At 47.8% G+C, this 143,781-nt stretch overlaps 2 protein-coding genes, 1 long non-coding RNA gene and 1 pseudogene across 17 annotated transcripts in view; 3 read left to right on the top strand and 1 right to left on the bottom strand.

The window, feature by feature from the left end:
* Nucleotides 1–12,762: 12,762 nt before the first annotated feature.
* On the top strand, nucleotides 12,763–82,378 carry LOC144113346 (uncharacterized). Of its 15 annotated transcripts, XM_077646369.1 has the most exons (30): nucleotides 12,765–13,084; nucleotides 13,468–13,561; nucleotides 14,095–14,170; nucleotides 19,870–20,011; nucleotides 22,361–22,501; nucleotides 24,340–24,653; nucleotides 33,374–33,477; nucleotides 34,086–34,217; nucleotides 34,556–34,666; nucleotides 41,581–41,663; nucleotides 54,065–54,511; nucleotides 55,038–55,440; nucleotides 56,316–56,573; nucleotides 57,679–57,972; nucleotides 58,881–59,015; nucleotides 61,171–61,470; nucleotides 62,217–62,423; nucleotides 63,108–63,269; nucleotides 66,195–66,381; nucleotides 67,549–67,685; nucleotides 67,965–68,085; nucleotides 68,755–68,919; nucleotides 69,800–69,946; nucleotides 70,338–70,459; nucleotides 71,565–71,861; nucleotides 73,051–73,163; nucleotides 77,065–77,299; nucleotides 78,087–78,422; nucleotides 79,331–79,578; nucleotides 80,702–82,378. In XM_077646369.1, exons 11-30 carry the CDS (start codon nucleotides 54,207–54,209, stop codon nucleotides 80,976–80,978), a joined length of 4,449 nt encoding a protein of 1,482 aa, XP_077502495.1. In that variant the 5' UTR covers nucleotides 12,765–13,084; nucleotides 13,468–13,561; nucleotides 14,095–14,170; nucleotides 19,870–20,011; nucleotides 22,361–22,501; nucleotides 24,340–24,653; nucleotides 33,374–33,477; nucleotides 34,086–34,217; nucleotides 34,556–34,666; nucleotides 41,581–41,663; nucleotides 54,065–54,206; the 3' UTR covers nucleotides 80,979–82,378. The 15 variants fall into 15 exon arrangements, with proteins under 15 accessions (XP_077502502.1, XP_077502506.1, XP_077502507.1 ...); XM_077646376.1 differs by lacking the exon at nucleotides 41,581–41,663 and having other exon boundaries at nucleotides 12,763–13,084; nucleotides 13,509–13,561; XM_077646380.1 differs by lacking the exon at nucleotides 41,581–41,663 and having other exon boundaries at nucleotides 12,763–13,084; nucleotides 13,509–13,553.
* On the top strand, nucleotides 31,589–46,479 carry LOC144112802 (inactive selenide, water dikinase-like protein). Its single transcript, XM_077645619.1, has 6 exons — nucleotides 31,589–31,630; nucleotides 34,086–34,217; nucleotides 42,633–42,649; nucleotides 43,338–43,531; nucleotides 44,868–45,077; nucleotides 46,298–46,479. Exons 1-6 carry the CDS (start codon nucleotides 31,589–31,591, stop codon nucleotides 46,477–46,479), a joined length of 777 nt encoding a protein of 258 aa, XP_077501745.1.
* Nucleotides 82,379–83,127: 749 nt separating the features above from the next.
* LOC144112810 (chitotriosidase-1-like) lies at nucleotides 83,128–94,350 on the bottom strand (annotated as a pseudogene).
* Nucleotides 94,351–140,843: 46,493 nt separating this feature from the next.
* The window catches only part of LOC144134431 (uncharacterized), a 6,176-nt gene continuing 3,238 nt past the window's right edge, over nucleotides 140,844–143,781 (top strand). Inside the window, exon 1 of the long non-coding RNA XR_013315136.1 lies at nucleotides 140,844–141,112. This is a non-coding gene — a long non-coding RNA (uncharacterized LOC144134431). The remainder of the gene's footprint in view (nucleotides 141,113–143,781) is intronic.

Raw genomic sequence — 143,781 nt, forward strand, 5'->3', positions numbered from 1 at the left:
CGGCGAAGCGCAGGAAGGAGGTGCACGATCGCAGTGCTAGAGACGCGCCGTTTGATGTGGGGGACAGCGTGTACATTGAAAACTGCCAAAGGCAGATTGGGCTAGCTCGTAAGTTCCAGACGAAGTGGAGAGGACCGTGCGAGGTTGTCGAGAAGCTTTCTCCGGTAAACTTCAGAGTCCGAGACGTGAACCGGCGTTTGATAAGGATACACGCAAATCGCCTCAAGTCGGCACCGGTTCAGTATTCACGAAATGAGGAAAGGGAAAGCGCGAATTTTGATGGGGACAGAAGTGAAGCGGAGCGCGCAGATAGTTCGCAAGAAACGCCCTCTCCTGCATTTGTTCGGCAGGCGCCCGAGGTGACGGCCAGAATGCCACCGGATTTACTTCATGCATTGCTAGAAGAAGAAGCGCGCGAGGTTGCCGCGCAGATAACGCCAGGAGAGGCTCCTGCCACGAGCCCTCGCGAGTCCCAAAGCAGACAAAGGGGCACAGACTTACTTAGTATGACTCATGAAGGCCGATATCCGCTGCGAAATCGGAAAGCTAAGTCGGACTAATGGCGTAAACAGAGCGGAGTTGTGAACTGGTTAGAATTGTGTAATGCCACAGCTCATAACATTGCTATGTGCTTATGTGTTAAGTTATCGGAGTTGGTAGTTAAACCTTTCTGTCATTAAGTAACACCTTCACAGGAGAGCATGCGGAGCGCATGCAGAACCTGCCCTACTTCCTTTCGTTATCTATATTTTTGTCTGTGCCGTGATCGTGCTAGAAGTGGGAGCTCCTTTGTAACTGTGGTAAATTTATTTCGTCCAGTTTGGACTAGAAAGGAGAGGCTTGGGTGCTGAGTTTCATGTTTATCTGTAAAAGAAGATCAGTGCTGCCCCTGGAGACGCCAGTATTGACAGCGGAGGCATATGGTGTTGTGCAGTGGTGTTGAGTGCAGCGAAAAGTGTTTTGTCGGACGCACTGTGCGAGGCGATTCAGAAAGACAAGGGGAGCTGCGTGGACTCAAATGTTCGGAGAACATTCTTCTGGAGGGTGAGCGAGTGTGACATTCCGTGTGTGCTACGAGGATCCACGTTCGACGGCGCGGCGTAGACGGAGACCCGTGACAGCGGCATCATCAATTACCCAGCCATGCTCTTTGAGTGACGACCAGAACAACCGGACCCGCCGCCGCCCCGGGGAAACAGGCTTTATCCTCCCCAATTTCCGGGCCACTGGGACAACATTCTTTCCCTCCCCCCCTTTGTCGTGGGCTATCGCCGGGAAGGCACCCACAGCTTCCCAGAAGGGCCGTGACGGACACCTGTCATGGCGGACAGGCAGTACTCGCCAAGAATGTGGAAAGACAGGCGCTAGTGAATTAGCTCCGAAGAGAGAGCCTGTGTATACTCTCACTTGAGAGAGAGTGGTGGCGTTTTGTTGTTTATTTAGTTTGTATTGTTAACAGACTCTGGGTTCGAGGCTAAGCCCAACCCAAGGGGGTTGTCCCCATCTCGCATGTTATTTTGGATTGGAGAATTGATGCTTTGGGCGGGCCACTGGAAATGACCGCCCTTAGTCCTTTGTTAATCAAGTGCTTAAAAGCACATGTAAACGGATGCAGTCCAGTCTGAGCTGGGGCTCCATGCTTAGCATGTAATGTGATGCTACTTAGGCACTAACCTGCCCGGTCGATGAGTAAAGTAGTGCAAAGTTTGTTCTGTTGTAAAATTATGCTCTGCTGTCATCATCTACAAGCTCGCCTCCTGTTCATCTTCCAAGCCGAACGACACTAGAGGAAGGGTTTGTGAACCATCCTCGAAGAAACGGACGACTATTGAAATTCTACTGCATAGACGCTCAGGACGACATCGTTCGCCAAGAGGGCCTTCAGCGCCGAAGCCCGACGGCGTGCAGCTTCTGCCAGCAACCGCTCGAGCCCAACTCCGGAGCCACTCCATCGCCCCCATGAAGTCGTCGGCACGTAAGCTCGGACGCCCCAGCCTCTGATGTATAACCTTAATCATGTGTAATTATTGAATATACCTGTTTGTTTAAACTGAGCCATACGGTGTCTCTTTGCCTCTCCGTCCCGTGTGGACCTGCGCATTATGGGGGTCATCACAGTGCACAATCCCCCAGCCACGAATCCGCTCACTTATTCATAGTCTGCTGCGGTATCTGTGCTTGATCAATGGCAGTTCAGTGCAGTGGGAGTGAATGTCACGCGTGGCGTTATCACTGCGTTAATGACTTCGCAAGCCAGCTACACCGCCTATCATGCGCCTTACCCTGAACGTAGTATGAGCTTTCTCAGTCTATTTTTTTTTCTTGTGGGAGGGGGTATTGCACTTAACAATTGCAGTGCCAGTGAACAAGCTTATGTTTACATGTAAGAAAAACTAATGCAAGTTCACAAGTGAAACGATGCTCTTCCGTAAGTGCACGCACGCAGCCCCTACGCACCTACGGCGGGTGTGAATGAAGCTTCTGGGAAACTGGGCTGTGGCGTAGGCATTCGCCGCGGCGGCTCTTCAGGATCTACAAAGCCCATCGGTCTCGCGGCATCGGTTGGGTAACCGGACGGACTGGTTGGAGGGTAGCCAGAGGGAGATCCTGGGGCATAGCCTGGGTTGTAGCCTCCACTGGCACCACCAGAGGATCCGCTCATCGCTGTCGCGTGTGGTGCGGCGAAGGAGCAGCGCTAGACCACGGCTCACCTAGACAGAAAAAATACTTAAGAGGCCACCCTTTCACTCAGGGTTAGCGGTGTTAATCACCACGCTAGCCAACACGAGGCCTGGCCCCAAGCCTAAAATTGCCCAAGGTTGTGACAGTTCATCTTAACCCATTCTCAGTCTCCCCGACTAAAGCACCTATTCTATGCCTTTATTCTCCCGATTTCGCAACCTCTTCACACCTGTACTTCGCGCACACTGACTCCTGTACGACTATACTTTTCAACCTTGAAACGACCAGGTTTTTCAATTCCTTTCGATCTATTCGACCTGTGGTTTACCTATCTCCCGTCCGTAAATACCGTATTGGCCAAAAGTAACCAGGTGACGGGGTTTGCTTCCGAGTCTTGCAGTGAATACCTTACGGAACCCCTAAGGACCGAAAGGTCTCGAAAAATTAAGAAACGAAGCCCGTTGCTCAGTTACTTTTGGCAAAGATACTGCAGCAGACATCCCTGACACCATAAAGTTTTTTTTCCGACAGCTCACAGCCTTGGCCCCGAAAAGTCAAGCGCTCTACTTGGCATGAACCAACACAATAAGCAGATAAGTGGCAACTGTTGGGGTGTGGCTCTGCGCAATGGTTGCACCGGAAGTCTGGTTATGGCGGCCAGTTATCGATACTAAAAAACGCAATGCAACAAGCAACAGCGCCACGTCATGAAGGAGACATCGTCAGTTCACCCGAAGTCTATCCAAAACTGAAAAATCTCATGAGTTTAAAAGCTGTCACGGTCGTCACCGATTGAGCAGAATGGAAAAGCATGCAGAATGAAGCGAAAGGAAAGTGTGACTAATAGGCGCCAGAATTTACCAAAGGACATTCAGAGGGACTTAAAGAAGCCTGGATGAGCAGTTAAGAAGGGCAGGCAGTTGTGAAATCACTTACGGAGGGACAACTTCCTGCGTGGAAGAAAAGCGGGAGAATTGAGGGCACGCAGCAGAATCACCACCAAAAAGTTGATTCTGATTGAAGATTGCAGACTGGTGTTGATAGGAATTTCGCTTAAAACTTACAACAGCAGCAAATACCTGGAAACCACAGGAGCAAAATACGCAGAAAAAGCCAGCTACCGCTTAGAGAGCTAAGTTTGAAAAGGTGATGTCACCATCTTCATGATCAAAGCTTGGACCAGCGGGCTGATTCATACAGGATGTGTTAAATACACAAGGGTTATTATGTCTTCAGCGGGAGCTAGGCAAAAGGGAAAAAAATACACACCGCACAATGTAACACAGCAGACAAGTAAAAGAAAAACACAGAACGAACTGTAGAGTTTATGCTTTTGTTTTCTCGTGCGCTTCTGTGCACCTATGAACTAGGTTGATCATCATAGTTTTGGTCTTGTTCTTCCGTGCACATCGTTAGTACGCAGTCCCGTGACGTCTCGTTTTGCAATAAAGCCGCCGCGGTGGCTGTGTGGTTCTGGCGCTCGGCTGCTGGCCCGAAAGGCGCGGGTTCGATCCCGGCTGCGGCGGTCGAATTTCGATGGAGGCGAAATTCTAGAGGCCCGTGTACTGTACGATGTCAATGCACGTTAAAGAACCCCGGGTGGTCGAAATTTTCTGAGCCCTTCACTACGGCGTCTCTCATAGACTGAGTCGCTTTGGGACGTTAAACCCATATAAGCCAAACCAATCGTTTTACAAAAGCACACACACAATTTACAACATGACTGCGCTTACTAAACTACAGTGAGACCCCCGAACAATCGCCGGACAGGAGTCAACATGAACCGAAGCAGATTGCACACCATTCTGCGGCGTCTGAATCACGTAGTCTAGCGCGCCGATGCAGGCTGCGCTGCGGGGTTCTTCACCAAAGCAAAAACAGCTCACGGTGGTGAAACCACTACCGCGCTTTCCTATAATTTGCGCAGCGATCGTGAGGACCACACAGAGCGCTGGCAAGTTAGGCTTAATCATGCCACCCCGAACGTTCTCTGGTAGTAGTAAGCTGCCGAACTGACATGCAGCGCGCATGCTGCACTGTGCAGGCTGGATAGTAGCTTCGACGCTGAAGGAAGCTTAACACGAAAATGTGGAGGACACTTAGGAGGAAAAATTTCCTTCAGGCGCTTTTCAAGGAGGCGGCAGCGCGCACCGTCCTCGGTGTGGCAGGCACCTTTAGCGGATTCAGCACGAGCTCGCTCAAAGTAGTGTGCATACGAAAACAAGCATCCGACGAAACTGAAGGACAGGATTAATTAATAACGTAGAACAAGATGCTGCTTGCGATGCGCCAAACGTGAGTCAGGCAAGATTTTCACGCTTGGACACTTTTGAATGTACATGAAAACAAAAACAAAAGTGCGCTTGTGATGCCTGCGGTAACATGGAAACTTCACCGCCCTTCTGTTCAGTCGACATTCGCGTCAGCAATCAGGTAGGCTTCCGAGTCAAAGAAGAAAGAAGAAAGGGCTTTGTTCGGGGGAGCGCCTTCGAGGGGAAGCCGATGAGGAAGGCGGTTGAGAGGTGGAAGTGATTACATGGAGGGTGAATTAAAATTAAAACGGATGGAGGGGGAATGGTCACTTTTATACTGTGCCCGCTTCTCCATCGCTAATAAAATGCATACGAAGATGCTATTATTTTCACATCTCCAACCTGCCAATACAAAACACAAAAAGGGTTTCAAACGGCAAGGAATAGGCTGATAACTGCCACAAGAGGAGGAGCGGCGCCTGTCTTCGCGAAGGAGAGGAGGGCACGGAAAGAACACGCAAATTTAGAATAGGGACTGCAGTCACAGAAGGGATACTAAACGGCGAGCAGCGAGCCCAATGAATTCTATATTCACCGAAGAAAGACATCGAAAAAAGCAGCATCAAGATTTCAGCTAGTGCGCGTTGTCGGGGATCCAATGCGGGCGACTACAAACCACGTCTATACCATGTAGCTTTCTGTAGGCTGCAGCGCGGCGGCTGCTCTAAGAGGATAGCAACTATATCCGCTTTCGTCTTTCTTTACATATTGGTGCAGTAAAAAAATAAAAGTTTATGAAAGGGAACGTGAGTTGGCCTGCCGTTCCTGGTACAGTCACCGGAAACTGTCGCGAAGTTGACAACCCCCAGCCCCTTTCCGCGCTCTAATGTATATATAGTAGCTTCTTTCAAATCTAGCGATAATGCTACAACTCTGAATTTTAAAACTTTTGGAGTTCGAATAACAGCAGAAAAATCACACAGGGACAAAACTGTTTAACGACAACAAAAACATTGGCTATATTCAAGAGGCATTACACACTTCTTCTTCCGACGACTCTTCTTTTTGCACTGACCCCGTGCACACGCTTTTTCACCCTCAATGTCCACGAGGCACTCTTCCTCTCTCACCGGCAAGTGCACATGGTTTGGTGGTCGCGTCCACACCCCCACACTTACGCCGTGTTTGACATCTGGAGTTCATTCGGTAAGGAGACCGCTTGCGGGCGTGTAGCTGAAACGCCGTCTGTAGCCGACCGCGCGGCTCTCCCTAATGTCGCTGCCCATTAAAGGCGCCGGGCTGTTGGTGGTCTTTTGTCCGCTCTCTTCGGGCGCCGCCGTTCGGCTGTCTCCAAGGGCGCCCAGGTTTCTGTTGCCGTCTGTTTCTGCTTTGTAGCACTTTACCCAAGCTTGACGCTTCTTTCCGAGGAACTGCTGTTTCTGCTTCTCTGTTTCCTTGCTTCTTTACATCCTCCCCCCAAAAATGAGTATAAACTCATTTTATGCTCGTTTCTAATGGATAGAGGAGCTGTACCGGTCGTCTTATGATGACCCCGGACGGCATCTTGACGGTGCACGATCGGATATGTCCATCTTGCCCCTTAAAGACCTCCCCAACGCGAGCAGTCTGCCACATATGCCTCGGCGCATTTTCTTTGTGCACGATCACCAAGTCGTCCACGGCTATGACACTCGCAGGGCTTGAAGAGGCGAAGTGGGCTGACCGTAACTGAAGGATGTGCTCCTTCAACCATCGCTTCCAAAATGAATGCATTATAGTTTGCCGGTATTTCCATCTTGACCTATGTCTGTTGCAGTGGCCGAAGGACTGGACGCTGTCCTTCCTTCGGGCAAAGCTATCAGCCGTTTTCCCGTGATGAGATGGGAAGGCGTCATGTCCGATGGTTCCCTTGGGTACTCTTTCTGCATGCTCATCTTCCATGTAACTTCTAATAGCCGAGTCGTGCTGTTCCAAAAGTTCTTTCTTCCGCCCAAGTCGCCTCGCCAAGCTGTTTAGCCGTTGCACCGCCATGTGTCTGTTGTCACTGAGTTCTTGCGATGGGTCTTTCCATGGCAGTGCGACTTCATAACGCTGACCTTTCTTTTCCAATTGTATGTGGTCGTGCGTTCGGCGACTCTGGGGAATCTTTTATGCCAATGGCGTCCAACTCCCAGAAGTTCCGCAGCGTAGTGTGTGCCTGGTCAGCTGTCCCCAAACCTATCCGTAATATGCAAACGTTGTTTGCCAGTATGAAGTTGGAGGTCACGCTGTACGGCCCTGGATGGTCGAACCAAGCTTGGCGTTAACGGCTGCCAGCCCTTCGTTTTTGTCGCTTCGATGCACTTCACCAGTTTGGAATTTCCAGAAGTTATCAGCGCCAATTAATAATCCAATTCCTGGGACCGATGCCAAGCCGGGATAGCGAAATTTGTCTGCGATTAATGCTCCTCCGAGTTCCACCTTTTGCACAAAACTGATCTGCGGGCACCTGCCGGACATCCTTGCATATAAAGGGCACCTCAATAGCCTCTACTGCGGTTTCTTGGCCGCTATACTGGCTCCGAAGGCGAAGTTCGACGAGCCGGCATCTTTGCAACTGCGCGGCAGACTTCCCAAAGGTGTTCAGATGGAGGTCGCTCTCTCCCGACGTCTTCAAATCAAGTGTTTTTGAGATGTCTTCTCGAATGAACGTTTTCTGGCTTCCACCGTCCATTACGCCCCGGATGTAGCCGTATTTGGTGTCCCCCACAACAAAGGCGCGGAAAGTCTGCAGCGCTGTCTCTTGAGTCTCTTTTCTGTTAGCGGCTGCATGCACGTTCGTGGCAGTGACCTCCGTTGGTGCGTTGGTTTTGTCTATTGTCCAATTCGGATTGCACATTGAGGTTGCGTGTCTTCTTCCGCAATGCTCGCAGCTTATCTTTCTCCTGCAATCTTTAGATCTGTGCCCCCACTTCGTGCACCGAAAGCACCTTTTTGCCTTGGCTAACTTCTCTGTCTTTTCTTTGCTTGTCAGCGCAGCTGTGCAAACCTCTGTACCGTGCTGGCTTGAATCACAGAAGGCACATTTCTCAGCCTTTTTCGGTTGCGTAGAAAGCACAGCGGCACTGGCAGTATGCTGATTCGGGCGTTTTCCTAAGAGGTTCATGGGATATGGCTTCTTCTCTGCCACAATGACAGGATCTTGTTTGCACCACTCTCGGCACTCGGTCTCCACTAGCAGAAACTCTAATATCTCATTTAACCTGCTGTCAGATCTGTCTGCTGTGTGCGTAGAGGAGGACTGCTGCGCTGTCGAGGCGGGTCTGCTATCGGCTGACGACGACGGACCGGTCTTTGTATTTCGGCTTGTCAGTCGATGAAACTCTACCCCCATGTCTCGCGGCAGCGCTGTTAGTACGATGTCGCAAAGCATTGCAGAGTAAGCATGCGTGGTCACTCCCAGTCCCGCGAGTCCGCAAATGTGTCATTGCACATAGTCGTAAAGGCGGCGGAGACCCCTCACATCTCCTGAAGACGATACATACGGCAGCATCCTTAACTTGGCAAGGTGTTCCTGCTCTATTCGTCCCTTGCCGCCGAAACGGCGCTGCAGTATCTGTACTGCGTCGTCATAGCAGGCCTCTGTTGCCTGCAGTCCTCTTACTGCCGACGAGGCGGGCCCGGTGAGGAGGCTCTTTAAGTAATGGAACTTCTCCGCTTTCGACAAGCTCCGATTTTCATGCACCGTCTCGCGGAAGCATTCCCAAAAAGTCTGCCAATTGGCAAGCTCACCGTTGAATGATTCTAGATGCAGCTTCGGGAGCTTTATGCCACTGTGCCCTGGTGTCGGCAGCGTCGCTTGTGTCGATTCGGCACTGTGTACTGCAGGCGTTGTCGGTTGCGAAGCTGCTATCCGAGCCTTGAGTAGACCGATTGTGTTCATGGCCCGGTCGTCGTATTCGATGGCCTCGGTGAATTGGGTCTCGAAAGCTTCCTCTGGTAGATGGTCCTCCAAGTCGTCGTTTAACTTCCGCAGTTCATCGTTGCTTACTTGTAGTCTGTGCAGCAGAGCTGTCAGTTGATGAACGTCGGCTGTCGGCAGCACTGCTGTGCCCTCGTTGATCATGATGGTGTTCTGCCCTCGTCGACTACTCATCTTGGCCTTGAGCTTTTCCATGTTGTCGTTTCTTCAGCTCAGTCTTTGGAGTCCCTCGTGGTCCGTTCGGATTTCACCGCTGTCTTCTCATCCCGGGTTTCGGCACCATGCAATGTATATATAGTAGCTTCTTTCAAATCTAGCGATAATGCTACAACTCTGAACTTTAAAACTTTTGGGGTTCGAATAACAGCAGAAAAATCACACAGGGACAAAACTGTTTAACGACAACAAAAACATTGGCTATATTCAAGAGGCATTACACACTTCTTCTTCCGACGACTCTTCTTTTTGCACTGACCCCGTGCACACGCTTTTTCACCCTCAATGTCCACGAGGCACTCTTTCTCTCTCACCCGCACGTGCACATGGTTTGGTGGTCGCGTCCACACCCCCACACTTACACCGTGTTTGACATCTGGAGTTCATTCGGGAAGGAGACCGCTTGCGGGCGTGTAGCTGAAACGCCATCTGTAGCGGACCGCGCGGCTCTCCCCAATGTCGCTGCCAATTAAAGGTGCCGGGCTGTTGGTGGTCTTTTGTCCGCTATCTTCGGGGTGCTGCCGTTCGGGTGTCTCCAAGGGCGCCCGGGTTTCTGTTGCCATCTGTTTCTGCTTTGTAGCACTTTACCTAAGCTTGGCGCTTCTTTCCGGGGAACTGCTTTTTCTGCTTCTCTGTTTCCTTGTTTCTTTACACGCGCAGTGCCACACACATTTCCTTACCAGCTACCCCCGGATAGCGAATCGCCTCCCAGGTTGGTACCTGGTCGTGCGCTCCGGTCTCGTTTGAGCGAATAATGGAGGTTGAGAATGTTTCATGACCATTCTGACAACTGGCCGTATGCGGTTCCTTTGATAAAAATGATACCGTGCATGGAGGAAAAACGCTAAGGCGCCCGTGTGCTGTACGATGTCAGTGCACGTTAAAGATCCCCAGGTGGTCGAAATTATTCCGGAGCCCTCCACTACGGCACCTATTCTTACTTCCTTCTTTCACTCCCTCCTTTATCCCTTCCTTGACGGCGCGGTTCAGGTGTCCAACGATATATGAGACAGATACTGCGCCATTTTCCTTTCCCCCCAAAACCAATTATTATTATTATTTTGCGCTCGATTAACGGTGTTCCTACTCACTTCATTTGGGAATCACAGGCAACCAAAAAATCGCATCTTAATGAAATGCGACGATTTCTGAGTAGCGCGTGTGCTCAGGCAGTTTCAAGCGCCTCGGATTACTCGAGCGGCACGGCGCTTTCCGCAGTCGCCGCTGGAGACGGTACGAGAACGCGAGCGATAGGCGAGAACTATACACACGTCCCTAGATTGCACTAGCTTCACCAAGCGACACGTGCTCCCGTGTTCCCTTTTATAAAGCTTTTAACTGTCATTTATCGTTATGTCAAACACTCCTGAACATAGATATCGTAGATGATTATGAGCACTCCAAATTTATGAACCATACGGTATGCCTCGACAGCTGGTATTTTAACTCAAGGTATGTTATTTTATTAGAGGGGGAGGGGCGCTGGGCAGCGCATGTTCAAGAAAACCATGGCAGGAGGTTAGCAAAGGTGTTAGGGGAGTTTGATTTGACGTTGGGGGGCAGGGCTCACCTTGGGCACCATGGTTACCCGCCTGGGTATACAGAAAAGAAAGAAGCCGCCATTTTGTCTCAGCGGCTATAGCGTTTGGCGAATACTGCGTCAGTAACCAGACGCGTGAGTGCAGGTTAAAGAAAAGAAGCTTTCCAAGCAAACTGCGCGGCCTTCTCGTGACGTCGTTGGTTTCAAGCACATGTAGGTAAAGGGTCATTCGCACGTGGATTTTTCAGGCACGCATTATGAAGAAAAATCTGATAGTTATGTGCGTATATTTGGAACCCCCAATTGCACACAAATAACAGGAATGGTTCAAAAATTTTAAGAATTCACGCATGGCGCAATCTTTCACGCTTACGGAATCGTGCCCTATATTCTTCGAAAATACACTTATGCCCAATCAATTGCGTTCTTTACCATTTTAAGCTAATTTCGCAACGAAATCAGATATATTTAAGTAAAACATTCAGCTGTATGAAAGAAAAAAGTTACAGCACGAGACAGGATATTGAAAAGCGATCCTCTTTTCTGGGCATAAAGTTATCCCACCATTTTGTCCAGCAGCGATTTCTAATTAAGGGGGCATCGCTGACTTCGCGAAGACGGCTCTGGATGACACGAAAAAAATTAAACCAATGATACGCGAATGCGATATCAAATAAAGAGCGTTAGCTAAGTTGTTCTCCCCTATGTTTTCAACAAATCTGGACACCACCGTGCACATCACGAAACTACGATTCGTTTCGTACCACACGCATACCTCTGCGACCACTAGTTCGCCCGCCACGGCCCTCCGAAGGTCGTTCTTATTACGATTTCTAGGAGCAAAGGTCGTCGGTACGAATCCCTCACACACACCAGGCTTTAACCCAACTAACAACTTTGTGTGCCCAATTCGTTTGCCACCACTCTGAACCCTCTGCGTCAAGCGGGTGGGCCAAAATTTTGTCACCAAAATTACTTTTTAGCATGAGCATTGGTTTTTCATTTCTTCTTCTCCACAGCTGTGACCGGTTCTTTGCCATGTTGCACAGGTTCATGCTATGCGCCACTCGGTGCAGGCACGTCATGTTCAATGTGGAGTGCGCTGCTTCTACCGTCTGTAAATTGCCCGTTGGATGGCCGAGCAGCATCTGATGTCGATAGCTAACCGGGTAGTTCCACTGAAGGGGCTGCCTTGTCTTGCTCTCCTTTACCCACGTCTAACACGCAAGGCACACTTGGCGAAGGCTCGCGCTTGTGTTTTTCCGCTCCTGCATCTGGTTTCATCGGAACGGCGGATTCCTCCGTGCGCGGCGTTCTGGCACTGAACACACAAGGCACTGCACCTGGCTTCAGCAGACGTCACTTGCGGTCGTCTCGGAAATGAGACGGTTTGAAATGCAGGCTGCACACAACAGTGTAATCACATGCTGGCACCCAATCCTTTCTCGCTATTGCACCTATACACCACTCCCGCGTAGCGCTGTCGGATGGTAGCTCATGAAATGAGACTCCGGGCTCCTTTCTTCGTTCGCTTGAGGTGCAGTTTGGGACGCAACAATAGCGCGTAGTGCTTTACAAAACAAAATTATTTTTCAATACGCACAATGAGCATGTAAAACTGCTGCTGAAGTGCCAAAATACAGGAACAGTTGCAAGCAGCGAGTGGCAACACTCAGCAGTCGTGTTAAACAGTTCTGGTAATAGGTCTGCCAACGTATTTTTCTCAAAAGATCTAAACTTCATTTAAAGAGGGATTATGTCGCCTATGAGAGAGCAAAATGAATTTCTTGGCGACTTTTTACTTTCAGCTCTGCGTGCTTTTGTTTTCGTTTGCTTAAACAGTCGAAGACGCGCGAAAGGCGCCTTCTGGCGCAGATATGTCGTCTGCTACGGCACGGGCACGCCACGACTGCTTGGTGATGTGCGCATGAGCGCATATGTTGCAAGCGGCCGCCACAAGGATCGCTAGCTACTACCTCAAATTTAAAGGAGAAAAAAAGAAAGGTATGGGAAGCAGTTTTTCGCGCACACGGCAGGCATCTTCCTAGAGGGGGCGATGATCGAGCAGACGGCATACACATGGTGATGATGATATGCTGCAACACTGTATGCAATAACACGGCAAGACAACAGGAGTAAAGTTTTAGGCAAAAAGCTAGACTACATAAACTACAATACGATTCCGTGAGCTGCTGTTTGTGCGTGAGGGTCGTGCGTCAGCAAAGCATCTGAAAATTTCATCCAATAGAATCCAACCGCAATCGCCTCAATCCAGCATGGCGACTTCTACCGCAGGGGTTCAAAACTTCAAACTTCAATGCGGTCGTGGCTTTCAGTTGTTTCGGCGGTTCCTGGATGATGTTAATGGTTTCTGTGGATGCTGTTTCTGCACATTACGCTGCCGCATTCCGCGATGCAACACTTTCTTTACAGGTGACCGTAGATAAGCGGGTTTTATTGTTTTGCATTCAGTGCATTGTCTGTGTAGTGCAGCGCCTGCCTTGGGAGCATTTTCACAGGGTGCATGCAGCAGTAAACGCATACAGGTATCTGTTCCCTAATGGAACAGTATATGAGGCAGTATTATGCCAAAGATCGATCAATCTTAAGTCTCTCCTGAGCTGTAAGCGTCGATGCTTCCTCTCCTTCTGAGCACTGCGAGCTGTCGGGGATGCAACTGCACACTTATTTAGGATTTCTAGCTTTTTGCTATATCCCTCACTTGTGCGGCCCGCATTCAAGTCGTTTGCCATTGTCGATGGTTTTTTTGTTACTGATTCCCACTTTGTTATTTATTCTTGGTTGCGTGCCATCAGCTGTGCTGCCGGCATTTCTCCGAGCTCGGAACTCTTTCCAGGCACGGGATCCTACCCACAGACCTCCCTTCACCGCACTCACCAGTGTATTTTGGTATTTTTTGTTTCTCTTGCCCTTACTTGCATTTACAGTCGACAAATTTGTGCAGTTTTAATTTTCTGCAGATTTGTTAAAATGCGCTACCAATTTTTGTATGATGCTAAGCTGTGATGTGAGATATCAGGCTTCTTGCTAGTGAAGGCATGCTTTTTTCCATTCTCTCCTGATTTTTCCAAGGCAGACTGGTCGCAATGTTCAATTTAATACCTACATATTGGTGCAAGGCACCATGATGAGAATTAATGAAAGCCTGTTCCTCCTATATTCAAATCGGTGTGCGGTATTTCAGCCAGCTCATCTTTCAATGTGGTTATGACAGTCATCCTGACTCTCCTCAAAGAATGTATGTGGGTGCGTCACATAAAATCTGTTCATTTTTTTTTTGTCATGGGCTAGCTGATCGCTTTTTTATTTATTTATATTATGTCTAATTTTAGTTTATAGAGCAGAAGACAATTTCCTCTCTTGCCATTCATGACATTGCTACAGCCACTGACAGTTGTTGCTCTGAATGTATTTATTTGCAGTTGCCAGCTGCCAGCATCTATTGGCCCATGCATGCTTCCTGCCTTCGGCTGTGTCATCCATCCTGAGCTGTTCATGGTAGTTATCCTTTTTCAGTGATGCATATCTTACCTGCCTATTTAGAAAAATATTTTCAACATAGGCTTGCAGCTGGGTTTAGGAATGCATGCTAATTCTACATGCATTTCACAGCAGTACCTCAGCTTATAATTACAGGAACTGTAGACTTGTACAAAATATAGTCACTCATGTAGCTCTTGATGCAGCTGCTGTTAACATAAAGAGTTGAGCCTGCCTCAGGTGCTTTGACATTGCACACCTGTTGCCTGTTATGCGCATGTGTCCTCGAAAAGGCTCTATATGTTCATTTATCCCTTTAAAACATCGTGGTCTACAACTATGGTTTACCAGTATTTCTGGTACAGGGACCAAAATGTCAGTCAGTGATGTAACATTGCACGATGACACCAATCCTTGTATGGTATAGCATCCTTGCAATGCACTGGGCAAGCTGCTGTCAGCAGATTTATTGCTGGTTTATTGTCACGGCATATGGTTATACGGCACAATTTGTACCTCTACCTTTTTAAAACTGGATCCTTCAAAAATTTAAAATTAGTTGAAGGAAAATTGAAGAAAATGTCACAGTAACTGCCTCACATTTTGGTGGACACTTGAACCTTGATGTAAGAGAGGGATATAGGAGGGAATTATAGAAGAGGTGCCATAGCGGAAGGCTGACACCCTTGTTAGATGCCCCCTCTTTAGTTAAACATACCTCGCAATTAACACATTTGGTGTAAAACAAACATGAGACTTGCACGCTCACGAGGATCCTCATGTCAGTAAAACAAAAAGTGCCAATGTTGCCGTACTTCAGAGCTTTGCTCTTAAAAGTGCAGCTGACTGCTGCTCAAAGTTGAGAGCAAAAATATGTCTCCTTTTCCTCATGTGCAGTCCACAGTGCTGGTGCCATTTGCAATGATTGACATTGAGTCGCATGATGCGCAGCCCGTTCCTGGAGTTGGTGAATTTGTCTGTCTTGTGAATCTGCCGTTAAAATTAGTGCAGAACAATGGTTCTCCAGTGGATCTCACGTAACTGTATCCTGTGCCACCTGCTACCACCCTTTTTCCTCAAATTTCCTAATCTCATTTGGCCACCTGATTTCCACCCATTCATGCATTCACCTACTCTTGGAATCCTCCCAGTGTTGTAGTGTGGTATTGCTTATATCTTCTCTGCATTACACATGCATTGCACATCCTCTTTTTTCGATTAATCAAGCTACCTCTGTTCCTGTTTCTTGCATAAGCAGCTGGGCTCTTGCTGTTTAGAGGGGAGGGGTACAAAATTTTAAACACTAACAATTTTGAATCTTTTTACTGGTCGTAAACAGGAACATTCTAGCAATCACAGGTACTGAGTGCAACATAATATTGGCCTACCTAGGAGTCACTTCATCCTTTCACCTGCATTAAGTGAAAACAAGGGGCGCAGCCTCAAATATTGCAACTTTGTTGATATCGCCTCTCAACAGTCACTGCTTGCTAGTGATGCTGATGGGGTCCTGTGGGCTAGCTAGCAGAACTTGTTGGCATAGCACCGGTCGGTCACGCACATAAACCTCTGTGATCACTCTAGAATGACTACAGCAGCACTAACGATGGCCAGGTATTCAGTGGTGTGAAAGGCTTTGTGACAAGCGACGCCGACGAAACTCTGACAGTCGCCAAGCCAGGCCTTGGCAGAAAGCTGGAAAGCGAAAACTTGTCACCGACGAGACAACAAACTGAGTATCCTCTCTCGTCTTTGTGAGTATGTCAAGCGGAAACAGTAACAAAATGCACTGCATGTGTTCATGTGTGAACACTGATGAGAGATAAACACCACACCACAGTGCCAGCCTCCATCTGTGACGAGAAAGCCGATTGAGTACGTTTATGTGATGATTGTAGAAAGCGAATTCTTAAGTCCTAGCGTGTGAAGTTTGTCATAAGTGTAGTTTTGGCAGCTATGACCTGAAATCAATGGTTGCTTACTGTGTAGAACACATAGAGTGAATGAGATGTGACAAAAATGATAGATGAGGTGACCCTCTTTGTCTAGCCATGGATTGGTTTGGGAAACACAGACTTGTGGAGAACGGCTTAGTTACATCTGATTTCGTGATGTTATTGGTGTAGTAGGTGATGAGGAATTGTAGTTCATGATAGAGGATATAAATACTCAGTGTGCAAATGAAGAAAGCTAAAATACTAAACAATCTGGAAAGAGAACATTTTACGATAGGTAGTGAGGTAGTGGAAGTGGTAACAGAGTACATCTAGGCCAGGTCATCCGGACGTCTAAGCCAGGTTGTGCGCAAATGCAGAGCATTTGAGAGAAATGGTTGCGAGTAGATTGGGGTTTAAGGCCTTTGGCATGCACGCAGAAGTTAAGAACAGTGCCTTGCAGTATGCTCAAAAAGAATTTTAAACTGCATTGCTGCTACAAATCTCTCGGGCAAAAAGTGTTACACTAGGAAGTTTAAAATTCTTTCAGTGGTTGAATTTAAAATTCAACCACTGAAATAAAAACACATGGTTAATGCTAAGATATGCAGGAGAGAGCTGCGTGAGTTGCTTTGTGCTTTAGGTCCCAGAGCCTGTCATAGGCCGCATGTACTTGTAATGAATTATCTGCACAAATATATGGCATTCGTAGACTAGACAAACTCTAAAACCTCATCAATGCTCACTCTCTTTGTAGTGAACTTTGTAAAGCCTGTTAGTCACCCCTTCACTACAACGTCCCTCATAGCCTGAGTCGCTTTGGGATGTTAAACCCAAATAAACCAAACTAAGCATGTCACCCCAAATGGGAGCCGCGGTTATGGTACTCAGCTGCTCATCAAAAAGATGCAGGTTCAATTCCAGCTGCAGTGGTCTTATTTTAATGGAGACGAAATGCTAGAGGTGCAGGAACTCTGTGATGTTAGCACACTTAAAGATTTATCCATTTCTCTAATATCTAACATAGCCTGCGCCGCTTTGTGGTTTTAAACCTCATAAAACCAAGCAAAATTAGTGGCTACATCATTTCATAAAATTTCTTTAAATTTATTATTATTTTCTAAGCATTAACAATTTTCTGCTCCTCTATTCTTTCATCTTTGCCTCTCTTATTCCCTCCTCGCTGAGTAGCAGGTCAGTGGTTTTGAATGCCAGAGAAATATTGTTTTTCATTTCATTCGAAAAACTCTCGCTTTATTGCTTTGTTAGTTGTATTATGCAGAAATATGTGAAGCTTAGATCCAAGAGCTATGGCCTGGATAGTAAGTTCTATATTCAAGGATAGTCAGTTTTATATTCAACCATACTTACATTACTTATTACAGTATCTATGCTGACTTCTTTTGTAATGGGCTACCTGGCATAGAAGTGTTGTGACCTGCAGCAGTAAACATCATTTCAAGGAAAATTTCTCAGTTACATGCATAAATAGATTAGGCAAGCTCATGCGCTTGTGAAGCTCCTAAACTTGCATTTGTTTTCAAAACCTTTGCTGTGATGCACTGATTCACTGGAATACACTGCAAATCTTCACTGCAATTTGATATGCCTAATATAGTGAGACATTCATGTACTCAAGTTTGGCTTAGTACACTGTGCTCAAATGAGTTTGTTAGCTGGCAAAGATAAAGCAAGGGTGGCAGTGTTTTGTAATGTCCACAGGGCATTCTTGCAAACTCCAGTATGTGTGTCATTCCTTTCTTTTCATTCACCATACACAGTCTTCCCTTCACACTCATGTTTGAAACAAAATGCTGCATACTTCACCACTGTAAAATTGAAGGCCATTGTGTTGCTCCACAAAATGATATTTGGCTGCAGCTGTAGTTGTGGTATGGAAAATGGGCTAGGCTATATTTACACATATTCGTCATGATACAAGCCACTTGCACGCCACACAAAAATGTTGATAGTACAATATCCAGCACTTTTGCTGTGGAGAGTGCGGTGCTAAAATGAGAATAATGATGGAGAAAGTAGACAATATATTTTGGCAGAGGCATCAAGATTGCTAAATTTTTTGGAAAGGAATTTTTGGGACGCTCCTCAGAAGGTTAAGGAACTTTTATACTTCACTACCATCTGACCAATTATGGAGTATGCCAGAGCAGTGTGGGACCCTCTAGTCAGAACCTATTGTGATATGCTGGAACGCATTCAGAATCGTGCGGTGTGGTTTGTCACTAACAGATATACTTTTAATTATCGAAGTAACAGTATCAAGCAGGACCTGAACTGGGACTCTCTGGAGGAGTGCCGGTTACGAATAAGGTTAGAATTCCTTTACCACATTTATATCAAGGAAACTACTATTAGCCCTGGAGCTTATTTGCTGCCATCTCATTTTGTATCCAGAAGGCACAACCACGACTGCAAAATACATGAGATAAAATGCGGTACTAAGGTGTTCAAACTGTTTTTCTTTCCGCATGAATGTTGTAAGCTGCCTCAATGTATTCTTCAATGCCAATCCGAAGCAAAGTTCCGAGCACTGTTGTCGGAATTGTGATGTGCACACGTGCTCAGCTGCTGTTTTTCTGCTTTTCCTCTTGCCCTTCCCTGAAGAATTGACTGATGTGAATGCGCTGTTAACATTTTTTATCATCTGCCATAGATTCTTTCCCATCCTGTACAAAAGGTTGGCACATGCTGTAGGATTGATTGTGTATGTATGTAATCCCCCCTGAAGTTATGCCTTTGTGGCACTGCAGGAATGTAAATAAATAAATAAACAGCTGATGATCTGCTAGGGCTGCAGGATTCCAAGATTGAGAAAAGCAGTGGGAGGCTCTGAGTCTGGTAAAATAGTAAACTTTGGCTTGTAGCAGACAGGGATCATGCAGCTTATGAAGGGCAGGAAAATTGGAGACTTATGGAAGAGGCTGTAGACTCAAGTGCACCTTCTGGGCTGGTGATGGAATGTGTAGGGCCCTTCGTTTCTGGGTAAAACCTGGTTTCTCCCTATGTTGCACCCTAAAAAGATCCTTAAAGACCAGGTTCAACCCAATTTCTGTGCAAATGTGCCTGTAAGAAGAAAGTGTGGTTTGATGGTGCACAATCTGAAGAACTGCTGAAGTGTGGTGGATGTCACATATTTCTTCTGACAGATTTTTTGAAAATTCTGGTTATTTTATTTCCCTTTTAATGTTTACTGTTTGTCGAGTTGCTTATAATTTTAGGATAAATTGAAAACTACATGTACTGACCGGTATTTCATTGCAATAATTATACCCATAATTCTAAAGCTGTGTTCGAAGGTAGGTGTGCATTTAGTATGCATGCTTTGAATTTCAGTGATTGTTTCTGCACTGCAAAATGGAGGACAGGTCTCTGCTGTGCGAGTATTTTGCAATGGAGTGAAAGTAACTGTAGCAGCGTTTGTTACTGTGTCGCCCAGCCAAACGTTTTCCCACTGAACCACCGAGCTTCTGAATACCTATGGCTCAAAGCTCAAAGCTCTGATTGCCCTTTCCGAGGTTTTCTGCATTAACCAGTGCAAGGCCAAGGGCTCAGAGCTAACAAGCATTTGAAACCATAGAACTATACACAGTAGTGCTGGGACCATGCAGCAAGTCAGCGTTAACGAGGTCGCGATAAACGTGAATTACTGTAGAAAGCTAGTGTGAAAAAATAGTTGTGCTTAAGGAAAACGCTGTTTTTTTCTTAGTCGTTCATTGAAACAAAGCAATGCATACAAAGTTTGATATTTTGCTGATCCCTCAGTTTTTTCCAGCTAAAGACCAAGGGTTGCATGGAAGTCGTGCAAGCCACCAAGTGATGCGTGCGATTTGAGCCAGTAACCTGGAGCAGGCTGGGAAATTTGTGAATGGCCAGTGGTATTCACTCAGTAAAGCAAGCTTTTTCTGTAAGTACAGTTTTTGGCATGGCATTGCTTAGGGACGCATGCATTAAACTGGCTACTCTGCACCTACCCATGCTTCAAGAACAGTGACGTACATAAAAAAAATTGATAGGTGAAAAAAAAAATTTTCCGCTTCTGGTATGTTTTTTGAGGAAAGTATTTGCCATTTAAAGGGCTCAGTGTGCTGTGAAAAACCTTAATAATTATGTGCTTGTTGTGGCCTTTAGACTAATTTCTCCTTCCACGTCTTTGTTGGCCTGACCTTGTAGCTTGTCTGCATGAGATTGCATGAGATTGGCTGCTACCTACAGTTTGCTTTTTGCGCCTTTTTTATTGGTGGTCACATTCTTTGCGTGGCAGTGTCATGCAGTTTGATAAGTAATCTGATCTGATTTCTGCGTTGGCCTGAAGTTCAAGCTTTGAGATGTGGGGGCAGGTTTACAGTGCCCCCTTGTTCACTCTAACTGCAGTTTCGCCATGAGGGTTAGTCCTTTTTTTATTGTTATGCAGTGTCATTTGATTCGTGCATATATTAATGAAGTGAGCACAATTTTTTATAATAAATGAACACTCATTTTAACTGCAGCCATTATAAGTGCGCTTGACTCTAAAACGGCGGTTTTCTGGCATTCAGTATTACACCTTAAAACCAGCCGGAAGACACAACACGGATGAGAGGAGCACAAGACGAGGCTGGTCTAACAACTGAAGTTTTATTGAAGGCAAGCGGCAAAAGAAGACCTGCAAAGAGATGCACACGTGCAAACCCCAAAGCAGTGAGAGGGCGAAAAACAATCGAAAGGCACTGGCACACTAGTAAACCATCTAAAAAAACAAATTCCTGAGGGTTCACCGACAGCTTAACCACGCACATGTCCTTAGCCTTACCGATGGCGGCTAATGGCGGCTGGGTTCCCACTTGTCCATCTCCCCAACCTGTCAGAGCGTGTTTTCACTCGCTCGAGGGAAAGGAACACATACTCGGATGATGCTGACCTTACCTCAACAGTATTTCGCACAGTCTCAAGAAAGTTGCGGCAAAGTTTAATGTTGCTGTTGTCGTAACAGCTAAGTGCAAGATAAGAGGCCTTTGCGCCGCTATTAAAAAAGGCTTGATAAAACTATGGGTAATCGTTTACAATGTACAGTGTCACATATAGAAAGGTTCACCACTTGCAAAAGTGATGGAGTTTATTGCGTTCCACTGCCTTATGGCTGCAACTACTATGGGCAGACAGGCAGATGTCTGAATTTCCACCTGACTGAGCACTTTCAAGCTACAGGGGGAAGGCAAATTCTAATCTGGCACTGCACACTCAATCTTTTGAATGCAAATCTGAGGATGGCCTGTCTCTTTGCACACCTAATTTCTGCAACACATCAGTGGTTTACGGAAGGGAGAAATCTGTCGGCAGATAGTTGAGGCTTACTGCATCGGTAACACTAAGGACACGTGTGGCTAAGCCGTCGGTAAACTTTCGCTGTAAGGAATTTGCTTTTTTAGATTCATTAGTATGCCAGTGACTTTTGATTGTATTTCCTCCTTTCACTGCTTTGGGGAGTTGTGCACACGCATGTCTTTGTGGATCTTCTTTTGCGGCTTTCCTTCAATAAAATTTCAGTTGTTAGTCCAGCCCCTTCTTGAGTTCATGTCTTATCCTGTGTTGTGTCATCTGTTTGGTTTTAAGTTGAGTCAGTATCAATATATCTCTATTGGCTACTACCTGATGCTGTCACTTGTATTTTGCAATTTTATGTTATAGGCTTTTCAAGAGCGCATCGAATAAAGCCTTTTCTTTTCTTGCAAAGCTGCAAGTTGTGACTGCTTATTTCGCATTTCTTGAAATGCCCTTCGTTCAGATCTGGCTGTGTACATGTGCTTCAGGGGCTCGGTTTTAAACATTATGCCTCTCTGAGAAGCAGCGCCGGCATTTGATGACTGTAATTTGCGTATTCGAGGCCGAAACGCGTACGCTGGCATCCCTTGCATGCAGATCAAGGTGATGTCGTTCGGCGACCTCTTCGGCCCACTCTGTGACTCGGAGCTGAACCTCCGGGTCCCAGCTGAGCAGCGCGGCCTCCCACTGCGATTGGGTAGAGAGCTGCAGACTGTTCGACGGCTTGTCTTGATTACATGAGTATTGGATGATGTGTGGTGTGTCTGCCTTAAGGTGTCCGCAGAGAGAACAGATGGGGTTAAACTGCTCTGGGAACCATATAGAGTACATGTACGGATTAAAGAAAGTGTCTGTTTGGAGCTGCCGCCAGCTGAGTTATGTTTTACTTAGAGATGTACGTGGTTCTTGGAGGATTTGTCATTCTTTCTTGAAGTGGTTAGTAATTTCTTTGTAGGTTGTCACTCGCTCCTTGGCCGACCTGAGCTCAGGGTAGCGCACCTCCCGGTTAACCACGAATCCTTGGTCAAATCGGTGCGCCGCCTCGTTTCCAGGATGGCCCGAATGGGCGGGGACCCAGATCAATGTGATCTGGCAGGTATTTGAGATTTTTTGTAATATATTGATGGCTGCAGAGTGGGCCCTTCCTTTTGCAAAATTTCGAATTGCAGTTTTAGAGTTGCTGATGATGTATTTGGCAGTGGTGGAGGTAATGGTTAAAGCTATGGCAGCTTCCTCTGCCTCCTCCAGAAATTTTGTTTCATCGATTGTCGCCGATGCGAGGGGAGAGCCTCGATGATCAAAAACTGCTAGGGAAAGGCGTCTATGTCCGCATGTTCTGCCACGTCCACATGCACCGTGTCTTTCTGAACTGAAAATCTTTCGTGAAGTTTTACTTCCCTAGCAGTAGTCTGGATGCATGTTTTTGGGCAGAGGATGGACTAGTAAGTGTTTGTGCATGTGTCTTGGAATTGGCAAGGTTGTGTACGGGTTCCTTCATATTGTATTCCTGCCGTCTTTAGGATGAAACGTCCCGTTTCAGTGCCTGATAGTCTTTCGTATTGTGCGGTGAGGTGTGCTTCCATCATTTCTGCGAAGGTGTTATAATTCCTAACTGGAGTAGTTTTTAATTTGGGGTATGACGGGGGAGGTTGAGTGCAATTTTGTAGGATTGTCTAATTAGAGCATCCAGGTCGTATGGTGTAGAGTAGATGACTCTGCTAAAAACGAAGGCTTGGATTAGTTTCCTGGTCTCGGCTTCTTTAACTCCTCCTTGCCTATTTGCGATGCGTCTGATGAGAAGGGAGATTTGGTTGACGGTGTTTCTCAGTTTCTTAATTAGTGTGTCGTGTTATTCTTAGTGTTTCCACTTCTGGGATGGCTGCCCCTTCTGCGTAGATTTTGATCTGAGGTGCTTTATTCTTTCTTTGACGCTTTGGGTGTAGGATGAGGACTTCGGATTTTTGGGGGAACACGGAAGTCCTGCAGCTTGTGCCTCCTCTACTACTACATCTGCCGCTTGTTGTAGCGTGTCTTGTATCGTGCCGATACTCCCCTTAGTGGTCCAAAGGACGATATCGTCCGCGTACAAAGAGTGTTCTAGGTGTGGGATTTTGGTGACTTCGTGTGCCATTTTGTTGAGGGTTATATTGAATAAGGGGGACAGGACAGATCCTTGTGGTATTCCTCTGTCTCCTAAACTGAGGTGTCGGATTTGATTGTGCCAATTTGAATTTTAGCCGTTCTATCAGAGAGAAAGTCTTTGATGTAGTTAAATGTTCTTTCGCCTGCATTCAAGGAGCTTTCCGAAGCACTTGCGACTTTATCTTTCCTGCTGATTTCGTCAGGTCACTAAGGGATTACACAACATTCAGGCACACTGTCCAGATGGCGTCCAAGTATTGCCACTTTGTTTTTGCTGGCGCTGCGGTTTTTAGTGACTGCAAGTTATTTTTGTGTGTGTGTGCATAAAGTCTACATGCTTAGGTAACGTTGCGTGCATTTGAAATTTCAATAGCATTTTTGCTTTTTTTGCATTTGTAATCATAAAGTAAATAAAAAGTATTTCTAATGCCTTTAGTAACAAACAACGGCAAACTGAAGAATAGCCTCTAGGTGGCAACTCAAAATAGTTTTGAGCAGGTAGCAGTGCTACTACTAATCTTTGCGCTACATATAAAAGAAAAAGTGGGGAAACGTATAGGGAAGTGCCAGCAAGCAAGGAAGTGAAGCGCATTAAGACGGTTCTTGGTCGACATTGGAGCTGCGTTCGACAGGCTCCGAGGAATGCGAGCAGGCAAGTCGGCTGGCTGTCATGAGCAGTCAGTTTGGGCAAAGCTGTCCGCTGCCACTCCACTGTGTGAATTAATTGAATTGATCGGTGATCAATTCTGATTGGCTGGAGGTGTCATTACTTCCTTTTCTTCTCCTCCTCAGACTGCATTAGCCGCCACTGCCACGGGCCATTCGAACTTTCGCCACGATGAGTGGTGAGGCTGCACATGTCGATGCTGTCGCCGGTCGGAGCTACATGTTCCGACGCGGAGCCAGCGGCGTGACGGTGATCTACCACCCGTTCGACAACGCCGAGCATGGTCTCGAGCCAGAGTTTTGGCTCCTGGGCCTGGTTGACATGAAAAGATGAGGCTGCAAGGTTCCCCAGGGTGTGCTCAACAAGCTGCTCAATTCGCTGAGGGGAGACGGCGAAGCACAGAAGGCCGTGTTGTACCACCCTGAGGGATCACAGATCGGTGCGTTCAAGCTTTGGAGCAGCTTGTTTTAATTTGTACACCGAACACTTGTGCATATACTTTGTTGTTGTCTTTGCCTGATTGTACAAGTATCGGAACGATACGCTCAGCAGATTTTTCTACTGCAGTGACGCTTTGTAACCGTACGGCAGTGAAACGAGTGTACTACTGGATTCAGGACATAAGTATTCGTCGTGGTGTTATGTACTTGTACTGGTGCAAAGTACTCAGTTGTTCACCTGCATGCATTAGTGTGCTATAGCAGGTGCTAACATCATTCTGCTCTTTTTTCACTATAGCCCAGCCTACCAAAAATGCAAAATTCATCAACTTGGAATTGTTGATCACTGTCTTGATCTAGCTATTTAATGTTCAGAACAGTGCAGACAGTCAACAAGGTTGCCATTTATGTAATGATGGAATTAAAGATTTTTCATTGTACCAGCATTGAAATGAATGTATTATGAGATGCAGGATATACTTATTGATCGTTTTGTTTCATGCTTCTGTAGTTTTATAGAATTGCAGTTCTTGAATTATTCACTGGTGAGCGAATACCTCTGGCATTCAGTCAACTCTGTTCAGTCTTTCGTGCCTAAAATTCACTAGTGGCGTGACACACAAAGTGAGTGATTTTCAAGTTCAGTGTCCTTTAAACAAAATAAAAGTGGTAGGGGTTTAACGTAGTTAAACAAAGTACACGTGTGAAAGCAGGGGACACTTAAGTGCCGCTCTGAGGGGTTTAGTAGGATAATGCCCATATAGGCAGAGGTGGTAATTCTCTACTTAACATTCATAGATGGCGGCGTACCACTACCAGCGCAGTGGCACAGCAGTTAAGGGATGTGCCACTGCATTGACAGGTGTCTGTTTCTATCATAGCCACCGGTAGGGATCGTGCGACCCATGTTGCTCTTCCCGAGCAACCTTTTGCGACCAATCATTTTTTTAACTGCCACGGCGGTCAGTTTCCTCACAATCCAATGGGCAGATTGTGATGTTGCCACAAGTTTATGTGACCTAGGTGGCGTGATGCCCTCTGTTGCGAGAAATTCGTGTGGGAGAGTCGAATCGTGCGACGGTGAATATTCAGGAAACAGTGACGACTCATAGACGCATTATTTAACAAACAGACAAGGAAAACTATATTCACTTTACAGATACAAAAAGAGTGGTCAGACGGAACACCCGGCACAAATGTCTTTCTTCTTTGCCGTCTAAGAAGCCACTATCTTGCCGAGAGTCCGAGGGGCCCGGCCGCTTTCAGCTGCACCCGGCCTTTCGCTGCCCAACTCGCCTCCCGAGCGCCGTCGTCGAAACCCGATCCCGGACCAGACACCAGTGATCCAAAAACTGGAAGTGTCCCCGCACTGCTCCGGTCCCCAATGGCACCCCGTCGTGCACACGTGCTTAGGAAACACACACACACACAAAAACTCAAAGTAGGGCACACGGGCGACGAGAAACACAGGCAGTAGTAAACGATGCCGTTTGTGGAAGACGCACTCTCCCTTCCCCAAAAAAAGACAGAATACACAACAACCTCCCGGCCCCAACAGTGGCAGCACTACACACACAACTCGAGGGGGTAGAGAAGCTGTACCGGCCTTTGCAATGTGGATGCGTTGGGCTGCTCCACAACACACGCTCAGACTTGGTTATCTCTTCCGTGGATCACTTCGACGATCCTCCCCGTCTTCCACATGTGTCGCGGCGCCTTATCCTCACGGGGGAGAACTAAGTCTCCTACAGAGGTCTGTCGAGCCTGTTGTTTTCCGCAAGTGTGCGTCGACCTTAGTGTCAAAAGATATTCATTCCGTCATCGTCTCCAAAACTGCTCCAGCAATCGTTTGCGGTGCATCCACCTTCGTGTCACAGCTTGTATTGACGAACTGATATGACACGGAGAAGGTAGCGACGTCAGTCTCTTTCCTGTCAAAAAATGTGCCGTAGTAAGAATTTCGGGGTCTTCTGGTGACAAAGAAATGTAGGTTAGGGGGCGGGGTTAACAATGCTTTCCACCTCCTGCAGTACTGTAGTAAGCTGTTCGAAGGTGAGTCTTGCCTGGTGTAGGATTTTACGGAGGCAAACCTTCACAGTCCTCACCATCCTTTCCCAGAATCCACCCCACCATGCTGCTCTTTCCATGATGAATTTCCATTTGATGCGTGTCTTGGCACAGTGGTCGTGGAAATTTCCGTAAAACAAAGAGTCTCTCAATGCTGCAAATTCTTTAGAGGCGCTCTGAAAGGCTTTGGCGTTTTCAGTGTATATCACTGATGGCAGTCCTCATCAAGCGGTAAATCGTATGAAAGCCAATAGGAACATTTCGAATGATAGGTTTGAGACAAGCTCCAGATGAACTGCTCTCGTAACTGCGCAAGTGAAGAGAGCAAAGTAAATGTAAGATTTGGAGACCGTGTCCTTGTCCTTAGTGAAGAGCAGCCCGGCGAAGTCTATGCCAACCACTTGAAACGGTTCAGAACGGCAAACGTTTTCATTTGGTAAGGGCTCTGTGAGAGCTTCTCCAGGCTTTGCGCGACCTTTGAGGCACATGTTGCATTTGTTTACAACGCTTTTTACTTGTTGAAGTCCTCGTGGGATCCAAAACCTCTCTCCCACTTCTGTGAGAGTCTCTAGAGCTGCCGTGTAATGTTCGTAAATGAGCGTCTCGAATAACGAGCTCCGTGAACGAATGGCTGGGAGGGAGGAGCAGTGGATGCTTCACCTGTTCTTTCTCGTCAGAGAAGTGCAGCCGCCCTCCTACTCGTAGCAGTCCCTCAGGGTCAAAAATGGGCTGTAACTTCTGTTAGCTTTATTGTGATTTCAATGAGAGCCCTTGGCCAAGACGGGATATGTCATCCGTGTATGCTTCTTCCTGAACGACTTTCAACCAGTATGCTTCGGCCCTTTCTACCTCTTCCGTTGCTAGACAAGAAGAAACTATGCCAGACGGATTCCGGCAAGCACTTATGAATCTGAACACCCAGGCAGTTATCCGTAAAACTCGGAAAAAACTACTGTGATGAGCCAGGTCCAAGATCGGCATAAATGCCCTTACTTGCAACACCTTTACTTCTTTCCTTTCTTCCGAACTTTCCTCAGGCGTTGGGACGTAACTCATTCAGAGCTGGCCAGGACTCCTCTGTCTCTGAAAGCGATGACGGTCCAAACCACCACAGTCGGTCTTCTTGAAGACTAGAGTCACTCCACATGCCACACGATCAGTGGGGTTCTGTGAACTTGGACAATGCCTCCATTGTTCTTTCTCTGTGCAGGTTTGAACCTCGATCACTGTTTCGCACAAACTGGTTCCACTGCAAAGGGTTTCCTTTCAACCAATGAAGGGTTATGCTGGAGTCGATCCAGTAAATCATTTTCGTTCGACCAGCATACATCATTAAGCAGCCTTCCAGAAACTTGGCTATTCTAGCACCTATCAGTGCACCCATCAGTTCAATTCGGGGAAGAATCGTACCTTTTAGGGGTGAAACTCTCGCTTTCGTGTAGATGAGTTCCGTGTCAACACTGCCGTTGGAGTCCTGTAGTCGCAGGTAGGCGCATGCCCCGTACGCTCGCTGACTGGCGTCGCAGAAGATGTGCAACTGTACACTCTGCGGTTGAACTACTGGAGCAACACATCGGGGTACGGTCAGTGAACGAAGGTCCATTAGCTCCGACTTCCAGTCTTCCCACTTCCTGAAAGTATCATTGGGCAATTTGTCATCCCAACCAATGTGTCATTGCCACAATTCCTGAAAGAGTGCCTTGGCTTGTATGGTAAATGGTACAAGCAATCCAAGAGGATCAAATATTCTGGCGATGGTTTGTAGAACAAGTCTTTTTCAGTTGTTCTCTCTGTCCAAAATGCTTGAGAGAGACTTGGTGGCCATGGTGATCGTATCTTCTGCAGGATTCCAAATAAGCCCAAGAATTTTTACTGTTCCAACCGAGTCATTCAGTCCCTCCTGCGAAGCAAATAGGTCTTGCAAGTGACTTGAGTTCGACGACCACTTTCGCAAGCTCTAAGAATATCGTTGGCCTGCGCAAAAATCTCCGCATCCTTTTCGGTGTCTGCTCCAAGCAACAGGTCGTCGACGTAGAACGACTCCGCCAGAAGCGCAGCTATTCTCTGCTTTGGCTCCTCAACCCTCTTAAGGTGATATTGCAGGGTGGCATTTAGCAGGAAAGGTCTAGCCTTGGTGCCAAACGGCACACGCTTCATTCGCCACTATTCTACTTCAGGATCAGGTTCTTCCTTTAAAGGCAAGCCGTTAAACCAGAGAAAGCGCAAGGAGTCTCGGTCCTCTTTTCGGACACTGATTTGCAAGAATGCCTTCTCAATGTCAGCTGTCAATGCAATCTGAGGAAGTCGAAAACGAATCAGCAGTTTGAGCAGATCAGCTAAGAGACAAGGCCCTTCTCTAAATGTTCGTTCAGGGAGGAAGACCCTTGTTCATGTGAGGAGGCGTCAAAGACAATGCATAACTTTGTCGTTCTTGAGTCACTGGACAAAAAAGCGTGGTGTGGCATGTAATAAGCCTGATCGGTCGCTTGCTCTTCAGGTGTTACACGTTTGGCGTCGCCCATATCTATGTAGCTCCGCATTGTACTTTCATACTCCGCGCCAAATTCTGGAGTGCGCTGAATTCTTTTCCGTAGGCTCTTCAGTCACTGTAGTGCCTGTGAGTGGTTGTCGCAAAGTTGTCCACTGTTTTCTTTCCAAGTAAGGGCGACTTCGTAGCGGCCGTTCTTCATTCTGATGTTTCTTTGAAACACCCACAGTCGCTTCCGCTTCCTCATTCGGCCCTCCGGTATGATTCATAATGCCAATGCTTTCCAATTCCCAGAAGCCTTTCACAAGTCTTTCAGTGCTTTCAAGGACTGTGCTTACCCTGAGGACACAGGAGTTGGCTGAATTGTCAACTGAGGTATGCACGGATATCGGACCCTGAAACATCCAACCGAAGACCGACCCCAGGACAACCAAGTCAGCGTTTTGCTGGGAGCATTGAATTTCGCCCGTCACGAATTTCCACAGGGGTTCAGCGCCAATAAGAAGCCCAATTCCGGGTACCACTGGCATTTCCAGCAGTAGAAGCTTGTCCGCGATGGGCCGTCCTGTCTCTTCTATTGCTTTGACAAAGTCGTTTTCGACAGGCACCTGGACTATGTCGTTGCAGATGAAAGGAACCTCAATGGCCTCTATAATGTATTCCTTGTCACTGTACTGGCGGCAAAGATGCACTTCTACTAGACGACGTCTTTCTGGTGCTGATGTGGCTGTCCCAAACGTACTCAGCTGGAGAGAGGTTTTTTTACTTTCTTTGAGGCCTAAAAATTTAGAGATGTCCTCACAGATAAATCTGCGGTTACTTCCCCCATCTACGATGCCTCGAATGTAACTGCGCCTACCTTCTCTAATAGCCCAAAGCCGGCAGGTTTGCAGAAGAATTTCATTGTTGACGGAATTTCAGCTGCTTGCATGCAAGCTGTTAATCTCCAATCTTGGAGTCACCTCTAGTTTCTTCGGCTTCCAGTTTGGGTTGCACACTGATCACACATGTCTGCCGCTACACTTCCCGCATTTCAGTCGGCGGTGGCAGTCTTTCAAGTGATGTCCTCTCAAGGTATATCGGAAGCAGCGGTTGTCCCCTTTAAGTCTTTGCAATTTTTCTTCCCTGTTTATTTTACTGTCGCAGTCTGCAGCGTTGTGAGTAAGTGAGCCGCAGAAAAAGCACTGTTCCCTTACTTGGGAAGTTGCGTGCAGTACCGCAGACGTCGGCGGGAGAGACAACGATTTCTTTTCGCTTTCCTGTCTGACTTGCTTGTAGTCTCTATTGCTGCCAATACTGCTCTTTTCCCAGCTTTCAACTTCGACTGTAAAAAAAGTTAGAAGTTGTTCCAGCTCACCGTCTGAAGGGATCGTGACAGATGTAGCCTCACCGTTCTGAGTGTCGCTAGGTGAACGCGGCCACTCCGGAGTGTTGGCCAGCCGTTTATAATAGCCAACGACGATGTCAGCAGGTAGGGCTTTCAAAAGAATGTCTATCATCATGGCAGAATAAGTGGTCGAGCTCACCTTCAACCCATTCAGTCCGGGCACATGGCATTGAACGTGATCCACGAGTTTCGCAGGCCTCGCACGTCGTCCGATGATGTTACGGACAGTAGCGATCTCAGATGGGCAAGGTGCTCCTGGATAATCTGTTGGGTGTCGCCAAAGCACTTGGATAGAATGTTTATGGCATCGTCGTAGCACTCCCCTGTCGCCTGTAATCCGGCTATCGATGGTGCTGCCGCTCCACTCAGAAGGCTTCTTAAGTAATGAAACTTTTCTCCCTTTGTGAGGTTTCCGTTCTCATCAACTGCTTCTTTAAACTGCTCCCAAAAGCCGCGCCACTGTCGAAGCTCACCGTTGAAGGTCTGCAGCTGGAGGGTGGGCAGCTTGACTGCACTGCGGTGAACAGCTTCGCCGCCGCCATGTTGGCTTCCTCATTGTGGCTCTGCCGGCTGTGTAGCCAATAGGCGAGGAGCTCTCAGCAGTTCAGCTTCTTTCGCCTTCAGCTGTCCAAGCATGCTGCGTCCTCGTACCGCATGACCGTCTCAAACTCAGAAGCGAAGTCTTCATCAGCAATGGAATCTTCCAATTCGGCGTTCAGCTTAAGCAACTCGTCGTTGTTGGCTCCAAGTCTTTCGATTAGGGAGCACAATGTTCCGATGTCTGTCGTTCCCAAAGCTGCCTTGGCCTCGTTGATCAGCTTGTTATTGGCAGTTTGCTGTCGACGCGCTGTTCTCTTTTCTTTCGATCTCTGCATGACTGCGCAGAACACGAACCGTGGCGTCACTCACTTTCTCCGTTACCGTCGCAGCCTGGTTCCAGCTTTCAGAAGATCTCCAAGTCCTGGAGATTGCAGTTCCCGGGTTTCGGCACCATGTTGCGAGAAATTCGTGTGGGAGAGTCGAATCGTGAGACGGTGAATTTTCAGGAAACAGTGACAACTCGTAGACGCATTCTTTAACAAACAGACAAGGAAAACTATTGACTTTACGGATACACAAAGAGTGGTCAGACGGAACACCCGGCACAAACGTCTCCCTTCTTTGCCGTCTAAGAAGCCACTGTCTTGCCGAGAGTCCGAGAGGCACCGGCCGGTTTCAGCTGCACCCGGCCTTTCGCTGCCCAACTCACCTCCTGGGCACCGTTGTCGAAACCTGATCCCGGGCCAGACACCGGCGATCCAAAAACTGGGAGTGTCCCAGCACTGCTCCGGTCCCCAATGGCACCCCGTCGCGCACACGTGCGTAGGAAACACACACACACACACAAAAACTCAAAGTAGGGCACACGGGCGACGAGAAACACAGGCAGTAGTAAACGATGGCGTTCGTGAAAGACGCACTCACCCTTCCCCAAAAAAAAGACAGAATACACAACACCCTCCTCCCATTGGCTACAGTTGGCGCGATGCTTCTCTGAAGTTACCTGAGCTTCATCCGATTGGCTGCAGCTTGCGCGATGCTGCTCCGAACTGACCCGAGCTCGGGATAGTATGAGCACAAGACAAGATTCTTGCTAGTGGTTGGTACATGTGGAATAGTGCTTTCGCACTGAAAGCGTGAGGGAGGGACAATGGCTGTCATTGACTGAAATATGACAGTGAGGTAATATTAATGTTGATAAAGATCCAAGTGTACTTTAGTTTTACAAACTGAACACAGACACTCAAGTAGTTGCACTCTGTTTTACAATACACACTGATTATTTAATAAATAATTAAAGAATTTAGTAGCTGAAGACATGCACGACGCTCTCTTCTGGTACAGCAGATTGACTAAACATTTACAGTTGTGTGGCCAGCTTTATTCTGGTGTTCGGTTATAAAGCTCATTACACTTTCGGGTACAGGCCGGTAGACTATGTTTCATTCCTTTTCGTGTGTCTCAACATAGTATTGTGTTGGATTATGAATAATGTTCCCTTTCAGTACAAATTTAGCCTCACAAAAGGACTATAGACACCAAAGTTTTTGATTGCACTTTTTCTTCTTTCAAGTCATGCTTTAGACATTAGAATACATAGATCACCACCTGGTACTCACCTGTGACTGCTAAATTTATAACTGAATTTCTTCTTGGCACTGTTTAAGTTTCAGTTTCATCAACCAAATGGTGGGTGTGACAAGTAGGACACATGAGACACGAAAAGAACGGCAATTTAACGGCTGATATGTTGCTTGTTGTCATTCCAGCTCTTGAAGCAAGCTGGCTTAAGTGTTTTAGTGAATTGAAACTATGTATCACCATTTATATTACAGGTTTCTTTTTCGTGCCTCATGCTACCTAAGTGTGAACCACATGTCTCAGCTATCGTTCGGTTGATTAAAGTGAAATAGCATGAAAGAAGAAATTCGGATACAAATTATTTAGTGCTCATAGGTGAATACCACATGGTGGCATAAGTATTCTAATGTTTAATGCATCTTTTGAAAGGAGAAAACGTGGAACTAACGCTAGGTGTCTATAGTTCTCAAAGTCATAATGGGAACAAAACCCAACACTGATAGTGTGTGGACAGTTTAACCTCATTGAAGAAATTTTGGGTGCCTTGTACAGTGCTTTTAAATGTAGTAACTCTGATAACTTCCCTGAAAATGTCCCTTTCTTCAAGAAGCTACTCATAACAACCTGGCTAATATACATATTTTTTTTCCATTCAGACATTGGCATGGATTCCAGTGTTGTGCCCCTTGGAGATTCTGGTTATTCTCTGGTTCAAACTATTGATTACTTCTATCCATCTGTTGAAGACCCCTACATAGCTGTAAGTGTTCAACATTGTAAAAAAATGCTTACCTGCATTTAGTAACCTGATGGCAGATTGTATTCTCAAACCTCAACATCACAGTGCTCTGCTGTCACTTTGGTCGACTCTACAAAAAATACTAAGTGTTATTCTTTTGCAGAAAGTTATGTGTCTGTAGGTTTAATAACAGGCAATAAAACTAAACAAAGCAGTATTAAATATATATTCTTGTAGTCGTAGGAGTATCGCCAAACTTTTTCTATAATCAGAGTTTCTAAAGTGCTAATTTTGTTAACTTATTGGCTAGTCTGGATAACAGGTCACTTACTGAGCAGTCTTATTGGGCTCAAAACCACACTATAAATATACTTTCTATAAACGTGTAAATAAATCTAATTGTAACAATGATGTGTCAATGCAGTAACGGCGTTTGTTACCTTACGTCGGCGGTTGTTCTAGAGCCAGCCAGCAGCGCGCGCTCAGCGATAGCACTGCCGCTACTGCGCTGACACATCTTCGTTGTTACACAGTAATAAATCAAATTGGTGACAGGCCTCATGTTGGTGTCCTGTGCTGGCACCATGTGTACAGGATGTATTCTTATTCATTGTTTTTGTTTGTTGCAGGGCAAGACAGCATGTGCCAATGTGCTGTCTGGTCTTTATGCACTTGGCGTGACCCGCTGCGATAACATGCTGATGGTAATGGCTGCCAGCACCAAGCTTACTGAAAAGCCTCTTCTCATCAAGGGAATCAAGGTAGGATCGGCCCCTACTGCAGTAAAACCTAAGATGCTTGCATCAATGTTTTGAGGTGTGTGTAGGCCATGGCTGCCTATCAGAGCTAATGTGAGTGTGAGGGCACTAGTTGTGTGAGCTCTCAAAATTTGAATGCAGTCTCAGATTTCTTTTTCAAGTTCGTGCGCTTAGCATGGTGAAGAGATAACTTGAGAGAAGATCTACAAGAGATGTCCATGTCAGAGAGCAGCTGTTCAAGTGTTTCAGCTTTTAGATCTTTTCACTGCCTGAGTTTATGCCCCAGTACTGAAGTCATAAGCATGGTGCAACTAGCTTGAATGGCATTTGTTTCTCCACAGGACTTGGCTGAACAAGCAGGCACAAGGGTCACAGGAGGGCAGACTGCTCAATCCTTGGCCTATAATTGCTGGCGTGGCATCATCAGTCTGCAGATAGTTTGAAATCATCTCGTGAGTGCAGTAATCCTTTCCCTTTTTTCATTCTGCAATGAATTAAGTTTTCCGTGCTGTATTTGTCTGTGTTAGCATTTATGAAATGCAAAATGTGAGCATTTGAGGCTGTGTCTGTTGGGCACTATGTGTGATGAATTTTTCCAGCATGAGCATGGTTTACAAAGTTCAGATAAACCTTACTTAATACCCAAAGAATCACCACACTGATGATGTAGTTTGCCCGTGGAAATACCTGACTGTACAGCCAAAGCTCATAATTTGAATTTCTGGATAATTCGAACTGTATGACTGGGTCTGGCCATGCTCCACTGGTGTCTATGTGAAACATAGCCCATTAATTTGTTAATTTGAACATGAATGGTTTGTGCCACCAATAATTCGAACAACATGCCGCCGCGCCTGGGGGGCGGGGGACGCGGTGAACCAAGAAACATCCCCACTAGGCTTGACCACCTCTTCGGAGAAGTGGGCAGGGTTAAAATGGCCTGAGAGGCTGGGTAAACGAGGGAGGGGTTTCTCTCTCTGTGCTAGCGGTGGCAACTAACTGCATGCCCTCCGAGCCGGCTTGCTTGTATGTGTTGATCTCGAAGGCTTCAGTAGCTTCCTGTGTTGGGTTTTGCTGTTGAGAAGTCGATCACATGACCAGCGACGAGATGCTTACAGCGAATCAGACATGTCGCAGCATCTTCAGCACTCCAAATCCGAAACCACGCAGTCATGCACGAAACTACGACGTGTGCGAAATGAATGATTTGGAGCTTGGCTGATGTTTGCTGCGTGTCTTTGTCTCGGCTTTTCAGTGCCCTTTTCATGTGATTGGTTGCGGCCGGAGCAGTCAATCTACACGGTGTACCGCATTTAGAATTGTCTTCAGTCTGCAGTAATTACTGTGCCAAAATGCTTGAAGAGAAGGTTTGATTTTGATTTTTGATTTATTTGTTTCTTTCTGATGCAGAAAGAGGAGCAAGAGCAAAGGGCGAAATGCCTGACGATGGCTCTTGCCCCGCATACAGTTTGGCACAAATGTTAAACATAGCTTTAAAAAAAAGTTTCACACCAAATGTTCTGGGGGAAATAAGAAGGGAAAAAAAGGTAAATAAATCATGTAACGAAAAATAACAGTATACAGCAAACAATAATTCTTACATGCCGACACAAAGTACTTGGTACAAAGATTGCAAATATATAACAAAATTCTGAACATGGTTGTTGCAAGCTTTGGAACAACAAGAATTGCAACATCATAATAACAAAACAACAGCAAGATACAAATGAAAATGCACTCCTAAAAAAATAGCAATTAGGGACAGAAACATGGCAGACTATGTGAGTTCTAAGTTATTTTCCAGCAGCAGAGCTCTAAGCCTGTTTTTGGAGACATTAGCACTCAGATCTGTTAATCCTTGTGTATTTTATTTAGAAGGTTAGCTGTTTGATATTCAATATGTTGTCGTCCATAATTCGTTCTTATTTTTGGCAGCCGTAAGGTTTCCCTATAGAGTGGGTATGCTGGAGCTGCATTGGATTTTTGTACACTGTAAAGCTTCGCTTTTTTTATGTACTGAAGCAATTTGAAATAATAAATTTGATTGGCTTTTAGCATTTTGTATTTCAGGAAAAGCGGCCTTGTCCGCAGTAGTTCCGGTGGGCCGTGATATTGCTCAAATATTCTTAACACTTTTTTTTGCAGGGTAATTAATCTTTTGTAACTGTGACTTGTAGTGGTACCCCAGACTAAAGCACAGTAGGAAAGCTTGGAGTAAAAGAGTGAGTAAGAAAGTACAGTTCGTAACCATTGAGGGATGAGTGGACAAAGCTTAAAGAGGCAGCCAATTGTTTTACTTAGGTCAGCTATGAGGCTGTTAACATGAGAATTCCACGATAAGCTTTCTTCATACCACACGCCTAAAAATTCTTGAGCCTTGACTTGAGCGATTTCTTTGCCATCAAACAGAATTTCTATGGGAGATTTCCTAGGCTTGTTTAGCGGTGCAAACAATATGTATTTCGCTTTCTCAATGTTCAAGCATAATTTATTTGTGTTTAACCAAGTAGACAGGTGGAACAAATAGTTATTGACAGCATGTTCAATATCCAGGAGTGGATGGCTAGAGAAAAATACATTTGTGTCATCTGCATACATGATTAGTTTCGGGGTATTAGGAATAGAGCATAAATCATTTACGTATGTTATGAACAGCAAAGGCCCAAGAATAGATCCCTGTGGAACACCTTTTTTAACTGGCAGAACTGGAGATGAAATTTATTAAAACTGACAAATTGATAGTGGTTTGACGGATAGCTTTTTATTAATTCTAGTGGTATTCCGCGGATCCCATACCTATTCAGTTTAACTAGGAGGACATCATGACACACAGAATCAAATGCTTTACGCAGATCTAGAAATAGTCCAAGCGTATATTGTTTTTGTTCAAAATTTGTTATCTCATTTTTTATGTTAAGCAGGGCTGGTTCTGTAGATTTGTTTTTTGAAATCCGTACTGCATATTACTGATTACATGATATTTATTGAAAAAGTTTTGTAACCTGACATTGATGGCACGTTCAAAAAGCTTGGACAGGATCGGCAGGACTGAAATTGGTCGGTAGTTAGTCAAAGCAGAGCTGTTCCTACCCTTAAAAATCGGATGTATGCGTGCTATCTTTAAGCGGTCTGGAAACTCGAACATACAATTCATGATATGAGCCAAAGGAATAGATATTAAATCAGCTACATATTTTATCGGTCCACATGAAATGTCATCATAGCCAGCAGCTGTATTATTTTTTAACGTATTAATTATTCGTTTCACTTCGGAAGGTGTCACGGGAGTGAACATGATCGAATTTGCAAAGTCAGCACAACTAGTAACAGAGTTATTTTTTTGTTTTGTGTTAAGGTTGGCGCAAATGGAGCAAGAAACAAAGTAGTTATTCATGGCGATTGCAGCGGCACAGCCAGGCAAGACGCCCTTCGGCGTTGTAATATACAAGTCTACACACGGTTTCTCTTGATTGGTTTGGCTTCTAACTTCATTCCATATTTTTCGGGGATTGCTTCTTATTTTTGAAAATAGCTGCTCATAATACTGAGTTTTCACTTGTTTTACCAGCGAGTTCACCATATTTCTATACTTCTTGTATTCAGTAAACTCTGTCGGGTCACGACATTTAACAAAGGCGTGGTACATCTTGTTCTTTCTATTTATCATCTTCAATATAGCTTTGCTGATCTATGGTTTTCTTATTTTTTTACTGTGCCGCTTCTGCGTCTTTACTGGAAAAGACTGATCGTAGCACAACATAAGTTTATCGAAAAACACATCATACGACTTGTTCGGGTCTTTTTCACTTAGAACAGGTTGCCAGTCAGTGGTACTGATAAGAGAGCGAAAGATTTCCAGAGCGCGTTCGTTTATAATGCGTGACTCTTTAATTTCTCTTTCTTTATTTTTAAAATTCGCAAGTGGAATGGAACAAAAGGTTGGTAGGTGGTCGCTTATATCTATTGATAATAATCCAGAAATACTGCCGGGGCGGATGCATATTACTGATACAGATATCTAGTAGCGTGGCAGATTCTGCCGTGAGTTGGGTCGCTTTTGTAGTAAGGTTCACACATGCAGTGGAATTTATCAGTTCGTTCAGTTGCCTCGCCGGTGGGTTGTGAGAAAGCATGTCGATATTCACGTCACCCATGACTGCAAAGGGAAGCCCTGAACTACTGAGGTAATGAAGAAGAGCTTCAATGTGTTCAAAAAAGTGTAACTTGTTCCCTGCTGGTGGCCTATAGACCTCCTGCATGTTTGTAAACAAACGAGGTGGCGCTGCAGTCGCTATCGAGCTCGTGGTAGGCAAAAGGTCGGGGAATGGCGTCGCGGATAGGTGTTGAGCACGGGTTTTCAAGGCTTGTAGGCGCGTTTCCAGTTTCTGCAAATCATAGCAATGGTCGATGCTTCCAACTTAGTAATTTGTTGAAGTACACGAGCTCGCGTTGGCCACGTGCGGCCTATAAAGAGAAATAGTTTGCCACTGTATTGTATATATGGTTAGTAGTAAACATGTAGAAAGCGTTCCTGCCGTTTATTTATGCGCTAGGCATTGAATGAAACAAGTTTTGACACTCTGCACTAGCCGGAATGATTTTACTTCGGGACAGTAGTGAGGGGAAGTGCTGGCCTTGTTTCGTCGGAGCAGACGTGCGCTCATCGTCTGCTGACATACGTATGTGTCGCGCTGTGCGAAAAGTGGGGACAGCGTCGTGTCCCCGATCTCCTGTCTCGCTTAGCGCTGTTTTTAGCCGCATGACCACGCACCAGCCAGGCCGACTTGTCCTCTTGTTAAGCTGGCTGATTTGGTGAAAATTTTTGATTTCTAGAAATGGAGGAAAAACGCTAAGGCGCCCGTGTGCTGTGCGATGTCAGTGCACGTTAAAGATCCCCAGGTGGTCTAAATTATTCCGGAGACCTCCACTACGGCACCTCTTCTTCCTTTCTTCTTTCACTCCCTCCTTTATCCCATCCCTTACGGTGCGGTTCAGGTGTCCAACGATATATGAGACAGATACTGCGCCATTTCCTTTCCACAAAAACCAATTATTAACCAATTATTATTAGAATTATTTTCTTTCCTAGCCCTGAAGTCTAGTTTCGTGACGAAAAGTTATAGCAAAATATTGAGTAAAAATTTATAAATTACGCTTTTTAGAAGTGTGGTCATCAAAAATTGTGAGGTAATTTCTTTGTTTTCAGTGCCGCATTTCTTTGTCCAAAGCGAAAGCGAAGATGCCATAAACGAGGGAATAAACTTTAAGGTTCGTTTTGTGACCTCTCACATTTTCTGCGACTGGATCATTCACCTTCGTAATTCGCATGAAAATCAAATTATTCCATTTGTCACAAACTATTCCTGAGACGTTGAGGAGCGTAATAAATCGATTTTTTTCCCTACACGTGTAGTACTGTGTTAGTTTTTTCTTGTTAGAAACGTTTTCATGTAACTATGCATGCTTAAGTACCGATCATATAGAAAAAGAACTAATCGCGTCATCGTACAGAACAGGGCTTTATGTACATGCTGGCATAAAAAAACCGCACTATCTACTCAATTATTTGAGACCTTGGGGGACTTGACTATAAATAAAAGGAATTACTGAAACTAGCATAGGAATTTCATATTTGCACCAAGTTTAGTTACATATCGCATGCATGAATAACGAAAACACTTTTCATTGCCGCGTCCCCTCTCAATCTCGCCACGTGTCTGTTAGTAGCACACCTGCGGCTGCTTCTTTCCAAACAAGCTTCGCGATCATGTACTACCTCATGAAACATGACACATGCATGATGCAATGAAAAAGCATATTTTATTTTATTTTTATTTTTTTTATTTTTTAAACAAGCATATGGCGTTTAGCACACTTAAGGTACGCTATTCTAAGCACACCAACGCGACCGCGCAAGATTGACACAAATTACCAGACTTCTTTCTACTCGAATGAAATAATTACGTCGTCATATCAAGAAATAGTTTCAAGTAAATATTAAATGTCAAAACGGGCCATTAAAACATGGTGTGCTATTAACAAAAAAACGCATTCCTTGGGGGCGAGTGAACCTGTCGGCGCCCCGCGCACTCCGGCTCAAGGTGATAAGTACGTGTGCAGCTGCATATGTCTTTTTTTTCCTTGAGCAATTATCAGCCTACTATCCTGAAGCTCAGGTGAATGAATGCAGTAACTTGCATGCTATTAAGTGCATTGAATGGCAGTGCCTATCGACTCCCAGACTTCGCGCTTTACTACCGTGGCCCAATGCCTGTTAGCCAGTTTCCGAATGCGGCATTTATGCGCGAGAAACCTATCGAGGCTAATTTAATATTTTTTATGCTACTACGCGGATCCAGCAGTGACGCAGCTGGTCAATACATGCTGCTTCTGCAGTGCACAGGCTTGAAGCGGCCGCCGGTAGCTGCGGCAGCTGCGGTAGGCACGGGCAAGCGGAACCTGTTTTGCCTACCATGCGAAAGTCGCTGCTAACATCAGCGCCACCGCATCTTCGTGACGTCGCGGGGTGAAGGAGGCCCATAGACTACTACAATCACAGCTGCATCTAACCGCATTGTGAGGCATTCCACATCATTTGTGACCATTGAAAACTGCGATATGACGTCATGTTTTTGTGACTGCAGCACGTATACGGTCATACCACCTCCCTTATTTTTCGAACGAACTAAGCCATTATACCTGTATTGTTCAAATTGTGGTGGAGACTCGCCCACTGAAAGCCAGGTTTCCGAGAAAAGTATAACATCAATTGAAAATGCAAAGGATGACAACAGATCATGCAGTCTATCTTGCTTATTGCAAATACTGCGTGCATTTATATGCAGTACTGTCAGGCGATTTTGCGGGCTGCCTAGGAATGAATTAAGAGTCAAAATTATGGTATTCGCAGTTTATATCTGTGTCCATCTTGAATGCGTGCCATGCAGAAATATAGGACAGTTTGTCTACTCTTCGTTGGCTGTCATCTTCTCGAGATCATCCATGCAAGTCATCCTAACTACCGAAGAGCCCTCGTCTTTTCGCGCGAAAACCTTGCATCCAGCGGTCCAGACAAACTTCCATGGCACCTCCTTCTTCCTCTTAATCGCCGCACCAAGCAACTGTTTACCATACCTTGTCAGATGCTCATTTACATAGACAGTAGAGGAGGTTTCAAACCCAAGCTTTTTTGCATCCATCCTGACTTTCTTGGCCTTGTTAAGTATTGCGTTCCTCTTAGTTCTGCGGACAAGCCGAACCACAATGTTTGATCCATCATGGCGTGCAGTGGGTACACGATGGCATATGTCAATGTCCTGTTCTGTAATTTCCTCTCCAACAATGACACTAATTTTTTGCACAATAGATAACGGTTCACCATCGAGTGGAATGCCTTTGATCTCAAGGTTGTTGGAGCGCTGATACTGCTTGAGCTCATCAAGCCTGCGTGTGAGTTTATCATTTTCTGCTTTCTGATCACAGTTCTCTTTCAGTACTTGCTGAATTCCATCTTTAAGTTCTGTCATTCCTTGTAGGCTATCTTTTATAGCTCTCAATTCAGCTCTTAGCTCATGCTGCAGTTCTTCGATTGCTTTTGCAGTATCGCGGTCGTCTTTTCTCATTTTACAGCGTTTTTTCTCTTTTTTTTAAGTACACCACATTCAACACATCAGTCAATATAGTTTGGCAGCAGCGCACAATTTCCACATAATAGGCGGGCACTGAAGTTAACAAAAATACCTCACCTGCAAAAGGCAGATAAGATACGTGATGTGGTCCCGATGGTACGCTGCTGCCAAACTGCGGAGAGGCGTTGGCCTTGCCGTCCTTTTATAGCTCCGTAGCCGAGGCTTGCAGCCCTCTGCCGGGATCACCCTGGTGTCGACAACTGGCGTTGCTGAAGCAGCAATTCCTTCCGAGATTTCTTTCCGCTCCTTTTCAGGCTGCAAAAGGCAGATAAGATACGTGATGTGGTCCCAATAGTACGCTGCTGCCAAACTGCGGAGAGGCGTTGGCCTTGCCGTCCTTTTATAGCTCCGTAGTCGAGGCTTGCAGCCCTCTGCCGGGATCACCCTGTTGTCGACAACTGGCGTTGCTGAAGCGGCACTTCCTGCGTGAACCAGACGTGAAGTTGATGCCAGTGCATTATCGCAACAGGATATCGCCAAAAAGCGCACTCATTGGTTTGGCAGTGTGCGCCTCGAGCCAGGAATGGCTGCAAAATCGGACAATATACGTGTGGCCGTCCGGGTTACCTTTGCTTGTCGACTTCAATGCTTACGCAATCTCGCGACTCGCAAGTGTGAATTTGCAAGTCACAGAGGTTGCACTATAGGGTTTGGTCGAAAAGCGCCAGACACGAGACGGTGGTCCTTGTGACTATGCTCAGTGGTGGTTGTATGCCTTTTGCAACTTCAGTGGGGCCCTCCGCTGTGGTATTTTTGGACGCGCTGAATGCTACTCGCCTCTTCAGTTTTGAAGGTGAAGAAAAGGCCTTCAGATAAAAGGTAAGAGGTGCTGAAGGAATTCTTTAGGACAATGAAATGGCTAATCTCACTACCCAACTGCTTCCCAAATGCTTATTCTGTTCACTTTTGTTTTTTCGAACGTCAGTCAATTTGAACTGTCGTCGTCCCCGTCGACTTCGTATTAACGAGCTTTCACTGTACTGCATAATTCACTTTTGCACAAGTTCAAATCATGTCTTATTGGAATTGTCATTATGTCAAGTGCTATCCCACACCCACCAACGATGTTCTTATAGCATTTTTCACTCCACTAAGTCAACGCTGATACTTTTTGCAAGTAGAGTACTTATAGCAAAGGCCCAGCAGGTCTGTCGCATAGACAGTGAAATTTTGAAAATGGCAATATAATGTAAACAAAAAAGAATTGCAACAAGAACCCTTGAACATATGCCTTCCTCCAGAGCAAAGAATGACAGCAATAGTAATGCCATGCCTGTCTCAACGTTATCCTTGGAGAATGTTAGCTACAGAAGTAGTCACTCCGTCATTAAAAGCAAGTTGTTTCAGAACAACAGAGAAAGCCCTAGACAAAAACTGGAATGTTCATCAGCCTGGCCATTTAATCGAATTGCTAAATGTTATGCTCCCTTTACAGGCCAGACAATGCACAGCCTGGAGATGTGCTGGTGCTGACCAAGCCCCTTGGCACCCAGGTAGCAGTGAACGCTCACCAGTGGCTGGAGAAGCTGGAGCGCCGTGCTCAGCTGGACAAGGCTGGTATCAGTGAAGAAGATGTACGCAGGGTCTACGTCCGTGCAATGGACTGCATGGCACGTCTCAATCTCAATGGTTGGTGCAGATTTGTTCGTGTCTGCAGTTGTCTTTTAGTTGCTTATTTGCTTATGTGCTTATTTATGGCAGTCTTTGCAATGCCTTCCTGGGGTATTGTAGAGGTGAAACATGTACAGTCACAGAAAGAGAGTGCACGGATATTAAAGTGCATACAAACTGTGAGCAATGCTTTAAGGAGGTGACAACAAAATAGTTGATAATTGAAGTACAGCAGTGGTCAGGGCAACAATAATAAACTCATGTCCCATGATGAAGAGAGCTTCCACTACAGTAATCGTAACATAAATAATGAGATGGGATATGGTATAGCATTGAAAACGAAAAGTGCAGGTCATTAGTGCAAACAAATAAAAAGAAGCTCCAAGAATTTGATAACGCACTTAAGGAGATGTTGCTGCACATGGTAGATTCTGCAAAATATTCGAGAGCAAAGGACACCATAACATGTAAATGCACCAAGAAATTGGGATGTTCATTTGGAGAAAAAGAAGGGATGGGCAAGCAGGGAGAAGGATTAAAAAGGCAGAAGTAAGGAAGGGAAGATGTAAAAAGGTGAACGCACGAAGAGTGATGATGCTGTCGCAGCTAGACAAGAGTTGGGAGAAAAGGAAAGTCGTCTTGTTGAAATATTGGTTAGGGGACTGAGGATTCCCCTCACCACCAGTTGTTTGTTTTCTGTTGTGATGCATCCAATCCTTGTGGCTGTCTCTTTACTACCACGGCCGTTCACTCCAGTGTGATGCCAATGAATAAGGGAAAGAAAAATGAAAATCATTAAAGTCGTGTCTTTGGATAGTACAAACAAGGATACAGGTTAGATTAGATTGGAAAACACTATCCTTGAGAAGGTGGTGGGGTTCGGAAGTGCTGTATTTTGTCCGTCTGGTTTTTGCTTCCTTGTTTATTGCATGAAAATATCTTAGCTTGTTAGCAGCCCATGGGAAGGGCGACAGTGATAACCTGGCGACCAACATTAAAGACTGCAGTAATTTAGTTACTACCACCTCACAGGGTATGTTGGTTGTATCTATGCAGTCTCACATTTTGCAAATGCAAGTATGTGTGTTCCACTTACTAGTACTTCACTGTCTGCATGCAAGAAGGCTACCACAAAATTGCAGACTTTTGACGAGGAAAAGTTTTCGTTTTGATCAAAGCAGGTCTTTATCAGACCAGCTACATTTTTTTCCTTTTATATCATGAAATGAGAGGCATTGTATGACTATTCATCAGTTGTGTATTTTGTGACCAAGTGGGCATTGACTTTCACTTCACTCTTGTCTGTGCAGAAACTGTGTCAAAACAAATTTTTTTGCCTTTGTTGTTCCTGGAGCTCGGCTGATGCACAAGCATGGCTGCCACGGTGCCACAGACGTGACAGGCTTCAGTCTGCTCGGCCATGCCCAGAACTTGGTGCAGGTGCAGCAGCGCTCAGTGGGGTTTGTGATCCACACGCTGCCCATCATAGCCAAGGTTCCTGCCCTGCTGCCCGCCACGGGCACCTCCTTCAAACTAATGCACGGCCATTCGGCCGAGACGTCTGGTGAGCCACTGACTGACAACCAGTGAAATTTTTTTTTCTCTATTGTATTCTCTTCTCATGTCTTTGACAGCTTTTTTAAAATAGATACAACACAACTTTTCAAGCTTTCACCATCAGGAAGTGCTAAAATGCATGCAGAATTTAGAGTTACATGATAAAGATGGTGTTCCTGTCTGAAAATCTCCTGTTGTTCCTTGGAAGGATATGTTGTTGTCTCCTTTTAGGTGAAACTCTTTTCTGATTTTTTTTATGTAATTCAGATGCTCTACTCTGAGTAGTACCAGGACAAAAGAAAACAAAATTGACAGGACGATCATGAAACCTGATGCGCGAACACTGTAATAGCAGTTGGATTTTCGCTCAGTGATTACATTGATGCTTTTGCTTTAATGAATGCTTTTACTTAAAGCCGAGTGCAACAGAATTTTTCTAAAGGGTGTCTAGGTTGGCAGCCCCCTAGCTAATGGGGCATGGTGGGTCTGTGAACGGTTGGGTATGCTTCCGGGGGCAGCTGGCTTTTCCACTGTCTCTTTGAATTTGATTTTACTGTTGCTCTTTTTGCTCTGCTGCTGCATGGGCTTCTGGTGTGTGGAGGCAGGCAACGGGTTGGTGATGGATGCGTGGTTCTTGTGGAGGGTGGAGTAGGGAGGTCTTTGGCACTTCTCGAGGCTTCACATAGAGAAAATTTCTTGTTTTCACATAGATAACGCTGCCCTTAGCACTATTGTAGCAAAAATTTTTTTTTTACTTGGCAATGCAAACTTCCTGGGAATGCCAATAAATGGCAACAGCGTCATAGCGTGTGTCCTTTCCACAGGCTCTTTGATAAATCAGAGCATAGCGATGGTTTCATCGCGCGACTCAGTATCTTGGATCACCCACCGGTCACCCAAGATGCAATGAACGTGTTAAAGCATCATTTTGGGTGTTTTCTCAAATTCTCTTTGCAATATATTAGCATATGGAATTTATTTATTTATTTTATTTATTTATTTCAATACCTTTAAGGCCTCTGCGGGGCATTAGAGAAGGAGTGGAGTGCATGAAATATATATATATAATTATAGCACAGGAATTGCAGCAATTTAGCGGCAATACAGGAATTGCGGTAAAACAGCGGCAATTTCATTTCAAGCTTATTTCATAGGTTGCAGTGACAGCTTATACTGTTGAAATTTATAGCGTTAGTGAGTTGCAAGTTTCCATTTTCCCTTTCTCAGGCGGACTGCTGATGTGCCTTCCAAAGGAGAATGCCGAAGCATATTGCAAAGAAATTGAGCAGCAGGAGGGAGACCCAGCGTGGATCATAGAAGACGTTGAAGGGGAGTGGGTAGCAAGGCTGATGGACTCTCCACGCATGCTCGAAGTGCCTTCAGCCGACAAGGAGTCCAAGCTGTGGTAACACAGGCTTGGGAATAGGGGACAGGGAAAGAATTGGTTGTGAGGAAGGTTTCCAGCCTTGCAAGGAGTTTTGAAGGAGTGAGCTATGAAGCTTTTACGGATGGGGTACCTTATGGCTGTCATATGCAACTACGATTGCCACATACACGAGTGGCGACAGCTTTGCTCTTATGCTGCATACCACTGACATGAACATGAGCTAAATGGGCCCCAAAGAAACATTTTGTGTTGTGTTAGTGATATTTTATGCACTTTATGAGCACACCAATATTTTTGTTAGTCATTAAACATAGTCTTCTACAAACGTTCGTTATGTAAAATATTTGCCCCTTATATCATATAGTGGTGTTGATCGTTTGTTCAGTTAAGAGACTGGCTGTTCCCTGAAGAGACCTTTATGAATCTGCACTGACTAAATATTACGGTGGTGTTGAGGATGGATTGTCTCCCGTGGGCATCACCCACAGCCTGTCATTGCTTAAGCCTGTTCAGCCATTCGCCATGCATTGGGAATAAAAATATTTTGCAAAAAATCTGGCTATTGTCTGTGCTGAGAGTGTGCATGGGCACACTGAAGCTTTATCCATCAGAGTCATTATAAAGAGCAGACATTACTTAGCACCATTAGGGACAGGTTGCTCCATCCAATTCTTTTATGTTGTGAAACGATTTTTGAATTGAATTTTTGTGAAGACCTTATTTGCTCGTTTTGTCACAAATCATATAAACAGCACATTGCAAGAAATTGCTCCCGCGAATAATGTGGCTAAAAGGAGCACTAAGGAGCTTGTCACTTATCCTTTCCAAAATTTATTCCTCAGGACTTTACCTTATTTTGTGAAATATCAAGCTTGAGAAAAATGACTAGTTTACAGTATCTCATTTCGGAACATGAACATTGTGCTTGGTTCAGTGTCTACTTTGGGCACTGCACGTGTCAACAGCGCATATAGCGCTCCTGCACATTCTTGTGTGGTGGACGTAAATGTTAAGCGATGGAGCATGCTGTAACAAGACAGATGCAAACCAACCTGCGCATGATGCTGCCATCAGTGAGAGTAACAATGGGAACTTCGGTTGCAAGTGTATTAAACGCTGTTGAAGGTTCCATATCTGATCATGGGTTTTGGTTGCTGTAGCATTTGGCGTTGTCTTTAGCGCCGTCTTGTTGTGACTGCGGGCTCCAAGTGATTGTGACGAAACTAGCGCGAGGCGCCAGCTACTTGCAAGGAGTGCTCGCGTGATCGTGGGTGAAGCCCATGGCTTTTTCTCTTTAACGGCTAGCGCTTTAAAACGTTTTGGACGCGGCGTAGCCTTCCTTCCGTTTGGCATGTGGCGTGCTCCAGCAATGTGCTTCCAAGACTCTTCTATGCCTGCTGCTTGTACTTTGACGCAGGTGTCGCAGGGCATGGCTATCAGGAAACCTCTTTCTTCCTTCTTTTCACTCCCTCCTTTATCCCTTCCCTTAAGGCGTGGTTCAGGTGTCTGCCAATATGTGAGACCTATACTGCGCCATTTCTTTTCCCCCAAAACCTAATTTCAATTTCATTTTCATAGCAGTTACAGGTGTTCCCCGGCTAAGCTCTAGGATGAGGGATGAAAAGAAATTTTTTTTTGTTTTTTGAAAGTATAGGGTATGCATCTCGGTGAACACCTCAACACTGCCGTGGGGGGAAAAGAAGTAAAGAGTGAAAGAAGGAAAAGAGAGTTGCCGCAGCAGAGGCTTCCTGATAAATCAGATCTGGCGGCGTGCTTTAATGTGCACTATAAATTGCCACTTGTAATACGGGACATGAGCACTTGAGTGCAGTGGGGTTGCGTGGGGGCTCAAGGACCAGTGTGTCCTCTCAATTTTTTGTAGCGGAAGCTACACTAGGCTACCAGTCGAGCATTTCGTATTACACGCGATGGCCGGTTATGCGCATGCGCCGATACCATGTTACATGGGAGAGGCCAGTTGTGCGCATGCGCCGTTACCATGGCAACCGGGGAGGAGGAGTGGGTTGCTTCATCGCCGCCGTCGCCGCTCTCCCTCCTTTATTCCTTCCCTTATGACGCGGTTCAGGACAACGTACCATCGGCAAGAACCGTATGCCTTGCTAAGTGTAACAAAATTTTCTTTTCTACAAATTATTACATTTTAACTTAATTTTTTTTAATCTCGCTCATTATTATTATTATTATTATTAATTTATTTATTTCGAAATCAAAACTTTTGTCCTTTCTCTGTTCATGAGGTAGAATCCACCGGCGTTGCGTTCCCGCGTGCTTTTCGTTTTTAATAACTGAGTACAGGCGAACAGCCACCCGATTCTTGGCCGATCCCCCAGTGTGGGTATGTGCCATCCTTTGATAGGCTAACAACAATGACATAAAGTCACATGACATCATAATCATCATCATCATTTTCATACACACGTCAAGGCGGATTGCACACGTAGAACGGCTGCTGCCAGAACGCTCACGTGTCACGGCAGTTGGCGGATTGCGGCCACTAGGCCTATCGCTTGTTCTCTGGATGGTCCTGTGCTCAAACTTTCCTGGCTGTGCTAAGGCCCTGTCATGACTGGCGCCCGACCAGCGCCGGGTGGCCAGCCTTGCGTTATTTTGCTCCTAAAGAAGCTTGAGTTCAACGAGGGATCTGTTTTGCCTAAGGTGAGTAATTTTTGCTCCGCGACAGCGGCGCCCTTTATCGCGAATGCCTATTTAGTCTTGCGTGGAAGACTGCTCGCGCCAGCTGCAATGACCGCACAGTTTTCTTTACAATATGCCACCAGAGCACGTGAGTCCAGTAGGACTTCGAGATGCATTGCAGCGTCCCGACAGCGTTCGTCGCCTGTTAAACGCGAAGCACGTTTGTGGCTCCCGTTTCCCACTTACGTGCAGCGTTCCGAGCATGTCGCTCTGCCTCGGCTGCATCTACGACCCTTCCACAACGAGTCTTATGTGCCACTTCGCCTGTGGTAGCTCTATCATTACTGCTGCGGTTGGTACTGCACAGGAACGCAGAACGCTGCGTCGTCCAGTCACAGCAGGTTATCTTGGGACGCGTTTGTACCCGCCGCGGTGGCTCAGTGGTTAGGGCGCTTGGCTATTGATCCCGATGCCGGGTTCGAACCCGACCACGGGGTCTGCGTTTTTATGGAGGAAAAACGCTAAGGCGCCCGTGTGCTGTGCGATGTCAGTGCACGTTATAGATCCCAGCTGGTCGAAATTATTCCGGAGCCCACCAGCTACGGCACCTCTTCTTTCACTCCCTCCTTTATCCCTTTTCTTACGGCGCGGTTCAGGTGTCCAACGATATATGAGAAAGATACTGCGCCATTTCCTTTCCCCTAAAAACCAATTATTATTATGGGATGCGTTTGTCGTTGTTTGTATATAGCGCCGTATGTGGTATCGTTTGTTGCCCCAAGTGATTAGGACCAAGCTAGCGCGAGTCGCCTGCTATGGGCAAGGAGTGGTCTCGTGATCGTGGGTTAAGTCCCTGTCTCTTCGGTTTAAAAGCTAGAGCTTTAAAAGGTACTAGACGCGGCGCGGCCTCCCTTCCGTTTACCCTGCGGTGTGATCCAGCAACGTGCTCCCGAACGAGCTATCCAAGAGATTTTCTTCGATGCCGCTGCGTGTACTTTGATGCTGGTGCAGCTGCGCACGTGATATCAAAACCCACCTGCTGCTGTGGGTTATTGGTTATGAAGAAAACTATTGAACCTTACGCCCCTAATCCGGGGCAGGGATAGTGCAGTGACATCGCCTTAGCGTTTCGCCTCCATCGAAACGCGGCCACCGTGGTCGGGTTCGGCGGCCGCGTTTCGATGGAGGCTAAACACTTAGGCGCCCGTGTGCTGTGCAGTGTCAATGCACGTTGAAGATCCCCAGCGGGTCGAAATTATACCGCAGACCTACACTACTGCACCTCTTCCTTTCACTCTCTCCTTTAACTCTTCCTTTAGTGCGCAGTTAAGGTTTCCGCCGGTATGTGAGACATACACTGCGCCATTTCCTTTCCCCAAAAGCAATTCTCATTTTCATAGTAGTTACAGTGCTGCGCTGCTGAGCTTTAGGACGCGGGATGGAAAGAAAAATTTTTTTGGGGGGAGAGGAAAGGTATGGTAAATCTCTGACATCTCGGTGAACACCTCAACCCTGCCGTGGGGAAAGAGAGAAAGTAGAGAGTGAAACAAGGAAGAGAGAGAGAGGTGCCGTAGCAGAGGGCTCCTGATAATTCAGACCTCGCGGGGTACTTTAACGTGCACTATAAATTGCCACTTGTAATACCGACATCGGCAATATATATATATATATATATATATATATATATATATATATATATATATATATATATATATATATATATATATATATATATATATATATATATATACAATGGCAAAACGTATATACGGAGAACAACCTATGCTTGCAGTGTTCAGAACGTGTGCCAGTCAGGCATCGATAAAGGAGTGAGTGAAGCAAGAAACGGAGAAAGAGGTAGCGTAGTGGGGGGCTCCGCCAGCAAGCTCGGCAAGCCGTGGCAGAAAGTTACTGCGCACTTTCCTCAGAAGACGCAGCCGCGCGCACATGTGCGCATTTGAATGCCGCATTAATGAGGTGCTGGTAGTCCACGACGGATATTGCGAAAGGTGTGTGCTGTGGGGTGCTCGTAGATTCGCCATGCCGGCAGGAGTGAATATTCTCCATTCCGACGGGAAAGTAGAAATTAAGTATCGTGATATCGAGCTGAACAAGAACACACCGTTAGCGGTGGTGTTGACAATGGCTGTGCAGCGAGAGCGTTGAGGCGAGTGGCGAGGACTGAACTTCTTCGATCGAGACGCCGGCGCCGTTGGTCGACCGCGCGGCCATATCTATTGGAAGAGAGTGTCGAAATAATTCGTATGGGGAGGGGCATTCGGCTTCCGCTGAAACACGTAAGCATAGCACTCAATTTTTTTTATTGGCATGTACATTAAAGAAGATATGGTGCGCTTGTTAACTTCTTCGGCTGCTTCTTTTCGCCAAAGGTAACAAACGCACTGAATTGTCGACATGCTGTGGCTCGGCCGCTGATGACAATAGCAATTCATTCATGAATGCACTACCACGCTACACCTTTAACGTCTGCTGTTCCACTCATGCAACGCTACTCGTAGAAATCAGTTTTACCTCAAATGCGAGGGCATGCATAACGTTTACTTAAAAATTAAGATCAGAACTATTAATGAGCACTTTCCTCTAGCAACGACTTGGAAGACGACGACGAAGCTAGAGTATAGCAAGAGGCTCGTGTCCGCGTGGCTTATGGCGAAGGACCACGGCATATAACCTCGTAGAACGGCAAACGCCTGCTGCCAAGAAGAACGCTCGCACGTTGTGTCACGGCAGCTCTCAGATTCCGGCAGCTAGGCCTATATGGCTTGTTCTCTGGATGGTCCGGTGCTCAAACCTTCCTGGCTGTGCTAAGGCTCTACCTATCACGACCGGCGCCGGACCAGCCCCCGGTAGCCAGCCTTGCGTTTTAGATTCATTAACCGGGACTGTGTGGCCATCTGGGAGTTCGGAAGTTGTTGAGGCTGGGCGCTAGCATCCTTTTGTCGCTTAGTCACTGGGGTGACTCTATTGCCGCTGCTCACCATACGCCACCTATAGCTTCGCCTAGACCGAGCGCGCCCTATTTAAAACAAAAGCTTTACTGGCCTAGCAGGAGCGTGCTAACTCGGATGCGAGAAACGTGACGTCACCACCACGTGACGCCACGAGACGTGGAATCGCTGCCATAGCAGCCCATCGCGTGACATCGCCGAGACGTGGAATCGCTGCCATAGCAGCCCATCGCGTGACATCGCCGAGCCGTCACTGCGCCGGGGCTCCGCAGCCGCGGAGCGGCTTTTGCCTGACCACGTGATCTAGCCGAGCGTCAGCTGAAAAAAAATTACCCACGGCGTAACTTCTGCTGAACCTAGTTAGAGAGCGAAAGCTTTGGTGTATCGGGCTATTGTAGACGCGGCTTGGTGTCTGTAAGGATGAGTGCGTTCCGCACACTGGTTAGTCACCGCGCCCACCCTGCCACTCTGCCAGGTGGCAGTTATTGGTTGACCGCGGGAGGTTGGTCAGCCAATGAACGCTGCGGCTTATTGCTGCAGTGCCGCGTGTCTGCCACAACGTTGTCAGCGCTAATGATTGCAGTCCACATCTCTCTTTCTCTCTAACCACCGCTGTGTACCTCAAAGTGGGATTGAGGCGTCCACTGAACCAGGGAGCCAGCTATTCGCCTCTCCTTTCCTCAAAATCAATGTAGACTTCGATGTCAGAGACAATGCTAATGAACAGCTTTGTATATCCTGGATTAGCAGAACAAATCCTCAGCCAAATTTTTTGTGCCACAAAGGGTGGGAACAAATGCGATTCTGAGCCTTCATGAATCCGTGCCCTTTTGAAACTATAGCAATGGAAGCAGCGCCAGGCAGGAGAGGTAGTCGAACCGCAAGGCTTGTTACAATTTAGCGGCGCCCTGCTCGAGGACAAGATCTCCGGTTCGTTGCTCGGGCTCATGCCAATGCAGACGAAAGTGGGAAAATGCTCTCTGGCTATGATTTCGGCGCTCACTGACTATGCGCTACGTAGCTGTTGTTCCGAACCACTCCATTGCGATGAAGAGCCGTAATCAACTAAGTCCTTGCGATTCTCAATGCGCTCATCCTCCATCGGAAGGACGGTGCTGGCCCGTAATAGACCAAGGCCCCTTGACGTACGTAGTTCTGGCCTGCAAGCTTGTCATTCATCCGAAGCTCTCCGCTGCGGTGTCGGGCCGTTGTCGACCCTGGTCACCCATTGGCGACTGGGGCTGCTCGTGTTTTCAATTCATTCCAAGCATACCGATGCGATGTCGGGGTGTTATTAGTTGGATTGGTGCCCCATGTGTTCGTTAATTATTCACCTGAAGCACTTCGCTGCGGTGCAGGCCCGTAATCGACCTAGGCTTAATGGTGCCCTATACGGTTATCTTTCATCCAAAGCACTCGATCCGCTAAGGTACCGGCCTGTAATCGACCTAGACCACCTAAACATGCGGCCCCGCGTGTTCGTCATCCATCCGAAGCCTTCCGCTACGTTTCCTCAATTGCTTAGGCCACCTAGGCATAGCAGTGCCCCACCCACGTGGCAGCCATTCATCCGAAGCAGTACGCTTCAATGCCGTTTCGCAGTCTACGTAGGCCTTAGACCTCGGTAGGTCACCTTCCTGATCGGTGGAGACTACTTGGAGGAAAAGAAGCCTCTTCCGACACGCCAATTGCAACTTTCTGGTGCAAGAATCCTGATACCTCCTGGTTTTTGCAGCAGACATATAAGGACATTTTGCGAGACGTTCGTTGTTCGTCAATTGGCTAGACCCTTCTGCGATTCCGAGCAAGACTAGAAGGATGCGGTGCTTAATGTTTCAGGATGTGGTAGCGCTGTGTTAACTGCAATCACGGTTTTTATGCCAGAATGAAGTCGTGGTGCCCAACATCAGGAATGCTGTCACTCATGGTCACGATGCAGCTGCTGAATTCAGCCCTAATTACTTATGCAACGCCTCCTCGCAGCTCGCACCAAAGACCAAGACAGCGAGCAGCTCCGGGTCCACCCGTCGGTCTTGTGCGACTTCCGCTCAAGCAGAAGACATTGTCGAACTCAACTCAGAAGCCAGTCACCGAGTTTGAAAGGGCAGGATAGTCACCTGCCACTATGGAGCCTCCTGCAAAGCCGTTGCTTCCGGGGCCGATGCCACTGACATCCGCATTTTGCGCTCGCGACCGACAGGACAACTGCCGGGAGATGGCGCTGCGCATCCATTGTCTGGACTCCGGATGGGGCACGCCGACGGCATCTCAGCTTCGGCGGCTGCTCGGTCTGCAGTGCGCCGTGGACCAAGTGGTGGCCGGAGACTGCGGCGAGGTGGAAGTGTACGAGAGCCCCAACTGGACGGCAAACGTGACGCTGAAACTCGAGCGGTCACCCAAGGACTCGTTCATGCATATCGTACTTAAGTGGTGAGTGCGCGACAAGTACTTCTGGCTTTTCCCTTAGCCAGTCTTCGGTCGTCCTCAACAATCATATTATCAATCCTCTACTGTCGCATAAGTTGAGAAGCTCCTCATATGCGCTGAAATGGGTCCAAAAATCGGAGGTTAGCAGATTTGTGCACACAGGAACTAAGGTGACTGCAGTGCCATTTGAGATATCCAGATGAATTGTGAAGCACTGCTCAGAATATGGTGATCGAGAGGAAGAGGTTGCAGAGCTTCATAAACAACTTACTGCGCAAATTATTATCGGCACCTCCGTCTGTTCAGTCTCAGAAACCGGGGGAGGGTGGGGGGCACGTTTATGCAGACATTTCAATTCAGAATTTCTTGCCTGGTGCAATTAATGAACTATCGGTTTCTGCGGGCTCATAGCCACCATATTGAGGTGGCCAGGGTGTTGAGAGTGCCACCATTTGTGTTCGAACATATGGCTTCTTGAGCTTGTACCAGCTTTTGGTTCCGCGTGTCAATTTTACATTCGCATTCGCAGGTGCGACCAATACCAGAACGGCTCTAATAACGGCGCGGCTGCGGGCAAGTCCGGCCCGCCAGAATGGTGGCTTGCATCCGAGGAGCTCGAGGAGTTCTGCGACCCATACAGCACCCAGATAGCCACGGAGCACAAGGACGTACCCGTGAACGCGTTCGCCCTCGGCTGCTTCCTCGGGTACAACACTTTTGTGGCACACTTTGACAGCACCTACACAATGCCGCCTCCGCCATCACCACTCTCGTCGGCCAAGTCTTCGTCCTCCCACTCCGGCAAATCAATGTCTGTGAAGCGGGGAAAGAAGGGAAGAGGGGCCAAGTCTAGCTGCCCTTCAGATGGGACAAGCTCATCTGCGAAGACGGCTTGTCCCAACAGTGAGCTGACCTCGCCTGAAGGCTTTAAGGTGAGATGAGATTCCAGTAGGCTGTTTTCTGACGGTATCCATCCAGAAGTTCGAGTTATGGCAGTTGTGGTTGCATGGTGGAAGGTCATGGGAATAAACTGCATTGCAGTCTGTGAGGACATAAAGTGTCGTATCCTAAAAACAGCGTGTTTTTCTGTTGGGCAAATAGTCTCGATGATGCTGAGAGCCCCAGTGGTAAGGGAGACATGAGAATGGTAGTCAGGACTTGTCAATGCATCTCTTTTCTGGAAGGCAGTGGCAGCTCATAGGCACATTAAATCTAACCCTTTTTTCAAGGACAGGTCTTGGGTACGTGATGGCAAAGCAGAGCTTCGGGCCTAATGGTCACACACTTTGGCACAAGGACCCCTTATGCATTCATTTGGTTCCCTACATGTCTAGTTGGCTTGGTTGGCATGCAGCCTAAATTGTTGTGGCAATTGAATTCTGTGAAGAGCAGCTCCAGAAAGATTTAGAAACACTAGTGAGAGGGGAAGGGGGTGTGCTTTACACTGTGTGGATGATTTCAAACGACCAATTTATGTACTCCTTCCTGTATCAACGACCTGCAATTCGTCGTCTAATTTTTCTTAGGGAACAGCGATTTGGGGTGACGAGGCTAGGTTGCATGACATCGCAAATGATGAGGAAATGTATCCTCAGTCTTAAGAGAGGACTCTGAAGGGATGTGATATACTTTGCTTACAGTACATAAAGCTCTTCGAGGGCCTGGAACGTATTAGCCTCACTGCATAAATTGGAAGTGCAAAACTGTACCAACATGGATAGGCATACTTAAAAAGTACGGCAGTTTCGCAGTCGGAGCGGAATAATTCTGTTTAGGCCCTTCTTCTGAATGCCTTCTCTTCCACCAGGTGACACAGTGCAATGCGCACTTTGAGCACTGTTCCAATGGGTTGTACCTGTACTTTGTGGATGTCCGCAAGCGGAGCTCCACGCGGTTCCGGCTGCTGGTGCGGTACTCGACGATCTGCCGCATCATTCTGCGCAAGACGTCGCCGACATGCACTATTGTCTACCTGCAGCTGTTGCACCCACCGCTGCTGTACAAGGTGTGCGCTGGCAACAGCGCCACCAGCCAGTGCAACCGCGAGGGCGACTACCTGCCACAGGTGAGCAGCGCTATATCGTTAATTGCTTTCAATGGACTAAAAGAGAAAAACCTGACTGTCTACAAACACACTCCTGTACTCTTACAGTTTCCCCTTCCACTACAGTTTCCTTTAGTCGTAGATTTCTTCATCATTGCGTAGAAGGGCAGCTGTGAGGCAACATGGAAAATTGGAGGACTGCAAGGAAAGCTGTATAAGAAACTGCACCAGTGACTGCTGTGGTGAAGGGGATATTAATGGGCGTAAAATGCATTTTAGGCGTCACCAGTCTTCTGCTGCTTACAAGAGCACGGTGTGAAGCTTCACGACCACTACCAAGAGTGGGCATACACCCTTTTGCTTCTGCGTCCTCTGCTCCTTGCGCGCTTTCACTCTAACCGCCTAGCCTTTGTTTCCCAGTTACTGGTATCTCAATTTTTTTTTCAACCATGTCCCGCTCTTCTTTCTCGAGAGGCATTAACAGACTTCGTGCAATGGGAATCCACACAAAAATGCCAAAACAACTACGCCGGTAATCTCAAAAGTTTCGTTTGACGGGCCCAGAGCCCATATATTCCCTATCCCATTCACAGGGCATAGTGATAGTGTGACAGTACAGTCGTGACTTCACTGTTTTTTTACACAAACGTTAAGTTATGACAGTGGTGACTCTAGAAGTTCATTCCTAATACAGCCATTAGTGTAGATGATGGGCGCTGAACTTAGGTCAGTCATCATCATCATCAGCAGCAGCAATAGTATAACTGTGCCAACACAGGACAAAGGCTTTTGTGCGTCTCTCCAATTAACCCTGTCCTTTGCTGCTGCGATCACCTTATCTCAGCAAACTCCCTAATTTCATCCGCCCATATTAGTCTCTGCCTCCCACTGCTACACTTGCCTTCTCTTAGAATCCACTCTGTTACCTTAAGTGACCATCGGTTACCGTGCATTCGCATTACGGGCCCTGCAAATGGACTGCAATGCTATAGCTCTTCTTGATTTCGACCAGAACATCATTAACCTGAGTTGGTTCCTTGACCCATGAAATAATAATAATTGATTCCAGTCAGCCTCAAAATAGGCCGCACAGCAGCTTGCTCACCCACCACCTTGCCTGTCACAGTTCGACCTGTCCGACACCACCCCTTGGGACCGGGCCGTCGAGTTCGGTGAAGGACCCTTCAAGTGCGGTGCCGACGTTCTGGGCAGGAGCCGCGTGATGCGCCTGACGCTCAGTGGACCACGCCACTGGGCGCCTCTCTGCAACCTGATCCTGCGCACGCGCAAAAACGCGCAGGTTTTTTACGCGCCACTGCGTGAGTTGCAGGCACGCGAGTTGAAGGCAGTGGCCAGGCCCAGCGTGCAGGACTTCGGCGTCATGTACGCCTTGCTCAGCGTCTGGTCTGAGAGCTTTCAGGTAAGGATTTAACTCACTGCGTGGATTTCTTGTAATCTCTACCCCAAGAACAAAGGTCAAAAGTGTGCGGATTAGAAATGCTCCAGGACGTCGGCGTGAGACCTTCGATTCTCTTGAACATTTCTTGTTCTTGTCACTTTCAAACTTCTCGCTTTCTGTAGATTAAGTTAAAAGACATACAAGACAGACAGTACAAGACACCCTTTGCATGTCTCTATATCCGTCGGAATTGGATCAAGTACATCACATAATTTCCATGTACACGACCTCCAGGAGATTCATGTCAAGTGCGTTCTAAACGTAGCTGCCGCATTGGCTGAGTGGTTACGGTGCTCGGCTACTGACCCGGAGGACCCGGGTTCCAATTCTGGTCGCGGCTGCCACGCTTTAGTGGGGCGAAACGCAAAAGCGCCCGTGCGGTGTGCGCTGTCGTTGTTCGTTAAAGATCCCCAGGTGGTCGAAATTAATAAAAAATTCCGGCCACAAATTCTGGAGTCGCCTGCTGCAACGTCCCTGATAGGATAAGTCACTTCGGGACGTTCCCTCCATACCACACTATACCATTTTAAATGCAGTATCAATAAGGATTATCACGAGTGAATGCATATTGCTTCCAAAGTAAGGGTTACACCAATGTGTCGGATCTACGCTGTTGACGAATAAAGATGACGTTCGGAGAATTGCTGCGTTGGCGGTTCTGGCATATCGCGCTGTGCCATGACCTGGCGTAAATACAAAAATGCGTCACTATTCTATGTGCGCATTTTTGCGGACCTACGGTGTCATTTTGTGTTCAATAGGGAGCTTCCCGAAGCGAAGTAGAATTAAGCGGGCGTACGACTCGAACGGCGCTTGAAAGCTGCACAGTCGAACATGGACGTGCAACACGTGGATTGCCGCCTTTGCAGGTCACCGATGAGCTCGCGATGGACGCTCAGAGCTGCCGGGAAACGCTCCTCGAGTTGGCTGCGCACGCTGAGGAGTGTCCCCGTGCCCTGGAAGAAGCCCTCTTCGAGATCTATTTCTCGCTTAGCCAGGGAAAGGTGAGAGCCGGGTTGGCAGGCTGGCTTCAACAACAAAATCTTAAGGGCCCTCTTAACGTCCGTAGCCTGCTTGCCTCACACCTGGCCAATACTGCGCCACCTATACAGGGATGGAAGGAAAAGCACGATTGCCCAGTGGCCTTAGTAGAGGGCGCTGTGTTAATATGGTCGGTATTTAGTTTTCCACACGTCGGGCACCGCCGAACGCCCACTATCGGGCATTCAGTAAGATTTGTTTTCTGAAGTATGTTGAGTAAGCTTTTATTGCAGAATTTTGTACTCAAGGCAGCAGCAGAACAGCGGTTTTCTTAGAGCGAAAGCTCGACTCTTCCCACTACAACTCCCAAGGTGAAGTATAGTGCGCATATCACCTTGAGCCGGTGCAACAAAGGTGTAGCAAGGAACATCATAATACGTAACTCGCTGTGGAGTCGCGGCAGCTGCGCTCGCTGCGGGCCTCATCGCTGCTCTGCCACGTGTCTAGCAAAACGTTGCAAAAACAGTTGCTTCGCTGGCGCTTGTTCTCTGTCTCGCCATGGATAAGACGCGCACCAGACTGACTCCGGGGCCAAACCATATGTACCCATGCTTAACAGAGCTTTGGCTCGTATTAATAGGTTCAACAAGTGCTAAACCTCTGCTAGTTTTTTTAATTGAACAGCGTAACTACAGATGTGTTTTATGTAGCAGAGCATGTTCAGTTTGTGCCCATGACAACACTACGCGGACGTGTGCAGTAGTAGGACCTCGTTTTTTTTCTTGGATAGTGACGGTAAAATGAGGCTAGTGGCAATGTGAGGAAGGCAGTGTAACGAATTACGAAAAGACAGTGAAACAAGTTACAATCAAGTTTGCAGTGTCCTCTTTCTTGGGAACGCGCAACCGACCAGAAGCAATGGACCTCCTCCACCATGTTGTTTACTAGCAAGCGCAAAAAACGGACGTGGGACGGAGTAGGGGACACAGAAACACGTTCACGAGCGCTCATGTCTCCTACTCCGTCCCTAGTCAGTTTCTTGCGCTTCCTAGTAAACAGAATTCATAACCAACTAGCCCGGCAGGTTGTTCTCCTGAACTCCTCCACCAGTTTTTCCAAGATGAACACCTGAGGGGCACCTGCTTCTTTCGCGACGAAGTTGCTACAAATGGAGTGCGCTTATGGTGTCAGCATTCCGCCTCATTCCTTCACGACGGCTTGCAGACTATGTAGGGGAATGGTAGCGGAAGTGGGAACTGCCAGAGACTGCATCGAAAAGTGACATGCTGCTTTCTTAGCAAAGTTTCACTTTAATCTTTCAAAGGTGTTGTATCTGCATTATTGCCAGCACATTGCTTGCCGTGACCAAGCTTGCTCACGACATTTTCCGCTACAAAATTCAAAGTCCGGTTTCCTGTAACTTCCCAGTGTATCGCAAAAAAAAATGTAGATAACGCTTGCTTTCATGCAATGCGAGCCACCGATGTCGGACATTTTTTATTGTGTGCCTGATCATCGGATAAATCACTTAGAATTATGTACACGCTGATATTAAAATAGCTGCTCTTTGAACGGTTGCGAACAAATGAGGGGATAGGCCTTGCTATCTCTTCCACCGTGCTACCGTACGGTGCGTACCGACGTTCAGGGAGCGTTTATTCAAAAGGTCTAAGCGTAACACCATGAGGGCGCATGGGAGACCTCTGATGTTTGTGCAGAGCTGCATGACATGGTGTAGACTGCGCTGCTGTAAGGTGGCTGACAAGTGTGCAATATTACAGAACTGAATGAGGACTCAGTTTGATACACAAAGAACTCTGTATAAAGACATGTGATCGGTTAAAGACTGCATGCTGAAATGCAGTATGCTAATTGTGTGATAATAGGGGCACACAGATAATTGAAGGGTGCGTAGCTTAGCAATTTGAGGAGCTAGATCTCAAGGTGTCATTTTAAGCGGAAAGTGGCGGAAAAAATTCAGTTTACATGTTAGAAGTGCCAGTGAGCCCTGAACATAATCGTGTTTAAAAAAAAATTTCATTTCTTCTCGGACTACAGTTCCTTTCAATGCTTATTGCACATCAACGCTATTGTCTCTTTTTCCTATCGATCTTTGTGCAACGCTTCTATATATCCAGCATATCAAGAACAGTGTCCTTGTGGCGCGGTATGGCGCAGGTGTTCTGGTTCCGCAGTGCCCTGGAGCACCTGTACTTCCGGTATCGCGCACACCGGCAGCGCATCGACGTTTTCACAGGCTCGGTGATCGCCCAGGAGCTACCGTCCCATATGGTCAAGGTGCGCAAGGTGATCCTGACTCCCACTCGGCGCGTCTACATGCCCCCTCAACTTGTGTGCAAGAGCCGCCTGCTTCAGCACTGCGACCCAGATTACGCCCTGCGCATCGTCGTGCGGGACGACGACTGCAAGCTCATCTCCTTTTCGCTGGGTGCCTGCAAGGACGACTTTCTCAGCGCGGTACGCTGTTGGGAGGTTCATGATCGCTCAGTGAACAAGTAGCCGTAGCGTACTTAATTTTTGAAAAAAATGCAGTAGCTGAAGTCTCAAGGGGAAAAAAATGGCTGGCGGTTTAGCATTGCCAAGCACAAAAGACTGGGCGAAAGCACGTTTTTTTTCACATGGACACCACTGCCACATACCTCAGAGCACTGTTGAGGTGTCTCTCCTCCTACTCAAGGATCCAGTTATGTTCCTTCCTTTCTTCAAAATCGACAGTCTAAACATTCCACTGGTTTTGAGAGAAGGAAAGGCACGTAACTGCCTCAAATTGTAGGTGGACAGCGCCGCCTATTCACAGTGCGACTGACGTGTCCACTCACCTAGTGAGTCGGTAATACACTTGCTACTGAAAGGCTTCACACGCACAAACACCGCTGATACCCGATGAGTGCAGCTAATTGCTTTCGCACTGAAAGGCACAGGGAATCAGAATTTCATGCGACAAATCTACGTTAGCAGTAGTGCTACATTTCAGTCTCAAATCGCTGAGCTTCTATTTGCCTATTTTAATTTGATTTCGCCGTCGCTTTTTTGTTCCGCTGCTGCATGGATCCATATAGATGAAGTGCAGAGGAGGGCACATAACTGCATGAAGATATTGGATAGGAACACCGAGGAAAGTTTTGCATGGGATGTGCTCTTTGCGATGACAATGTAAAGATCCATTTAGGTCCTCTCTTCAACCTGGGGCTTGTTTTCTGCAGGTGATCAAGCCTCCGCTGTCGTCCGGCCTGAAGATTGGTGGCCGCCGGTTCATGTTCCTGGGTTGCTCGACGAGCCAGTTACGCAACCACGGCATCTGGTTCTACGCGCATGACAATCAGGGCCGCACCGCGGAGCAGATACGTGATGGAATCGGTGACCTCTCAACCATACCCAGCGTGCCCAAGTTCATGGCACGGCTCGGACAGGTCAGAGGCCAGTCACGTTCTTGTTGAGAGAGGTGACGAGAAAAGCCACTAAATTGCATAAAAGTGTGTGAGGGAATCTCTTCTTTGCTTTTAATAACGGAGCTTTTGTTTGCAAGAAGGCTGAGCCAAGTGTCTCTGCCATTCACCATCATTCATCACACTTTGAGGGCCATGTGCATTGCGTTAATCCATAAATGTTTGGATGGCATTGTAGCAATGTGAGCCCTTCATTGATCAGTGGTCCGCAGAGATCAGGCGCCATGGGCAGTGACTCATAGCTGACTGTGAAATTATCCACAACATCATAAGTTATGCCTTGCGCGTTTTCGAATCGAATGCGGGAGTGTCAAAATGCTCCAGAGGGGAATGGAAAGTAAGACTAGTGTTCATAAATAATTACGACACTGCGCGGACGGTGCCCTGAGATCTAACCAGGCAAATCAGCCTCCTTTCAGAGTAAATCAGCCTCGTTTTGGAGTACCAGTGCCTATTATGGAGGTGTTGTTTCCATTACTTACTTTCTACTTTTGAGAAGCTACTCTTCAATGTCCTCTATACTTGCGCAATGGTTTCACAAGTTTGACAACTCCCAGCTGCACAAACATGAATTCTGTATCCCCAATCTTATAGCCAGTCATCTATGGCGAAGTGGCCCACTCGTTAGACCTCTTTTCCTGCGTGCAGGCTTTTTCGCAGTCGTTGGGTCTGTTAACGGTCCCACGCCAAAACACGTCTGTGGAACAGGACATCCGCCACGCAGCCCCTGGCCGCAGCAGCGATGGTTCCCATCGCGAGTACATCTTCAGCGACGGCATAGGGCGAATATCGCACAGCCTGCTGCGCAAGGTATGTATATTATCGTCCTTATCGACAACCAGTCTAAACTTATTATAACCTTTGCTAATGTGTCGCTGAGGTCACCAAGGCAAGCGTGGCTGTGCCGGCGGTGATTTTTCCCGCGCGCCAAGTTGCTCCCGCGCGGGTAGCGACGAAATTCGCTGGTGCCAAGACGCTCCCGCGCAATTACTATATATGCCTCGACATGAATCGACTAGAGAAATTGGCAGCATGCCAAGCAGCGGCAGGGCTTTCTGAAAAATTCATTGTTTTCACACCGCTGCCAATGCTCTTACATTCGCGTTAGACACCGGGTAACAGTCCTAGCTGTGTGAGAGACAGAGATAGGGAGAGAGAAACCGCACTTCAAAGTAGTCATCCTCCGCAACGTGTCTGTCCGTCGCCCGGGATCCCGAAGGCCACGAAAGCAGACAGAGCTTGACCGATGGTTTCACTTTGTATTTAACTTGGGGGTGGGGGGGGGGGGGGAGGCGCAGTCCTGCGAGGTTTTTTTTTTTTTTTGCTAACAGCAGAAGCCTTTTTGTTCATGCCTCGCGCCTCTCACAGCCATCTTATCCAATCCAACTTCCTGACAGGAACACTCTACCCAGAACTCTGCCGCCCATGATAATGCGTCGCTCCTTTGGGACAGGAGAGGCCCTCATATGTCTAAATAATTTCGTGCGGGTCCTTGAAACCCTTGAAAACCCTTGAATTTGAAAGGATTGTTTTCAAGGCTTTGAAAGTCCTGGAATTTTCGCAGATCCTTGAAAATCCTTGAGTTTCCTAAATTTTTGTTTTTAATAAACTTTCAGTGATTGTATTTCATAGAATTTTAACGCACCTGAAATCACGCTGCGATATTGTTAAAAATAGAGTGCAAGTTTCGTACAAAGTCAAGTAAGCACGTGAACGTCTGGCCACAATGACACTGGCTTGTCTACCGTTTCCTGTCATCCATTTCCTGTGTGCTTTCCAGTTGAGTAGATAAATGGCCGCCATTGTTTGTGTGGCTGCGCGGTCGAAGTGTTACACTTTGTGCGTGTTTAGCGCTTGCGTGTGTGGTTGTATCGTCACGTTTTGTGCACGTGTGATGCTTATGCATGCGTGTGCGGTTCCATCGTGACATTTTGTGCACGCTTAGCACTGATATGTGTATGTGTGGTTGTATTGCGAGATTTATTGCACGTGTAGTGCTTGGGTGTGCGCGTGCCGCGGTATCGTGACATTTTGTGCATCTGCAGCGTAGTGTGTGCCAGTCAACTTGCGTGCAAACAATGCCCGGAAAATGCAAATTCCAGAGGTCATGGTTGAACATCGACAACTAGCGAGAGTGGCTTGCGTGCACATATCAAATCCGCTCAAGGCAAAATGCAGAGTTTGTTGTAAGTGTTTCGATATCACTACCATGGTGGAGTCGGCACTAAAAAGCAATCTAAAAAGTGCAAAGCATAGAGAGCACATGCAAGCCGCCGGGAGTAGCTGCATGATAAGGAGCTTCCTGACGATATCTGAATGTCAAGCTAATGACCCACAGCCAGCACCATCGCACTCGTCAAACTTGATGGATGCGTGCAAAAAGCATGAACTTGGTATGGACGCAGGACATTTCACAGCGGATTATCTGTGATGCTGTACACGTAGCAGGTGGCATTTTCAATGTGCCCATCACAAAGGAATCGAGAGCATCTGTGGCTTCTGCGAGGAGCCAATACCGTGCCTTTTTGGAAACACAGAAAAAGCAGGAGCGTGAAGATGCGAAACAGTGGAAGAAACGCTGCATTGATAAGGAGATTGAAACTCTCAGAAGGAAGAAAAAGAAACTAGAAGCTGCAGTTGCAGAATTGACAGCTTCAGCAGACTCGTATGCAGAAAAAGCAGGGGCAACCAGGGACCTGACTTGCATCATGAAGTCAAACAGCCTAAGGAAGACTGCCAAGAGCAAGCAGCAGGAGATCTTGGACATCGACTTAAAAATTCAGGAGAAGCAAAGTGAGGCCACCTAAGGACTGAGTGAGTGTTTGCTTGGCTGATCTTCTTTAGCGAATAAATGTTTGCATCATCTAACACACTGAAAGTGGTCATCCGTGTAACAAACAATGATAAGTGGTCGAAAAAGGAAATATCACTGGAGCCATCGTTTTATCTGAAAACAAGTTTCTTTGTTAAAACGTTGGCTCCAGCGACAATCGCTTTTTCAGTGAATTCTCATCTTTTCACGCCTCTGTCTACCCCTGAACATCTGTCTTATTTGGATTTCTAACAGGGAATGTGGTCCGTGAAAATCCGCACACAGGGCCTTGAAAGTCCTTGAAAACCCTTGAATTTTTGTCATATACACCAGCAGAAACCCTCTCTATTGTGAGCAGTGGACGTGTTATCAATGTCCAAGTGCTGCCGACGTCTAATGTCTAGTCATGCACCATGCATGGGACAGGTTTCTGCTTCTTGAACTGCAAAAACTTGTGATGCACAGGGCGGTATTTTTGCAGCGATAGCTGTATACGAGACTTACTCTGTGGCAGGCAGTGTCACCGTCGGTGGTGACTACTATGTACTAACTAAAACTCGCCTCCTTGCCGTTCAGAAAGTCTAAGGACTGTGCTCTCGGCAGTGTGTCCTTTGTGGTTATGATGACCCAGCGGATCTGGCCATTGTGACTCTAAGAATGTGAAAGACAAGCACCTCTCGACAGAGTTTTTTTGTGGCTATGATGACCCAGCGGATCTGGCAATTGTGACCCTAATAAAGTGAAACGCGCACCAGGCCAGGAGAAAGCTTGTACCGGTACAGAACTGGGAATCGTGTAGTCCCGCAGATCCCGCATATGACAAGGTCCTGGCGGTTTTTCCTATTTTTGTTTTAGTGTAATGTATGGAGTCGCCTAAGTACATAGTCGTTCGTTGAGGCCGTAATTTTCTGCCCTTTTTGCAGGTCCACCATGCCTTGGAGCTAGAGGAGGGCGAGGAGCCGTGCGCCATACAAATCCGCTACGGCGGCTGCAAGGGAATGCTGTTGCTGGACCCGACGCTGAGCGGCTGCCGCATCGTCTTCCGCGAGAGCATGCGCAAGTTCCACTCGGACCACTCCGACCTATACGTGCTGAAGACGAGCAAGCCGCGTGCGTTGTCTACATGTCCTATGACCGCGACCATCAAAAGGAAGCGCTTAGAGAAGCAGTGGGACCAGAGACACATAATTCTCCCGTACTCTCTCCCGCAGTCCACTATATTCGGATGCAACTGAAGAGCGAATGGACTTTTCCCTGTCAGTCAAAGGACTCCCTTCCAGCCAATGGCGACGGCCGGCTCTCATGACCCTGCTGGCTAGATAACGCAATGAGCGGCGCGACAATGCAGGGAGGGGACTGTCCCCGACCAAAGAGGGAGTGGACAATCGCTTTTCATCTGGCACTTCCCGCATGTCACGCTAGTAGGGTCATGAAAATGTGCTGACGCCATTGCCTGGAAGGGGGTCCTTTTACAGGGGAAAGCCGCTTCATTCTTCAGTTGTATCCGACTGCAGTTACGCTGTGTCCTAGTGGGCTTGCGCCGGGCTCCTTATGAGTATCTTAGCGAATTTTCAGCTATCCATAGTTCGGGGTGCTGTTCCACGCTTACAATGAATTGTCGTGCCGAGCATCCCACAATTCCTGTTGAAGTGTAGTGCCGTTTTTTTCACGTGGCCACGAACAGTCATCGAGAAAAGTTTACGTGAAGCAGGATTGTAGACAAAATTTTCCTCTGGGTCAGATAAACCTGATAACTGAAAGGCCAGAATACGGGAGGGGTATTCATTCTCTACCTTCATTAAAGCTGCGAACTGGGCGAGTTGGTTGGCTTGTGGTGTCCTTTCTTCGTTGTGTCCCGTTGTTTTATTGCGCTGTTCAAATATGAATCATTCTCTACCCGCTGGAATAAGTACCAAATGAATGCATAGCGACGAAAGACTGCTTATTTGCATGAAAATTTCAATGTACCTTTGCCTGTCAGTGTTGTACTTGCACTGCTGACTTAGAGCTTGAAATTTTGGCAGTCGTGCACTGTCCTGTACTTTGCTGCTCGCTACCACAAGTAGACAGAAGGCATAGTCATCGAGCCAGAGTATGTTACAAAGCGTGAAGAGGCACGCCTTTCTTCTGCGGTGGACGTCGCTGATTCAGTAGTGAGGATAATCCGTGGCATGCATTGCAAATTGTAGGAATAGATTACTGCAATAGAGTTGCATTTTGAGCATGCTGCCGTGACAGTATATTTACGCCCGTGATGATTTACTGTGCTCCTCGCAGGCGTTCTTTACCTGAATCGACCCATGATCACCATCTTGGAGCAGAGTGGCATAAAGGCCGAGGTGTTCCTGATGCTGCAGAACAAAATCCTCGATTCCTTCATCGACAGCATGATGGATCCCCACGAGGCCGCTCATGTGAGAAATTTTCTCATGTTCGCAGCTTTTGTGCCATGTGTGGTGTCAGTGTTTGCACTGTTCTACTCCAGCCGATTCCATACTAGACGAATAACTGAACCCTATGTACGACAGCTGATCCTATTTAATCGAAATACTGAAACCCATGTTCGACATCCGATCCCATTTTAGTCGCATTTAAGGATGGATTCAAGGTTTCGGCGACGGGGTCGACAACCTATGAAGTGGGACGGTGCTTGTAAACTGATAATGAAACTGGGCGCCTTACTAATTGCACAGGTTCTCCGCGCCTACTGCGCCTTGCGTCTCCCGTACAAGGAGCTGGCTGGCGTGGGCATCGACCTGACAGTCGAGCCCTTCTTTCGGGCTCTGGTTCGCGCCGTCAACAAGAAGGTCCTGAGTGAGTGAAACGCACGAGCTTAACTGTTTTTGTTCATTTCATAGTCTGGGAAGAAGTGTAGAGAGGCAGCACCCTGGCCCCGATTTCGTCCATTTGTTGATTAGTTACGCTAATTTCCGAGATCTTTCAAAGTTATCTCAAATTTCTAATTTCTTGACCAGATGCTCCTTGTCAGTTTTGTGCGATGTTTAGCATAATCATAAGATCCTTACCATGAGGGTAGTGTTACGGACAATAGATTAAAAGCTATAGGTGACACCATCGAGAACCTGTCACTTGCATTAGCCAGGCCTATTGTGGTAATCGTTAGTCATTGCCCTATGCGTCTATCATAACCATACACTTCTAGAAGCTGATATCTGGTCTTAAATGCCTTCAATCAGTGTTACAGTGAATAACAGATATTTTTGACCCACGTACGAGCCTTGTAATAGCCGACGAATGCATATATGGCACCTAAAGGACCGACTTAACATTCAGCAAATTGACGACAAAGATTATGGTCAAGTCAAAGATGGCCCATAAAGATCTATGTTTCCTGATGCAAAGTACTTCAGCTCGTAAGGCATCAAATGGCCCTCAGGGAGCTTGTCGAAACTTCTCTACAACAACATGTGTGAATGACGAACCCTTGCCTCTACATGCCGGATAATGTATGTGCCTTTGCAGAGGAACTGAGGACGAAGGCTCGAATTCTGGTTCCTCCGAACTATGGGCGCACCATGTTTGGCGTGCTGGACGAGACCGGCACACTCGAGTACGGGCAGGTGTTTGTCCAGTACTCGAACGACATGCTACGATACAAGGTCAACGACCCTGCCACCATCCTCGAAGGTATCCCAGCAAACCGTTTTTTTGCTAGCAAGCATAGCGCAGCATGGTCTCGGTGCATTTAGGCAGCACCATTCGTATTTTATTCGAAAGGATCCATTAATGTGAACGTAGTTAGAAATGGTAGGAGAATAAAGTTCCCGAGTACACGCTTTGAAGGCGTATGCAAATGTGCTGCGTTTTCGAGGGCTGTGGTTGCAGAAATATAGATTCTTGTAGTCTGATCTAAAAGTAGAATTCTCCGGAGGTACTACCACCTTTTTTGCAGTCTGTATAGATGGACGCACGCCTAGTTTTCTCGTGTGCTGATTCTGACCGAAATGATCTCGTTTCGGCCTCGCCTGCGAGCTCCTTCTCTGGTCACGGCATTCTCATATCTGAAGCCGAAGCTAGGGCTTACTAATGCTCAGTTGTCCAAGAAATGTCCTGGATTTATCTTGGGAGATATCCGTGGTTTGCACGGATCGATGCTTTTATGTTGACAGCACCGGATATGCAATAAAGAATATACAGGGGCGAGGTACCCGTGCGTTGTGCGCTGCTAATCGCGGCAATCTTGAGAAACTGGCATCTGGAGCCGAAACAGTATACTATACTCGCCACCAGCTTAAACGCCTATCTCTCCCTTGTGAGAGCGTGGTAAGACTGCGCATGTGAAAGCCTTGCGCCTCGCCCTCGTAGCTTCACTGCATAGCCACAAAAAGCTGTCCGCGAGTATATCCATTTTATTCATGGGCTTGCAATGAAAGGACCATTATTATTTTCGTTACATCGCATAGAGGAGCCAAAAGGTTGACGCATGAGATTGTTTTTTTTTACCTGAATTTTCATCCACACTTTGCGTTAAAGTCACTGAGTATTCCATGCATGGTGGGATGCGCAGGCGACGTGATCGTGACCAAGAACCCGTGCATGCACCCGGGGGACATCCGGAAGCTGGAGGCAGTGAATGTGCCGCAGCTGCATCACGTGCGCGACTGCATTGTCTTCCCTCAGAAGGGGGAGCGGCCACACCCCGACGAGATGGCCGGTACGCACCCTTCCTGGCTCGCTCCCTGTTGACACTGTGCTATGTGGAGACGGATGTAACCATCGCTCTCTGCGCTTGTGACGGATAGCGTGCCTTAGTTCATGTGTGCGTTAGGTCAGGGCTCTGCCAAGGCCAGGACCCTGCGGGCTTTGACTGATATATGCTGTGAGCACAGTCACAGTGTGAGAAAAAACGCACTGTGGGGTTCCATGACCTGGGGCGTAAAATATTTCGCAGTTTCTCATTTCGGAGTCACAACGATTCCTCTACTGACTGATCTCCATTTAATTGGGTCATTTATCAAGGCCCTTCACCATCACTGCTTTGAGAGACGGCCGGACGCAGCTTGTTTCCAATGGTACCCCTTAATGTGGTCTCTACCTGTGCTTAGGTTCTGACCTGGATGGCGACGAGTACTCAGTGCTGTGGTACGAGGACCTCATCTTCAATAACAACTGCAATCCCATGCACTACTACAGCGACCCACCCAAGGAACGAAAGGCGTCTATTGGGGTGAGCAATATCGCTTATTTTGTGGTCTCTTAGTCTGCTTAGTCTTAGTCGGGGGGGGGGGGGGGCGGGCTTCATAATTCTGGATAAACTATTTTAGGTGCTATTAGTCCAGTTGTACCAACTGCAGTATTGTCTATAATGAAATATATTTGAAATTTTTCAGCTACAACAACGGTCAGTGGTGGAATACAACGAAATCTGGATTGTCGCTGTATTTTAAACATTGATCACAAATGGGTCGTAATGGAGTCTTAATCTGCTACAGGCGGCCTTTTGGTTCGAAAAGAGGCAGTAGTCGAGTTATGGTTCCGTTGTCCAATAGGCTGTAACAGCGGTAAACCTGTTGTCTATGTTCGGAATTCTTATTTCCGTGTAAAAAGCAGAAATAAAAGGACGCCTGGCAGCTCAGTTCTCGCTCGCGAGAGGCAACGCTCTTTGCTCAGTTGTGACATTACCTTGCAAACCTTGCGTCTTTTTCGCCATTTTAGGTTGAGAGTGGTGGCTTGACCATCGGACTGTGTCCGTACATGATTAAGACGAGCTGTCGGGCTAATTGTATCATGTTGGTTTACCAATATGAGTGCCTTGTTGAGTATTGAGGTTTACTAATATGCTTGTCCTGGATGTTGACCAATGTGACTGTGCGTAGCTAAGTCAACACAACCAAACCGATCCAAGCAGATGATTATTTGCTAAGGAAACCATGCGAAACTTTCTTAGAAACAAACTTGTTTGATTTTTTATGAGATGTCAGTGATGACGTCAAGAGAGTGTGCAGCATGGCTTACTTTAAATAATGGCGCCTTCGTGTGAGAAAGCGAGCACAAGTAATGCATTGCCGTGGCTGAGCTCCTATATACGCAGTTGTCTGGGAAGGGACGGCTGCTAAAAGTCTACATTTCTTGCCTGCTCAAGAGTAAAGTCAGCAGCACAGGCCTAGAAGTGACCCACTCGTGCTCGTACCCTTAAAAGTGCCACCAGATATTTTGCACACGTGTAAAGACGCTGACCTTCAGTTTTTAGACGAATGTAAATGGACGGGGTATGAAATCTGTTTATCGTCCGTCTCACGAGAGAACTTGCCATTCGTGTACGGCGGCCACAGGTCCAGGACATGGTGGACTTCTTTTGCCAGTACATCAAGGGTGACAACATCGGCCTGATTGCCAACGCGCACCTCGTCTGGGCCGATATACTGGACGGCGGCATCAACTCGCACCGCTGTCGCGAACTGGCACGCAAATGTGCTGTCAACCTTGACTTCGCCAAGTGCGGCGACCTCAAGGGCTTGCAGAACTCTGAGAAGCCACCCATGTACCCGGACTTCATGGAGAAGCTCGACACAAAGAACACCTACTGTTCGCGCAAGGTTCTCGGGCAGCTCTACCGAAATTGCAAAAAGGTATACTTCCACGTTTGCCAATTTGTGGCTCGTGCGACTGCAGTTACTCTAATGGCGAAGACGGCGGAATTATATGAAAAACTCTGCTTGCGAGGATAGTGCAGTTCATAATGCCCACGTCTCTTCCAAAACTCGTGCTTGCTCCTGGTTTGTGTTGTTTGGCACTGCCTTTACTCCCTGACTGCTCACTCAGGTTTCAGATCTCAGGGCCTCATCTGTGACTGTTCCAAGATGTTTAGGTTTCACGTTTTCAAATGAGCGACAGGAGTGCTCAAAGGGCTGATGTTTGCTTCAAGGCTGGAATCTGCATGATCCCAGTTTGAAATGCTTGAGCAGCGTTGCAGCAACTGGTAGCTTAGGGCCACTGGAGCTCTTGCATGAACCTGTCAGTCTTCATGTAGGTTCAATTTATAACATAACATGAACTATGCCAGAGCCGTGAAGCTTCTGACATGAAGGTTATATGTCTTCATGGATGATCGCACGTCGATCATTGCATAAGCAACCAATTGGTTGCGGCCCTGCTTTTTACATGATATTTAGCAATATATTTGACGGTCGGAACTGAATACGTTGCTCTATGTACATAGCCCATAGTATACTCGAGATATACTCCATGGCTGCTTCTGGCAATGTACTTTGTACATCTTGTTCATCGACAGCGGCGAATAGAACTGTAGTGTTTGTCTGTATTCGAGATGCTCAAGAAGTCCGTTGAACTCTGGCGGCCTGTTTGGGTTTTTCGTTCTGTGTATCATTGCTTGAGCGCCAACCATCAGGGTGTGAATAATGAGCTTCTATACAACATGCCAGTGTTGCTAGGTAGAAGCATTTTGACTTGTTTAACCTGCCCTTGGTTGCTCTCTACCGACTACCTTTCAATATTATCACGGGAAAAATCTAGTCACTTGTCGCATCTAGCAGTAGTTCTGAGGACCCAGGACCAGTGCTCCTCGACTATCGGGGACCAAAGTAACTGGCCTGTCCTTCACTCCGAGGATCGACACCACGAGTGCACAGTCATGCGCGCTCGCATGCAGTGTGGCACGGTGATGAACTTGAAAAAGGAGGCCAGTTAACTTTTGTCCCCGATTGTATGTTCACGGATGCTGTTTGCATTGTTCTTTCTTGATGTCCTGAATGCGTGCAACACACTGTTATGTCGTCCTTGTGTGGTTTTGATGAACAGGTTGAACTGAGCACCGAGTGCCTTGAAGTGGTGGAAGAGAGCCTTCCGGACCCCCGACTGCTGCTCGAGGGAAGAGAACAGTTCATGAAAGAAGCCACGTCCGCCTATAAGCGGTATGCACTAATACTTCTGAACACTACAGTATGTGAAGTGTGTAGCACTAAAGGTGTTGGAAGAAATTGCACCCTTTATCTTATTTAGGCCAATGTGCTCTAACTACTGTGGGACGAGAAAAGCGGCCATAAAACCATGGAAATCACTTGTCCTTTTAGGCCTCTCGCAGTTAGTTGAAGCACAGACTGCTTTGAAGCCACGGGTTGTGAATATACTGTTTTTGCACTAGCGAGGCCTGTAAGAAATGAAAATATCATGTGGTGAAATATTACCCCAATTTAGTGCTCACAGTTCGATTTCATTGACAAGTTTTTCTTACTTAACGGTCTCTACGGTAATACCAAGTCTCTACGATAATACCAGGCACCAGCAGCTTCATACTGACCTTACCACAACTGTTTCAACGAAGGGTGCTGAATATTTTCAAAATGACAACTTTATATACCATGGAGAGTACACAACTTCCTGCAAGGGGTTGATGAAGGACTTAGGCATTCAACAATTAGCGCCTTCTTTTAGCCCCCGGCAGCAAACATGGCGGAACTCAATGGGGATATATTAAACTTGTAATATTGTGAAAACTGGAGAGTCCTGAGAGGTTCTGCGCGAACAAAGTTATTATCGTAGCCGACTCTTCCTTGTCGCTGCAAACTCTGACCTGCAAAAATGCTTCGTGCGCTCACGCCAACTATTTCCGACAGCCGTAGAAAACCAATGGGATGCACTGAACGACCAAAATTCTCTTGCTCATTTTCATTTTCCTTCGCTCGAAGCACGGAACGCACAACTACACGCACTGGCACCAAACACGAGAAAGAGCGAACAAAGCGCGCTGCTCCATGCCCTGCTGCCTGTTAGTCACGTGGCCATGTTTTTGCATCAGTTGCAAAGATTAACAGAGAGATGGTGGTGGGATCGCTCGCTCCTTTGCTCGCGTCTTGGCGGCGATTGCGAGCGTTCGGTGCCTCCGAAATGGCTGTTAAATTTTGCGGTCACGGAGGCCGCACAACCTCGCTACAGGTTGCGAGCATTCGTCAAGAGGTGGCGCCCTCTCATCGTGCCAGTGACTCTAGCTGGCATCGACTCTTGTTGGCTTGTTCTCACTGGCATTTTTTTTTGTGTTTGCGATTAGGTTGCCGATTTGTCCTAGTAGTTGTGACCTGTGGTTCGCGTACTGGTTGACTGGCGAGTTGGAATGCGTGATTTCGAATGACCAGTACGATCAACGCACACGTTAGACACATGAAATGATTTTAATAGTGTGTGTTTGGTGCTCTTCATAGCGTTTTTAAACCTAGTATTCGATTGTAATGCGGGGGGTGTGACATTTCTTTCCTACTTTCGGTAAAAAACTCACGTTACATTCAAGTAAATACGGTAATTTTCGCTGTCTTTCAACTGCTTGGAATCCATGCATTTTCCAACGAAGCTTTGACCATATCTAAGAGGTTGCTTGTAAAATCTTGCGCTAAAATTTTAATCGTACCAAAAGTGACACCATCTGGTCCAGGAGCTGCAGGATGCAACATGCCAGGACTGAGAGGAGCACTGATGCATCAACTTCGGTATAATCTAAAGAGGGTGAGATTGTGCACAAAGGGACATTTCTCTGCGTCCGGAAGCTTAACGCCAATCCCTGAGCAATACGCTCCAGGGTTTCCTGACCCTTTGTGGAGATAACTGTTGAACTAGTGAGGAGAGACACTGCAGAACTCTGTTATGTGCCATGAATCTATACAGGGCCTTCCGATTGCGAGGATTTGAAAGATACGTTTAAATTTTGGTTATACTCCTCCTTGGCTTTTGCAGTTGTTCTTTTGAAAGATGTAGAGAAGAATTTGTAATTTAACCAGTTAGCTGGACTCTGGTTGCAGGATAGCCTCTTCCAGGCCACTTTTCTGCGACGATAGGCCTTCTCACATTCTTCTGTCCACCAAGGAGACGGCTGTTTATCAGTCTCTAATAGATAGTGAGTATTGAGGGGTCTACTGCATTTTGCAAAAATGAAACCGTCTGCTGAGCTCTGTCTTCCCGGCTTGTACTAACTGTAGAGGCAAATGAGGCGGACATCAGATTTGTATAAATATGGTGGTTGACAAATTTATGGGTTACACAACTAGTTTTGAGCGGAGATAACCGGATAGCGAATTTTATAGGAAGGTGATCATTAGATGTACCCGAATCCTCTGTCGGCCAGTCAGTCACCTCTAGCTTACCTGCTGATAATGTTAAGTCAATGGCTGAGGGAGCGACCCCTTGTATAAAGGTTATTTCTCTAGAATTGCATCAGCGTACAGCATTTGCAGACAGCCACGGCCAGAGAAGCTTGTCACAGGAATCAGTACAACTTCCCCAGTCACTATGGTGAGAATTAAAATCTCCTGCGATGACTGCACTGCTTGTGCCAGTCACCAAGCTGTCTTGGGTGGTCCTTTTTTAGCTTTCATCTGTGGAGAACTAGAATTAGATGGTGACGAGGAAGAACGGCTCTTGTGCGTAGGGCAGGACATTTCGACATCTGTGTGCAGATGTCAGTGCGACATGCACTGCTAGAAACAGAGATGTTAGGTGGGACCTGGGGAGCATCTGGAGGTGATGTTAAGCGGCCAGCACCAGCTGCACAAGCTGAAACAGATGCAGACGTTGCTGGCACGATGGATGTTGATGGTGACACAGATTGAACTGCATCAAACTGAGCTAACGCCTCAGAAAAAGTGTTTAGCATTCGCTCAAGCGCATAATTAAGGGCTTTTTCTACTGTGGTCACAATTGAGGCAGTCAAGTTGGACTCAATGTCCCCAACAGAAGCGTGCACACGACTAGTGTATGTGTCTTTTTTCCTGTTAAGATCAGCGTAAGCATTGGCTCTTGAGCACCGCTTCTCTTTGATAATGTCCAACAGGCTATGCTCTTCACTATGTTTTGTGCAGTCGGCATCATCAGCTGAGTGAATGTTGCTGCAGAAGCAACAATGAGGCTGCTCTGAGGTGCAGTTATCAGCAAAATGACCTTCTTCACATAAACGGCAGGGGGTCTCCAACTTGCGTGCTTTGCCGCTATGCCCGAATCAACAGCAAGCAGTTGGTGCATTGAAGAGGGCGGGGTTCTAGAGGGTCCACAAGGTTAACAATCGGCCAGATTTTTAGTTCAGCAGGGCAGGAAGAGCCAGCAAAAGTTGTCATTACAGACTCAGCAGCAACACATGAGCCATTTACCTCCCTACTACAGCGGTAGACTGAAAGGACCCCAAGACCTGCATCCTGAAATTCTAGAATTTCTTGCGGGGGTGATGCTGTGTCAAGACCGCGTACGATACTCTTGACACATGCAAGCTGTTTGGGAATGAATGCGTTCACCGGCAGTGAGCTGAAAATTTTGCACTGAAAGAAGTCGGGAACACAAGCGATGTCTGAGGACTTGCACGCAATGCCTCGATGGCCAAATGGATGCATTTCAGAGATCTGCAGATAATGGGCTGTCAATGATCTTAGCTCCTGTTGAATAAGTTTGGGGGATTTCATTTTGATCGCACCCTCACCGATTGGGACGAGAGCCGCGGAAATCACATCAATGCTATTTTTTTGGAAGGACTCAAGCGGCAGGCTTTGGGCTGGCAAGCTGGCAAACCAAGCTGCCAACCCTTCTCCTGGAGAGGTCAACGACATCTCTCAGCAAAACACACCGTCAGGTTCACACGAACTGCGCCTTAGCCTACGCCTTGGCCAAAACCCCCAACGTAGTACGGGCTCACCAATGATGAACAAGCCGAAACCACCAGGAGAACGAGAGAACAGCAGCTGCCAGCAAAAAACGTCAGCCAAGCAAACTTCTTCTTCCTCCCCGTTTCCAGGCACAAGTCACAGTTCAGTGACAGTACTTCATCCTTTTCCGTTGCTCCAGGTACGCTAAGAAGATTCGGGCACTGCTGAAGTCGTACCGCATCGAAAGCGAAAGCGAGGCCCTCTCCGGGGCCGTGTCCAAGCTCAGCAAATATATGAAGGAGAACGACTCTACAGACATGGCCATGGTGCTCGAGAGCCAGGTCGAGCATGTGGTGCGCCAAACGCGCGAGGAGTTCTTCTCTGAGCAGCTCGACGAGGCTCACGAGAACCTTAAGGCCTCTGCCTGGTACCAGGTGAGGCATACAGCACTTTCAATCTGGTATTCAGCTGTGCTGTCGTCAGTGCATATTGAGGGAAGCTGGGCATGCGAACAAACGAGCCAAAAATAGGTATGGCTCATGAACGCAACGATAAAGGCTGCCGCTTTATTATCTTGATAAAAGTGTTGTAGTCGTGTCAGTTTCTTTGTCCTTAGCTTTGTTATTTAGCCGTATGTAGAACTTAATGGCCGAAATAACATCTCAAGGAGGAGTACCAGCACCCGCAGATTTAACGCGGATGGTGAAGCGCATGGCTTGGAGGACTGACCCCGGTGCCACAGAGCATTGGCCGTTATGTCTGAGACCATGCTGCACAGTGTGTTTGCGGCGGCTGACGATAACGGGTGGCCATAGGATGGCCTGCCGTCGCTATCGTCGTTAACGGTGCTAATGTCACTCGAAGCGACACGCTCGATAAATCATGTTAAGCTTGCGGGCGACGTCACAATGCAAGATAGGAGGCGATAGATCTGTACTACAAATTAACTTTTGTTTGCGGTTGGGTGTCCGTGTCTGCGTGTGCAAAAAGAGCCGCTGTCACATCACACCGTTAAAAGTGGAGGTTCAGTGTCTCCGCAAAATTTTCAGCATCTTCTGAAGACATTTCACTGCGATGTATGTTTTGCCAAAGATCCATGGTCTCGCTTCGGCGTGTTTCGTTCGACGCGATTGCACACTCAACACTTTACGGCGACTAGTTTAAGGCTAGCAGCTTGTGGAGTACAAATTGTGAAAAGTGTTATGCGGGATCGGGGAGCAGGTGACGTACGAGCTTCAGTCTTCTGAAGGTGGCATCCAGAGCTTCCCCTGGGTGGTGTCCGATGTGCTCATGCGCATTGTGGTCAACACGTCCTCTTGCCTCCCTGTGCCGGCATCGCGCAACAGCTTCAGCCAACGACTCGGGGCGCTGCTGCTACGCGTGCCGCACCCTGGTGGCGGCGACCAGGACGACGCACAGCACGGTGACACGCAGGTGCTGACCAACCTTCTCAGGCTCATGTACGACTGGATCGACTCCAGTCGCGAGTTCCTCTTCATCAAGGACGCAGAGGAGTTGGGCCTCTACAAGAATATCATGCGCGAGGCCTGCGTCAAGGTGCGTGGCGCCAGCAAAAGAGCTGCGTTGGGTGGGTTTCCTGAGCTATGAGACCACAGAGTAGACCTACAAGCTAGAGGGCTGGGCTCCTTTATGGGCTCCTTTATAATGCTCTTCTCTGCATCGCCGTTTGCTGGCTAGAGTTCGCCATCCAACAGCCATAAGAAGTGGGACAGAGGCAGCAATGTGTTTCGCCTGCTCGAACAAAACTCAGTCTGTTTTTTAAACAGAAACGTAGCATACAGCTACATGTGGCAGCTTTGAAAGGAGGTGCCATGTGCTGTTTTATGGGAAGCTTGTGAAGTGTTGGCGTTTTGTCTCATGTTCTGACCTCACAGCTGCGTCGACAGTCTACCAGGATGATGATGACCTTGTAACTCGGCATAAGCACCAATTTGTGTTGATGGTGTGGTATGAATATAAAGTTTTAACATAGCACCTACGTACTGTGCATCTACCTGATAAGCTGCGCTTGGCTAGCGGTAAAGTAGACGCAACTGCATTAGACAACCGGCTGGTATGATCACGACTGGGATAGTACGTCTCTGCTGTCATAACTGAGTAATAACGAACAGTTATTCTACACTGACGATTTATCCTGCCTTATGTTCGGCTTTTTTTCAAACAAACGGGAAATGCACACGATCGGGCACTTAACCGGGATTGAGGTTTATTTTATGAAAGTCCTGAGAGCTTAAGTAGGTTGAGAGGGTATTTACAAGCTCTTTCAAGACATTTCGCATGCTCCGAGTACGAAGTGAAGGCGACTCTATGTGGGAAAACAGTAAGCGAATGTCATTGCTCTACCCAGAAAAACGTATTCATAGATAAATGCACTTAAAGATTGTGTGCCATCCTTAGCGTGGGGGAGTTATCGGCAGAGGCTCACTAGTCGCCTCCCATCGCAGGTGTCCCGCTCCCTCTCGAGGGACATGCCGCCGCACAAGCTGGTGATCATGTGCCTGCGCTTTGCGTGCGCATGGTGCCTCAAGATCTTCCAGGGCGGAAGCGACGGGGAGGTCATCTCCAAGGAGTGCCGGCGCCGCTATCGGCTGGGACACCTGGCCCTGATCACGCTCAACCGGCTTTCCATGTCCGGCAACCTGGCCTACCTGTGCAGGGCACCCGAGGGGTGCCCCTCCACAGAGCTGATCAGGTATATTTCACGCCTTTCTTCTAAACCGGAGTTTCATCGCTTGAAGAACTGAATGAATCCAGTGATGTCAAGGTGCATTTGCCCCTAATGCTGTGACATTACCGAACTCACCTGTGAAACCTGTGAACAACCAGTGTTTGGTGCTTGCCGACATCATCAGGAATGTATATGTCCAGGTTGGCCGGGCAATCCTGACATCGAGGTGCACTTAAGCCTCAGACGGAGAGCAAAACTGCCTGTACAAAATCGTTTGCAAATAATTATTGACCCTGCGCATCGGTGTCTCGAGCTCATTGTCATGATTACTAGGCCCGTGGACCTCTTTCAAGGCAAAGAAACTGACACAGAATTTTTCTGCTACCCTTGAAAAGGCAAACAATCAAATACACAGCAGACAGCTTCTAAAGATTTCCAGGCAGCAGAGGAGGCATCGATGCCTGTTTTGAGCAAGGGTAGCGCTGGGAATTCTGTACCAGTAATGCTCCTCTCTCCTATTGACTCAAACCCGGAATTGATCGTTAAACATTCGCGTCGCCTTTGTTGCGGGCTTATGTTGTGCTCATGTTCTGCGCAACATTAACGTAGAACATCAATCACACAGGAAAGACGTCCGTGAGTCTGTGAACATTTTTCTGTGCGCACCACTGCATGCTTCAGCAGTTCACAAGGAGTCTAAGGAGAGCAAAGATGTAGGCCAATTGGTGAGGCTTAGTTGCATGGGATTACACCGCACAGTCATCAGATATTGCATCAATCGGCGATAATTGTCACATATCCATTACCCTCCTCATTGCCTTGCTTTCAGGCTTTCCTTGAGGTGTGTTCTAACGAAATGCTAACAAACCGTTCCATGAACCACAATTGGCAGGTTGTGTGACTGCCATTTGTTACATGTGTACGTTATCTGCATGCTTGGAGAAGTGCTATAAAATCAGCATACGCTGTCTCAGTGCATTTATTGAGGAAGTTAACAAAAACAGCCACTGCATGTTTCGCAAATCCAACCCGCGAATTTACAGCTTTTCTAAAGCATCCTTACTCGCAGTCCATCGATATTTGTGTTCACCGCAGTATCCCGAAATACGTTAATTGCATTCCGCCAACCTGTTGGCTGTCCCCCCAGGATTTACATCAACCGGGAAGATGAAGTACTCTTCGAAATCTTGCGCCGCTACGAGGATATCGTCACGGAGATCATGACGGACTGGTCCGGTGTTGAGGACATCCAGTGCGACCTCAAGATTGACCGCATGGACGATTGGTTTCTCCAGCTAATGGTCACCGGGAGCCGCTGGGCGCTGGAGCGCCTCAAGGAAATAGTTGTCTACCCGTCTTTCCGGGAGGTGCTCTTGCTTGCATTCGAGCGGAAGAAGAATGCCATTGCCGGAACACTAGAGTGATTACCTTGATGCTTTGCACAGGCAACAGAATTTTTTTTGGAAGGTGTCTAGGTTGGCAGCCCCATAGCTAGGGGGCATGGTGAGGCTGTGGCCAGTTGGGGATGCTTCCAGGGGCAGCTGGCTTTCCCAATGTCTCTTTGAATTTGATTTTACTGTTGCTCTTTTTGCTATGCTGCTGCATGGGCTTCTGGTGTGTGGAGGCAGGCAACGGGTTGGTGATGGATGCGTGGTTCTTGTGGAGAGTGGAGTAGGGAGGTCTTTGGCACTTCTCGAGGCTTCACATAGAGAAAATTTCTTGTCTTCACACAGATAACGCTGCCCTTAAGACTATTGTAGCAAAAATTTTTTTTTACTTTGCAGTGCAAACTTCCTGGAAACGCCAATAAATGGCTACAGCGACATGGCGTGTGTCCTTTCCTCAGGCTCTTTGATAAATCAGAGCATAGCGACGGATTCATCGTGCGACTCAGTATCTTGGATCACCCACCGGTCACCCAAGATGCATTAGAGAAGGAGTGGAGTGCATTAATAATATATTTATAATCATAACACAGGAATTGCAGCAATTCAGCGGAAATACAGTAATTGCGGCAAAACAGCGGCAATTTCATTTCAAGTTTATTTCATAGGTTGCAGTGACACTTTATACTGTTGAAATGTATGGCATTGTTGAATTGCATTTCCCTTTCTCTAGTGGCCTGCTGGTGTGCCTTGCAAAGGAGAATGCCGAAGCATATTGCAAATAAATTGAGCAGCAGGAGGGATACCCAGCGTGGATCATAGAGGATGTTGTTGAAGGGGAGCGGGTAGCAAGGCTGATGGACTCTCCATGCGTGCTCGAAGTGCCTTCAGCCGAGAAGGAGTCTGAGCTGTGGTAACACAGGCTTGGGAATAGGGAAAAGGGCAAGAATTGGTTGTGAGGAAGGTTTCCAGCCTTGCAAGGAGTTTTGAAAGAGTGAGCTATGAAGCTTTTACTGATGGGTACCTTATGGCTGTCATATGCAACTACGAATGCCACATACACGAGTGGCGATAGCTTTGCTCTTATGCTGCATGCCACTGTAATGAACATGAGCTAAATGGGCTCCAAAGAAACATTTTGTGTTGTGTTAGTGATATTTTGTGCACTTTATGAGCACACCAATATTTTTGTTAGTCATGAAACATAGTCTTCTACATGCATTCATTAAGTAAAATATTTGTCCCTTATTTCATATAGTGGTGTTGATGGTTTGTTCAGTTAAGAGTCTGGCTGTTTTCTGAAGAGACCTTTATGAATCTGCGCTGAAAATGCTGGTGCGGAGGATGGTCTGTCCCCCGTGGGCATCTCCCACAGTCTGCCATTGCTTAAGCCTGTTCAGCCATTCGCCATGCATTGGGAATAAAAATATTTTGCAAAAGTTCTGGCTCTTGTCTGTGCTGAGAGAGTGGGTGGGCACACTCAAGTTTTATCCATGAGTGTCATCATGAAGAGCAGAGATTACTTAGCACCATTAGGGACAAGTTGCCCCATTCACCTCTGTTCTGTTGTAAAACGACAAAGTTGCACTGAAGAGGAATCTGAACTCATCTTTTACTCCCACAGTCTGCCATTGCTTAAGCCTGTTCAGCCATTCGCCATGCATTGGGAATAAAAATATTTTGCAAAAGTTCTGGCTCTTGTCTGTGCTGAGAGAGTGGGTGGGCACACTCAAGTTTTATCCATGAGTGTCATCATGAAGAGCAGATATTACTTAGCACCATTAGGGACAAGTTGCCCCATTCACCTCTGTTCTGTTGTAAAACGACAAAGTTGCACTGAAGAGGAATCTGAACTCATCTTTTACTGCGGGAACTCTATCTACACGTTCTGGGTATTCTTAGAAACTTCAATTTATTGCCCTGTGCTGCCGACTACCCTAATTAAATCATATTAAACGTAGGGAGGAGGAGTCGGCCAACGCGCCATCGAGTCCCGCGGCTGCTTGCCTCGCTGCCATCGGCGGAGTGATACGTAAATCGGAGTCCATGTGTATTTTTATTTTCGTCGGCCTAATTTGCAGCTATATTGTCTATGACTAAAGATATCGCGTTAAAAGCACCAGTGTTTTTATATTTCCGTTTACATTGCAAAAGCCCACATGGCCAAAAACAATCTGGAGTACACCAATACAGCTGCCTCACAACCGACTGTCTATATTGGGCGCATAAAAAGGCAGTGGCCAGTAGCCTTCCCCCATCTGCTAGCAGACCCTTCTCGTCTGCCGTCAGGGAAGAAAAGTCCTCTTTATTATAATGTGCGGGGTGTAAAATCTCTTTGTTCATCTGCTCAGACAGCTTTCGCTGTATGAATCGTCTCTGGATACATTCAAACACGCCATTATACTGCAAAGACCGACATGCATCTTGGCTTCAATGTAAAACATATATTTTACATCCACGTGGCATTCATTCAATCTGGGCCCACGAAGTAAGTGAAGCCAATGAATCCCTGCGCAGAGTGAACGTTTCTCGCGGTCGCTGAACCCAGCAATTTCCATGTGCCCTCTAGGCCTAACCAGAATCATCTAGGTGCTCGCCATAGCAGCAGTGCTCCGGGACGTGGCGGTCGTTGACGACGACGCTGACTCGGGCAGGCTGAGGTTCGCCGATAGCCTCTTGATGGGCTGGTCCATTTCGTTGAGCGCGTTGTGCAGCTGTCCCAGCAGTACATTGCGCTGGCTGCAGTCGCCGTTGTAGTCCATGTCAACGGTCACCACGCATATACCGCCCATACGCATTCGCTTGGCGAACAGAACCTGCGCGGTATTCGTCGACCATTAACAAGCAAGCAAGCGTAAACACCACAAACCCGGAAAGCGTACCCGTCCGACGGCTCGCTCACTTTGGCCTCGGCTGCTGAGCCCAAGGTTGCGATCTTGAATCCCGGCCGCGTCGACCGCATTTAAATGAAGGTGAGGAACGCTAAACTCTGTGGCAGCTGTTAACCGCGTTTTGCGCATGTGGTGCTTCCGCATAGTTTTGGTCATGTGCAAAGTTTAGCTACCGCTGCGTTTAGCGTTTTTATGGATAGCATGAGAGTCCCATGTCCCCGCACTCACCAGTGGTGTCACACCTTAAGCCCAGCAAGGTAAAAAGTGGCACCTTAGCATACGCTAGAGCCACCTGCCAAGAACTTGGAAGAGACAGCTGCGACCTGCCACTGTTGGCAGACGGCAGTGCAGAAATGAGCATCATCCTCTCCTCTGCCAGGGGAGAGGAAAGAAAGTGAGCAAGGTGGCCGCTGTGGGAAGAACCTTGTCATATGCCACGGCTGGCAGGTGCAAAGTCATGCATGGCACCTTACAGTGAGGTTGTTATGTTCTCGCATGGTCACAGCTTATAGTGATTAGGTGTCCAAATTTTCGCAGCTCAGCGTAAACGACAATTTTTTTAAATGGTGTGTGTAACTAGTACGAGTTAACATGTGCATGACTTCTTCATTTGTCTTGAAGTGTTTTTTACACCCCCACAGCTGCTTTGAATGCACTGTCGATAGAACCGTGCGGTTACCTCGTGTCACATTAACACCAGTTCGACCGCTATGAACAGCACACCTCTGCGGTCGCTCTAATGATTGCAAATGTGTCCTGTCTGTTGCACGCCCTGTAGTGGCGACAGCGCTTTCTCGCTCCTATCTTCTGAAGTGCTTGTTCTCAACGTGCCGCTCCTCCTCTCCCTCAAACTTTCAAAGCGCGTCTCGCCAGCCGGGTCGAGCGCGGAAGGTGGTGTGCCTCTTTTCCACAGTGCTGAACGGTGTGGACGGCGCACGACGGCATTTTTTATGGACTTTTTACCGGCAGCTCTCGTGGTAAACCGTGTGCTGTGCGACTTGTGGCCGCGTTAAAGAACCCCAAGGTGCCTAAATTTATAGAGCCCTCCACTAGAGTGTCCCTCATAGCAAGAAATGAGACGCAAAGATAGCTGAGCTACAAACAGCACTGTAAGAAGCTGTTAGCCAGGGGAACCTCAATACTGGGTCTTGTTATTAATTTCGAAGGCGCGAAGACTTTTTGCTGAAGTCTTAATAAACCTCGCTTGTATTTCTTCTCTGAGAGGTAATATGCTGGTCTTATTTGTGTTGCCACCTCAGTTTTCTTCATTTCGTTGCTGAGAGTACAGATTTGGGACTTTAAAGCTCATATAACTCAGAAACGTGCCTTCAAGCCATGAACGCTGCACAGTCACTGGCGCTTTCAGTTATGTGATGTGGCATCAACATGTCAGCAATGCATTCGTCATGTGGGAGACGACGTGACAATCTAACTCTGTCTATATCCAGCTTAAGCCTATCGCATAAGTGCGTGAGGGTAATTCCACTCCTGAACAGCTGTTCGAGCATACGTCCGCGAAAACTTTATGGCCCTAATTCTGCGTTGCGGAACTTCGGTTGCTACAATAACAAGACACGGGTAAAGAGCACGGGGTATAGGTTACAGAATGCAGGCGACGATAAGGGAAGAAGTGTAGGTTTTCGCTGTACACGTGGGTCTCAAGCATGGCGGCCACTACCTGTGACGTCTGTGCAAGCCACCACACAGGAATGTGCTGAAGCATGTGCCACCCTGATTTTCAAGGCGTGCTTCACGGATATGTTTTACAAGCAAGCAGTAGATTGAGTGCGACCCTTCGCAAACCAGAAACATTGCGAGCTAGGATACACGCACTGACGTTGTTGAGAATGGTGGCCTTGTTGTCATAGCCAATCCACTGTCCTTTGTCCCGGTGACGGCGATCTTGCAATCGGCCTCCTTGTACAGCGGCACCGACAGGTCGGAGCTGATTTCGAGGCAGATCTGCGCACGCGTGCACCGCATGCACGTGGTCAGTGGGCATCTTGTGTGCATAGACATTGTGCAAAAGCGCCGTGAGTGTGTGTAACTGTAGCACGTTTATTATGGTTGCATCTAGTAATACAGTGTTTAGCACCGTGCCGTACGGTAAGCACGCTAACTACGGTAATTCCAACCGTACGGAAAATATGGCTAAGCAAGCATGGCGGCATTAGCAACGACAACGCTTTAACATATTCACCTCTCCTATGCTCTCTACATAGTGAAGAGAAGTGACTTTGCCATAAGGCAGGCTATATCAGCCCTAGAATTGACAGTGCAAGGAAAACTACCGTTGTACACGCATCTTAGCCGAATTATACACCGGACGAAACGAAACCCTCCCGGACACAGATCCTCTACGGCCATTTTAGAAAGACACAGTCGAACCTTGTAATGACGAAACGGTTTATCACGAAAAATTGAACATAACTAAGCACTGGCGATTCTCTTTGGAAGCTCGGTCAATACGGGCTATAAAGAACCATTTCTTTATAACGAGGTTCAGCTGTATATCTATCGATGATGAGTGCCGTTGGCGGCGGTATTGTGAAACGAGCGAAGAAGCGATTAGTGGCCATGGCGACTACTAGCATTGGTGGCTGCGTAGAGAAGACATGACATAAGCACTTCGAAATAGACGAGCAGCCCGCGCTCTTTGGTGAACGGTCCCGGGGGCGCGGGTCCACGGACGCTGGCTCGCAGCTCGTAGCGCCCACTGTTGCGTAGCCTGTAGGCGTAGCCGAACAGCGCCAGGACTACGCGCTGCCGGAAGCGTAGCTCGCCGAGGAACGTCTCGCACGCCTCCACCTGCGCGTCATGCATGCTACGTTGGATCAGTGCCTGGGCAAAATTGAAAATTGGTCCATTAGTAAAATAAATGGCGTAGTAATTGTCTCGCATATCTCGGTGGACACCGGAACCGCGCCGTAAGGGAAGGGAGAAAAGTAGGAGTGAAAGAAGAAAGAGAGAAAGAGGTGCCGTAGTGGAGGGCTCCGGAATAATTTCGACCACCCGAGTATCTTTAACGTGCACCGAAATCGCACATCACACGGGCACCTTTGCGCCTCGCCTCCACCGAAACGCGGCCGCCACCGTCTGGTTCGAACCCGGGAAATCTGGCTCATTAGCCGGGCACTCTATGCACTGAACCACCGGGGCGGGAAGTGCGTAGGTGCAATCCTGAAAACCTGCGCTTGTATAGAATTTCTAGGCTAAGCGATGTGGCGGGTGGGCCACCTGCCACTTACTATACAGACGGACATCGATCGCCATTTCCGTTTGCAGTAACGCATTAATAATCCGTGTGAAACCGGAAATCAGGCATCAAGAGCTAAAACAAAATTTGTTCCTCGACTAATCGGTTCGTGTCGCTTGGAAGGTATGTAACGCGAACAAAAAAAAGTTGAAACCTATCCTGTCTTTCGCCTGTGGTGATTACGGCACAGCAGTATGGATGGGCGCACATTGGACTCCCAGAGGTGCCTCTGACGCTTAGACTCTATTGCATAGTGGCTTCTTCGATTTCTTGCCGGCCGCTAGAACGCACTATTGTAGTAATGCTAGTGGCCCAGTTGGAACCAGTCGACAGACTCGTGCTCTTTCTTTTCTTCATATGATCAGAACAGGATCATTGGGCTTTATGGGCAGCCGAACACTGCGCGCTGAATTTTTTTCGAGACTGAGATATGTCCCGAACATTAATTCCGCGAAAGGTGCTCTCCTTCCTATACCTGCCTATATCGGCTGCTAGTCGACGGGCTCCAACTGGGCCACTATCTCTGCCACACCCTGAACACGAATAAACGTGTATGGAAGTGAAAATTTACCCGGGTTTGAACCCGATCGAAGCGGCCGCGATTAGATGGAAGCGAAACGCGCAAAAATCGATTTTTTTTGAGAAAGACCCGCCGCGGTGGCTCAGTGGTTAGGGCGCTCGGCTACTTAGCTGGAGTTCCCGGGTTCGAACCCGACCGCCGCGGCTGCGTTTTTTATGGAGGCAAAACGCTAAGGCGCCCGTGTGCTGTGTGATGTCAGTGGACGTTAAAGATCCCCAGGTGGTCGAAATTATTCCGGAGCCCTCCACTACAGCATCTCCTTTTCTTCTTTCCCTCCCTCCTTTATCCGCGGTTCAGGTGTCCGCCGATATATGAGACAGATACTGCGCCATTTACTTTCCCCAAACACCAATTGGGGAAAGGAAATGGTGCAGTATTTGTCTCACATATGGGCGGACACCTGAACCGCACTGTAAGGGAAGTAATAAAGTAGGGAGTGAAACAAGAAAGAGGTGCCGTAGTGGAGGGCTCCGGAATAATTTCGACCACCTGGGGATCTTTAATAATTATAAGTGGTTTTTTGGGGAAAGGAAATGGCGCAGTATCTGTCTCATATATCGTTGGACACCTGAACCGCGCCGTAAGGGAAGGGACAAGGGAGGGAGTGAAAGAAGAAGGGAAGAAGGAGGTGCCGTAGTGGAGGGCTCCGGAATAATTTTGACCACCTGGGGATCTTTAACGTGCACTGACATCGCACAGCACACGGGCGCCTTAGCGTTTTTCATCCATAAAAACGCAGCCGCCGCGGTCGGGTTCGAACCCGGGAACTCCGGATCAGTAGTCGAGCGCCGTAACCACTGAGCCACCGCGGCGGGTCTGGGGATCTTTAACGTGCACCGAAATCGCACAGCACACGGGCGCCTTTGCGTCTCGCCTCCATCGAAACGCTGCCGCCGCGGTCGGGTTCGGACCCGGGAACACCGGATCAGTAGCCGGGCGCCTTAACCACTTAGCCATCGCGGCGGGGCAAACGCGATGTCAGTGCGCGTTAAAAATCCCATTTGGTCGAAATTATTCCGGAGCCCGCCACTACCACACTTTTTCCTTCCTTCACTCTGTCAGTCCCTCCTTTCACGTTAAAAATCCCAGGTGGCCTTGATTATTCCGGAGCAGGCCTCCACTACGGCACCTCTTCCTTCCTTTCTTCTGTCAGTCCCTACTTTATCGCTTCTCTTACGACGCGGTTCAGGTGTCCGCCGAGATGTGACACAGATACTGCGCCATTTCCTTTCCCCCAAAACCAATTTTCATTTCCGTTTCTTTTTCTAGGGCATAAATCTTTTGGGGGCAAGGTATTCTGGCCATGTTCCGCAGTAGATTTCGATCACTAAATATAGTGTAGACAACGATGATACAGCCTCTTTGCAAAGCGTAGAAACTTGATGCAGTAGGCAATGGGCGGAGGCTTTTAAACGCGGCACCGGAGGTCCTGAGGTTAGCAAAAAAAGGAGGTTGAAACCTCCGTTAAAACCTTCGTAACTGATAGAAATTCGCATGTTTTGAAGAGGGGAATTTGTTTGCGTCGCCAACCTTAAGTATTCCGCATTTTTCGAGGTGGAAACTTATGCATGGGCTCGGGCAACATACCCTGCCCGTAGAGGACAGCTTACTCCATTTGTACTCTTTTCGTGTTTAGAAGAGAGTTGCGAGGAAAGACTGAAAAAAGAGACGCTCGTCGCAACAACCGAGGATAGCGCTGCTTCCTTCCTATAACATTGAGTCCTTATCGCCCCAATTCAGTGAAACGTTCTCGGTGCTGCTTTCGCTGTAGCCATTGATGACCACCAATAGAAAGCCTCTTGTGGAGCTGACAGCAATACCGCCTAGCAGGTCTTCCTTGAAGATGATTGGTGGGACGGCCGTCTTGAGAGTGTCTTCCTTCGAGTACGCGTGGACAATCAGCAGGCAGCTCATGCTACAAGGAAGAGCGCAACAACGACGTCCGTTAGGCGGTTTAGCAGCGCTGTACCGGCACGCAATAAACCAAAGCCGGGGGCGGGGGAAGGGGGCGGTTACGTGTAACTGGAGAGGTAGCAGTAGCGGCACCATTGGTTTTTCGATGTTTCTTTGACGAAAAAGTAGGGTCCCCTCATACGGATTTCCCAGAAAAAAAAAAAAATATCGCACCCGGGAAGGGCGATGACCCTATTTCAAATATGCCCCTGATGAAGGCAGTGGTGACGAGTAGTCGCATATTATTTTAACCCGGCCTCTCGCCTCACCTGACAGTGACAGCGTCGATTAAAGACACAAGGGAGCGAATTCGCGCATCAAACTCCTGTCGTTACGCCCGGACGTCTTCACTGGGAGAGCTTTAATTCCTAAGTTAAGCTCTCGTATTGAAATAATACCTTGTGATTAGTTTAAGATTGAGGGCTTTTTGAAGAAAAAACTTCTCTGGTTAAATAAAGCAGAGAGCGTAGCCTTATAAAGGAAGCTTGTATCTCTTACTTTCATCCACGTATAGGCGCCTATACCTTTCGGAACACGGAAGCCACGATAAGCCTCCTTTCAGAGTTCTTGGAAGCATGCATACTCTGCCAAGCAACAGAAATCAAACACTTTCGTGATTTCTGCGCTTATTAAGTACGTGTGGCCAGACCTTTACAACAGCAGACCGCATTTCGTGCACCAGAGTGCTGAGAAATGAACTAGCCAAGCCAAGGCAACAGAAAAATACAAAGGAAAAAGCGATAACGATAACCGAGACGAACATCAGTCGCCCTGTTTCATGAGAATATCCCTTCAGGGTAACGTACGTGACTACAGATAGCATAGCAGGAGCACGTCCACAAGTCCCCATACAGAGCTCAGGTCCATTTCGATAATATTGCCTTTAAGCAACATACTACGACGATGCGGACGCCTTGTTACCCAGAATTCCTTCCACATATAGGTGAAAATGCAGGTCACTGTGTAACTTTGCATCTCAAGAAAAAGCGCCCAGAAGAAATCTCAGGAGAAAGTTAAAGGGGTGCCTGAGGACTGCTGCATCCCATTTTTCTCGGACTTCTTTGTGTATGTTAACCCTTATCCTGCAGCAAAAGAACTTATAACCGGGAGAACTGAATTTAAAAATTTTCCCGCTACTCCGTTCAAACTCGTGACGTCCACACCGACTCTACAGCTCAACTTACCATACCATACCGTGTCATACCTTACCGTGCCATAACATACCATACCATACGCCGCGCCATGCACCGTGCCGTATTATATCATAACGTGACATCCATACCATATGCCATACACCGCATCTTACCGTACCAATAGTTGTAGTAGTAGTAGTAGTAGTGCAAAACTTTCAGAGCCCAAATCAAGTGTTCAAAATGTGCTTTGCCGGCCCCGCCAGGCCGACCTGATTCTCTTCACGAGAAGAAGCCAGTCAGGTATGCCTGTACAGAACTGGGGTGAGGCAGGGGGTAGAAAGAGGACTTAAGAGTGACAGGACTGTGGAATGGGCAGCGAAATGCCATTCCATTAAGTTACTATCAGGATAGCGGAACTGACGGTGGCTGCTCGACACATAAGCAGCTTGAACGAAACAAGATGGTGTTAGCGCGTTTGCAGGGTACCTTACGTTAGTTCAGGTTATGTTGCAGCATGCCTATGCCGGGCTTCCACATTGTATGAAGGTCCCCACTTCATGTGGATACTGACAAGCGTCAGCAGAAGGATTTTTCTTTGTGTCGATACGCATCGCCTGCACAAAGAAAATAAGCGCTTAGCATTTAGAGAAAGGGATTGTTACGCGCTTAGTATTCTCAGGTGACTAAGTTCGGAGCAAAAAAAAAAATATTGAAAGGAGATCATTCCAGACAACCATTTCGATGACGTTCGTTTTGAACATTTGTTAACTGTGTGCTTTTAACGATGAACGCCATTTAGCACTTTTTCATGGCTTTCCATTTCTTTGTTTGTAGGTGCGACCTGTGTTTACGACGCTGAACCATGTGCAGATTTGTTTTACACGTGTGCGTAAGTTGCGCGAGGTGAGCTCATAGTCTGCACGGTTTACACCGTGCTTTTTTTCTGCGGTATTATGACGGTCTTTTTGCGTGTTTCCTACAATACAGCGAAGGTACACAAATGCCAACACGCCCATGCGGAAAGTACTGCAGCGACGTTCGCTTTAGCTGTATAAGACGCCTGAGCAGTAGCAGGGAGTGCGGGAACAATAATGAAATCGTCAATATGTTACCAATAAAACTTAATAATAAAGGAGGTAAGCTGAAGTTTTTCGCAGCGGCATGGCTAATACAGTACAGTGTAAGTTTTAAACCAGAAAATGCGGTAGAGTAAGTCACCAGAGGTCCAAAAGAGAGAAATATCAACGGCTTGCATGTGCATTTCAATCGACTTAAGTCTACACTCGCAGTCTGTTGGAATGAATAAGGGTGTCTACCGGATGTTTCAGGGAAGCTCGTAGCTAATTTTTTTAAATACAGACCATGCAGCATAGCAATTTGAGTGTTGGCGGTAATCAGAAAACTGGTCAATCATGTGAACTATGGTTGGATACTACTCAAGAACTAAGCGACCTTTCCCCCTCATTAGACTCCCTTTCAGTCAATAGCGTCGGCCGATTCTCATGAGCCTGTTAGCGTGACAATGCAGGGAGTGCTATGGCAATTTAAGGAGAGCTACGAGTGCAGCTCTCTCAATTCTTAGACTTGCGTAAGCGCAAGTGGCCTCGACGCTGCTGTTAAAAAAATTTTGACCATCGTTCGCCCCTTTCGAAAATTTGGCGCGCCAAAAGCGCTCCCATCAGTACCATGGTGAACTACGGCGAAGCTGAGAGGTGCGCCAGCGAGTGGTGTGTGCTGGTGGGCGCTGCCGTAATCACCCACCAGCACCCACCTGAGCACAGCCGTACTGCACCAAAACTATGGTTCATGTCGATGTTGATGTTTATTAGGCCCACTCGCGGAGCGTACCCTGACGAGGTCGACGTAGACGGGGTTGAGGTCCACCGGCAGCCGGTCCCAGTCCAGCTCGACGCCTTCGAAGTTGAACTCTCCGAGCCAGTGTACCACGCTGTCGGCAAGCAGGGCGCGCCTCGAGGCCGCATCGGTGCCCTCGGTCAGGTTCAGCGGGCCGGAGCCCACGTGCTGCACAGATAGCACCAGCCTAAGCTGCGGGTGGCTCGTCTTCAGGGCATTCATGTCGCGGACGGACTTGAGCCCTGCGGAACAACACGCCAGCTGTGAAGTTCTTTATATCTATAAGCACATCCCTATCGTTAGCACGTAATGATTTAGCGCCTGTTCTCGGCAGACTTGGGCGAACATCGCCAGAAAACCGCGGGTGAACCGGAAAGAGGACATAACGCGAACCTTGCGAAACTTTTCGTCCACAAATAAAAGGAACCGCCGCGCCGTTAGCGGAAGGGTGCCATGCGGGACTTCGAGGCCTTCGCATGCGATCACAGCGAAGATCGGGTTGCCAGTGACCGCGTGTAGCACAGTAACTCGATTTCCTCATCACTAGCAAGCCACGACGCCCAGGGGCGTGGAAGGGACTGAAATTGAAAATTGGTTGTTGGGGAAAGTAAATGGCGTAGAACCTGTCTCACATCTCGGCGGACACCTGAACTGCACCGTAAGGGTCGGGATAAAGGAGGTGCTGAGAGAAGAAAGGAAAAAAGAGGTGCCCTAGTGGATGGCTCCGGAATAATTTCGACCACTTGGGGAGCTTTAACGTGCACTGACATCGCACAGCACACGGGCGCCTTTGTGTTTCGCCTCCATCGAAACGCGGCCTCTCGGTCTGGTTCGAACCCGGGTAGCCCGGATCAGTAGCCGAGCATCAAGATTGCGTATGTGGGCGCCCAAGCTTGGGGCTAAACAGCGAACAGACGCGGGACGCCTGTAAAAAAAAAAGAGGCGAGGGCGGCGGAAAGTGGGTGGTACGGGGCGTGGGCTATCACGCATAAGCGGAGTCGCAGATGTTATGGCTATGTTTCCATCCGTTGCGAGAACCTTAAATGAGCGTAGATTTGACTCGAGACACAGTAAGCTTAAGAGCCTGTGTCGCTGACTCGTCACCGCTTATCATGAGTGGTGCGTCTCTGGCTCGTTACGCGCTACAACGAAGTCGGCGACAGAAGTGTCTTGTGGTGTAGTGTGGCATCACCGGTTCGAGACCGATTCCAGTTATGCGGCTAACACCATCCATCCGCCCGCCCGTCCGTCCGTAGGAAGATCTGGCACTCCGATCTTATGCCATTATGGGAAGAGATCATGCACCATGGAAATCAGGTTACATAAAACTACCTAAATAAAACAGCCATCACTGATTCTGATGATCGTTGAGACATGAGCTACATAAACGGTATGAAGTCGAAGTTTCGTGTTGCCGAGGAGCCCCGCAATTGTATTGCCACTCGCCACTTCGTAGTTTGTGGCACTGAACCGAAGTGTCGCTGTGCCTGCTTCCGCGCAGGCGCAGAAAATGCGTATGCGTATACCGGTGTCGTCCTCCTGGAACTGCAGCCGAAGTCCGTTAGGGTCCACGCGCGCACCCGTGTAGACGAGGTGTGTGCAACAGTGGGCGCACAGCTTGCCCAGGTCATAGTCTTTGGGCGCGGCCCTCAGGAGGCTGGGCGAGTTCCGGTAGCACACCACCGCGGTCCTACCGCCGCTCATGCCCAGAACAACCACGTTGGCGCCCATCCAGCTGGAATCTGCGACGTTGGAACAGCAGCCGTAATACGGAGGCGAAAATTGGAGGGGGAACTTACGCTCCGCCTTAAGGGTATGACGCGATAGTGTAATGGGTTAATTCCCATATATGGAGGTCATTTTCTCAGCATACAACTTATGATTGGTAGCTCGTGCGGACACCTTTCCGGATAACTTAATCTACAACTTCCGTTCACGCAAATCATGAGCCAAGAAAGCCTTACGCCTTAACAAACGTGGAACTAATGCTCGCTGCCACTGCGGCACGGTGCCAGGAGGTGGGGTGGGTAGGGTAGCGGTGACACGAGAATGCACAGTGGATAGAGGAAGGAAACAGACGCTGACAACAAAATAAACTGAAAAATGACTTTATTAATGCTGCACAATTACTTGGTTCATTGTACGCAAAATCAAGCCGTTTTCGTAAGCCCTTTGCGGAAACGCGGCGCGCAAATGACGTCATCTCCCCTCCTGGGACAATAGGCCGGTGGCAATTGGCGCGGTTCGGGTGTCCTCTAATATTTAAAGACCGATACTGCGCCATTTCCTTTCCTCAAAACCAATTTTCAATTTATATTCCACTGATCGCGGAAGGAAGTCGATGTTATCGTATGCGCGATGAGCAGCGTGCGCAATGCCTGCTTAAACGGGCTACTGATAAGCATTATGAACTGAAGCACTGCGCTTGCCCTCTCCCGCTTTCGTCGGTATAAATACGCGCTGCTGAATAGTGGAGAAGCGGGAGGTGGCTTCCTGGCCCCACGGGGCTGGGATCTCGGGGCTTTCGCACATGTGCCGGGAGCTCGTTGTCACCGGGGGTATCTGTAGCTAAACCGTCTTGATCGCTTCAGATGGCGGGGTTGTCCCGACGCGCGCCCCCCTTTCCCTTCAATCTTTCCTTTCAATCCATTTCAACTCTCCCACTGTCTGCACGTTTCAGCGATTGTGACAGCCTGAGCCAGTGGGCAGTCCCCGTGCACTTTCCTTTTCATTCTTCTTCCAGTCGCAACAACATCAAAGCTTGTTCTTTTTTTCCCACCTGGCGTTCGGCGTGCCATGACCTCGATACATGGTGTCAGAAGTGGCCGACATTGACACCCACTTCTTGGAATATCTGCACAGACCGAAGAAACAAGCGGTGGGATCGATTTCCTACGCCCCCCGAATGCACTTCGCCTAAAGGGGACATCGCAAGGAACTAGCAGTTGTTTGAATTTCTCCAAAGGCGCAAGCAACAAGGACTTCGCCACGGTAGTCTAGAAGTTTGACGTGCACTGCGAGGCACAAAGCAATGAAGTATATGAGCGCTACTTGTTCAGGACGCGTGTTCAGGAACCAGGTGAACCATACGAGCAATTTTTGCGGGATTTGAAGCCTCGAGCACGGCTCTGTAATTTTGAAAGGTTGCTCCATTCAGTGGGTAGGGACCAAATTGTTTTTGGCACATATGACGACAAAATACGCACAAAATTATTACCCTAAGAGATAACACACTTATCCTCCAGAAGGCAGGACAAATCTGCAAGGCCGCCGAAGCAACAGCAGCGGATCAAGAAATGTGAGAACGAGACCATAAGCAAGCGGACGAAGTTCAGAAGATGCGCTCTGCCCATCCCCGAAAGCAACAGTCCTAGAACTGTCAAATTTGCGCACGGACCCACGCACCGCGGAGCTGTCCTGCCTTTGGGCGTACGCGCGACAACTGTCAGGGAAGAAACCGCTTTGCTATCTGTGGTAAAGCAAAGTAACAAATCAGCGAGCTCACTGGTGCCGAGGAGGAATTCCATGTGGTGGATGTGGCTTTGCGCAGCACGGTATGCGAGCGCGACTTACTTGTTCAAGGAAACGTTGGCAACTCGTCGGTGAGCCTGAAAGTTGACACCGGCTCGCAAGCCGATACTGTTCCCCTCAGTGTCTTCAACGAAGTGAAGCCAAAGCCACCACTGAAGGAAAGCTTCACGTCTTTGCGGTCCTTTGGCCGAAACAAAATTGAAGACTTTGGCACAATTACATCGGAAGAGAAGCTAAACACTCGCAAAGACGTCCTGAATTTTTTTTTATCGCGCGGAAAGGGCAAGCAATACGAGGACTTGAACCATGCGAACGCCTCCAGCTTCTTTCCCGGCAAGTGCACAGCGTGTGGCAGGCTGCCACAGAAAGCATAGTAGATGAATTCCGTCATCTATTCAGTGGTACAGGTTGCGTTCAGCGTCGCTACCATTTGGTTCTCCGCGATGACACCGTGCCGGTCATACAGCCAGCGCGAAGGGTGCCACTGTCCCTTCGGAAGCCACTGCGTGAGGAGCTGCAGCGCGTGGAACAGAGCGGTATCATTGCCAAGGTGACGCAGCCCGCAGACTGGGTAAGCCCTTTTGTAACAGTACGTAAAAAGGATGGAAGGCTCCGGGTATGCGTGGTCGCCAGGAAGGTTAATGAATGTATCAAAAAGGAAGCACTACCAGATGAAGACGTAAGAAGGCATAGAAGCTGTACTGTCGAGAGCAACGGTTTCCACTCGCCTATATATGCAACATCTGGCCTGCACCTGACACCATTGGACATGGAAACCTTCAGAATTTCTTCAACGCGAGAAGTGTTTCAAGATTCTAAATGAAACATTCGAGGGTCTTTCTGGTGTAAGAGTAGATGTCGACGACATATTTGTCTGAGGCATATCCACGCAGGAGCACAACAAACGACTGAGATCAGCGCTAGAACCTGCAGAATGATCTCATTTGACCTTCACCGTTTCCCGATCCGGCCTGATACCATTCTTTTTGACGAGGAAGCCATGCAAGAACTAGGCTTTGCCGGTTCCCAAAATGGCACTTCTTGGAATTCAAAAAAGTACCGCTTTGACGATGCATTCAACAAGCCCAGTTTTTGGGGACATGACACGGCCGGTTTCGAGGGGAAGTGCGCCCCCCCCCCCCCCCCTCAAGACCGATCGTGGACATGGCCGTTTAGTTCGGCAAACTTGCACCACGGGCCGCTTCACCTTGAACTCATCCCTTATCTTTTATGTTCCCCTTATCTGCCTCGCATAGGCACACGCAGGCAGACGGGAGGGCCCACAGCTCAGTTCCGTCTGGACCTCTGAGGACAACGGATGTCCCCAGCGTCACCTGCCATGAAGTCTTCACGACTCCTGACGTTACTGTCACGCTGCAGCCCTCGCCGCGGCCGGTCCACCCCCCTTCCCGCCCTTTGGACGAGCACGAGGACCCCCCCCCCCCCCCCCGCGCACGCAGCGCCATCCGGCACCCTTCCGCCCCTACTAGGGCTTCCCCTCCGGCCTTCGGCCGCGTCCCTACTTCATGTAGGCCTCACTACCCGTCGGCCGCTTCGGCCGCCGTGTAGTTCACACCCTCCGGGACAGCCTCCCCGGGCCGTCGTCGTGAGCTGCAGTGACGACGGCCCATGTTCCTGCAAGCCCCCAGCAGCCGGCACAGCGCACAACAATGGCGGCGGCCCACCAACCGCCTCAACGCCTGCTGTGCTGACCACGGTTGCAAGAGTGGCCTTCCTGCTGCCCTACGCCCACCCCGCGCGCACTGTTGTGTGCGGGGCATCTTCGCGCCGCTCCCCATGTCGGTTTCCGGTGACCTTGTCCTGCTGCCGCTCCCAGCGGTTTGCCCAGGCCCGTATCCTGCGCTCCTGGTAATGACCGCCGGTCCTCGTGGCGCCAGCTGCCTGGCGCCCCTGCTGTGCAAACAGCCTCCTACGCGCCGCCGGAAACGGCGGTACACAGCGTCCCCCGCCGCGCTGCTACCCAGTAGCAGTTTATTGCAGTTTCCGCCTGCTGCCGCGTGGTCCAGCCAACGTGGTGGCCTCGTGCGGATAGCCCCAGCTGCCCTGCAGTCCTTGCTGCGCCTCTGGCAAGCCTTCCAGCTGGTCGGAGGCCGTGCCCCTTGCCTCCAGCAAGCCCCCGACGCGAGCGCACCACTTCGAGCGCGCTGCCGTTCATCCTCCCCTGCCCTAGTGCTGATGCTGCTGCTGTGGGGGACCATGGGCCTGCTGCCTGGGGACTTCGAAGGGCCAGCTACCGCGACGAGCTTGGATAACGCGCAGTGCAGTGACGACGGCGACAGTGCCCCACGTCCCCTTCCCCCACCCCTCGTCCCCAAGAGTCATGCCACAAATTGGCCAAATATGTCGGGTCAGCCTGTTGGGCGGTCGGGTTAACCGTTGTTCGGATTAGCTTCCACACTGTCGGATGAGGGGGGAGCAGGAAGGGCTTTTGTGGGCGAAGGAAAACTATCAGTGCGGCGTGAAGCCTTGTCAGCGCCTGACGAACGCATGTTCAGTAGTAGGACATTGAGAAAGGCTCCTAGTGACAAGAGAAACAGGAGACAGAAAAGGCAAGATGGTTGAAGAGCTTGTTGAGGTCGCTTTAGGGGGAGGTTGTGTCGATTGAAAACGCTAGCAGGTGAGCGGCTGTTGAGAATGATGCGAGAATGGTTTCCGTCGTTCTTTTTGACTAGCTGTAAGGCAGAGGAGATATGCATCCCGGAAGAAACAGGACGCAGTGATACAGCGCGCCATGTCTCTCCGGCGCCGTATCTTGTCGCCGTCATACCTACCAGCCGAAAGTGCCACCTTAGGAAACTCCAGGATTAAGACTGGTGATTAGAAGCCAAATTAAAATTTATAAAACGGAAACAAGCAATCAAAAACGCCGAAAGCAAGAATATCGAATGTTTGGAGATTTTTTTGTCGAATGCAATGGAAACGTCCAAAAGGCGAATCTCAGCAATCATTTGGGGAGTTGCAAGGTGCCGTATTGGTTCTGTAATTGCTATCGCCTGTCTTTGCGGTGGATCAATGAACCTGCTCTTTTATCGGCGTAATGTTATATACAGTTTTCAGAAACGCGTCCAACTCGTCATCACCACGATCATATTTTAGCGCCATATCTCGCGAAATTAAGCGCTTTTAAATTTTCGCTTTTTCCGAGGACGGTTACCGACAGGGATGCTCTCCCTGACAGTGTGATATCCGCTGGTGACTTTCTTAAGGCCTTTTATGAGGTATTTTAGGTGCTGCATGGTCATATTCTTCCATTTTTTTTGTCGTGCATGCTTTTACGCCTGACTGATTGCACTTGTATGTTATATCTTCTACCTTTCCAGCTTGAACGAAAACAAAACGTCCGCAGTATTGCGTAAATAAGTAATTCAATAAATAATGGACCTCGTATTTTGAACTTAGCGTACCTAACATCAACTGGCGTGACCACGAATAGCGGCGCACTCCAGATTTTTTGTGACGGTAGAGGGACTCCTGTGTAATCTGAGGAGACTGAACGTTTTGTAGGACGCCGTCCCTCGCATCGTGTACCCTGAGCGTTCAGGAACTGAGCGGCCAACAGTGATAAAAACACGAAGTTTTACAAAAACACTGGCTTTGCGGAACAGTGGTAGAAGCACATTGTTTAAATTAAGGGGCTCAGATAGAGCAATTGCGCCAGAAGTCATTAAGGTTAATCCCGCCTGTACATCGTAAGGGAGTAAAGTTCATTCAAAATTCCCGCACGGCATTTTCTAATTGCTGTGTTTTGCTGAAACAAAATGCGTCTTTTTTTTAGTGTAGGCTGCACTTTTCTCGACGTCAGTGGTGTGTTCTTAAGTGTAAAATAAAAAAAGTTCCTGTGAAGTTAACCGAATATTCTAGAAATGAAGAAATGTAATACAGAGAAACTAATTACCGCAATTACTCGCGTAATGAACGCGCTTCTACACCCAAAACATGCCTGAAAATATTTGCTCTGCGTTTAATACGCGGGGTAAATAATCAGAAATAATAAAACCAGCAAAAAGAGAACGTAAAAAACAATGATTATTGAGCTACTCCGTAATGTGAATATTAAGGTAGCTCTTTAGGTGTTTTAATTTTTCGATGTATTGAGGCAAGCATATTGAGAGAGACGTGTATGTATGCACAGCTACAGACCACTCTTTAGTTCTCACACGCGCTATTTCCTCAAGTACCACTACTCTCCGCTCCTTGATTGTCATGAAGAAAGTCTTGCAGTCAGAGTAACGGAAGTAAAAACATTTGACTTGCTGCATCAATGCTTGCTTCTCAAAACGAGGTCTCTACAAGTGTTAAGCAGTGAACGGATCCCTACGTTGCCGTTCAACAGACTTTCACAGACGTCAATTTTCCGGACGACCCTCCGTCAGTCGTCCGGAAAATTGTGCCCCAGGTTGGTCAGTGCCACATGTGATAGGGTAGCCACCCAGATTCTCTAAGTGCCAGTTTGAAAATGTGATTAGACCAGGTTAATTTGCTCGAGATGGTGACTCCGAGTTACCGGCAGGATTAGGCTTGCGTTAGTATGTTTGAATGCATTGAATAACGCTAAGTGCGGTGTCACAAAAGTGGCAGCATTTATACATGCATAATTTCTTGTGTAAGTAAACATATGTAGGTTTTTCGTGTTGGATGCTATAGCATGTCCACGTAACCGGTACGTCGCTGCCTGGGTCGGGCAGTGCAAGAGCACGGCAACATGCGCGTTATCTTCGCCGGTTAGTTTGCATCCGGTCAGGCTCTTCCTTCGCAGTCCGCGAGCGGAGGTGTACTTGTTGCTTGTTTTGTCTGTGTTTTACTTTTTCCTACACAATGTCACCCCTCACAGGCCCGAAGCCTTGAGCTTCTTTTTTGTATGGGTAAACTTCTCACCTACAAGGTCACCCCTTGCAGGACAGAAGTTGTTGGGGCACGCTCCGCTTCTTTTAGTTGTAGCTTACTTTTGTAGCAATAGCTATATTACTGCAGCATTTCGAGCCTTCAGCGTGGCGGCGGCACGTGACGGTGGTGGCGCAGCCACGGCGTGGCGGTGGCACGTGACAGTGGCGGCGTGGCGGTGGCACGTGGCGGTGGCGGTGCAGCAATGGCATGGCGGCGCCGCCACCCCCACGTCGTCACGTAGTTGGTCACGTGACCAGCGGCGTGGCGCGGAGCAGGCGAAACCGAGCTGCCACGGCTGTGCGCATGCGCCGTGTAAAGTGAGACGAAGATGGAGAAGAAACGCCCAGCAAAACGGAGCGGCGAGAGACTGACTTTGCAATTCAACTCGGCAAGTTCCATTCGGCCAGCTGTAGCTATCGCCTCACTCCATGTTCAACCAGTGCTGAACCATCGCCAGTTTTTCTATACTTCAACATCGCGACCGTGCAGCGTCGAAAGTGCGGAGCCTACGTGACCTCTCCTCTGTGTATTGACTACTTGGTATGTTTGCTGGTGTATGCTTTTTTGTTGCGAAAGCGACACTACGTCAGCCAGGCAGCCAGCTCGGCTCGTCGCCTGGTCGCACTTGAGCCGTTTGCCGTGGCCGAACTACTACCTTGAGTCGCCGTTGCCTAGAAACGCCGCAGCCGCGCTCCAACAGATGGCGCCACCGTCAACGCCGCTCGCTCCACCAGATGTGTTCCGCTGGAGTAGAGGGGAGCGGAGGTGTCGCCTCGCAGAGCGGTACATATATATATATATATATATATATATATATATATATATATATATATATATATATATATATATATATATATATATATATATATATATATATATATGCACTTCGCCTCAGTGGAGTCTAGCCGTTATGGAGAGCGCGAAAGGGAGGCAACAACGAAAGAACGAATTGAGGAAGAGAGACAACGCACTCAAGAGACGGCAGAAGAACGCGCCGCACGACTCGAGAAGCGTCGTAACGAAGATGCGGCTAGAAGTCATGCCACGTCCAGGGGTGACTCCTCAACCGCGGAAGAGACCGGTTTGAGTTCTCGAGAGCGTCGGAATGAGACGCTGCGTAGACGACGTGCCGAGAAAACGAAGCTTTCGCAATTCAACTAGGATTAACCAGAGCTAAACCACAGCCAAAATTTTGGACTCCAACTCTTTGCGTGAACGAGTGCCCGCGATTGTCTTGCCCATTGGTGACCGATGGCTTTAAAAGAAGCCAACTCAGTCATCCAGCTTCAGTGCACTCCTCACCAACGAGCACTCCCGGAACAAAGATATGCCAACGCACAGCACCACGAGACCACCTGAGGGCTTCGGAAGGACCGTCGCCTTCGAGAGCCGCTCTTCCCGCATAGTATTTGTTAGGGCACTGCCGCTGCGCTCGCCGGTGAACTGTATGCCCGTTCCCAACTTCACTTCAATTTGAACTCTTCCACACTGGTCTGGTAATGCAGCGATGGCGTTGAGGTAGAGCATCCGCCTCGCGTGCAAGAGGACCGGGGCTCGAATCCTGGTGCCGCGGAATTCTTCACCGGTTTTCAAAAAAAGATCCGCTTGTCGATGGAATTGCATAATCAGGCCTGGAGTGCGGCCTGATCTCGGTGACCACAACCGACAACGCACTCTCTCACCAGAGCAGGATTTGGCCACCTTGGTGTAGTACTTGGCCACAACCTTCTATTATCAAACCAATTAACCCTCGGCCCTCAGTCCCCAGCGGCTGCGGAGCAACTGACCACGGCGGCGGTCGGACCTGTGACGCAGCGGAGGGTGCTAAGAATCTCTGGCTCCGGACAGGCCGCCATTGGAATTTGAACCTGGCAACGTTTAACGCGAGAAACTTATCTAGTGAGGCTAGCCTAGCAGTGCTGTTCGAGGAACTAGCGGGAATTAAATGGGATGTGATAGGGCTTAGCGAAGTTAGGAGGACAGGTGAGGCGTATACAGCACTAAAGGACGGGCACATACTGTGCAATCGCGGATTAGAGGATAGATGAGAACTAGGTGTGGGATTCCTCATTAATAAGGATATAGCTGGCAACGTAGAGGAGCTCTATAGTATTAACGATAGAGTAGCAGCTATAGCAATTAGGCTGAATAGGAGGTACAAGCTGAAAGTGGTGCAGGCCTACGCACCCACATCCAGTCATGATGACCAGACCGTTGAAAGTTCCTATGAGGACGTAGAATCGGCAATGAATAAAGTAAAATCGCAGTACACTGTACTGATGGGCGACTTCAATGCGAAGGTGGGCAAGAAGCAGGCTGACGACCACGCGGTAGGTGACTATGGGATAGGCCCTAGAAATAGCAGGGGAGAGTTATTAGTCGAATTCGCGGATAGAAATAATTTACGGATCATGAATACCTTCTTCCGCAAACGAGAAAACAGTGAGTGGACCTGGAAGAGCCCCAATGGTGAAACTACAAATGAAATCGACTTCATACTATGCGCTAAACCTGGCATCATTCAGGATGTGTCCGTCCTCGGAAAGGTGCGCTGTAGCGACCACAGAATGGTAAGGTCTAGAATTAGCTTAGACATGAAGAGGGAACGGAAGAAGCTAGTGAAGAAGAAGACCATTAACGAGATAGCCGTAAGAGGGAAAGCACAGGAGTTTAGGATAGTGCTGCAAAACAGATATTCGGCTTTAACTGATGAAGACGATCTTGATGTTCGTACAATGCACGATAATCTGACATCAATAATTATGGAGTGCGCAGTAGAAGCAGGCGGTAGGACAGTGCGACAGGATACCGGGAAGCTATCTCAGGTGACGAAAGATCTGATTAAGAAGCGCCAAAGCATGAGGGCGTCTATCCCTACCGACAGAATAGAACTAACAGAGCTATCAAAGTTAATAACTAAGCGCAAGGTAGCCTACATAAGAAAGTTTAATATGGAGAGAATCGAGCATGCTCTAAAGAACGGAGGTAGCCTAAAAGCAGTGAAGAGGAAACTAAGCATAGGTAAAAACAAGATGTATGCATTAAGAGACAAGCAGGGCAATGTCATTAGCAATATGGATAAGATAGTTAACGTAGCCGAAGAGTTCTACACAGACCTGCAGAGTAGCCAGTGTAATCAGAGCGTTAATGAGATATACAGCAGTGCAGAGCAATGCGTCATCCCGCCAGTAACAAAAGATGAACTAAAGAAAGCCCTAGAAACAATGAAAAGGGGAAAAGCAGCTGGGGAGGATCAGGTAACAGCAGATCTGTTGAAGGATGGAGGGGACATCGTGCTAGAAAAACTAGCCACCCTGTATACGCAATGCCTTATGACCTCGACTGTACCAGAAGCTTGGAAGAATGCAAACATTACCTTAATTCATAAGAAGGGAGACGCCAAGGACTTAAAAAATTACAGGCCGATCAGCTTACAATCCGTTGCATACAAAGTATTTACTAAGGTAATCGCTAATAGAGTCAGGGCAACGTTAGACTTTAATCAACCAAATGATCAGGCAGGCTTTCGTAAAGGATATTCCACAATAGATCATATTCACACTATCAATCAGGTGATAGAGAAATGCGCAGAATATAACCAACCTCTCTTTATAGCTTTCATTGATTACGAGAAAGCATTCGACTTAGTGGAAACCTCAGCAGTCATACAGGCATTGTGTAATCAGGGGGTAGAAGAGCCTTATGTCAAAATACTGGAAGATATATATAGCAACTACACAGCTACTATAGTCCTCCATGAAGTCAGCAATAAAATTCCAATAAGGAAGGGCATCAGGCAAGGAGACACTATCTCGCCAATGCTGTTCACCGCGTGTTTACAGGAGGTATTTCGAGGCCTGAATTGGGAACAGTTGGGAATAAGAATAAATGGAGAATACCTATATAATCTGCGATTCGCTGATGACATTGCCTTGCTGAGTCACTCAGGAGGTGAACTGCAAATCATGAGCAATGAGTTAGACAGGCAGAGCAGATCGATGGGTCTAAAATTAACATGCAGAAAACCAAGGTAATGTTCAACAGCTTTGCAAGGGAACAACAGTTCACAATTGGCAGCGAGAGCCTAGAAGTTGTGACGGAATACGTCTACTTAGGGCAGGTCCGGATCATGAGAGGGAGATAACTAGAAGGATAAGAATAGGGTGGAGCGCATATGGCAAATTCTCGCAGATCATGAGTGGCAGTTTACCAATTTCCCTCAAGAGGAAAGTGTACAACAGCTTTATCTTACCGGTATTCACCTACGGGGCAGAAACGTGGAGGCTAACGAAAAGAGTTCAGCTTAAGTAAAGGACCACGCAGTGAGCCATGGAAAGAAAAATGATAGGTGTAACGTTAAGAGACCGGAAGCGGGCAGAGTAAGTGGGGGAACAAACACGGGTTAATGACATCCTAGTCGAAATCAAGAGAAAGAAATGGGCTTGGGCAGGGCATGTAATGCGAAGGCAAGATAAACGCTGGTCCTTAAGGGTAACGGAGTGGATTCCAAGAGAAAGTAAGCGTAGCAGGGGGCGGCAGAAGGTTAGGCGGGCGGATGAGATTAAGAAGTTTGCAGGCAAAGGGTGGATGCAGCTGGCAAAGAACAGGGTTAATTGGAGAGACATGGGAGAGGCCTTTGCCCTGCAGTGGGTGTAGTAAGGCTGCTGCTGCTGCTGATGATGATGATGATGACACTTGTCTGCTGTAATTTTAATGCCTGTGTGAAATCCGCTTGTGACTAGTTAGAGTTTAAATTTTGCTGATTAGTTGCAATCGCTAGTGTGGTATATTTAGTATGCCTATGAATGTGCGCCTACAGTGTAAAAACGTGTGCGCCACAGCGGTGGCTAAGTGGTTATGGCGTTCGGCTGCTGACCTGAAAGACGCGGTTTCGATCCCGGCCGTGGCAGTCGAATTTCGATGGACAGGAAATTCTAGAGGTCCGTGTACTGTGCGATGTCAGTGCACGTTTAAGAACCCCAGGTGGTTGAGATTTCCGGAGACCTTCACTACGGCGTCCCTCATAGCCTGAGTCGCTTTGGAACGTTAAACCCCATAAACCAAATACGTGTCGAAAGTATTCTGTAGTAACTTTCCTTTGCGTTGTCCTTAAATGCGTGTAAAATCTTGCTTTCCATTCGCCTATGTATATTCCTGAGAATATATTTGTTGTTTTTGGTGTCTGATATCTTGGCTGTGTCCTCATCTGCAACACTGAACATAAACCGGCTAACGCTGGGCGTTAAACTGCACCCCTTTTGCCACGGTTCGGGAAGGTGCTTCGCAGTCCTTTCGGAGCCGTGACAAATTCCTGGGTCTGCGACAGGACTTTGACGCAATAAGCAAGCATTGTGAATGAGAATGGAGCCTTGAACATGCAGCAATCGCAAAGGGTGACTGAACAGAGAAGTGTGCACTGTCGGTAGCTTGGTTTACGCTATTTTGTTGTATCGCATGCACTTGGGAACATGGATCTTGAGAAAGAAGTATCCACAGGCGGCCAATTGGGTCTGCCGGGAGCGGAACTGAAGAAATGGATAGAGGATGAGCAAGCTCGGTAGAGGGAAAAAAGTTCTATTGCTCAACAAGCCGGATAACAGGAAAGCGCGCAGCAAAAGAGGAAGGCGAGCGTGAAGCAAAGATACTGCAACTAAGGCTGAATCTTCCAAGAGCGGGAGACGACTCTCTGCTGAGTGCTAACATTCATGGTACGGTATCTGAACACAGTTTCTGTCTGATCCCCAGCAGGTTGCTTGTTTCCTTTGACGAGAGGAAGGACGACCTAGATGCCTACATCAGGCGCTTCGATGGCATAGCCCGTAGCCTGAAGACCAATGGGCGACGGCATAAAGCACATCCCTTAGCGGTGAACTTTAAACGTTTTCGAAAAACTTACACCTGAAGATGCCTCCGGCTACAAAAAGGTTAAGGCGGCGCTTTTGAAGCGATTTAGATTTACCCTCGACTGGTTCTGAGAGAAATTTCGGGGCTGAAAATCGGCGGACGGCGAGACAGCTGCAGAATATGCAGCGCATCTAATTCATTATTTCGACCGCTGAGTGGAGCTATCTGAAATCCCCCACTAGTATTAGCCCCTTCCTGAGCTCTTCAGTAAGGAGCAATTTTTGAATGGTTCTCACACGAAAATATCATTGTACTTAAAGGAAAGGAAGCCAGAAACATTGGAAGACATTTCAACCGCCGTATTCACAAACAACCCTCCACTCGACGCTGCTCCTCCACTGCTGGGAGTGGAGGAGAGTGGTCATCCTCGGCCCGAGGAGCAATCGCGCTTCTTGAACACACGTCGGAAATTCCTCCATACATGAGCTGGCCGAGTAGCCCTCCTCCACTCTAGTGCTTTCGGGGAGAAGAAAGAAACTGCCGATGACGAGAGTATTGTAAATTTATGCACCTATTTGATAATATACAAAACATTTCTCTATTTTAGTGGGAAACTGCAAGGTAAAAACAATTAAAATGCTTATTTTAAATTAACTAAATAGGAACCTGGGGACAGGGCACCATATTTAAGCAGTAGTCTGGCATGTGATCAGCCAGCTCCCGATTCCCTCTTTTGAACTCTGTAAAATTGCAAATAGATACTTTTCAGTCTCTCCTCCCACCTTGAAGCCCATCTTGTCTCTTCGTCACCCCGCAGCAGCAGACTCCCGACCCGGAACCTGTGGACCTCGGCCTCGCCAGAGACGGTCCAGGCGAACCAGGGGCCCACACCTAACACTATGCGACATACTAAGCATGCGCGTGGGGTCAAATGAATACGGGACGCGATGCGCTCGGCCGTCAGTTGCAAGCCATGGAAACAGAGAAGCCATGCTCATTGCGGCAGCTTTCGTTACGTACACAAGGCATAGCAGAGCTAAGCCACAGTTAAATTTTTTAATGTGTCAGAAATAAACTAAGCGGACAAAAGTTGCATTTTGAGATGTAAGAATGTTAAAAGTTTTTTTCCTTGCTCAATTAAAAAGCATACTAAAAATATAGTCTTGCTCGGTATTCGAAATAAATATATCTTAATTTTTGCCGAAACAATTTGATCTTAAGCATGCTTCGAGCATGTATCAAATGCGTGGAAAAATCATCTATGCTGTTTTTTTTGTTGGCGATGTAATAAAAGTGTACTTCCATGAGTATGAACTTAATTGGTCCAAAGTATACTTGAATTCTAACAAATTCGCGGTGCTCGTAAACATGCTTGCAGAAACTTTAATATGCCGCGGAACAATCTAGAGCACGAAATCGCTTTTCAGGTAACGGTCAAAACACTTGCTTTCCTGCCATCTTTTCGTTTACTTCAAGTTCCAGCAGGGATACAACAACCACTTAATGACATTACGTGTGGAGAACGTGATAGCATTAGACCGAGGAGTGCGTGTTGGGAAGCGTCGGTCCCGAACCTGCCAGCGAAAAGGAACCCGACTCTCTGGGCCGACCGCCTGTAATGGGCGCCGAAGTAAGTGTTGGTTGACAGACTTCTGACTTATTGCTGGCGCAAGTTGCGACTAGCCGTTCAGTTCTAGATCGCCCGCCTGTTCTAACGCCACCAGTCCCTCACTAGTGCTACAATTTGGGGGCCTACAGTCCTTGCGTCAGGAGTGCCTCCCAGACAAAATTATGCGGCGGCTCTCTCGAGGTTCTGTATATAAGGCAAGCCAAATAATGCGCATGTCGGAACACTTCCAGTTTGCAGACGTAACTTTCAGACGACACTTGCGGTGTGGTGAAATCTCCCCGGCTAAGTGACGTCACGTGACCTTGCGACGTCATTGAACCTTTAATCGATAACAATGCCGCTTTTTATTACGGATCTGCCTCCTAATATATATCGCATTAAAAGGGTCATCAAGATAACCTTCGCCTCGGCGGTTCAGTGATTCGTTCCTTTTTGGGACACCTTCAGGAGAAACTTTATTGCGCTGAAACACGAAATTAGTGCAACATTACTTGCACCGATAATTTCAAAGAATAGCATCCGGTCCATTGAAAAAATTACTAACAGGTTCAGCTGCAGAAGGTGTAGGGCTGAAGAAAATGGTAATGTACACGCAGCAGTACACGGCTGTACTAAATGTGTTTAGAAAATACGCACAGCATTAATGGAAAAAAAAATGCCGAAAGACTCCAAAATAAGAAAAATTATGTAAGCACATATGATAAGACTGTGAAAGCAAAAAAATGCAACAACTCAAATAGAAAGCAAGGTATCAAAGCAGAATTCACAAAGCGCGAGTTCCAGGCAGAATTCGATAAGACTCGAACGGCAACATACAGGTCTGTTTAAAGTTTCCGGCTACTTTTGCCTCGGTCGACAATATTTCGCTCTCTTGAACTCCATCAAGAGTTCACCGTATACTGTGCTATATTTGGGAAGGTTAAAATTACATCTAGATGCTTGTCGTGCACTGCGAGAAAGTAGGACGAAGAGGCGTAAGGGAAGGATGGAATTAGTATACTTTTTATGTTGTTTTTGTTTTTGCGCAAGGAAAGAAACGAAACACATGATCAGCATAAAAAATGTTGCTCCTAGAATGATTGAGATTAGAGGTTATCGTGGTTAATGACCGTTTTTGGAGGCGGATTAAAGGCGATAAGCAGGTTATGTATGCTTTTCTCCAGAATTCACAACAGTAACTGATATGTGAATGGCAGAACGAAAGGTAGTGGGAGCGTAATACATGGTTCTTAAAGTAATAGCTCGCCCTGACGAAAGGGTTCCAGCCAAAAGGAAATTTTTTGCATGGTTTGTTAATTTGTTCTTTCCAATATAAATGTAAATAAAAAATAACCACCAAGTATTTAAATGAAGGAACTGGCTGTAGTAAGGAGCAACCAGGAGCGGGTGTAAATAAATCCGCCTCCTGCACTACAGCCAACTTGTGACCCTTTTCTGAGCCGATCTGATTATGGTATTTTTTAATATGTAATAAATTTACTAAGTACCAGAAGTCGCATTTTGGGATGTAAGAATGTTCAAAGTTTTATTTATAGCACGCTTAGAAAGCATTCTTTTTGGTATGTCAGTAACTCGGCAAAATAACACACAATTATTTTGAAATGTATGCAATATTTTTTAAATGAAATTTTAGCTAGCCTTTTTTTCGATAAGGGACCTCGTCGAAGCAAAAAAAGAGCCACATGGTGCTTCCGGTGTTTCTCTTCCTCTTATTCCCATCACCTGTTTGGATCGATCCACATGGCACACTGATGCCGGAAGGATGCAAGAGATGCCTCTGAAGCCATCTCCGCCAGCAGCGAGCTCAGAACATTCAGCTCCAAAACACACTGCTCCTGAAGCTGAGCATGATGAAAGTGGCGCAGTAAAAGCTCTAAAGACACCTGAGCGTTCAGGTGAACCACTTTGCTAGCATATAGTTGTGACCTCTTCCTACAGCCCCAGGAGAAGGCGGAAGATTGCTTCTAATGAGCAGGAACACGGTTTGGCAACAGTGACAACAGGTGCATCACGTAGGAAAAGTGGTTCTGTGCTACCATCTCACTGGGGCCAGCTACTCTGACCAGCGCGCAAGACAAGCGCTGGCAGCGAGGAACCACTGCCAGCGCAGGTAAACCCACAACCAAGAATGCAATACCAAGTCCAAGGCGGAAGTCGTAGATGCCCAGTCCTAGAGGACGAAGCAACGTGAGAGCAACCTTGGCCTCTCCAAATAGTGCAGGCAAAAGGCTGGCCACACCCAGCCCTCGCAGGCAATCGACGACACTCAGTCCGAGAAGGGCAGGGGTAGCCAGGAAGCAGTCTGCAACGCCCGTCGCTTCCTGGCTCTCACCCGCCGTGCACGCCTCGGAGGGGCGACGGTCTTTTGTGTCGCCCGACTGAGGTGACGTTCTTCGCCCACACGCCCCGCCCGTGCTAGTGAGAGGGTCCGGCGGTCTGTTTGCTGTGCCTGCTGGAACCTTGAATGCAATCTGGGACGACAGATTTTACTTCGTTTATTGCATTTCGATCCTCGTTTCCCCCTCCCACAAATACACCATTAAATAACGTTCCAAACCAAAGAAGTCCAATGACACACACGCCCTAAGGCGGAGCGCTGCGTCCCCGTCTTCTGTTTTTCTCCTCGCCCTTGGAGCGGGCCACCGATCACATTTCCAAGCATGCTTTCGGCGGTCACCATGTCGCCGCAAAGTTGCCGATCCGGCTCACGTGGTCGGCTGCACGTGCACCGGCGAGCTGCGCGTGATTCCAGGGCATCAAGAAATCGGGGCCATCGCCACGCATCTTTCACCACCGCCGCTTTTCTGGTCGCATGAAACCACTGAAGAAGGTCCATCCCATCTAACCCCTTAATAGACGAGCGGAGGCCCACGGGATCAAACAGGCCTCGCGTTCGCACGGGGGCGTTCAAGGTTGACGCGTTGACGAGCGCGACAGCCGGAAAATGTGTAAATTTGCAGGTTACCTGCGCTGCGGCCGCTGGGAAGAGCATCGTCCATGCCTTTTATTATCACCTCAATACTTTCGCCTCGTGCAAGACGAAAGCTAGACTAACAGTAAGGAATAAAGGCATAGGTAAGAAGTTACTGGCATTCAGTTTCCACTCTTGTAGGAAAACTGTCCACTCCCAGACAACTTTCTGTGGTTCTGGAGCGAAGGCTACGCAGGAAAAGGGAGGAGGCGGGCCTTTGTCCCAGTGCCGTGCTTAGTGGGCTCATTGTTGTTTAGAGGTGCCTCGGGCTGAAAGAGAGACAGAGGCTGTCTGGCGCGTCACCACTGTGCGCTATTGTAGGCTGCCGAAGTCAGTTGGAAGGTAACGCAGATTAAGGGGCCCCTGCCTCCTTTACTTTAAGCAGAGAATGATTACCGTTTACGATCGTAGCTTTTTGGCCCATTTCAGCTAGAAAACAATCTGGCAGTGAAGCTTACTAGGCAAGGCAGCACGAGCTAAACGATGAAACTTGTAGGGCCGCAGGCCACAGCTCTGCGAGCCGCTTGTTTGAGACTCCTGCGCTAGTCCATTCGTCCGGGGGTGGCACGCGGTGGTGCGCAGGTGAGTCGTGCCGAGAAGGCGAAGCTCAGCAAAAAGAGGCGAATGGAACTGTCTTCCGTGGGTCATGATGATTTAGGTGAACATCCAAAACGGGCCACCCAGGTGGGCAGGAAAGCAGGTGGAGGCAGCAGAAACGTGCAGGGGTCTTGCTTCTCGCCAACAGGTGTACCTACCCCAGCCGGAGTCTCATTCCCAGGTAAAATCAAAATAGCAGCAAAAAGAATGTGCAATGAGAAAATTGCCCTCACCTGCTAAGCAGCAACAGGCTTAAACCAATAGAAAATAAAAGAACAGAGCCCACAAAAAGGTTATTTAGTGGAAAAAGCCAATTGAAAAAATAAAGATGGGCATGGTAACTGGTGTCCGAAGGGCTCAACGAGCACAGAGGGATGTCGATGCCTCGCTGAAATCGTTTACTGATGAAATAAAGCTTTTATTTGAGAGCAATGGAGGTGCCAATAAAATAAAAGAAAGTAGAGCAATGAAAATTAAACAGTGAGAGATAAAGAGATTGAAAATAATCCTTTAGGAAAGGCAAGGAAAAATTCGTGCAGGCCCAGGGATGTCAGACGAGCGAGGAGTTCAGATGCAGACGACGAAGGGGGTGAAGGTTGGCAGAAGATAGGTGTTGATGCAAATGATAACCTGCAAGCGAAAAGAAGATAAAAAAGACAAGAAAAACGCAAAAATAAAGCGGGGCGAAAGAATTTTTCATAATGGTTTTAAAAGTGAGCCTTTCCTCACAGTGAAAGGAGGTGAAAACGAAGAAGTCTCCGGCCAGAAGATATCACTCGCACCGTGGAAAAAAGGGAATGACTTCTGCAAATCGTACAATCGTACAAGTGCACATTCACACTGATGACATAGGAAGCTGATGAATGCTAGCTATGTACAAATGGCAGCATTCTTAAAAAAAAGAACTATACAAAGAACTACTTAAAAAACCACGAGATTTATCCGCTGGAAGGGCTGGCGTAAACGGGTCCACCTCGGTTGGTCTGAAGGGCCTCCCAGCGGTAAACGTGCCACGGTTGCCCTCAAGCTATTCGGATGACTACAGATGGCGCTATCATCTCGATCTGGCGTAATTTAGAAATGCTTCACTTACGACAGCAACTATCCGCATGAGCAAAGCGCGGCAGCGGCGGTCATCGAGCCAGCGGCGCCGTGCCACCGTGCGCGTTCTCGGCGGACGCCGCGGGAGACGAGTGACAACGTCGCGGGTTGAAGTACCGGTCGTCAAATAATGAGTGATGTCGCCGACGGGGTGTCCACATGGACATACCGGCGACAACGCCAAGCCAATTCGGTGGAGATAGGACGGAAATCGACCATGTCTGGTTAGGATCGTGACTATTGGCTTCGGCTGTGGAAAGTTGTCAGGGATGTTCAGAACGCCTGGCCCCGAGGTGTAAATTGCCGTTTCTTCATTGTTTTCAGACCACCAGCGTCGGCACTTGGTGGCAACAACAAATCTCAGCACTCTGCGCACTGATGACCTGATAACTGCGATTTCTGCACCCGAGAGGGCCTACTCGCTCTGGAGGCGACCACAACCGCGATCTCGTTACCGAGCACCCCGGCATATGCCGGCACATGAAATAATCTAACCTGACGCACCGACCACACGTTAGTTAGTAGTGTCTTAACTGAAAAATCTTCGCATCCCTCGTTTCATAAGCGGCCAGTGTCGCCAAAAGAGACTACGAGTCGGTATAAATATGGGCCGGGATCGTGCCCCGCAACGACGCCACATATCTGAGTGCCTCCTGGAAAGCAATGACCTCGGTGCAATATGCACTGGAAGCGATCTCGACTCTGAATCACCCCATGTGAAAAATGCGGCCGTACTGAGACAACGCCACAAAAGCGGCACCGTCGTGAAAGATCCGTCCGTGTGAACATGTACAGCCGGCAACCCGGCCAAAGCAGCTGCATCCGCCGCACTCAAACGCACGTGATGGAATGCAGGGAGTTCTGCAGGGTGCTGGAGCGTGTCATCGAGTGGCATCGCCAGTTCCGTTGCGCGAAACGACCTCTCGCCAAAGGAGGCACCCAATGCCCGCGTGAAGAGCGCGAACTCCACGTTCAACCTGTGAAGGTCGAATTGCAGAGGCAACGCCCTCAGACCCTCGTGCTTGTAATGGCTTCAGTGCGCACCAACGCTAAAAGCGGAGTCCGCTGCACCGACACCAAACGAGCGCGCAAGCCTGGATGGGGACTATGCGTCCTCCAAACAGGGGACGCATATGTGAGGGTGGGCAGGACGACCTGCGAGTAAAGCGCTCGCAGATGGTCGGGAGCCGGCGTGCCACTGAGCCTCAAGAAATAACTGAGACGCGCCGAGAGCAACTCGGACCGCTCCTTGAGCTGATCCCCGTGAGCTATGAAGGACAAGGTACGGCCGAAGACCACACCTAGCACACGGACGGGGGGCCTGAACTGCAGACTGACTCCCGCCATGCGTATGGCGCGGGCGTGCGTCCCATTCAACCCCCCCTCCCCCCTCCAAGGAGGAGAGATAAGAAGACACACCGTCTTCTCCCTTCTGATGGAACCATCTCCTCCTTTGCACACGAGGCCACTCGGCCGAGCGCATCCTCCTCCGAAGCCGTGATCTCCTTTTTATTTGGCGCAGACAGAGACAAAAAACGGTATGTAAACATAATGTCCTTTCCCGTATGTGAACGAAATGTCGTCCGGCCCAACTAGCGTTGTATTTGCCGTGGTCTCACGCAAGTTGACATGAATAGTTAAGTACAATGACTGCTCATCTGAAGACACCTGACAATTGAACATTTTTTGAGCCGTCTCCTTTAAAGAAGTAGTTAATGACCTGTCCGAACGTTCCACTGGCGGCACACTCAACGGTGCGCTCAGCCTTCCAAATGTAACCTTAAAATTGGGGCTGTAAATTCCACTCTTAACCAATTCCCGGGCTGTGTCTTTAGTTGCCAATTGTCTTGCGTCCGGAACGATTCCCCTGAATTTCTTTAACTCCTCATAGTAAACTTGGCCATAAAATTTCCTCATTCCATACTCTTTACACCGCTGAAAGCATTGATTTTGGTTCATGAGGGTTTAACGTCCCAAAGCGACTCAGGGTATGAGGGACGCCGTAGTGAAGGGCTCCGGAAATTTCGACCACCTGGGGTTCTCTTATGTGCACTGACATCGCACAGCACACGGGCCTCTAGAACTTCGCCTCCATCGAAATTGGACCGCCGCGGCCGCAATCGAACCAGCATCTTTAGGGCCGGCAGCCGAGTGCCATAAGCACTCAGCCACCGCGGCGGCCAAAACGCTGAGAGCGCCTCCGGAGAGAGCTAACTCGGGAGCGCTCAGCACCGAGCTCCGGAGACAACCATGAAGCAGAGAAGTCGTCCCTCTGGCGACCCGTGACCGGCCTTATAGTTGAATTTTTCCTGCCCTCTTTCTTGAAAATCTCAAGAAAAGTTTCCACCATCAAATCCAATCCGTCCGCCGTAGCCAACTGAGCTCCGGCCACCGCATCAAAAAATGTACATTGTGTCATGGTCCTCAAAACTCTTCCCGGTGTGCGTGTGTATATGTCGAACCGAATTTCACCTCAGTGTGTTTGTGTTCAGAGAGTGTCATGGTGTCAGCAACCGTCAATTGATAGTTTAGATGGTTTATGGAAGTTTAACGTCCCAAAGCGACTCAAGCTATGAGAGACGCCGTAGTGAAGGGCTCCGGAAATTTCGACCACCTGGAGTTCTTTAACGTGCACTGACATCGCACAGTACACGGGCCTCTAGAATTTCGCCTCCATCGAAATTCAACCGCCGTAGCCGGGATCGAACCCGCGTCTTTCGGGTCAGCAGCCGAGCGCCATAACCACTGATCCACCGCTGCGGCTAGCAACCGTCAATTTCAAACCGGCCATCAACAAGGTGGGGCTTGCAAGTGCAACTTCAATCCAGCTGTCCGTATACGGCGTGGAATATGTGGGAGGATATGCCGGATCGTTAACTATTATGTAACCTGAAGGCACTGCAAACTGCAGCAGCTCCCCGCCACGACCATCACAAATATGCGGACCCCTTGACGAATGTTTCACTTTGAAGTCACCTCCCAGAACGACAGGCACCCCCTCGGTGAGTCTTAGTGCGTGTCTTATATCGTCGAATGTTAATTTCATGTGAAAGTGCGGTGGAGCGCAGGCCGAAATCATCAAGAAAGATGCGGCGGCCGTCGAGCGTGCTACTGCCACCAAGCGAAGTGTAAACAAAACAGGAAACAAGTCAAAGGACCTGTTGAGAGCCAGCACCACACACCCGGCGCCGTCCGGGCAGGAGACCTGTGGCGGAGAATTGCCGCCCGAGATCAGCACGCAATCCGAGGAGGTGCGCGAACCCAGGGCGGCCGCAGCAGTAGTGTCTTCGACCGGAAACGAAGCCCCGGTCCGCCCCAGATTGTCGTCGGAGACGTGCGCAAGGAGCGTGTCCACGGCGTCCGAGAAATCCTAGCCTGAGGTGGTGGCACCTGCACCCAATTGCCCAGAACGCGTACTAGCATCCGGGGACCAGCCAGATAAATTGGAGTAAAGTCAGGAAGAAGGAGAGAAAAAGACCAACCCACTAAAGGTTAAAAAATTCGCACACCTGCCTTTTCGCGATCCTGCGAGGCATTGGTAGCAATAAGAACATGAGAGGGAAAGGGCCTTAGGTGGTCGTGCAACAAACCCTGAAGAAGAGGAAGGGGCTGCAGCTGCGCATTCGATGGGAAAATCTCATTGAATTCAATTTGGACAGAAGATGAGTTGTTATGCATTTGGCAGACATGTGTAAAATGAATGTTTAAGGGATCAATGAGAGATTACACGAAGCATATCTGCGGAGTATGCAGACGAGACCAGGCGGCACTAAATACACTGCAGGTGACTAAGAAATATTATACTGGAGGCGCGTAGAGGTGAGTCGCACAAGTTTAAAAATGTTTGAACTGTTAAAAGGCGAAACCTAGCTGATCTGCATGGAATCGGGGAACATGACTTGTGTCTTCATGGAGGTCCAGAAGGCGACTGCGTCAACTATATACCCACCAGCAACGGCAACACAAGGGACGACGACCGTGACGTCAGTGGACTGGTATATAAGCCAGAGCTTCAGCAGAGAATCCTTCACTGATACCTGATTAAGTGATACCTGATACCTGATATTAAACTTATTTTTGGAATATGGCGGAGTGCTAGACGCACTCTGGCACGGGTTGGCCTGGTATTGCACTGCCTACGGGATCGGCCCGGGGCCTATGGGCCTATTAGCACGCGGCGCCTTTACTATCTATCTTTCCCTCCTATCCTTTACGTCTCCTACTTTCAGCACGCGGCAGCGAGCGTGGCTCGGCTTGAGCCAGTAGGCAGGCCCGTGCACTTTCCCTTCTTTCTTCCTACCAACAATAACAACAGAGAATCCTTCAGTAGGTGCGGCAGCACCACCAAGATGCCGGATCTAAACCCGTTCCTTTTTGTGATTCAGGTTTCGCTTGGATTGCTGCTGGTATCATCAGGACCCTCTGCAATGCCGATCTCTTCGTCGGATCTGTTCCGGCCGCTTGGAATCTGGGAACATGACTTGTGTCTTCATCGAGGTCCATACGGCGACTGCGTCAACTACATACCCAAAAGCTCCGCACTATCAGCAACGGCAACACAAGGGACGACGGCCGTGACGTCAGTGGACTGGTATATAAGCCAGAGCTTCAGCAGATAATCCTTCAGTGGGCGCGGCAGCACTACCAAGATGCCGTATACAAACCGTTCCTTTTTGTGATTCAGGTGAGAAAACGCTTTGACAAAACCTTTCGTAGCAACAACCTTTGTCTGATCTTGCTGCCGTGCCAACTGCCGCTGTTTGATTGAATTTGCAACATCTTTACAATCTCTGTTACTGGCGGGGGACGTCGAGACTAATCCCGGGCCCACGGGCGAAACAATCGAAGAGCAACTGAAAGCGACCGCGAAATACATTCAGGAGATAAAACAAGAGAAAAAAGTGACCAACCAAAAACTAGGTTCTATAGATAAAAAAACTAGAAAAAATCGGAAAGATTGAAAAACAGGTCATGGATTGCGTGGAACGAGTTGATAAACTTGAGAAAATGGTTGTATCCTTGACGAAAACAGTTGATAATCTAGATAACAGAAGCTACAGGTCTAATATCAGTATATATCGTATTCAGGAACAAGAAAATGAGACCCCCCAAAGCTTGCAGGACACTGTAGAGAAAATGTTTGAAGAAAATTTAGAAATAAAAACGGCAGGCTTTGAAAGGACTCATCGTCTCGGACGAAAGGAAGCATCTGTCGTCCAATGCATACGCGTGTTATCTCAAAATTATTTGACTACCGAGAAAAAACTAACATACTGTGAAACTGCACTGAGCTGAAACGAACTGGGTATTCAATTGGAGAAGGCTTTTCCCGAGCTGTGTGAGACGCTGGAAAGAAACTCGTGGAGCGAACAAATGTAAATCGTGATCAAAAAGATAAGGCCGACCATAAATAGGATAAAATAAAAATAAATATGCGTTGGTACACATGGGACGAAGAAAAAAGCGACATTATTGAAGTTGCAAAAAACGAAAGCCAGGACGACGCTCCAGCCCGAGCAACTCGAAGCCGCCGACGCCCCTAACCGTTATCAATGTTAATGCGCGTAGCCCCGTAAACAAAGTTGAACAGCTAGAGGCAACCTTGATTGCTCTAAACGCTGATATTGTTTGCATCACGGAAACGTGGATGCACGCAGATATAAAGAGCCATGAAATTGCTCCTCCTGGCTGGAGTGGGCTCGACGGTGCTACAGAAATGGATCGCCCTAACTGCCTTCGCTTCTTCGTTACGCAGGTAACGAATTATCACAGCCTTTACGCCAAGCGCTCCAGTAACCGCTGTCTGTTTGTGCTGCCGGGCACACTGCGATCTATAGCTACGTTTTACGAGTGTTCCCGCATGTTGTTGACAGTACAATTGCTGGCCGGGTATGTGGAAACAAATCTCGGACCTCCCCCTCCTCTGCTGCTGACAATTCTAATCGTATACTTGCCGCGCTTACAGTTTTACAATCCGGGCAGTCAACTATCCTTCAGCAGCTAGGCTCTATCAAGTCCACCCTTGGAGAGCATGAGAAAGCATTTGCGCACCTAAACACTAGGCTTGCCAAAATTGAGAGAGATTTCCAGTCTATATCAAATGTAAGATCTCAAATTGACAGTATACAAAGCATTACCGCTATCTGCTCAGCTCAGGTATCTTCTTTGACTGCCCGAATGAATGACCTTGAAAACATGTCTCGCCGAAGCAATTTGGCGTTCTATGGGCTCAAAGATGCGGAAAACGAAAGCTGGAGTGCTTCTGAAAAATTAATAATTGATCACTGCCAGAAGAACCTGAATGTAACCATTGAAATCAATAATATCGAGCGAGCACATCGTCTGGGCACATTCAAAAGAGAAAAGGACCGCCCAACCATAGTTAAATTTCCGCAGTTCAAGGACAAAGAACGCGTTTTATCATCAGCTTATAAGCCTAAATCAACTGATTACGCAATTAGTGGAAATTTTTCCCCTAACACCCGACTCACCCGTAAACGCCTCATTGAATTTGCGAAAGCTAACCACATCCCCTACAAGCTCCGTCACAACAGGCTAGTCTCCAATGGTAAAACGTACATCTTTGACCACACCGCTGAAAAAGTGCTCGAACGTAAATCATAGCAGCCGCCAATTCTCCTCAGCCGTAACGTGCGGTCCAAAAACGATCATCTGTCCCTTTTTTACACTAACATTCGCAGTATAATACCCAAGCGTGATTCCTTATGTAGTCTTATCAGGTCATCATCAAGTAACGTCGTTCTACTGACTGAAACATGGCTAAATTCATCAATTTCAGATTCCGAAATTCTGCCCAAACTTCCTGAGTTTGATATATTCCGGAAAGACAGACCTGACGGCTGCCGTGGGGGCGGCGTTCTTATCGCTGCCAAGCAACCTCTAAATTGTTCCATTGTGAACGTAGCAACCTCGTTGGAAATGATTTGTGTGTGCTGTCATGCTTCATCCCCTCGCGTACTGATCGGTATATGCTATCGACCGCCTGATACGGACGGTTCCTTCATAACGCTCTTTCTTGACACGCTAGATTCGCTAATCTCATCTTACCCACGCACCCCCATTTTGCTTTTCGGTGATTTCAACTTTCCGTCCATAGATTGGAATGATATGTCCCGCACCCTAACAAAAAGTCAGGCATCTAGTGAATTCCTAAACACATGCTTAACTATCGGCCTGTCTCAAATTGTTTCTGAGCCCGCGCGCACGACTGAGCACACATCAAACATTCTTGACCTTATTTTAACTACTCACCCTGACGAATTCAGTGCTCCTTCGTCCATTACGGGCCTTAGTGAGCACGTTGTACTTCGCACTTTCTTTTCTACCAGCGTTACCAAAAGTCCTAAATCCGAAAAAGTACTAACGCTATACGACAAAGCAGACTACATTAGCATGAATCGTGACCTTCTTGTTTTCCATAACCATTTTGCTTCTACCTACCAGTTACGTTCTGCTGAGTCGAACTGGTCTCTCTTCAAGTCAGAAATACTGCGTTTGATTCGACTTTAGATCCCTACCTTGAGCATAACAGAGCGAAAACATTCTCCATGGTTTAATGTTACACTAAACCGTTTAAATGATAAGAAAAAGCGCCTTTTCCGTTCTGCCAAGTTATCTAACACCAAATGTGCCTGGCACAAATACCACATCACTGCCAAGAAATATTCCGATCTCGCTACCGAAACTAAACTCCGGTTTTTTTCCACTACCCTCCCAGAAATGCTACAGACACCTTAAGTGCTTCTGGAAAACAATTACCCCTGATGTTGATAATACTATGTCTCTCATTGACAGCACTGGCTCACCAGTCGGCATATCCGGCGTACCTAATGTCTTGAACCGCAGCCGCGGTGGCTCAGTGGTTACGGCGCTCGGCTGCTGGCCCGAAAGACGCGGGTTCGATCCCGGCCGCGGCGGTCGAATTTCGATGGAGGCGAAATTCTAGAGGCTCGTGTACTGTGCGATGTCAGGGCACGTTAAAGAACCCCAGGTGGTCGAGATTTCCGGAGCCCTCTACTACGGCGTCCCTCATAGCCTGAGTTGTTTTGGGACGTAAAAACCCCATAAACCAAACCTAATGTCTTGAACCATGCATTCTCCTCAGTTTTTACTAATGAAACAACTCGTGATGTCCCTGATTCTGCGCCTTTGTCGCATCCACCAATGGATGGCATCACCTTCAACACACATGATATTGTTAATATTATCGACTCGCTAAAATTTTTATCTTCCTGCGGTATCGATGGAATTTATTCCAGTCTTAAAGAATACTAAGCATGTTTGCAGTCTCATTCTTTCCCTCATTTTTCAACAGTCGCTTGATACAGGCTCCGTTCCACATGACTGGCGAATTGGGAAGGTGATTCCAGTTTTCAAAAAAGGTGACAGATCATCCCCAGGTAATTACCGACCCATTTCGCTTACCAGAGTATGTTCTAAGATCATGTAATACGTCATTTACTTTAACGTTGCCACATTTCTAACATCGGTCAACTTTTTTCATTCAAACCAACACGGATTCCGGAAAGACCACTCATGTGAAACCCAATTAGCTTTTTTCCTGCATGACATTGATTCCTATCTTGATCGCAATATCCCAGCTGATGCGCTATTTCTAGATTTCGAGAAAGCTCTCTATAAAGTACCCCATTCTCGCCTTTTACTTAAAATGTCTCTTTAAACATTCATCCTAGTGTCTTGAACTGGATTCGAAGCTTTTTAACTGACCGCATGCAATTTGTTTCCGCTAATGGCTTCTCATCATCTTACTCACACATTCTTTCAGGAGTACCCCAAGGCACAGTTCTTGGCCCTTTGCTCTTTCCAATATACATTAACGATTTGCCTTCCACAGTAATATCTAGCATCCGCCTTTTCGCGGATGATTGCGTCTTCTACCGCCCCATAACTAACGCCGAGGATTTTTACATCCTCCAAAATGCCCTGGATAACATACAGCAGCGGTGCACTACGTGGCTAATGTCCCTAAATACTACAAAGACTGTACATATTTATTTTCACCGCCGCCGAAATTATACTCGGCCTACTTATAAAATTAAAGATACTGCCATTATTTCCACTAACACTTTTTAGTATCTTGGTATTAACCTCGCTAGTGACTTTTCATGGCCTTGCCACATTAACCACATAATAAACTCATCTAATCGAGCAGTTGGGTATCTCCATCGTAACCTGCCCATGGCTCCTTCCTTAAAATTACTAACTTATAAAACATTTGTGCGACCTAAACTTGAATACGCTTGCGCAATATTTGACCCCCATCAGTATAACCTTACCTCAGCCCTTGAATCTGTTCAGAATCGGGCCACTCGCTTTATTCTTTCAAACTACTCTCGATACTATAGCATATCCGCCTTGAAGTTCAAACTAAAACTTCCTTCTCTCGCTTCCCGTCACCGAATTTCACGTCTGTGCCTTTATCACTGGTTTTTTTCATTGTTCACCTCGTGACAGCAAGCTCATTCTACCAGTACGTCGAATACCCCGCACAGGCCATCCAAACAGCGTCATCCCGTACCGTGCCCGCACTACTACATTTCAGAAATCATTTTTTGTCCACACAGCTCGCGACTGGAATGACCTTCCCTGCAACTTACCACTAATACCTGATGCAGCCCATTTCAAGACTGCCATCGAGGAAGCCATCTCATTGTCATGATTTCCATATAACATTCATTGTTTACCGCTGTTCTTGCGCCCACTTCTCATGCAATGTCCCGCCAGGGACCCTTGAGGTTCAAATAAATAAAATAAAAAATAAACTATGGTTCGTAAAGATAGAATAACTAGAGGTGGGAGAGTGGCTGTGCTTCTGAGGCAAGGCATACGCTATTCACTAATGCCAGACGTTCCAGGCGTCGAAGCAGTCTGGTGCAAGGTTCAGCTAAGTCAGAGATCTGCCTGCGTTGGGGCTGTGTATAGACCCCCAAACGCAGAGGCTTCCTATCTTGAGCCGCTTCTTGAGTATATGCAGAGGTACATGCTGGGAAGCGCTGTAATAATGGAAGGAGACTTCAACCTTCCAGATGTAAATTGGAACTTGTTAAGCCCGTCCACGGCAATAAACAATCTTCTGGTAAACATTTTATTCACTCTGGATCTAACACAGGTTGTGTCCAAGGCTACTCGGGTGCAGGGTACTTCAAGCTCTATTCTGGATCTTATTTTCCTAAGCGACCATTTTTTGAAGGAAAAGGTTAGCGTAAATATTTTTGTTGGTTTGTCTGATCATAATATTGCTGTGTGCACACTATCGTATCCAGCACGGTTTCGCCAGAGTGGTTCTACAAAGCGTGTATATGTCTTTAACAAACCTGATGATGCAGCTATCATGACACACCTTGCACACGAATACCTCGATTTCCACAACCTATGCACAGAAGGCTCTGCAGACATCGATGAAATATGGCTGCAGTTGAAAAATCGTGTACTGCACTGTATGAGGCAGTTTGTCTCACCAATAAAAAGTCCACAAGAAAGCAGAATCCTTGGATAACTCGCGAAGTAATTCACTTAAAACGTAGAATTGAAAGGTTGTGAAAATCAAGCCTGGTCTCAGACTACTGCCAAAATGTTAATACAATGAAGAAAGAACTGAAGGAAAAGACAAAAGAAGCAAAGCAATACTTCTCTAAAACAACTCTTAGCAACTTTATCAAAGAATCACCCTAAAAATTCTGGCGCTATATTAGTGACAAAGAAATCCCTCCAAACCGTTTGCCACCTTACTAAGAAAGAAAGCAGGCGGTTGCATTCAGCGCATTTTTCCAATCCGTATTTACACCAGACAATGGTATTACGCATTATTTTAGGCAAGAAAACAGAGAACAATATGGTGTACTGGATGCCCCAGTCATAAGTGAAGAAGGAGTACAATCATTTCTGTTAAACCTAGATGATAAAAAGTGCAGCGGCCCGGGCGAATTTGCAAATGTCTTCGTGAAACGTTATGCCGAGCCCATGAGTAAGTACCTATGCCTTGTGTTCAATAAGTTCATATGCGAGCGCTTCCTCTCAGCGGAATGGAAAGTTGCAAAAATAATACCAATTCATAAATCAGGTGATAAGACTTGCCAGTCAAATTACAGGCCTATTTCTTGCATGTTCCAGTATTGAACATAGATGCGTAGCCTTGGTTTCGGCACTTGTCTCAGGGCATGGGTCGGAAGTGATTTTGAGAGCTGATTTCAGCGTGTCTTTAAAGCAACTGCAATTAATTAACGCGCACTTATATCGCTCCGAAAGAGGTAATTTACACGCAAACTTGAAACTAATCGGTAGATGATCACTGTTGCTCAGTCAACAGGCGCCCAAGACGTGACAGAGACTCCTGGGGAGGAAAAAGTTAAATCTAATGCAGAGCGGCATTCACTCTGAACAAATGTAGGTAATTCGGAATTGTTGCAGATCAAATTGTTGTCAGAAACCCAATCAAATAATCGAGAACCAAAGCTCTCTGTTTAAAGCCCCCACGTCACATGGTGCGAACTGAATTAAGTCATCGAGCGCCCTAACCACTGTTTCCCCGCCGCGGTGGCTCAGTGGTTAGGGCGCTCGACTACTGATCTGGAGTTCCCTGGTTCGAACCCGACCGCGGCGGCTGCGTTTTTATGGAGGAAAAACGCTAAGGCACCCGTGTGCTGTGCGATGTCAGTGCACGTTAAAGATCCCCAGGTGGTCGAAATTATTCCGGAGCCCTCCAATACGGCACCTCTTCTTCCTTTCTTCTTTCACTCCCTCCTTTATCCCTTCTCTTACGGCGCGGTTCATGTGTCCAACGATATATGAGACAGATACTGCGCCATTTCCTTTAAAAAAACCCCAATTATTCAAGTAATAAATCCTGAGGACGTCTACTAGACATGAGTGAGTCAAGGGGCCCAGTGCCATGCACACATGACGGGAAATATGCATTGGATACCGTAAAGGGCTTTTGACCAGACACACTGAGGTCAACCGCAAGGACTTCACATTCATTGTCCGCATATTGGAAAAAATGCATGCCCTGTGACAAAACTTTGTAGAGATTAGCACTAACAACCCTCCCTCTCGTGATGACCGGTCAAGACGGAACGGACGGTAATTTTTAAGATGATAGCTGATATTTGTAGTTAGCCATGTTTCCTGTAATGCAATTAAATCTGGTAGAAGATGATTGCATAGGCAATTTAAACCTGTTTTAGCTGAGAATATAGAAAGGCAATTCCACTGGAGTACACTCAAGAACCCTAGCTTGGCGGAAGTGCCGCAGTGGTGACTGACTTTTCTGGAATCCTGGTCTGATTATTTTGACTTGCGTTATTCTCTTTGTCTTCGACTGGGGGCAAGACCAACCTGCAATATTCAAAGGAGACCCACTTCTTTTCTGGGCGCGGATATCTGACTCTATATCCAAACAGTCCATAGAGGATGCACCCATAGCGCTGTTTGGAAGAGGGCCCTAGAAGTCTTTGGTTGCTAATATTGTTTTGGCCCTGTAGAGCGAAATTGATGACCACAGAAGGAGGAGCAGCTTCCGACGCCAAACAAGGCAAGAGAGGAGCAGTGGGCACCTGGAGCAGATTGGTCATCTCGGTAGCTATAACGTGCAAAATGCACGTGGATACTGTTTCCATAATGCGATCCAATGCATTTGCCACAGCTTTCTCAACTGCCGCTGTGATAGCCTGGGACCAACTGGCGTCCATTATGAGTCGGCATTTGGCGGCCACACTAGAGCAGCCTGACGTTGAGGTTCTTTCCTTGACTGCGACAAACGCTTCTCTCCGCGTGCATATGCGTTTGTCCATAAGCTCGAGCACCTGAGCTTCTTCTGTTCGTGCAAAGACCATCTGCTGCATCGATGCACAGCAATCACTCCTGCAGACGAGAGGTTCTCAAGCGTTTCCATAGGGCTCAATCGAGAGTCGACCCCTAAGACTTACCCCTTGGAACACGCTAGATGAGGCGGAGTGAAAGCTCTCACCTGGTGGTTGGCGAAGGACGGACACTTCGACAGGTCTTCTATACAGTCCATGTCCCGTGACCTGCACATAATACCACCCCTGCCGAACTGCCGGACATCAGTAATGCGAATCAAGTGTTTCGATGTGGATTGAAGAGCCGCCTGTACTGCCCCCGTGTTGTTCAGTCGGATAGCGCCTCCAACGGAAGGCATTAAAACGACTGGAATGCTGGAAACGCCACTGCGGAAAAAGAGATCAATTGGGAGCTGGCCTTGAGGAAGAGATGCCAACCAAGCGGAAAACCCCTGTACGGGAGAAGTGGACATTAAGCCTTTGCCCTGTGCCCAATCACCCTGGAACAGGAGCAAGCAGGCACAGACAAGAAGGAGAAATCGAGCAAGCTAGCACAACACCGCCAAGTACTTAGCCACTACCCCGCAGCAGGCAACTCAGCGACGTTGTGACTTTGTTGCTCAGACGGCCAGAAGAGAGACTTCGTCTTCCTCCTCCTTGACCGCGGCGAAACCAGGCAGCGGCTATCTGCAGGACCGCAAAAATGCGGCGAAGACCGAAAAAATCAGTTAACAAACCGCCAGCGGTCATCCGGGACCCCGAGAGAAGGGTCAGCGATGGCGAAGGACTCCACACTGCAGCGGCGAAAGAAGCTGGCGAAGGATGTAGAACAATGGTTGCTAAATCATACATTTGATTTACCAATGTCACACAGTATTATACAAATTGTATGACAATTTATTGCATCAGACGGTTTTTTAGTAGGGTTTTCACACAGGTAAATATCGGCGGCCTTGGAAAGGTTGAAGTGGTCTGACTAGGTTGTTCTAGACCGTATAAAAGCGGGCGTCAAGTGGAAGAAACATGGTTTGTTATTCTGATCTCTTCGAGCCGACCCGGAGCCCGAGCCTTTCTGTCACGCGGCTCATGTCGCTTCGTCTTCCTCGCGCGCTCCCATCGTCCAGAGATTGGGCTGCTAAAGGACGTTCTCGGCCGCTGCTCGACTGCTCTGGTCAGAACGAGGTTACGACCGGTCAGCGCGTGCTGACTCGCATGGAGGAACTACGCATCTTCCACCGGCTACTGGGGAAAGCCCGGGGCATGCAGATGGCCAACCCATGGCTGGTGGCGGTGTGGCATGACGTGGTGGGCCTGCCGTTGAGGCACTTGTCGCCGCTGCTCTTTCTGCTTCAGTCCGGGTTGCAGCCAGACCACCGGGTGAGAGAGGGCTCCCTAGTCTACCCGTGCACCGCTTTCAAGACCTGGTGCCAGCAAGCGAAGAGTGATAAGGGCAGGAAAATGCTGGTGGACATCGTGCTGGTAGAGGCAGCCCTGGGAGATGCGGCCGACCCCGGCAGACCCCTGCAAGATAGCTCCCCGTGTTCAAGCATCTATCTCATACCTGGTCACCAGCCGTCGACGCCACTTGTCGTCATCTACTTCCTGCTGCACATCTCCGCAATTATCGTAAATGACTGTGAACCGCTAAAAGAAACGCTGCATTGCTTCTTGTCTCCAAGTGACCTGAGCACTGATGTGCCGAGCCTTGTTCAGGACATCTGGCACCTCGACCGTGGCAACCATGATGAAGGGGTGGAGTGTCAGCTGCAGGCGCAGCAGCAGCTCAGTGCTGCACTGCGGCTGCTTCTGGGCGCCTTGTTGGCCTCTGCCGTGTGCCTGCTGCACCAGTGCCAGCCCCCGCTGGGTGTGCGCTGCCTCGCCTACCTGCAGGTGGCCTCGGCGCTCGAGAAGATGACCCTGAATCTGGACGTGCTGCTGGCCACCTGCAGAGCCATCGACGCCCTTCAGATGGTCCGCAAGCACGGTTACCTGCCCGGCCTAGAGCAGCTGCTGGGATGCGTTATGGCACTGGCTAGAAAACTAAAAGCGTGGGAAGCCCATGCGAAGCTGGAGCTGCTTCTGCAGGTGCCACTGTCAGTCGCGGAGGAAGACCAGCTGGTCAGCTGTTTCTGCGATCTGGTCGACCCCACCTGGACGTACCACGTGGTGCAGGACTTCCTGCAGTGCGGACGTCCCCATGCCGCCCTGTCTCTGACTGGCTGCATACAAGAGCAGTTTCGGGAGAGGAGGACTCAGCAGTCATACCTTCCCGAAGTGCGGCGGAAGGTATCTGCCACGAAGGTACTTGTGCAGAGCTTCATGCGGTCGATGCCACCGCCAGCATCGCAGCTGAATACAGCAGCACTCAGGCGAAACGAGTCCGGAGCACCAGTGCAGTACCCTGGGTCTGTGACCACACTTGTGCTTCACAAGAGCACCGCGCCTCGCCTACCAACGCAGGTGACTTCTGTGAGTGTCACCATAGATGCTGCAGAGGTCTCAAAGCCATCCGCTATGCCATCTGCTCCCGACAATGTGGCTGAGAGTGAATCATATGCCTCAATGTATACTCCGGCTGTCAGCCACTATACCCAGCAAAGTAGGCTGAAGGAGGATGTAGCATCGATCCTGAGCACGCCTTCCGTCGTTCTGTGGGACAGCCACCCTCGAGTGACCACCTCCGCAACGCGGCCATCAAAGAGCATACTTGCCTCCATCCTGGAGCGGCGACCCGTGGACCTCCCACCTGTTGTTGCCACGCCAGTTCTTCCAAGGGGTTCTGGAGAAAAACATGCTGGCGCCTTTCTGACGCCCACAGAACTTGGCGAGGATGTCCAGCCAACACCTGCAGACCCATCCGATCGGAGGCGAAGATTTGCCTTCTCAAACGCTAACAGTTCGCAAGCTAGCCACGAACTTGACACCGCTGGCCAAAGCCTCGGAGACTCCTTCATGCCGTCTCCGCCTGTGGAGCAGGGAAGCTGTTCAAATGAGACAGAAATTTTCAGTGACCGATCCAGCCACTTCGTGACTCCCATGGACAGTGACAGCGACGATTCTGGCACTGATCTGCACGGCAACACTCCGAGACCATTTAACTCTCCACAGCCGACGCCTGAGCAGCCTGGTCTCAATTTGCAGCATCCTTCCAGTTTGCAACCTGCTCCCAGTGCACAGTCCAGGAGTTCCGACCCTGATACAGATGGGAAAAAGGCAGCAGGACCGGGATCTAGTCAAACATCTTTCCTCGAGCACAAGGCCCTGCTGCCAGAGTTCCTGATTCAAGAGGCTGCCAGGTGCCTGTACTCGCCCACTGCAGGCATTTCCACTGCTACCAGGCCTGTTCAGCCGGAAGCCAAAGAATCACTGTCTCAGCCAGCGTCTGCAGGTGCAGTACCAAGCCTTGCAGAGAGTGTGGAGATGTCGGATGAAGAGGACCTGGATGAAACACCACTCATGGACAGCTATGAGAGCACGGTTCCTGAAAGCAAGAGTTGCCCACATTGCCCGCTACATGGAGCAGATTTGAGCAGCGGGCCTGTGGTGACTGCACCTGAGGAAGAGATGGCACTGCCTAGCTGGGCTGCTGCTGCTGCACACTTTCTCACTGCTCAGTTCAGCACCGCTCAGTTCTGCACTGCACAGGTCAGCACTGCACAGGTCAGCACTGCACAGTTCGGCACTGCACAGTTTGGCACTGCACAGTTCGGCACTGCACATGTCTGCACTGCACACGTTAGCAATGCAGACGTCGGTACTCCAGACGTCGGTGCTACAAACTTCGGTACTGCAAAATTCAGCACTGCATACTTTTGCAGTACACATGTCCGCATTGCACAGGTCAGCACTTCTCAGTTTCGGATGCCAGCTGAAGCGGAAGAGGCCACTCCTCTCGCCGCCACTGACGGTACAGAGCTAGTAGAAGACCCACAAATCAGAGCATGTTCTCAGGCATCAGCGGTCACCCTAAGCTTGCCAGCGTTCGCGGCAAGTAGGGAACAACAGACTCCCGAGGAAGAAGACGAACCTGTTATTGAGCAGCACGCAATCATCATCAGTGCTTTTGAAGCCCCAGAAAGAGAAAAGGAAGAAGAGGAGGAGGACGGTGTTATTTTGTCAGACACCTCCTCATAAGGTCTGACAAGAGCACCAGGGAGACTGAAGCAATGGCCGAGCTCAGTAACATGCAGCCGTCGCCGTCAATGGAGCCACTCGAAGTGCCGCGTGATTCCTCTGCAGGGTCTATACACCAGCGGAACAACAACTGCAGATTTAGTGGTCTTTTCCCAACGATGCTGTCTGCCCTGTGGATGAAGGAGGCCTGTCTCAGCGGCCACCAGAAGGTGTGCTTATGACGCCGGCAAAAGAAACCGACTTTGTAGGCAAATCTCTGCCAGTGAAGAAGTTTTTTTGCCATTGTTCCACTTGTGGACAGTCCTCCTGTCAAAACTGAGAGAGAACTTAAAGGAAATATTAATACTGTTAGAATATGTGGCGGGATATTTATATTCCAGTTTAAACATATTTTTATTCAAGAATGCACTAGAAATATGTAGGAACTAGGTTCCTGAAATTTCTTCCTCTGTACTCGAAATTAGAATTTTTGCGAAAATACTTCCCCTGTAGCATGCTTCGAGCATGCTGCAAATGCGTGAAAAAACATATATGCGGTTTTAGTATGTTGGACATTTAAAAAAGTACTTAAGTTAATATGAAATTTACTCGTCTAAAGTATAATCAAATCCTAAGAAATAGGTGGTCCTCGCAAAGATATTTGCGGACCACTTCAAGCTGGCGTGTAACAATGGGGAGCTCGAAATCGGGTCTCGGGGAATGGTCAAAACACTTCCTTTTCTGTTGTCACTTCATTTATCTCAAGTTCGAGCAGGGATACAACCACAACTTAATTACGTGTGGAGAACCTGACAGCATTAGACCGGGAAGTGCGTGTTGGGAAGCTCCGGGCCCTAACCTGCCAGCGAAAAGGACCCCCAATCTCAGGGTTGGCCGCCGCTAATAGGCGCCCATGTAAAAGTTGGTTGACAGTTCGACTCTTGACCGATGCATAACGCAAGTTCGGACTATCAATGCGGTTCTAGATCGCCCGCAGATTCGAACGCGACTAGTCCCGCACTAGTGCGACAATTTGTAACCCATAGTCCTTGCGTCAGGAACGCCTCACCGGGCAAGATGATGTGGCATCTCTCAGAAGGTATGTATATGGCAAGCCAAATACTACAGATGTCGGAACAGTTCCAGTAATGCGAAGGCAAGATAGGCGCTGGCCTTTAAGGACAACGGAGTGGATTCCAAAAGAAGGCAAGCGTAGGGCTGCAGAAGGTTATGTGGGCGGATGAGATTAACAAGTTTGCAGGCATACGGTTACAGCAGCTGGAAAATGCAGGGTTAATTGGAAACACATGGGAGAGACCTTTGGCCTGGAGTGGGTGTAGTCAGGATGATGATGATGATGAATGCTGTGTTTTTTAAAGGATGTGGCTCCTAATGGCTATCACTTTAAAAGGGCCATAGAAGAAACCGTTGCGTCGGCGGGTTAGTGATTAGTTCTGTCATTTCTGTGCAGGAATAACGTGATAAATTCCTTGACCTCAGTCACTGCAGGGCGAAGGATGTTAAACTTCCATAGGCACCACTGTCCAGCAAATACAGACGTCAGCGCCGATTCCTCCCATAGCACCCGGAGGGACGCCAACTAGAACGTCGTGTCGTCGTCATGACAACGGTCATAGAGTTTCTTACTGTTAACTAGAAAGAAAGCTGGCGCCCCGCCTATGGGAGTTTGCATACAGGTTACTCGAGACCACCTCAGCCACCCTGGGCGCTCTAAGCATTATGGGGCGGAGAGCTACCGACTGCAGAACCACAACTTTTGGCCAAAAATAATGAAAAAACAAAGTTGTTTGATAATCAAGAATGTGCTAACATTTAATATCCTGTCTACAAATTGCAACAAAGGAGCAGAAAAGCATGTAAATATAAAGTTTGCCCAAAATGAGCGATGGCTTGCTCTCCCATTGGCCAAGTACTGCAGACCACAAAAGGCAACATTTCGTCTTAACAGGCGCACTTTAAAAATGTATATATGTTAAAAAAATGTCGTTGCTTGAACACTTTAATAGGCCTTTCATAGCATTTCGGAAAACAAAAACATTTTATTGACGTCGTGTGCTGTTGCGTTTTCGCTACTATGACTTTTGCGCACTAAGTTCGCGCGAAGTCGTTCGTCAGCGCGCGGGAACGGCCGTGGACGGAATGGGACATATCAGTATCGCCACTCTGTGTTCCTGAAAAAAACCAAATGTCCCGCACCAAGTAGCTTATCGCCATATGATGTTTTGAGCGCCCATGGCGGATGAGGTGCCGCGCCAAAAGCTTTCCCTCTAGTCAATAGTAAGAAACTATATGACAACGGCATCGGCTGGAAAGAAAGTTCATTCCCGAGCGCGATTCCAACCATCGCCGTCGAAAAGAAGAGCAGTTTCGTGTCGCGGGCCTGAGACAATTCGGCCACGGACGCAGCCTTATCACACTCGGTGCGTGTATAGGAATCATTCAGTTTTAAGCATCAGTTCACCTTCAGCCGCCTGTTCGAACCGAAAATAGCCGCAGTTAACTACCCATGCCAGGGCTTTAGCTGACCTCTCAGTGCGATTAGGAAGGCACAACAGACTTCATTAGCCTATAAAATCAAGGTCAGTTTCAAATGATGTCGCGAATACTAGCAAAATCACATGCGAACCCCGTTGCAAGGGCGTGGCCGAGCTGACGCTGCGTCGTTTCTTGCCGATAGACTAAAGCTCGCATTCGGGAGGTGCTGGGTTCGATCCACAGTGCCACCGAGTACTCAAAGGTTTTATAATGGTTGCAAGATTTCCGCCGGACTGGTGCTCTAAATTCCTGGGGTGAAGTGCTAGGGAAAAGGGTCCTGGACAAAACCGTTGCGTTGACGAGTCAGTGACTCGTTCCGCCGTCAAACGACTTAAATCCGCTTTGTGCGGTACAGCCCACTTGTGGCAATTTTTTTTATAGCCTTAATGACTTATGTGCCAACGAACACAATCTCAGCAACTATTGTTCCTTTAATTAATCATTTTGCTGAAAAAAGTCCCCAGGTACTCACTGAATGCGATGGTACTCAATGTGCTGAAGGAAACAAGCAAAGATGGTGGTCAGTTTAATCTGGTTATTTTGAGTGCATGCTTTAACTCTTCCCTGGAATCCTTTATCTCCATTTGCTAAAATTCGTAGACGATAATCTACACCAGCTAAACGTGCAGCCATTCATACTTGTAGCCTTTCTCACCTTAGTTGTCCTGATGCTTCGAGCCGCACTTTTGTTAAGCAGTCAGGAATGAGGCAGGGCAAAATACTCATGGGGTTGCTGCCAGTCAGGAAGTGCGTGGCTTATGCGGGAAGAAATAAAAGGCTCATGGAGATCCTTTGTCGTCCTTTCAGTAAGGTGGTGAGAATTTAACATGGGCTGCAGCCACTATCCCCCCCCCCCCCCCGCCGACAAAGAAAAAGAAACCACGCAGCGCTTACGGCCTACTCACATAGGCATGCATTGTGTGTAATTCGAGGTGTGCCCTCTGCGTCTTCATATATTCCATTAGTTGTCTGTAGTTGCCTGTCTCGTCCTCAGAACGCGATTTCACCGAATGAACAAAACAGCATTGTTGCTGGAGCGACCCAGGAGCAGCGAGTTAAATTTCTCTCGTAGCCTTCGCTTTCTGGCTCGCCTCGGAGGGGCGGCACTCTGTTGAGTCGCTCGACTACGGTGATGTTCTTCGCCCTCAGCCTCCGTGCTCGTGAGAGAGTTTTACTAAACGCGCCCCCTCCAATATTAGGCTTGAGACTTATCGCACCTTCGTTCGCCCGGTGGTCGGGTACGCGCCATTCAATCTGGGATCTCTGCTATTCCAAAGATGTTGGCAGGCTGAAGCGGATACAGCTACTTGCTGCCATGTTTATCTCGCCAGATTGCATGCCTATGTCATCGCTTTCTGACATGCTGAAGAACCTTGGACCAGGGCCACGCCGTGCACGACGAGACATAGCAAAATTAAAATTCCTCCACTTACTATACCATCACAAAACGGGTTTGCTAAGAGATAGGTATTTCTTTCCCCATCGAAAAGATCGTCACGTCTCAACCACTCCAGAACAGTGCTCCCGTACCTTACCAGGAGCAAACTACCATGTATATGAGGTGTTTCAGGGAACACTTTGAAAAACTTAGAAAAATAGCTTTTTTGAGGTAAAAATATGGCTTCTGCGGCATAGAATTAGCAGTGTTGGCGGACACCGGACAAACTGGTGAATCGTACTAAGTAGTAAGCAGTTAACTAATTTTGAATAATTAACTTTTAACTAGTAGAGTTAGGCGCCTAGTTTATTGATGATTTGTAGCCGGTCGTTAGTAATAGCCATACCAGGTTTGAGAATTTCTAAAACGCGATTACCCTTGGTGCTGTGGCTCGACAAAATTTGGCTCTTTTGACAGTTACATGCAATGAAAAGATTGCTTTGCCTGCGTGCTTTTCGAGAGCTCATGCATGCATTTTGGCACGACGTATACCCAAATTTTGTCGAGCCCCAGCGCTGAGGATAATCACGTTTTCGAAATTCTAAAAACTGATATAGGTATTACTAACCTCCGCCAAGAACCCTAACTGCAACTTGGCGCCTAACTTTACTAGTTAAAAGGCAATTATGAAAAATTAGTGAACCAGCTTACTAATGACGATTCACTGGTTTACTGGTGTCCGTCAACACTGCTAATACTGTGCTGAAAAAGCCAATTTTTTACCTCAAAAAGCTTATTTTTTAATTTTTGAAAGTCTACCCTGAAACACCTGGTACATGCGGCTAAGGGCCGCACTCGTGTATTGGCCGCTTTCCAAACCTGGGAGCCGCAATCTAAGAAGAAAACAAGAACACCGGACGCTGAGGCAGCGTATGATCGAGCGTTAGCTCTAAGTTTTTTGTTTTTGTACCCATATTCACTATATCCGGTACAGATGTCGTTATGGGAACTTCTTGTTGGGCTAGTTGGTAATTGATCATTGTAAATTAAAGGCGCCAAAAACCACACACGCACACACGAGAGAAGAGAACGAGACAGAGCGCCTCCGGATGCCTACATCAGAAACCCGTTTTGTTGCCAACGTATACAGCATAAGAAGACAAATCGTTTGACACCACTTCGAACGTCCTACGTCAAGAAGTTTGGTCGCAATTTACGTCTGAATATCCAAGAAACTCTGGCTTTGGAGACCAAAGGTCGTCGGTGCAAATCCCTATAATATGCTAAGCTTTGATTCGACTAGTACTTTTATGCTCCATAACCCCCTGAATCGTTTGAAACCAAATATTCTACGCCAATCAGGTGGTTCACAATCTGTGTACCATTGGTACCACTCAGTGGACCAGTTCGGCTGTTTGCACGCTGGGGTATATATAGAGAAACGAAGCGTTCGTAGCATATGCGGCACGTGGGCGCTGCTTATAAGTGGAGGTTGCTGCTATGCAACCGGTTGGGTCACACGGTATGGTACAACCGGCCGCCATTTTTCGACAATGACCTTGTGTTGCATACTGACTCCACCCTGCGTAACGAGAGCAGTAGAGCTAACGCTCCAAAAATGTATATATCGGCTGTAATCGATTGCTCTGCACGCAAGCTCGCGTTTCTCGAGGAGCTGCCAATGATGACAAGCTGCCTGCTTCGATCATCTTTTTCCAGCATGCACCGCTGTGTTGCTGAGTGCTATCTATGGGTGTCCTCAACTTTCTCCCGCGCAATTAGACATGGTTTTCATTTGTGCTGCACCTTGAGCCGTTCGTTTTGCCAGTCTGCAACAGGTGACAGCTTCCGACGAGATACAGACGCTCAACCGCGTACGATGCAGCTTTCCAGTTGTCGCATGCTCCGAACTGCACGGCAAGCGCACAGGTCGATGACAAATGCGTGCAAAGGTAGTGTGGCGAGAAGATAGAGCTCGCCGCCATAAATAAAAGCAGGAAGGCATTCCGCGGAAGGGAGTACGAGGCACCAGGTATGGACAAAGCCATGCGCTATATTGGTTCGTGTTGATAATATGTAAAGAAATGTTGGTAAGCGCGGGCTGAGCAAAGTACAAGGTGCATAAGACGGTACTTTTTTTCGACATGCCTGTCTTTGCGGAATGGTGTCAAACTGTAATGGACAGCAAAGTAGTTTCAAAAGAATACAGCTTAAAAATTTAAATGAAAAATTTCGCTTTCGGGTAAAGGCCGCTCTCAGTCAAAAGTTTCGAAACATATACGGCCTTTTCCCGCAGATATACGGTATTTCAAAAATTGTTCTTTTCACACATCTTTGAGCAATGGAACTGTCTGCGTACTTCTGTTGTTGGAGGAGCTGATGTCGCTACGTTTGAGCACAAAGTAAAGATGCTCCTCTTGTAGACTCTCCTTCCTGGGTAGTGGCGCTGCCTGCAGTATTGTGAAATGAATAAAAAAAAACTCGCGTTTGTTTCCTAATCCACTCTGCTCTTTTCCTTATCATTTCTCTTTTTATGGTTCACTGCGCAGTCCTCAGTTTAATTTCAAGCGTTTTCGTTGGCCTCCAAGGTGCTATTCATGACTTGAGTGCATGCAAAATGCACTCCGTCCCAATCTTGTTCTCATAGCTATTTCGCTGTCATTTTCCCTAGCTATTTGCCGACTGTTTTTCTTCTGTATTCGTTATTACGAACGACTTGTTTTATGGAAAGTTTTTCTTGAGAATAAATTTGTCCATATTAACGAGACGTGACTGTAATCCTTTAACATTTACAGTGGCTTGCCTCGCACATTGAGTCGGGCACTTCCAATGCCTCCATACAACATACTCTTAGCTCAAGGCTACAAAAGTAAGTGAGTTAAATAAGTAAGTGCTTTATTTTCCGTGCGTAATACACATTTGAGAACGGACAGGTTTGAGGAAAAAAACTGCAGAAGCAGCTTGACAAACCCTGAAACCTGGTTACTGGCAGCAGCAGCCGTGCGGGATGCTCAGGAAATCATTTTCTTTTTATTCTACATGACCGAAAATGTAACTTATGTACTGATGCACTTACTGCGCCGGATGACGTTGTCGGCTTTACTTACTCCACGAACTAACAAGAGAGACCAGGTGCTGTGCCATTTTCTTCCATCAGAGTTGCAGATAACGGCTTTGATATCGCCGCCTGTTTTGTATAAAGCGGGCTTACTCTGTTCCCTCAGTGTATAACAACTGGCTCCGTCCACTGATTAATATATTCAGCATCTTTTACATCTGAAGTGAACCTTTTCGCACCGCCATCTTATGTAAGCAGGTTAATTTCGGTGGTGCTCGTATTGAAATGCCCGCATAGCTGGATTTATCTTTTTCGGTGTACGCATATTTTCTAGTTCTGAGCTCTTATTCTTGATTTCTGTAAAAACTGTGCGCTTATTCCCCTCTTCAGTTTTTTTTTTGTGACTATGATTTGTCTCCCTTGGTCCGTACTCGCGCTACTGCTTTTATACCCGTTTTTTATTCAGAGATATGCGGCAGAGGGAACGCAGGGAAGATGAGACTAATCTGTACGACAGACTTAATCTCTACGACCAATTATAACCTAGATTGCTTCCTTATAGCCTTCTTTCTCTATTTATCATATAAACCACGAACAGCAGCTGTGATAGAGGACAACCTTGCCTTCATCCTTTGTGTACCTCGACAGTTGTTGTACTCTTAATTCCTTCCCATGATATTTGAAATTTATTTTCTCGATATATTTCCAATAGAAAATCAATTACCTCATGACAGATACCTTCATCTTATACGTTCCACTGGAGTTCCCTGTTCACCTTGTCGTATGCACCGCTTATATCCAGGAAGGCTAAACACAGAGTTCTGTTTTCCGCCTTAGCTATTTCTATGCATCGGGTAAGCACGAACAGGTTATCATCTATGTGCCTGCCCCTTCTCAACCCGTTCTGAAGTTCGCTTGAGTATCCCGTTACTTTTTACCCATGACTGCATTTTTAAGTTCACCGCCTGCATTCCCAGTTTGTATTTAACAGATGTTATTGTAACCGGTCGGAAGTATTTTATGTTCATCGTCTCTCGTTTCCCTCTACAGATCAGATTCATTATACTCTGTCTCCAGCTGTGCGGAATTTGCTTATTTCTCATGAGTGTCTCCAAAGCTTTTATCAGTGTTTCCATGCTTCTTGGGCCAAGTTCATTAATCACCTTGATTGGAATTTCGTCTATCCCTGCGGACGTACATCTTCGAATATTTGCTTCCGCCTTTTTCCAATTAAGACTAGTCAGTGCTAAGCTGTTTTCTATTGGGCTGTCCTGTTTCGCTACCTCATTTGGGGAGAGCACCCTATCGTCGTTGCTAAATGACTCAGCTATAGCTGATACACTGTAGTGCACAGCGTCGCCTCCCTCTAAAAATTTTCTCTCAGCATCGTGAATCTTTTCCTGCTTTCTTTGATTCGCTTTACCCAGAAAGCTTATATGGTTCCCGAATTTTCTTGGCCCCCCTTTAGTTGCATCGCAAGCTTCAGCCAACCAGCGATCAGAGGACTGCTTTATTTTAACCCGAACGAGGACCTGCACTTGCTGTTGCTTTTGTCGATAAGATTCCCATTTTTTGCCAAATTCCTCGTCAGACAATTGCGCCCTCTTTGCTTGTCTGTGTTCCCTTGATGCCACCCGTCGTTGTTCGATGGCCTCCCTAATTTCCTGGTTCCACCAGCTTCGTGGCTTCCTCTTTCGTCTACAGCTGTTTACTCCTTTGCTTTTACTCCTTTTACGTGTTTTATGTTTGTACTAATGAGTGGTTCTAACTGATTACAATCCCCCGTTTTCATTGGGCGTTTCTCTATTGCCTCCGCTGTGCCGGCTGCTATTACAGCTATTTCTTCGTCGTTTAATTTTGCGTTCTCTTTTTAACTTTTCTCTTCCGGGCTGTCACTGTGGGCAGCCACTGGGGGCTGCCGCTGCCCTCTCCCGTTGCCTGCTCCACGCTTTGTGTCGCTGCAGTTGAACCGGTCTCGACTCGCTAAAATCAAGTCCAGGTAAACGCGTAGTCGTCGAGGTGGGCGGACCTTGCTCAACTGGATCCCCTGACTCGACCCGCCGCTTTCGGGATCATATAAACGAGGCCATTGTTGTCTGGCATCATGGCTAGACGGCAATGTCAGTAACGTTAAAATTTTCCCCCTTCCTTTAAAGAGTACAGAAAAGATCGCAATGCGCATTTCGAGGGTGTCTTTAGACTTAAAAAAACACTTGCGAGTGCTCCGATAGAACCTTGAATGCCTGCGAAAGTGTGTGGTGCAAGTTTTTACTTCACAGTGGCAAGCACTTGGTGTTCGGCGCTTCTAATCGCAGCCCTAGTAATTGTAGCCCTGCGCCACTAACCATGCTGTCGAACATAACACAGAACCTTAATGCTCACTTTTTACTTCGTGGTGATTTCAACATGCCACAAGTCCGATGAATTAAAATTGTGCCTGTGACATCATGCAACTCTGCGCTCTCTCTTTAATTCACCAACTTCGCAAACACGAATGGCCTTTATCAATATGTAGATTTCTCCACACGACAATAAGGTGACAGTGTTTCCACACTTGACTTTCTCTTTTCTAACCAATTCAACCTGGTCCATTCTATCTCTGTTGTCCCTGGTATCAGTGATCATGACGGTGTCTATGCAACTATGTCTTGCTCCCAGCCTGTACAGCGGCCTCTGTTCCGAGGAAGGTTGATTTGTTTAAGACTGTGCTAGTTTTACGGTATGTTGATGACTACCTGATTCCTTTAGGGCGCATGCAGTATAGGACGAGGGAAGCAACCTTTCTCTCTGAAACCGCATGTGCGAAGTGCTTCAGGCGGCATTTTGAGGCTGCTTGAGATAACGCACGGGGTCCCAGCTGACGGCTCATTTCGATTCCTAGACTTCAGGTTCCGCTTCCTCGACGACCACACCCATGGGAATTTCGGACGACGGGGCAAAAAGCCACTGCCTTTCCAAGCGGTGCTTTCTAAGCAAACCTAAAAGGGCACTGCAGACAACTATTAATTTTAATGTTAGCAAAATTCAATCGTTCGGCATTTCGTGGCTATGTTGCCGCTTTCCCGGCCTCGAAAGATGCTCTTAATAATGCAAAAGCTTTGGAAGGCTATAGTAAAGACGCGAAGGGCTTCTTATTTTCTTTTAAGAGCAGTAATTACACGGCGTCTAGGCGGCAGCAATGGCCAAAATAGAGAGCGTTTAAACAAAAAAACACTTTATGTTCTGGCAACGCTCGTGATATCATCAACTGGACAGCTCTCCAGGGTCCGAAGGCGGGCAAGTCGTTCTCATAATCATTTTCGGTTTAAGTGCTGCAAGCCTGCTTCCTGCTTCAAATAACTTTCGTAGGGAACTTGAGTGTTACGTGTAGGGACGACTGCGTCCTGTATACGAAGCACTTGCTGCGATAACTGCAAAGGGCACTGGTGCGTATTTTTCTCCACTTATCCGCTTTGGAAAGATGACAGGAAACTGTACATTTGCTGGATTAGGAATATGCGTTCTTAAATTTGGTAAATTTTGAATGAGTTAAGACGTGCACTTTTGGCTAATGACCACTTTTGCTTTTCGGCTTTACAGAACCCAGCGGCAGTGATGAAAACTTGTTCCTGTCTTCAGTACAGGGCGTTAGATCGAGGAGAGTAATCGAGTTCTTGATCTTGTCTTGTCCGCTTGGCACCAGAGAGAAGTGTGCAGACTTCGGCAGATGAGACTCAGTGTGTCACGATGGAGAACATTGCAAACTCTACACCTGCAGGCCAAGCAGAGTGTGAGTGACCAGTGCTAATGATTTTTTACGCAGCGGGCGCAACAAAGTGTTCCTGGCGGATGCCGTGACACTCCCGATGATGAAAAAACGGACCGTATTCCTGGAGCCGGACCTGTCGTCACACGCCGGAAAGTCTGCGGGCTCACCGCGGCAGTTCTTTTCCGTCACTGCTCCGATGGTGCCGTGGGAGGCTGGAGGAGTAGGCGCCCATGATGTGAGCGCTGAAACTTTCTAACCACTTCAGGCCACTTTTTTGAGAGCTTCCTACTTTCAAAGCGGCTTTTCTTTTTGTAGGTCTCAAAATTTGGACAGCAAATGATTGTGGTGAGTTTAGTTTGTGATACGTGTTAACGTTGAATGTATTGGGCCTGCTTTCTGTTAGGTGGTACAGTGTGCAAAGAAATTCTTTTGCGTTCGGTTCTGCCCCCACCCATATATGTTGATGTGAATGGTAACATGAGCACTCGCCTCTTGAGTACGCTGCTTGCATTCCCGGCTGACACTCATGTTTTCTCCGTGGAGAACAATCCAGGCACACCCCAATTAGCTTTCGCCTGACGGCGTCATTCTATGTACTATTTTCTACCTCAAGATTTCGTAAACAGCGACCAAAGATGTACAATATAGTTCAGCAAGCGTGTGTAGTCAATATTGTATTAACAAAATTCGAAAGGAAGGCTTCCGCGCTGCCACCATTGAAGCTGCCCTAATGGCGTGGCACCTAATGGTTAATCAAAATGAGCAGCCCATAGAACGAGTAAAGTGTAAACCAATCTTCATGTTCTCCACCCTTTTTTGTTTTTAGCTTCTGTTTTCTTCCATGGCGCTTCCCCTGTTCTGTGGCGGCGGTCGCGTCTCGATGGAGGTTAAACGCAAGGCGCCCATGTGCTGTGCAGTCTCAGTGCAGATTAAAGATCCCAAGGTGGTTTAACATGTAACCCGGAGCACTCCGCTTCGGCACCTCTTTTCTTCTTTCATTCCTTCCTCCGTCCCTCCCCTCGAGACATGTTTCTGGAGAAGTGAGAGAGGGTATGCACTTTCCTGTCCTGAGAAACATTTTTATCTCGCATTACTTGGCTCAGTGTGCGAAAACCCCGCTGTCGTCAGAAGCCCATGGCAGAAACGCGGTACGCGAATGACGTCATCACCTTTCCTCGAGACGTCACCGCCACCGCCCAGGCAAGAGAAGGAAACACTCGTGGTACTTCTAAATGCAAGCCTCCCCTCCGAGAAGGGCAAGTCGACCTCTAGGATGAAGGGAAACATGTACTCCTCCCTGGAGCGGCTATACAATACCCCCTCAGTCAGATAACAAAGCAGACCACACTCAGTATGGGAGCGGCTGACCCCCTCCGCCCCAGGCACTGGCCGAGAGGCATCGTCCCACCTGACTTGATGGGGTACATGTAAACAGTGGCATGTGGCCTCTGCAAGATACAGTATAGGAAATACAATGCTCAACTGTGGTATTCATGTACAGGCAGCTAGAGATTGCACAAAAGAGAAAGGCCTCGTCACCACTTCAGCCTTCCCAGAGTAAAGTTGGTGTATGGAGTCATCATCCTCCAAAGTTGAAACCCTCGCGTCTATATCGTCAGGTGAGACCGCAGAATGCTCGGACGTAGCAGTTCACTGCTCGCGAAGTACGAGACCAGCGTTCGTGTACATGTAGGAATCTGCCTTGGGCTCTTCGCTGTGGCATATGTCTGTGTAATCACCACTTCGCGAGGCACCGCAATCGACTTTGCGTTCGAGAACATGCCACACCAGATGCAACGCGCTTCAGGTACCCGTAGGACGACGACCAGATCATGAAGTCGAGTTTGCCTGCGAACCCGATGAAGAAATGTAGTGTCAACACCATGGTGCTGCTCGGAAAAATGCTGTCATTGCTCGGCAAAGTGGTCTCGTCGTACTTGCTGAAAAGTGCTGTCATTCAAAAATCCCTGATAAAAAAATCTGGGTGAAACACTACTTTATCGTGAGCTCCGCAAATAAAATTCAGCTGAGAGACCACAATGTGTCCGGTTTGTCGTGTTGCGTTATCGCCATCTCTAAAAAGCAACATTGCCCTCTGAAAACTAGCGCAGCCGCACTAAACTCAGCGACATAACTCAGTGACAGGAACAGCTAGAAGTGATGCTGTCGCATTTACACATCTTAAGAACTGCTTCGATGCCCGCATATTTTTTTAAGGGGTTCTTGAGGAAAGAAAATGGTGCAATAACTGTCCCACCTCTCGGCGTACGCCTCAACCACGCAATGAGGGAAGGGAGGAAGGCGGGAGTTGAAGAAGAAAGAGAGGCATGGAGGCCACAGTGGAGAACTCCAGAATAATTTCGACCATCTGGGGATCTTTAACGTGCACTGACATCACCCAGCAGACGGGCGCCCTTTTTTTTCTTCCGCGCCGATGGTGTGCCGTGCGCATTTGAATATTCTTTCACCGATCCTCTCTAGCCTGTGCTGTGCTTCCCTCCTACAGCCCTGCACTGTGCTTCGACGGTGAGGACGTCGGCCAACGTCGACGCCAATTTTTCACCGCGTGTTTAATCGACATCTACTGCGGCGAAACAGACCTGTGATACTGAAAATACAGCAGTGTTTCTGAAAATAGAGGCAAGCATGCTTCCCTCCGCACATTATACATTCGCAGTCGTTCGGTTCCTTCATAAGCAAGGTGCAGGTATGCACAGTAATTACGACCGCTCCTCAGGTACACTCATTGAATAGGCTGTTCAATAGGGTTGCTTGTTTCTGTGAACTGATGCACAGCAACTTGTGCTTTGCGTGCTGGTTAAGTTGCTCCGGATATGAAGGCCTCCAAGCCTAAATATTCCTTGTTCGTCCAGCTCGCCTAGTGCATTAATCACAGGGATAGCA

This window comes from Amblyomma americanum, chromosome 1, assembly GCF_052857255.1.
Source record: "Amblyomma americanum isolate KBUSLIRL-KWMA chromosome 1, ASM5285725v1, whole genome shotgun sequence".
NCBI classification, from domain to species: domain Eukaryota; kingdom Metazoa; phylum Arthropoda; class Arachnida; order Ixodida; family Ixodidae; genus Amblyomma; species Amblyomma americanum.

Bases quoted from the DNA above. Each gene is read 5' to 3' on its own strand.
- LOC144113346 (XM_077646376.1), top strand. From the start codon at position 54,207: ATGGAGCCTCCTGCAAAGCCGTTGCTTCCGGGGCCGATGCCACTGACA. The intron at 56,574-57,678 runs GTGAGCAGCGCT...TGCCTGTCACAG, and splicing joins AGGGCGACTACCTGCCACAG to TTCGACCTGTCCGACACCAC. The intron at 68,086-68,754 runs GTGAGTGAAACG...GTGCCTTTGCAG, and splicing joins CGTCAACAAGAAGGTCCTGA to AGGAACTGAGGACGAAGGCT.
- LOC144112802 (XM_077645619.1), top strand. From the start codon at position 31,589: ATGTTGCGAGAAATTCGTGTGGGAGAGTCGAATCGTGAGACG. The intron at 31,631-34,085 runs GTGAATTTTCAG...TGTTTGTTGCAG, and splicing joins GAGAGTCGAATCGTGAGACG to GGCAAGACAGCATGTGCCAA. The intron at 43,532-44,867 runs GTTGGTGCAGAT...TTGTTCCTGGAG, and splicing joins GGCACGTCTCAATCTCAATG to CTCGGCTGATGCACAAGCAT.